Source organism: Astatotilapia calliptera, chromosome 13, assembly GCF_964374335.1.
Source record: "Astatotilapia calliptera chromosome 13, fAstCal68.1, whole genome shotgun sequence".
NCBI lineage: Eukaryota > Metazoa > Chordata > Actinopteri > Cichliformes > Cichlidae > Astatotilapia > Astatotilapia calliptera.
In genome coordinates, this window is record NC_137434.1 from 25,149,915 (window position 1) to 25,287,920 (window position 138,006).

Sequence of the window (138,006 nt, forward strand, 5' to 3'; positions counted from 1 at the left end):
CAATCTTAATGGTGCATTGATGGGAACCATTAAAAAAAGTCAAATGTGATTAAGTTTGTAATATGCTACCTTTTTGCAATTTGTTAAAATTAAAATAAAATTGCTTCTGAAGACCAGTTTTCATAACAGACCTCTAATGACTTTCATATTTGCTTGAAATTCTTGCGTTCACAAACACAGTGCAAATGAACTCAACACAGAGGAACAGAAATGCATAGATGCGCGACTCCTACGCATACACGTAAACTTTAATGGACCCACAATGCTAATGTCTATCACATGTCAGACTTATTAAAATGCATGGTGTTTGTCATGACCTGGAGGTACAAAAGTAGACGACACAAGATTTAATTGGCATCTGAGAATAATAACACCTGGAAGCTGCCCACGTCTTGTCTGTGTGGCCAGACTGCATTCCCCACATACACACCAGCACCACCATTCAAAACAAAGGCTGATCAGTGAAGCAGAAAAAAAGTGAGAGGAGGTGGGGGCAGAGCGGGGTGAAGAAAAAAGGCGAGGCTGACAAGCAATGATTGATGTTCGCCCATCACGCGAGGCCTGACACTCATCCCTCTCCCTCCCTCCATCTTGCAACAAAGTCACCAGTATGTGTGTACGTGGATGGATGGATGTTTTCCAGTGTGTGTGTTCCAAACTAAAACCCATTCAATCAATAAAGCAAGGCTCTCTGAGTCGCAGGGCAATAGCCAGATTGCTGACTAGACAGAAGAAGAGGCGTAGGAGAGCACATTTCACATGTAGATTAAAATCCCAGCATGGTAACCTTTAGCGTGGGTTGCATGTGGGCGGTTGAGTGGCTGTGTAGTGGGGGGGTTTGCAGCATGTAAACAGGCCTTATATGTCAAGGTGGCATGTGTGACACAGAACAGGCTTGTTTTGATAGTATTGATGGAGAAAACCACGGTTGAGGTGATTCGTTGGGGGTACTCTGCTTGGTGTAGATGCAAGAAAACTGGCACGTATAACCAAATAAAAACTACACTTAATTTAACTCGAAGAATGAAAAACTACAAATCAGTTATGGCTGCACGAGTGATTCTTATATTTCAGATGATGCAAGCTGTTCTGAGATTTCCCACATCCACCAAAGCAAGTCCTTGTTTGCTTTGACTGCATTTGTTTTCTGCAAACAGAAGCTGAAAATGTGAATCAAAGAGCTGGTTTTGTTATCCATGCACAGCTACAGCACACACAGCACAGAAGACCCAGGTCATGAAAGCCTTTGCGTGTGTTTCACCAAACATTCAGTTTGAGGTCTGTTGTGGAAAAATGTCCCGGGCACACATGGAACGTGGCCTCCTGTAGCGGGAATAGCAGTTTGTTTGGGGTAAACAAAGGTGGAAGGTTGGTATTCACAACAGTTCTCAGTGTTGAATCAGCATTTAATACGCCAGCCAAATGTCCTGGGCAGAAACATCATAGGTCTGATGATTACCAGCAGGGATGCAGCCAAAATAAAAATACACAAAAACCTGATGGATCATTTTGAAAACACACAAAAAAGTGGCATTTCTTTTATGTTTGTAGTCTTTTAGGGCCTCATAATTTTTTTTCTGCACACTTTTTCCATAAATATGACCAAACCATGACTTTTGTTTTTCCAAACGTAACCTACTAATTTTAGTGTCTAAATCTAACAAAGAAATATAAGACTAGTCTAGTGTGGGATTCAAACTCTAGTCTCTCATGTGAACCTCCTGTGATTGCACCTGCATTATCTCTTTCTTCCCAATGGGTATTTTCCAGTTTGTGTCCATGAGCACAAATCAAAAATGTCATGACTATTTCACAGACTGCCATCAGGCTGTAGTGCAGCTGTTTTCTGTGTCCATATTGACTAAAAATGTGGAAGTTGTGTCATTGAACAAGATTTAATAGATTATGTTTTGTATTTCAGCAAGTGTAGTGAAACGGAACCTTTACGTAGCCCATCAGAAATGTGAGAACAGACCAAACCTCGAGATCTGTGCCTAATCTATCTTTTATGCATCTCTCTTTGGAAGTGTACAAGACAAGAACACACACAAATACAAATCCCAGTATAGAGCAGAAAGTTGTCCAAATCCAGAGCCTACTGCTTTCTGTTTTCTCTCTCTGATAAAGTATAACACATAGAAGAGGCTCATATGTATCGCAGATCGAGGCTCTCGCCCAGTTATAAGACTTAGGTTATGTTCAGTAATGTACTCACTTTTTCTAGCTCACACTCCCAAACACACTAAAAACCAAACAGCAAGGAAAAGAAAGGAATGCCAACACGCAGCAATGTTTGTAGAACAGACTTCTCCTCAAAGGCAAATTGGGGGTCCCCAGTCAAATTACTCGAGCTGTTTCCAAATGCAAATATGTGTTACCAAATCAACAAAGCAACTAAAGATGCAAATCGAGAGAGTGCTGTGCTGCTCGTTTAGCATCTGTTGGGAGGCAAAAGAAATGAAACATTTCCATCAAGACTTTGCCCTGTGTTTTCTACGTTGAGAGCAAGACGCAGATTTGTATGTTTTTGTTTGAGGATTCAGTTTTGCATGTCTTCACAAGGAGTCGGGGCCTTGCTTGGCAGCGTGGGAGTACACCAATCGGGTAGTAACTGAAACTACCTTGTTTTTGTAGGGCTAGTTAGCTGCCAAGTCTGCAGTATGTAAAGAGGGTTGGGAAACAGGGGAGACATCTGAGCCGAGATGAGGAGTACACCCCTGCAGCTAATATGCTCTACCCCAGAAGGGAGGTTGGAGTTAAATGTCCAGGGCGAGTAAGCCTGAGACTTGGTGTTTGGCATTTGTTCAAGGAATTTATCATTCCATGTTCTGTGTGTGTGAACTGTTTACTTTTCTACATACAAAAAGAGGTTATCTATTTTGCTATTTTTAATTTGTTTAATTCAAATGAGAAACAAGGGTAAATACAAATGATCAATGTGAGTGATAGTGTTATGTTGGAAGGGTTGAGATTAGAGTTAGTCTCGGGACTGGAGTTGAGTAAAGGCTACTGTTGCAGTACAGACAGCAGCAGTACTTCAGTTTAAAAGTAGTTTTTTAAGGCAAAGAATAAGAAAAATACAGTGAAGACTGCATGTAGGAAGAACAGAATGTTTTTGAATCATTTACATTTGTTTTGGCTTTTTTACAATACAAGAAACACATCCATACTCTGCGTACACTATAATGAACTTCCTTCCCTCCTCTGAAGCAAGTCTTAAATGAGAGCCAGATGATATAGCAGTGCAGAGACGAATATCATTAGCTAGTCACCATCAGCTTGCAGGCACAGGCAGGGCCCAGCATGACCCTGAAAAGGTCACAACAACAGCTCGTGTGCGTGCGTGTGTGCAGTGGGTGGGAGGCTCTGGAGCAGTGGGGAAGCCTGGGACCTCTATCCCACAGGAGAGGTCAGCTGGCAGGTGCTTGTGCACTCCTGTGTGTGTGTGTGTGTGTGTGTGTGTGTGTGTGTGTGTGTGTGTGTGTGTGTGTGTGTGTGTGTGTGTGTGGTTGATCTGCTTTGCACATTGCATAGGGAACCCCTTGGCCCCAGCAGTCTTGCTTTCCGTTGCATTTTCCATGGTGTGTTTCTGCATTGCATTTGTGTGCGTGTGTGTATTAGTTTGGCAGCTGGAGTTCCACTCAGCTGGCCTCTCTTTATGCAGTCCTGCTTCAAATAATGAACTGTGTCTCTGCACAGTGGGGGCCATTTTTACTCAGGAACACACAACTCACAGAAGCTAGCGCCACTTAACATTTTAGCACCCAGCTTATATATTGGGTCACTTACTGAACAACAAAGCAAAAACTAAGCCTCCAATTACCTCCAGATCCTTAAGGCCCCAATGTAGAAAGGATCTGCTGCCTCATTCTCTCCAGACTTTTTAATATCAATCTGCTTATAACTAAGTGGTCGAAAGCTAATAGCTAGCTTCAATGCTTCTGCTGCTCTTTTTTTCCTCAGGGGAAGATTTGGCACCTCACTGTAAAGCCCAGCAACAAAATTACCTCAGCCTAAACCTGTCAACAGACCATTACAGCCCACGTTGACTATTATGGGCTGGGGAGAAAAGGGCCAAAGCCATTGTAGCGCAAAGGTGTTGGCAGATATAGGCTTGAGGAATGTGGCAGCGGAGATATTTGTTGGCTGTGTGCAAGAAAGTCTCGCTTCTCAAAACAAAGTAAAGTCTGCAGCCCCTTATCAGCATGCTTAATAGAGCATGAGATCTATTTGGATGAAGATTAAAAAACAAAAAACAAAACAAACAACAACAACAACAACAACAAAAAACCCAGTGATAATCCAGCTTGAAAAGTGTACAAGTTTAGGAATCTAAGAAAGTTGAGTTGACTGCAGAGCTTTCAGTGAGATAATAAATCCTTCACAAATAGTGTTTTTTCTATTTCTCTGTTCCATTCCAAAGCAATGATTTAGATTATAATAACAAGACAGTTCGGTAGACAGCTTCATCCTCCTTATCGCTCTTAAGTCTGAGTGCCATTGACCTTTACATGACTTTTTAGCCAACAAAATATATCATAGTGATTAACTACTTGCAAATTAGTCAGACAGCAGAGTTAAATAAACAACATACTGTATAAGTTCTGCCCGAGGAGGTCAAAAAGTGGTGAACAGTAATATCACTGCAAGGGATGTATGTTTGTCTTCACACCAAAGCTTCCAATATCTTAACAAGACGCAAATACACTGTTAAAATCCTTTTACGCAAATGTGACTCCATCTTTAATGCCATACAATCCATCTTCTTTCAGTGAATTTCCAAAGAAATCCAGTTACAAGGTAAAATACCGAGCAATGATTAAAATAAGTGTCCCAGCAAAACGGCACAAATAAGTCTAAACAAGTTTTGAAAAACATGACACCTCTTTCTCAAAGCATGTTCGACACTTAAATACTGCCCGATGATGCTCACTGGTTTTCCATCACTGTCCGGTGTGGATGGAGTACTGGAATTTGGCAACTACCCTTTGAATCCCCCTGTGGGGAGGGCAGTCATACCTGGGGGCCCATGAATGGAGCCTTCAGGTAAAGCACTGTTGAAACAAATCTTAAGCTGCCTAATGACACGCACCGTGAAACTCTTCACAGGTCATTTACGCTGCTGACAGGCTGCTGCCAGAGTACTGCACTACACCTCCTCCTCCATCTGTGTGTGTGTGTGTGTGTGTGTGTGATAGAAACAGACATGACACAGATATACAGACTGATAAGAGAGAAACAGCCAGAGATAGAGTGTAAGAAAAGGTGAAAAAAACTGATGTATGTGTGATATGTATTAGTCATACTCTGGGAGGTAATCTGGGAGCTATGAAAACACTGTTTAGCCTTTCTGCAGCATGGCCTCACAGCATGGGAAAACGATTAGAGATGCTATCTCCACTGGCCGCTCAGCACTTGGTTGAGGGAGGCAATAGCTACCTCAGGTCATATTTCTAAAGATGTTTAATTTATGTTTGCTGTTCTTGGAGTCTGTTTTGCGGCACAGTGAATGCACTTAGAAAACCTGGCTTCATATTAATCTGCTGCAAGTGTATTGGTAATCCAGCACACTAGTATGCCCCCAGGTCTCATTACTCACTTCCGCAATATGAACCCCATGCTGGGAGAAGAGCAGCAATAAGAAGAAAAGAAAGGAAGGGATGAAGCTAGTGTTCGAGCTTGAGTTTCCTTAAGCAGTAATAGCAAACCAACTATTTAGACAGAGTCTTCTGTACAAGCCATAAGTGAGAAGAGTGTGTTGCATCAGTCGGTAGTGGAAAACCACCAGTTATCCCAGCTGTGGGTGGGTTTTCTGGGTCATTTTTGCTTGGTTCTAATTAGATAGTCATTAAAATTAATCTAATAACAATAGAATGTTTCTGTTTTGCATTGGGGTCAGCCCACATCAATGCAGTATGAGTCATGTGAGCTAACGCGAGAAGGGCTTTAACAAGGTTAACTAAATAAAATAATAATAATAATGATAAAATAAAAATAATAAAAAAATGCCTTACTAGAAATGTTAAAATGTGAAAGTTACCATAAAAGTTAAAAGTCGTGCTGACAAGAATGATGAAACAAACAGATCAACAAGAACATCTGTGGTCTGAAACATCAGCCTGTCAACTAGTGTCTAAACTTGCAAACATCCCTTAGACAAGTAAAAAGAGAGGAGTGGTCATTCAGATCAAATGGGGCAAAACCCCACCTGTTGAAACATAGTGTGGTTTTGCTTCATGTGAGTGTAGATCTACATTCAAAGTGCTGGAAAACAATAGTACAAATATAGAATATAGAAAATTCAGATAATCAGAGAGAAGCAGAGACACACACACACAAAAACCCTAAGGAAAGACACTTTTGATAATTAGGGTGTACACACAGCAATTGTTGTAGTCTAAATAATTTAAACTGTGGGGTCAACAGAAGACATCTGTATAAGGAAGTGACATCAAACCGAAAAGCTGCAATACTTTCTGTTGCCGACATCATTTATTTTCAAATAAAATGCCTGCAAAGATAAGGAATCTCTGTTTCACAGATCAAAAAGCCAGCACAGACACACAAACACACACAAAAGCTCCTTCACGGCAGTTTTTGAGGGCACAATCGTTGACTTTACCAGCACAGAGGAAATCCGAGAAGATTCCTTTTTTCATATCTTTCATCGGTGCAGAGCTCAGGAGTACTGTGATGAATGACAGTTTTGATCTACTTTATATAAATGCTCACACATCAGTGGCGTATGGTTGGATTGAGCCAAGAATAGCAGCCTTTCAGCTGTCATGCCATGAGCATTGTATTCCTAGTTATCGTTGCTGATTTTTTTATCTTAAGAGTAAAGTAAAAGTATCAAAGCTTAAAGTAGTCCTTTACATTTTGTCTACCACTGTTTTTAGAGTGCTTAAACATGCAGCTGTGAATATCCAAATGATCTCAACTTGCCTTTTCAGTCGTTTTTAAAGTACAGTATATTTATTCTACTTGCTGAATAGACTTCTTTCTTCTTGCTTGTTTAAGAAATGACTGTTTTCCTAATAGATCAGATGACACAACACAAATCTGTCCGTCATGCACTCTCCCTTTCTCCTAAATTGCTACCACACCATCCTGCACCCTTCTCCATCTTCAATTAGCGTCTTCACACATCACTTTCAAGCTGCAAACTCTCCTCTTCCAAAAATGAAAACATTCACATAAGAATAGACAGTTTAAACAGGTGCTATGGTAACATAATCGTCACTGGGGCAATTACTGCCTTATGCCTGACTAACAGCCATAAATCATTCTCCCTCTACAAAGAGAACGTTGTGGCTCTCCACTCCCATCCAATAATCAGAAATTGCTCCATGTATGGCATGACGAGCGGGTGCTGAAACAGCCCATTCTTCTGCTTGGTGGACAATATTTTGCTCTCTATGGCGACATTACTGGGATCCTTCAGCGAGCTTGATATTGTACCTGCTCTACACCTGTTAGCTTTAGCCAAGGGTTTCATCAGATAGTTGAAATAAATACTAGTCATCATCATAACCATAATCATAGTCATAAAAACCAGAGGCCTTTATGCTGTTGCCAAATTGCCCTGCCATCTGATTTACAGTCAAACTGGGCGGGGAGGGGAAAGAGATAGGGCAGGGAGGTGGATGGCGCCTCTGAATGGAATAAATACTCAAATACACACACCTGCAGACCACCCGTCTCTCTCACACACATATAACACACACACCTGGGAACTCTCACAGGCATGTAATGGGTGGGAATGGTCGTGAAGGAGGAACTCTGAGGAATTCTCTCGGGATTACAAAGGCGAACATTGTACTACCCTCACGCACAATATAGCAGCTGTGTAGAATGATAAGGAGTCAGAAGACGAATTAGCTTTCATATTAAAATAATCCCTCATGTCTAATAACAACAATATTCTTCATAGCGAGGCTACTGCATGCTCACAATGGTTCTTCTTTCTGGGCAGCAACTTGTTGAAAACAAATTTGAGTATTTGTGAAATGGGCCCATCATATCTGCTTGACCTGTCAACAGCCCTGAAATACATAGAGGTTACAGTAATGGACGCCAATAACTCCAGTGAGGAGGCCGTCTGTGTAAACTCAAAATCCTGAGCAGCTGTTCAATACTACAGGGGTGTCGTTGATGTTGCAAAAAAAAAAAAAAAAAAAGCCTGAAAATGTGAACGAAATTAAATGAAACTGCTACAGACCAATAGCAGCCAACTGTATTCTGATTTATCACAAGACATGAACATAATGAAATTACTGGGGGAATGAATACAGCTACGTTTATCATGCTGTTTTTAAGCAACAGGTACTGGAGTCAAAAGTATTAGGATATATTGAAGCAATTAAGTAGAAACAAAGAAGTCTATTTGAAAGTTTTATTTGAATTTGTCACCTGTATGTCCCAGGTCTGCCCTTTACAGCACAAATGATTAAAATATGATAGGAAAATGTAGTGTGAGTTTCTCATCTTTCTCATTTTCATCCTGTCCAGATATAAAAACAATTTCAAGCCTTGTTTTTCTTTTTTTACTCGTTAAACTTTTTTGAAAGGTGCATAGCATAGCTATTACAGTACAGTTTGCCAGCGGAGGCCACAACGCTGTCTTTACAGTACAACTGTTGATGCTGACCTGTGCAAAACTGAAAGGAGAAACACTGACGTGAGCAAAGAAAGCACAGAGGAAACACAAATAAGAATCATCTATTAAATGTTCAGCTTGGCCTCAAAGCAAAGATTTTGTGTTAGGTTGTGTTGATATCCTTTTATTTCTATTTCTAATAAAGTAAGGCTTTTTTCATTACAAAGTTATGAAGACGAATGAATATTTCAAGTATGCTTTAAAAGAACTGTCAGGCACTTAAGCAGTCTTAGCAGACCCATAAAGCAGAGAACACAGCAGTTAATGCTAATGTTCGCTTTAAAGCGAAGGCATCCATTTCTTATGGATAGCTTCAAAAATACACTGCTATGTGTCAGCCTTTGATGCTACAATTTGAAAAGTGACACAGAGATTAAGCTATTTACTTTTTAACAAAAGCAAAAAGCACCAGATAAAAATGTTCTATCCAAAATTGGCTTAAATATCAGAAAGCAACAAACGGAGCATTTGGATTTTTTTTCCATGCTCAGTGGATGTAAACTATATTTCAAAGTAGTGAAGAAGTTTTTCTTTACATTGTCACACATATGAGATTCTGTAACAAACTGTTCCTAAAAAATGCTTACCATGAAACACATTACATTAGCAGCAAAAACAGCCAGTAGTAGGTTCTATATGTGCGGAAAGCTAAGTACATATCCCGGGATCAGGTCATGCACTGAACTATCAACAGTCCTTCATCTTGGATACAATAATCAAAAAACAAGAAATTTCGAAAAAGGGCTGAACCACTTGTATGAAATGTAGAGTGCATTAAGTTGCAAAAAATACTGGCAGGACGAAGTCGCTCTATGGCTTTGTGGCGGTCTGCATTCGCAGTCGCCTCCTGGCCAAAGCTTCCTGTTTTTTCCTCTCAATCTCTGCAGCAGAGCACTTTCCTGTCATCTGGCTTGTGACAAAAACTGGAAAGAGGGAAGAAAAGTGAGAAAACTGAATGAAAAAGAGACAATGTCAGCTTGGTTGTTGCATGACCTCGAGCAAGTTTTCATTTCTAAACATTAAACGTCTGCTCATTTGGAAGAACAAAAGAACCCCAAAACATCCAAGTCCAAAGACAAATAAATAAATAAATAAAATCTGTCCACAAATTCATTGGCAATGATGCTTGCTGAGGTTTGGACCCTTGACAAGATCACAAATTAAAGCCACAGTGCGCAGTTTACTTGCTTGGGGGGAAATGGTTAATGTGCACATGCACCGAACTGTCAGTGATTATAAGAACAACATGTGACATCTGTTTTACTTGTGAATTGTCAGTTAAATATCCATTCTTAAAGCAAATTTGATGGAATAGCCATGGCAGACAAATGCATAGAATTAAACAAAACAACTAATGGGGGTGTATTCAGTTACTGGACATTTGACTGAGTCTATCAAAGCAAAGCCATTCTATCTAGTTTTAGATTTATTTGTGTTGTTTTTAAGAAAAAGTATCCGTACATAACACTCTTGGTGGCTTTTTCATTGACAAACATAAAATCCTGTCTTAAAATATTATTAAATTTTCAACCAATTCAAAATTTTTATTCCTATTATCTTTGAATATACAGTTTAGCACAAAGATTTTACACATTTTAGATGTTTAGATTATTCTCATGAGACAGTACTATCAGAGCCTGACTGGTGAAAAATTAATTCTTAAGCATAACAACAAGTCCAGCCATACAGCCAGAGTCATAAAGAACTGTCTTTTTGGCAGAAAGAAAACACATTTATTTAATATATTTTTCAAGGGAGACCTGGCCAGGACAAGGACTCCAGCAGCAGATGTTATGGCCCCCACACAGCACTGATCTCAGCAATAAAGAAGTCAATGTAGGATTGCTTGAAGAGACATGAGACACTGAGACAACTTAAATCCATAGAGGAATTGTGGCAAGCTCTCCAAGATCTTTGGAACAGCCGATCTGCCAACTACCTTGGAAAAACTGCATGCAAGTGTGAGAACTGGTGCTGTTTTGGTTCAGTTTAAAAAAATAATTATTATTTATGAATTATTTTGGAAAGCACGCCCACTATAAATACCCTAGCCTTTTATAAAGTCGCATACATAATATACTTTGATACAATTCGGTGGTAATTATCAAAACTTAGACATCATACCTTTGGTGCTTATGGCTGCTGAGTCAGATAGATTTCTTTTGAAAGCTGTGTGATGGCTCTTGGCGTTGTGTACCGCTCTGGCCATCACTGGATGTTGCTTCATATCCACATTAGCATTTCCAGCCTGGAAAGTTCCAGATGAATCCCCGCACTGACTTAATGTACCCAAATTTGTGTGGCTTCCTGGGAAGCTTTGAGACATCTGTGATTTTTTGTTGGCACCCTTCATGGGAACGTTCCATCCTTGGAAGTTCACAGTTTCATAACTAGCCCTTGGTAATGAGTTAGAACGAACAAAAGCACAAGGTGATTGTCTGTTAGTGCTGGCACCGACGTTCCCAGACCGAGTCATGTTGATGGGCTGCGGCCCTGTGGTTTTCCGTTGTCTGTCTACATCAATATCTTGTTTTTCTTGGCAGTTACCGGAGCTCACTTGGAGCGACTGACTGTTGGCGATCTTCTCCACACTGTCACATACCTGGTAGAGCAGTGCGTCATCATCCCTATCATCCCACAAGCTGTCTGAAATATCTTTAACAGAGTGTTTTCCTAAAGAAGCCCCTCTGTGATCATTAGTGACCTTGTCAGGTTGAGGTGTAGTGGATGTCTTTGCAGTTGCAGATTTCTGGTCAAACATCTGTGGCTTGGGTTGTATAATGGTGAAGTTGGACTTAGTGGAAACCTCTTTGGCCATCTGTGACCGCAAGTTGGGGTTTGGCTCTAATTTGAAAGTGTTTCGGTTGGTAGTCTTCAGTTTGGGACAGAGTTCCTGGAGTGTCAGTTTTGTTTCAGAACTTTTCACACTGCAGCTAGGCTTGCAGTTTAGGTTTGAAGGCTTGTGTGCAGGGATTGCATTTGCAATGGGTTTACGAACAGGGGTAGAGTGAGTAGTGTTTGTCTTAGTCTCAGACTGAAAGGTGGTGTTAGGATTGGTGTCATGTTGCTCATTGGGCTTATGGGTCATCGCCAGCAAAAAAGGGTCATTAAGTAATTCATCATTCTCCCAGTCATCATCAAAGTCATCACAGTTATTTGCACTACAGCTATTAGTTCCCTTTTCTTCAGCAGGATGTGCAGCTGTGCCAGACTTTTCAGCTGATTTGAGCTCTGATTGTTGGTCTTCGGATAAAGCTGCATTCACAGGTTGGCCTCTTATTTCCTGTGAACAGGTGGATACTGCAGAGCCACGGCTTAGCCATGCACTCTGAGTGGAGCAGTCAAACAGAGCATGCAGCTCTGCCTCTATCTGGTCTGGTGCCGATGGGTACTTTAGGTCCTTCAAGCTATCATGGAGTGACGATGGTTTCAGTTTTGTTTCAGAAGTGTTCAGACATTCATTAAGATTGATCACAAGGCTTTCTGAAGTTTCCTTATCTTGCTGCATGCTCTCATCAAACTGCCTGGCGAGTTTCATGAGGTCCTCCACACTGCTTTGCCTATGTAGACAAAAGGAAAAAGGAAGAAAGACGCTTATGAGCACCCATACAGGCTGCATATGGTGGTACATATTAACAATCTATAGGGACAGTATTTTGGTCAATATATTGATTATTCACCTAGAGGATTTCTTCCTGAGTCTTGGCTTTTGAATCTCTGGTGTGGCGGGCATGGCACTGTCACCGATCCACTGCAGCAAAGAGGAGTCAGTCCTTTCTGGTTTTACATCCTATAAAAGAAACAAGCACAAGGTTGAAGTGTGTTTACAGATATGTGCTAGAAAAGACTGAAAGTCTACCTATAATAAATAATAATTTAAAAAAATACTTTAATCTTAATAACTGTACAGTACTCTGTTTTTGTAACTATTGTCCATGATGTAAATATTTTTTTTCTGTAAAAATTGTGTGTGTTTCTGTTCTGTTTGTATATGTGCTTTTCTTCTGCTGCTGTTACAACCACATTTCCCCTTGTGGGACAATTAAAGGATTATTCTATTTTATTCTAAATGAAAATTATTATTATTTTTTATTTAGTTTGTGATTAATTATATTTACCATGGCATTTAGAAATAACCATTTTTGCCAAATATCAATATGAAAATAATAAAAAGCTGAAAAAACAACAGACCTTTGGAGCAATGCGGTTCACAATATCAGATATTTCCACAGCTCTAGTGTTCCTGAGTCCTGAACCCAAAAAACGTGACAATAACACACATGATAGAAATTAGCAAAGTGGTAGAGTCATGATGACTGAAATGAAAAGCACAAGCTTACAATTGAAATTAATCTACTATAAAAAAAAACCTATTCAGAAATCGTTTATGTTGCCATTCATTTAGAACCTGCTGATGAGATGTGCCAGCAAGTGTGAGCTGAGTGTCGGTGTTGTTTACCAGTATGAGTCTGAGTGGGAGATGTGGAATCCCAGATGATATCTTGTGAAGGTTCCACATCTCCTGGAGAATCTCCATTAGCCAAGCCGGTGTATCTGCTGCAACCTCGATGCTGGGGACTTTGAAAATCTGTGCACAGAGATATCAAGTGCCACATCAAATGAGCTAAAAATAAGTCATATTCAACTTGGTAACGTTAAATTTACTTGCATGTATTTATTTAGCACCGAGTCTTTAGTTACTTTAAACTTTATGTTAGACATATCAGTAAAGACAAACAGGAGAACAATAAAAGATGTATCGTGATGACAGTTCACACATGAACAGATTCTCTTAGTGTAGTCACAGTTAAAGCCATAATAATATTTATATGATAATTTCCTGAAAAAAATACTTGCTGAACACAATATAAAAACTGGGAAAATGTCTGGTCAAAAACTTGTGTTTTGAATCTTTCTATTTTAGCAGCTTGAGGAGGATACATAATGGTCATTTAAAGCCTTGTCTGATTTGAGTCACTGCAATATAGCATTACAAGAGGGCTGGCTGCATTAAAGGGCCATGTTCCAGAATGCACGCAACATGTGTTTGTCTAATTAAAACAATCCAGCTATGAGCAAACAATTATTTAGATGAGATCATGCATCATATCTTAAAAGATATTCGAACATGTGGCAACACTTTCTGTATATTCGGAATGCAGTTTATCCTTCCTAGACAGTCTCAGTACTTTACAACTGGTTAGAGTGGAATTAGTGGTGTGTCTATGGTGAGATAACACAGCCAGCTGGCATGTTGTCACTGTCAGTCGCTCGTTTTGATCACCTCATGGCCGCCTTTACTCTTCTGTGTATACAAACACTTGTTATGGTCTTTAGTTAAGCTCGCGTTGAGCCGCAGATCGTCGCCTATATTAACAGACACACAGCCTCACCTTTAGAGACGGGCGTCGTTGTCGTGTCAGGCATCTGTTTTGCTGCTTTCGTGTCTTGTGTTTTTTTGTAGCTGAGTTTGGAGACAGTCCTCCACAGTTCAGTGAACTCAGCATGCGTCCTCGCCTCTGACATGGCTGCACAAAACAGCGGCGGCAGCAGCAGCAAAGCCAACTCTGCGTTACATCGTTTCTTCAGCACTTTCCTTTGTGGCTTTCAACATTGCGGCTAACAATTTGCCTTCGAGAGATTCAACGTTTCTTTGCAGTCTTGTTGTGTTCGCTCGCTCACTCAAAGCTAGCCGCCATGTTTGCTTGTGACGTCACCAAACCTACGGCTGCCGGGTAGTTTTTTCGCAGCTCGTTTGACTTCTGGCAAAGCTAAAGCCTGTGACAGGTATGTACGAAATGATTTCTCCGTGTCCTGAAATATTCTTAATAAGTTATATTTCAGCTCTGTAGATATATATTTAAAAATCTACTGTATAAATATGATTAGGTTTACTGGCTAAAGTTCACCACTTCATTCTCCAATTTTAAATTCAAAATCTAGGCGAAGGCCTTCTCTTAATTCCACTATATTTACGTGTCATATTTAGTTTACTATTCTAGCATATAAAATACAATTAAGACTACATTAAAAGAGTATAATTGTGTGTCGCAAAGCGCAGATGGGCAAAATTAGTTCATCTTCTCACAACGAAAAAGATTATTGAAATACACCGAGATACTACAACATTAGAACCGCCGTTGACAGAAAAAACTACCCCTGAAAGCACACTAAACAATTCACAGCAGCCATTTTTATATGAAATTCAAGGCAAACATGAGTGGTACTAATCACATTAATAATTACATTGAAAACGTTGCTGTCTTTTTCACAAAATCAAGTTTAGAAAAAACTTTTGCCCTGTAGCAAAACCTTCTAACCTTCTACCATCTCTACTGTAAAATAATTCATGCCATTTATGTCATAATGTCTCTGTCCAAACTCCCCAGATCATGTTCTACTGAACTCCCTCAGGATGCATGGGAACAAGCCAAATCCACAGAGGCTTCACTCTGCAACCTGCAGGATCGCCAGGATTTGCTTCTCATTTTTCTGGTGCCAGAAACCGCAGGGCACCATCAGAGGTCCATGCCCTGACAGGTCAAAGCTGTTTTGGTGGCAAACACGATACTGGGTAGGTAGGTGGATTAATGTAGTTATTGTTGTTAATTGGTGTATTCCTTGTGGTAATGCACCAGAAATAATAATTCAATACTTTTGCCTCCTTGGGATTTAGTTTTACAAAAATGTAATTTGTACTCTGTCTTCTATACTATAAAATGGTATGCCCCAATGAACAAACAAAAGGGGGAAAAAGTCATGTTTTACTTCCTGGCAACATTATTCAAGGCATTGTGTTCACTTTTAGAGAGTCTTGAATAATGTTGCTCAATGTTACCATTGGTCAAAAACAGATATTACAAACAACTTGTTTATTTCAAAGGTAGTGATAGCCCAGAAAGGGATCCTTAAATCTAAGTTTGGAAAGGCTGGTTTAAAGCAGTACAGTAAATAAATCAGACAGCTGATTAGTTGTATCCAAATGTTTTTTCCAGAAATGTAATTAACCTTTTTTGGCATTTTTGGACCACTTTTACACTTTACACCTGTCTTTAGTCAAAAAAGACCATATTACATGGAGTTTGAATTGAAAATAATACACATAGTTATATTTCTAGACCTTAAGATCGAGAGTCAGGGAAACTATTAAATACAGTTTTTATTCTGGGCACAGGGCCATGCTTCTTTTGAGCCAAGGTGGCTGGTGGGTCAGGGGCTTATCTTTTGTTTTAGTTTGTTAGGGAGTCAAAATCCGCGTCCAAGATTTTTTCTCAGATGAATTTGAACTTCTAATTAAAATACATCAGTCAAATGTGACATAAACACTTGCGCTATCCAAACACGGACACTGCCTTCACACAGCTTTTCTGACCTTTTAGCGTTGTCTCAGGCTGTTTTTAATTCAACTTTGTCTTGATTATCATGTTTTTGCTTTTTGTGAGGGCTTTCTGGACTTGGAGGACTTGTTAAATATTCAAGACTTTCATTCAGGGCTGTTCTACATAGTTTTTACAGTTATTGTTACCTATTACGGTATTCAGTCCGAATGAAATGAGTCAGGTCTTGGAATTTGTTTGGGACTCAGCTAGGCCTTAGTCATATCCTTTCTAACTATATTTGGCTTTTTACTGAGTGAACATCAGAAATGTTGGCTTTTTGCATGCATACGTCATGGTCGAATGAATAATTACTTCAGTGGTAGCAGGTTACTGACGTACAAGTTGATGACTCCTGATTATTCATTATGTTTCTGAAACTGCTCCATGTTTCCACCATCATCATCTTCTTATCTCTGAAAGCTGAGAAAAGGAACTACGTGATGAATGGTGCTGTGTTTATTTAACCATGTCATGCGTGACAGAGTTTCCACTGAAAATGCTGCATGACTCCATTGATGAAAAATTAAATGTGTGGTTTAAAACAAACACACACACAAAAACTGGAAACTCCCCTGTTCTTATTTCTGAAAGGAAATTAAACTTCTGACTATAGACTGGTGGAAATTTTATTTTTTAGTCAATCACAGTTGATGCTTCTTCTTGTGAAAAACATCTATTTCACCAAAGTTGTCAGAGGTTCTGCTAGTGAGGATATGAACTGTCATCAATCAGTTCTCGTGTGTTTAACTCTTTTCTATATACTTGCAGGTTTGCAGAATGTGATTAGTTCAATCTTGATTTGATCTTATTCCTATTCTGTAATCCAAAAGCTGTCTTTCTGCTCCTAATTTTAAAACGTTAATGCAACTGAACAAATATTTTACATAGAAAATAAATGTGGATTTTTTTTTTACACATTTTGTAAAATTCTGCATAGCAATTTCCAAAATAAAGCACTAGATGGTGCTTGTATACCTCCTTGGTATTTCGTGTGTGTGTGTGTGTGTGTGTGTGTGTGTGTGTGTGTGTGTGTGTGTGTGTGTGTGTGTGTGTGTGTGAGGAGTAGAGGGTTGGGAGGGGATACAGTAACTAAAGTCAATATAAACTGAATGCAGATTTTGTAGAAAATATACACTGAGTTGCTGTGGTGCTGGAATATTATTTAGTTAAAACACACACACGCTGCAGTGAATCACAATGCTTGATTATGCTTGATTCTGCTTTGATTGTTTTCATTTGGAAGCAGTTCATCAGCATAGGGAAGCCAATCAACTGTGTTTCTTTGATTTAAAGCCAGAAACTGTTATGAACAGACGACCTGTAGTCCTGTCTTCGACTTTCCCTGTTAAAACATAATTCTTGTTCCATCAAAACATCAGCAGATATTCAGCCACCACTAACGATAAGATGCATGTTAGATGAGAACAGCTACAGCATATGTCATCTTTGGGGCACGCTCATTTCATTTAGCGATTTTAAAGTGCCAAGTATTTGTTGTCAACAAATGTGAAAGTTTAAAACATTCTTGTGGCCCAGATTGGTCAGCTTTGTAAAAATGGTTGTTTACTCATTAAAAAGGCAAACCCTACAGTATGCTGCACAGGCAGTCAAAACGTGGATTGCAAGTGGATTTCTTCAATGCAGCTGCATTTAAAATATTACACATTGTTAAAGCTGTGTAATAAGTCTGATTTTGTGTGTGTGTGTTTGGTCAAAAAACACCTAAAAGAAATTTGAGAAAACCTTTGATTATAAATTTCTGTTGTGTAAATTGTGAAAAATAGTACTTTCTCAAATCTAGAGAGCAGAATGTAAGTAATATTTGCATTTCCTCAATGAATGTCTGAAATAACATTTTCGTCTGTTACCTAATCCATTTGAGCACCCTTATCTAAAAAGAAAAAAATTGTCTGTTGCGATGCCACACACTGCACACAGCATACAGCACATTTCTGCCTGTAGGCCATTGTCATGTTAGTGGCGTAGCTGCTGTCAGTGTTAAAGAGGTTAACTGGAACCGCCAGTATGGATGTAACAGTGATTTAATCAACAGTTAGCTACGTTTCATGCCTCTCTTTAATGCATTCAGCTAATCTTGGGGGTATCCCCATTGCTCTGTGAAGCGAGCTGTGTCATATCACGCTGCCACGAAAATCCACACCCGGGGGGCGCCGTCTCCTGCCCATCTAAAAGTCACTGTAACACCCTCTGTCACACTGAATACTAGCATTTCTCAGAAGTGATAGTTAGACTGGGGAATAAAGGGCATGGACGTGTCAGCTTGAATTTGAATATGAGGCATCAGCTTGCCTTGTGTTCTTTACCCATTCTGTCATCTCTCCTCCCCCTGCAAGCTTTTTCAAGTCGTGTAACAGCAAGAAAAAAATAATTGCCAAAGCCTGCTAAAGGAGACGAGAGGAAGAACATTTTAGTGTGGATTCTATAAGCCTTGTCTCATTCTTTCCCAGAAGTCTGTCTCCTCAGCTAACTACCTACCGCCTTCTATTTATTGGTTACGCCTGGGTTGTTTAGAAGCAATTAAGGAGCTAATTGTTGAGATTTCTGAGCACTGGGTATTATAGTAAAAAGTAAAGAGCTAATGGCTAATTGCCCAAGCAGCTGCTAGTGTTTATGAAGGAGGAGCAAACATGCCAGGGGATCTACCAGGCGTAGACAGCAATGAGGACAAGGAAGGGCTTGTGTGTGTGTGCGCGTGTGTGTGTGGGGAGGGGGTGATCATCATTGCTGTGGATCCCAGGGATGGCTCACACTGGGCAGCTGCCAGTTGAGTGAGAGACGGAGGAGAATAAAAAGCTCAACTCAGAAAAGTGTCTGCATAAATAATAATCACCTCTTATGGCCTCTGGTTCTGCATCTCCAAGGAGTCCATTGTGGCTTCTGTGTTTGTATGTGAAGGGTATATCACAATGTTTATGCCACCCCCTTCATCCACCCACACCCTCCAACTTTTCTGCCAGACCCCCCCCGTGGGCTAGCAGTGCCTCATGGATGACAGTTAGCATGTGGCAGGGCTCTCTGAAGTGGAAGGGATCCAGGATGCTGGCTTTCTGTGCCAGCTTCACCAAGCTGGGATTTCACCCATTTCACAGTGTCTGCCAATGGCAGGGACTGTGAATGAAAGCATTTGAAACAATGCCTGGTTCTGCAGCGTCAGATCAGTGGGCTTCAGCAATGGTTAGATGCAGCCTAAGGTGGCTTGGCTTCTATCTGAAAGAATCCCAGCAGCCCTTTTGGTCACATGAGGCGAAAAGAAAGTGCTAAAGGGCATCCAACTGCACTCTACTCCAGCGGTAGATTGTTGAGATGAAGAGGAGGAAGAGTCGAAATGATCATCAAAGCGAGGCAGGCATGGTTGCATTTTGATTTGGCTTTCTTGCTCTGTTTATTTCAGAGACTGGTATTATTTCAGGACTCAGAATAAGTTAAACATTTACTTAGCAGGCTTCCAGTTCCTGTCAGGAGCAGTAAAAGCAACAAGGTTAAAAAAAAAAAAGGCTTATTGCTAAAACTATAAAGTGAGGTCTTCAGGATGGCCTGCTCTTTGAAAAACATTTCAACAGTCAGTCCAATGACAAAGACATCATCAGTATCACCCAACTATCTGATTGACAGGCAATCTTTAGAGTGGCATGGAGAAGGCAGGGATTATCTCAGCAATACATTTATTTTAAAATTTATTATTTTTTTCTTCCTTTTTATTAGGCTAACCTCCAAAACTTAATATCTGTAATGAAATAACATAATTTTAGTATATCCAATTAACCTCTGTCTCGACCCCCTTAGGGCTTCACTTAACATAGATTCAGCTAAGGTTGTCTTGACTGCAGCTTTGCTCTAGGTGTTACAGTTTAGGTGCAAGACCTTTCTATCCTGATCTCTGTATTCACCATTTATAGGAAATATATTGCATTGTGGTAAACTTATCCATATGTGCTCGGTCATGTAACATATCAAGGCAACATCAAAGCGGGACCCATTAAGACAGAGCAGCAGTTGTGGAGGAAGGCTAAAGCAAGAGAGTACAGAGGGGCGGTGTGTCTGCGTACAGCACACTGTAGCCTACTTTGACTGCTCATTTATTCTGTTTATAATAGCAAAGGCGATGATAAATGTCCCACAGAGTGCACATGTGCTAAAATATTCATCAATTGGAGCCCCCCTAATTTGTGGAGGAGGAAAACCAATAAATTCAAATGTGAGCGGCAGTCATATTATATTTATATGAATATGCAAGACCACGGGTAGGACATTAAGATTGATCTGATATGTATGTGCTTTTTAACCAATTCTAATATAATGCCTTGTGTGAGATGGACATGTGTGAGAGGAAGGTGGGAAACAAAGTGGGCTATGCTTTCATGAACTGCTGTGATGGAAATTCAACCACATCCTTAATGATGTTTCTGAAATTTCAGGGTTAAATCTTGAACAATTGTCACTGATTAAAGGAAAAGTGGGAGACTGCTCTTTTCTCTTCATTTTTATTTTCAAACATATATAACAGCAGAAAAGCTGCCCCACTGGTTAAACTTAATTTGTCATTATTATGGCATCAGACATTAAACCACATGGCTTTGAAATGCTACTTGATTAGTCACTTTTCTCCAGAGCTGCACAGAATTTTTCTCACCATGCAGCCTGCGTAGGTTTTTGAATTTTCTGTTTCTCCTGCTGTATCTGCTGATATTTTTGTTCTTTGCCTTGTCCTTTGTCTTGTCTGCTCTCTTTTCTTCTCCCTCTGTTTTTCTCCCTGTGTGTGTGTTTTTTTCTCACCCTTTCTGCTCAGGTGTGTGTGGGCCTGGAGGAGGATGAGGGGGAGGAGGGAAGGGGGGGTTCTCTATGCTTGTACCCTGCAGAGCCACTCTCTCCTGGGGTAAGGATGACAGGAAGTCAGCCAGATGGCACGGAGCAGGTCTGCAGCATGTGACCTCCTCTCTGGAGAGGCAGGAAACGAGGAGGAGAATAGGGCGGAGTGAAGAGGAGGTGGAGGAGGCAGCATAAGATTAAGAAAAGGAGGTGAGGAGATGTAACAAAGATGCTGAGCCAAATCATCCTCTTATATATCAGTGTTAGCATTTGAGCATAGTAGCATCAGGAGCTTGTGAGTTGCACAATATATAATATTGTAATATAGAAATCAATAATATTTTAATAGATTTAGGCTGTTTTTTTATTACTGAATGATGCTGCAGTTTTGTTCAGCACAGAGCCAGTTCTCTTAAGCATAAAATAAACAAGTTCATACTAGTTGTAAATGCTTTGTAGCCAAAGCCTTGCATCACCTATTCTTCTGTACACTATGGCAAAATGTGTAAGTTACGTTTGATTCTCCAGAATTAACATTACAAAGTCATTTTTCATTTTGACTTTTATTATTGTTATAAGTATCTATGAGGACATTTTGACAAGTCAAAATTACCGTTAACAATTATATGTAATCCAGTTTTGACCAGTCACAAATATAGCTACAAATATCTCAATCTTCATTCATGAGTAACCAAAATTCTTGCAATGCTTCCCATTGGAAAACGGTGGCAGTTGCTGCTCCGGATAAGATAGCTGTTAATAAGATAGTTAGAAAATGCCATGAGTTAGACAAAGCCTTATCATCTAGGAATTTGTGGGAAGTGAGAACTTCATCCATTAGAGAGTTGTGGTAGAAGTTTGCAGCATAGTGCACATACTTTATCTCCAGAAACACTTGAGAACTTAATATGAAGTCTGGATGATTTCCAAACTGATCACTCATTCTGGAGTAAAAAAACGTGTCAACAGCAACAGAAATGCTCAAACTTGAAAATGTTGAATGTTTAAACAGATTCCCCTCAGTTTGTGTCTCCCATTTCTCATTTTCTGCAGCTTACAATGTTACAATGTTACCCTGAAATGGTCGTTACCATTTTTGAGTGATGTTGCATTGCTGTTGTACGCTTCACAGACCAAATTGTGTGCAAGTTACATAAAGGCTTAAGCTAATTAATTGTAACTAATATTATACCGAGTAGAGACCGTTTGTAAGGTCATGCTATTGTTACTACTAAATTTGTGGTATTTTGAAATCCCTAGTGGTCATTGTCATTTTAAACTGTCATTCTTATCTTCATACCCAAAATTAAAGATATTCAGTTTTAATATTTAACAGCACAGTTTGACTTATAGAACTCTATAAAGGTCCCAGAACTATTTTAAAACAGTTGTTGCAGTAGATTCTATATGTGCTAATAAGTCCCATGAAAATGGGCACTGTAATTATTTTAGTCAGTTGTTCGTCTTTCATCATTATCTTGGTACCATAAACAGTCATTAACGCAGTAAATATTTATTAATATACACAATCAAATGGTCCCAAAATGCACAAGTAAATAACTAAGAATTGATTAAAACTATAGATGTTTGCAGAAAGTATATAAAATATGTGAATCTCTGTGTATGTAAGCTGAAATAGTACTTTTATAAGTACTCTAAACTTTTCATTTGAAAACAGTGTATTGTTGTGATATTTTTTTAAGTGTTGCACAGGAATTTAGAATCTGTGAGCTCAAAATCTATGAATTTGATTGCAAATTATATATGTGACTGCACATACAGATAACAGAAACAATACTGGAACTTTTATTATTGCTTTTTAAAAAAAAACTTACACAGAAATGTAAAAATCCTTGGTGCTGTTCGCACAGGGGAAAAATTTAGGAAACAAATATACTATAACTCAAACATCAAAAGCTAATTTGCATCTGCTGTGCAGTTTTCTAAATTCAATCCTTTCCAGAGTCTGTACGGCAAAAACTGCCAGTTTGGTGACCTGAAAAAGACACAACTTAATTTCACCCAGCTGGAAGTCACATCACAAGTTAACAGCTCCAATTTGGTATTGATCTCCGGAGTGTAAAAGGAAAAATAAATTGACAAATTTCTCCACTTATTATTATTAACATTCCCATGCACTCACAGATTTGCTCATCACATTGCACAAACTTCCATTTCATGCACAACTCCCAGTCTGCCCCAAACCAACCCCGCCCCCCTCCCTGCGTTCCCCTCCTGCTTGGGGTTGCCTTTGATCTAAATTTGGCCTCAGCAGAAGATGTACACAGTCATTTTCATATGGAGGCTTTGAACACACTGATGGAGGGCCCGTTGCCGCTGCGTTCACTTTTATCCTCCGAGCCTTTTTCCCTTGGAACCCTGTGAGCATATGGCGAACATCCCTCACCGGAGTTTCTTACAACAGGAGGGGCCGCCCACTCTTAGCATCTCCTATTCCCCGGGTCCTTCCATCACCCTGGGTTTAGAGATGTTGGGAATTAGTTACACTAGTAGAGCTTTAGCAGACGACGCTTACGAGGCAAAGTTAACAGACACAAGAGGCTTTTAAAAATCCAAATGTCAGTGAACCTGAAAAATGAGCAACATAAAGATAAATGTGGTAAATTGATATCTTGATCTCACCCACCTGCTCCTCTTTCCTCTGAATGAGTTTCTGTGTAGGCGGCCATCCAAGCGAACCAACAGATGATGCATAAGTTACAATATTAAATATCTTCAATATAAGATTGGAAAACTAGATTTGCCTATCACATTTTTCATTTCTGTAAATGTGTTCTGGGACATGAAGATCACCTTTCTCACTCTGTTCTTTCACTTTGCTGAAACAGAAACCTACCCATTGTTTGCTGACACAGAGCTACAGTCTTTTGGTCTACTTGTCTCGAACCGAGTAGCCGTCATCTGCTGCCAAAATGTCCGTCAAGAGACAACGACCAAAGCAGATCTGCTGTATCACAGGCTTGTCGTCAAAAGCTCAGGCTGAATGAATAGCTTTTGAAAAACGATGTTCCCTTGATGCTCTCGGAGAGCTCAGTCAGAGATTTGTTTCTCCGGTGAGGGCATGTGTGGTAGGACAAAGATTTTATTGTCACCACAAAGCACTAATGAAAATTTGGGGTTTAATTGGGAGAAAGAAAGAGAGCAGCGCATTCCTACGAAAATAGTCAGAGAAATTAAATGATTACTTTATAGCTCTTTAAGGGTTTCTTGGTGAGATTTTTATCAGTGCTGCAGGCACTTTATGGTGTTTTTGGACTGAAATTCACAAATATTAACAGATTAAACAATAAAATAGCAATTGCATTTGTAATTACAATTAAAATGTAATTAGCACTGCCTAGACAGTCATTTTATATCCTTGGTTTCTGAGGACAATGATTTTCATCTTTCAATTGTTGCATCCAGTCCTTGTGAGAGCTGTTACACTCAAAGTCTGTGAACAAAAATACATGTGTTCTCCGGAAGGGATACTGCATTTATCTCATTACCATTTCTTAAATGTTTACAGCCATTGTCTTCCTTTACAGTGCAAACACCATGCTGTCGGGGTTGTTTTCCTGCTTTTATCTTAAATACATTCTTTCCAGATTGTTCAGCCCTAGAAACTGGTAATTACCATATATTATCACCTCCACAAGCTCCACCACTAGGGTTGCCATGTTTGAGGTAATTATATCACTCCCAAGTTGTCTGTATAATCACTTAACAGAAGAAGCAGCCCTGTATTTGTGAGAGCTTTGACACAAACATGGAAATGTTTAAAAAATGTTCCTTAAGCCTTAGGAGGTGCACAGAATATCTGAATATTTGAAATTCGTCTGGGCATTATTGCACTGATTCCTGTTCTCAGTTTGTCCTGAGGCATTAACAACGTGCTCAGTGGAGAAAAAAAAAGTCCTTGACCACAACAAAAGAATTATATTGAGGAGATATACAGACACGGGCAATAATATGAGCAACCGAGATTAGCTGGGAGGATAGGTTTATTTACTTTCAACACACGGTTCAATTTAGAACTTAGGCCTATGTTTAGTTACAAATTCTAAATAGAAAATTTTGCCTTATTACAAAATCTTTGGAGCTGTCAAATGTAATGACACTAGAATTGGAAGATAAATTGCTTAATCAACTAAAGAGCAGCTTGGGAGTTTAAAGGTTTAGTTCACCTACATGAATTATGTCTGTTCTTTTGAACAGTTTTTACCCACTGACACCACTGTTTCATTGAGGTGGAAGTAGAATTTTGGGAGGCAGATACTTCACAATGTGACCAAATAAAAAACAAAAGTCTTGTGGGTCAGGACATGTTTTATACTTAGATGGTTCCTAGTTTAAAAGAATGACTTTTAATTTGACCTGAAATTCTGATGCATTTCCTCAACAAGTTTTCTTGGTTATCTTTTTTCATTTGCATCACTGGAAGGCTTCTATACTTTTACAGGCAAGATGTGATGTTCAGCAGCAAATGTTTTTCAAACACAGTTTTGGACTGAAGCTCTAGCGTCTCTCTCTATATATCTATACTTATAACTTAACCTCACTCCTACCCGTGGCCCATTTGAGGGTTGGAGATTGTAAACAGCACACCCATGTTGAGACACATCAGACTTTTTCTGTGCACCACAGACATCATTATCATTCCGGCGCTTATTTCAGCTGACTGTGATATTGTGCTGCGTTTCCGTGTTTGGTGTTGTCTGTTTCCATCGCGCCAGCTGTTGGGTTATTTATAACTGTGGTTGCTGATCTAAATGAGATAGTAATTAGGTAGCAATGCTTTTGAGGAGACATCCATGCCTTCTCATCCATCCCTCCTTCCCTCCCTCCTTTCCTTCCACCCACCCTCCTCTCCATTCCTCTATTTTGCCCTCACTCTTACGCTCTCCCTGCTGTCCCCAAGCATACCAGGAGACAAGCGGGAGATAAAGGGGAGACTTGACTTCACTGAATAATTGAAGGGGTTTTTACAAGTGTAACAGCTCACTGTCTGACCCCATAAAGGCACCGCACAGGGCCTTATCAGAGCTTAACAGAAATGCTCACATGCACATCCACACAAATACACATTTGATGTCACAAGGCCACAGGCAGAGCCAAAAAAAAGAACTGTTTTTGACTGGCTGTAGCAAGCAGCATCATACTGTTAACATGCCACTGACATGCTAAACCATCACCTTATACCTCTCCAAAGAGGAGAATAGACATGAGCTACTCTTGTGATTTCAACAGACATCAGACCATCCCATCCCCCAATCTCCCTGTCATTACAAAAGAAGGCAGAAACATGCCTGTAAGCTGCATTCCCCCTACCCTTCCCAAGTGAGCGCCCCTTTACCTCATGCTAATTTACAACTTTCAAAGCTTGTAAACTTTATCTAATTATACACAAGTCGATAGACTCCCTCACCCAGCTTTTTGGCAGGTTGCAGTGTTAATTTATGAAAAACAAATCTGAAATATGCAGATGTCTTTTGTTTGAAGCAGCTGTTTGGTCCTGTTGCCAGGTTTCAATCAGGTCGTCTCTAGGGATCCCTGCGTGTGCGATCTGTGGCCAAGGCCCCCGTTTGATGTCTGACAGGGACGGAGAGATGAGGCATAAGTGCGTGTGCTCACCCGCATCTACAATAACTGTACATGGTGTCCACACACTTAAACAGCATGCCATAATAAAATATTATAGCATATTTCTGGTCTTTTATCAAATAAATAAAGTGTGGGACTAAATCAAAAATACATCTTTCTTGAAACAGTTTTGTGATGAAAGGAAACTGCTACAAACATCAAGTGGCTGCAATGAAACACGTCTTTGTAAGTGTTTTTTATAATTCACGTTCAAACTGCTATCATGCAAGTTGAGGTGTCTTTTTTGACCTTATCGACTCTTGCCTGTATCTCCAGCGGACCCAGCAAAGTAGAATGGTTTCATTTTTACTTCAAAGTATGAAAAGTCCCATTTGTTTTAAAAACTGAATTAGAGGATATGTTTCAAAGCTGAAGAAACGGAGAGATGCAAAAGATGCTAAATTTTAACCATCGGGATGCCATGGGACATTTACATCGACCGTGTTCTGACAAACGCTGTCAGCCGAATTCATTGCTAATTTATGGCGCTCATTAACACACACAAAAAAAATCGGCGCAATTATCATTTATCTTGATATATTATTTACTAGGGATCATTTTCCTGCTTGGTTGGGGACTGGGGTGAGAGAGATAGAGGGGAGGAGGAATGAGAGGAAGGGGGCGAGGGAGGGAGGACCACAGGGGTTTGGAGACAGCTGGCGTGAGACAGGCAGAGAGAAATATGGAAGACAAGAAAGACAGTGTGATGAGGGTGTTTGATGTGATTAAATGTTATTCAAGGTTTTTTATATAAAAATCTTATAAAAAAAACCTGAATTTGATGTGTGCCTCACTCTCTTACCACTGAGTCCATACGTGCAAATAAAATGCTTTGTTAGCACACAATCTGATGCCTAAATATGGGCTTGTGTTGCATATGATCATCATTCACTTGTTTTAGGTGCATTGTCCAATGCAGCTCATACAGCAGCGATCACACAATGCCACAAAATGTCCTGCTAGGAATATGAATTAGGCCGATATGATTGGTACTATGTTTAATAGTTTAATCTGAATTATTTATTACTGCATTCATTTTGACACAGTTTTAATTACTAGGTACAGCCAGTATTGGCAGCCTAATGGGAGTTTGATGTGGAAGCACATCAGCTGACTTGCTTTACAACTAGCCCTTTCTACTAAACAGAGCTAAAGGTTTTGGTGTCTCATTTAAGTATAATCTGCCAAACAGTTAGAACCACATTTTGGATATCATAGGTAATAACAACTGTGTGGCTTAATGTGTCCCAACATCTTTCTGTAGATGTAGATATTTTCATTTGTAAAGATGCATGCCACAAACAAGTAAAAATTGTGAACTGAGATAAAAACCTAGATTTTTTTTCCATGTCAGCACTCATTCGCAGCAATGCTTTCTGTTAAACTCTTGTCAATTCTTCTTTTACTTTTCCAAAAGACATGCAGATGTCTTTTTCCAAAGACATGCAGTTTGTGGGGATAGGTTAATTGGATAATCCAAATTGCCACTAGGTGTGAATGTGAGTATGAATGGTTGTCTGTCCTTGTGTGTTAGCCCTGCGACAGACTGGCGACCTGTCCATGGTGTACCCCGCCTCTCGCCCTATGACAGCTGGGATTGGCTCCAGCATGGATGGATGGTTTCTCTTAATTTCAGTGAAGATATTTTAAAGACAAAGATAATGTAAAAGATCCCTCACAAATGATAAATGGTCCGCACTCATGTGGCATTTTAAATTAAATTTTGCAGTACTATGAACTGCTTCATGCTGTTGCCATTTACTTATTCACCCAGATTTTAGTAATAGCATACAGTAAACAGTCACAGTAAATGGTAACATGTACATCAGTTAATTGCCTCTGAAAATTACCAGTGCAGATGAGAAAGTGGCTGTCTTTTAAAGTTTAAGTTGTGTTTCACAGGACTGTGAAAACCTAACTACACCCTGTGATTCAACAGGTTTTATAACCACTTGTAGCAGATTAACTGGATTATATGTATGACTATCAGTTTCTGACATTACTTCAGTCCTCTGAGGTTTACGGTTTATATTTTGTTGCTTAGTTGCTGGTGTGCTTGGGAACATTGACGTCTGGCATTACCCAATTTCAGCCACTTTAGCTGTTGGATGAACATCGTCACATTTGCCTGTTGAATATTTGTATACTGTGGAGTTCACGGTTGACTCCGTGACTGCAAGTTGTCCGGGACCCGTGGATGAAAAGCAAGCCCAAATCACCATTGTGCCACCATCGTTTTTCAAATTCAAATTCAAATTTTATTTGTCACGTACACAGTCATACACAGTACGATATGTAGTGAAATGCTTGGACAACTGCTCGTGACCTAAAGAAAACAAAAAAGGAAAAGGCTATGAATAAGATAGGAAATAAATATGAAAAATTAAAAAGGGTAAATTTAACTAAGAAGGAATAAAATATAAATTAAGGTTAAAAATGAAATAACTGTACAACACAAATTAGAATGAAGGGTAAATTTAACTGGGAAGGAATAAGATAAAATATATAAATTAAAGTTGAAAATAAAATAACTGTACAACAAAATACACAATATAGAACTATATGTGCTTGGTATGAGGTGTTTGTGTTAAGATGTGTTTGTTTTTCATGCTCTGCATTATGGCCAAATATCTCCATGTTTCTGGGAGATGTCCACTACTGGGAAGACTGGTATTTTGTTAACACACAACGTTATGCTCCAGACCAGCAAACTGCTAAAACGTATGCTTTTATATAGGTGGGCACCAATGACAGTCATTGGTGGCCACACCTGTTATTGATTAAGTAACCAAGTGAATTTGAGCAGTGTGTAATTTCTGCAGTGTGTAATAGCTGTAGATTGTGATGGGCATCACTGTCATATACTACAATTTAGTGTAATCTGCTATTGGAGTAGCATGTAGTTTCATACTTTAGTGCAAATGAGAATGATCAAATCTTCATACAACAGTTGAGAAATTGTCCCAATTTTTCTTTGATGCCCCGACGTCAGAGCTGGTTGTTAGTCATACAGGGAGTGCAGAATTCTTAGGCAAGTTGTATTTTTGAGGAATAATTTTATTATTGAAAGACAACCATGTTCTCAATGAACCCAAAAAACTCATTAATATCAAAGCTGAATGTTTTTGGAAGTAGTTTTTAGTTTGTTTTTAGTTTTAGCTATTTTAGGGGGATATCTGTGTGTGCAGGTGACTATTACTGTGCATAATTATTAGGCAACTTAACAAAAAACAAATATATACCCATTTCAATTATTTATTTTTACCAGTGACACCAATATAACATCTCCACATTCACAAATATACATTTCTGACATTCAAAAACAAAACAAAAACAAATCAGCGACCAATATAGCCACCTTTCTTTGCAAGGACACTCAAAAGCCTGCCATCCATGGATTCTGTCAGTGTTTTGATCTGTTCACCATCAACATTGCGTGCAGCAGCAACCACAGCCTCCCAGACACTGTTCAGAGAGGTGTACTGTTTTCCCTCCTTGTAAATCTCACATTTGATGATGGACCACAGGTTCTCAATGGGGTTCAGATCAGGTGAACAAGGTGGCCATGTCATTAGTTTTTCTTCTTTTATACCCTTTCTTGCCAGCCACGCTGTGGAGTACTTGGACGCGTGTGATGGAGCATTGTCCCGCATGAAAATCATGTTTTTCTTGAAGGATGCAGACTTCTTCCTGTACCACTGCTTGAAGAAGGTGTCTTCCAGAAACTGGCAGTAGGACTGGGAGTTGAGCTTGACTCAATCCTCAACCCGAAAAGGCCCCACAAGCTCATCTTTGATGATACCAGCCCAAACCAGTACTCCACCTCCACCTTGCTGGCGTCTGAGTCGGACTGGAGCTCTCTGCCCTTTACCAATCCAGCCACGGGCCCATCCATCTGGCCCATCAAGACTCACTCTCATTTCATCAGTCCATAAAACCTTAGAAAAACCAGTCTTGAGATATTTCTTGGCCCAGTCTTGACGTTTCAGCTTGTGTGTCTTGTTCAGTGGTGGTCGTCTTTCAGCCTTTCTTACCTTGGCCATGTCTCTGAGTATTGCACACCTTGTGCTTTTGGGCACTCCAGTGATGTTGCAGCTCTGAAATATGGCCAAACTGGTGGCAAGTGGCATCTTGGCAGCTGCACGCTTGACTTTTCTCAGTTCATGGGCAGTTATTTGGCGCCTTGGTTTTTCCACACGCTTCTTGCGACCCTGTTGACTATTTTGAATGAAACGCTTGATTGTTCGATGATCACGCTTCAGAAGCTTTGCAATTTTGAGACTGCTGCATCCCTCTGCAAGATATCTCACTATTTTTGACTTTTCTGAGCCTGTCAAGTCCTTCTTTTGACCCATTTTGCCAAAGGAAAGGAAGTTGCCTAATAATTATGCACACCTGATATAGGGTGTTGATGTCATTAGACCACACCCCTTCTCATTGCAGAGATGCACATCACCTAATATGCTTAATTGGTAGTAGGCTTTCGAGCCTATACAGCTTGGAGTTAGACAACATGCATGAAGAGGATGATGTGGACAAAATACTCACTTGCCTAATAATTCTGCACTCCCTGTATAAATGCCGCTCAATTCTCACTATAATTAAGTTAATGAATGTTGTGCATCCCCGCCTTGTTTTCTTTCTCTACCATTTTACATTCTTCACTTCCTCTCTAATGCCATGTTTTTTGCCATCTGTGTTTCTCCATATTATCCAGCTTGCCTCCTCTAAGTCAGTCTTGACTGTTGTTCTTTTCCATCCCTTTTTTCTGGAGGTCTGTTCAGTTATTGTCTGCAACTTTTTTCTATACTTCCTTTTGATTTCTGTTCCACCCTTTTCCTCTTTCTGCATCTCCCAAGTTTTTACCCCCTTTGTGTCTTGGTGACAGATGCCTAATTGAATGATGAATGTCCTTTTATTATGCTCTAATTGAACTGCTGTGATTTTTTTTTTTTTTGTTGTTGTTGTTTTTGGATTGGCTAGTACTCATGCAGCTGGGCTTGTCTGATTGGACAAGCACATCGTTACGAGGGTTCGGGGGCATGATGTTGGTTGGGTTTCCACTACTGCCAGTGAGTGGTGGCTGGTGGGAGGGGCAGTGTTACTCTCCATCTGTCTCCTCACACACACTTACACAAACACACACTAATAATAGTGATGAGCAACCTACACACACCCTCACTTCATCCTGCATTCTCACCTCTCACACAAGGGAATGATGTGGGTGTGACAGACTGCACATGCTCCTTTGAATCTTAATAAATTATGCAAATGCCCACTGTTCAAGGGCCAAATATTAATTATGAGCATTTTTCTGTATTTTACTGTCTCCACTATGCCCTTGTGATCTTGTCTTTGTACTTTTGTTTAGGTTGATGTTACTCAGCACAACCCCCAATTCAAACAGCATCCCCTAATGCTTCACCTATTCTACCCAGGCAATGTCACACATGCACTCAAACACAGACATGTATCTGATGTCACACACCAGCAAGGACACATACGTAGATTTACGCACATGTGACCAATGTCCAAACACGCATAGACATGCATTAAAAAGCACAAACATGCATACACACTGGTGGGTGTCCTGGACTGGCCCTGACCTGACAAGCAGGCGATGAAGATTAATGCGTCCTCTCTGAGTGACAGGCTGGGGAATTGAAGGGCAGAGGGCCTCGTTAATCAAAAGCCTGTCAGGTGCCATTCAGACCCTCTGAACAACCGCAGCTCCTCTAACACACATGCACACACACACCTAAAAGCCCCCACAAACATAAAGCTTCACAGAAGCAAACCTACACACATTCCTTGCCATTACAAACTTAGCTCTCTTACCTCCTTTCCCTACCGCATCCACTTTTCCACTCGAACAAGCCTGCGTTAAGCACAAGCAGACTTAATCATGCATTGCCAGAATTAAAACTCATTCCTCAGAGCCAGGCTGCCAGCATGAAAATAAGAAAATCAATCGGGCGTTTGGCAGGCCTGCCATGCTCAAAGACTACAGGTCTTTTCCGTATTCATTTGCAGAGGCCTCCAAGCTTAAGGGACTTGAGCAAGGCCGGACTTTATGATCATTCATTATAAATTACCAATAACGCCAAGGACCAGAATCATTACTGACCAACCATTAATGATTAATATCCTAATTCTCCCAGAATTTCTTGTATTTAGAGCTGAGAAAAAATTATTGGGAGGGGAGGACGTATCTGTATTATCTTTGGTTAAATGAGCCGACTTAATACAGATATTGTTTAAGCAGAAAATGGGAAACGTTGCAATGGTTTTTCAGTGTGGTTAAAAGCTTACGTCTAAATACTATGGTTTCTCTTACATTTCACCTATTAAATCCAACTCAGTGAATAAGGATAAGCCTCGGGATGGAATTTCACAGTAAATACAAATAGGACAAAAACAATAGAAAATGAGCCTAAAGTTAGACATAGTAACCGATGCATCTCCCTGGGACCATGTTTGCATAGTGAGGATGCTAGCTTAAAAAGTATTCCTCACGAAATCCAGGAGTTCAGAGAGGAAACAGTAGACTGGATGAAGCGAAGGGGAAAATTTATGAAATGGAAGCTGTATTCCAGGTAACATCAGAGATAGTCAAGCGGCTAATGTCTGTGAAGGTTCTCAGTCATCCAGGTCATCGTAGTCCAAGGAGCTTGGACAGAAAAGCATCTGAACTTCTTTAAGTTGCTTGAAGACGTTTCACCTCTCATCCGACAAGCTTCTTCAGTTCTAAGGTCAAAAGGTGGAGAGTCCCAGATTTAAACCCAGTGGGAGTTTCCCCCCAAAGAGGGACAAAGGACCCCCTGATGATCCTCTACCTAATCACACGAGCAAAGGCGTGAAAACGGGTGTGGGTCACAATCAGCCAGGTTTCAGGTAAGCTCATTGTGAAACCTGGCCCCACCCAATCATGTGATTTCCTGAGGTCAGATGGCCCAGGATGTGAGTGGGCGTTAAGGCGTCTGGGAAGGGAACTCAAAACTGGATTATAGATGGCAGACAGTTGGTGTCGTAAACCACTGCCTCTGATCAAAGATGGTCGCTCACAGTGGACATAAATGGCTTCTTTCACTCCTCTTTCAAACCATCTGTCCTCTCTGTCCAAAATGTGAACATTGGCATCCTCGAAAGAGTGACCTTTGTCCTTTAGACCTTTGTCAAGCGGCTAATGCAGCATCAAGCTAATCTGGAGGTCATGCTGACTGATTAAGAAATTTGAGCATAAAGCGATAACTTGAGTCTATGGAATACCCAAATACAGACATTACTTTTACTTTTTTGGGGGTTGAGGGGACACAACTTGTTGAAAAACGCACTTGACCCTTCCCACGATAAAAAAAACCCTGGAATTAAGTGGGCACATTGAGCATTATTAGCCAAGCTTAACATAACACAAGCAAGGCACATTGTGTGAACTTGATGTAAACCTGACCACTTGATTGTGGTCAAGTTCAGGAGCTACCCTTTTCTCTGTTTGAAATCCTTCCATTGAACACTGAAGCTTTTGTGGTAACCAATTTAGGAATCTGTGAACAACAACTTAATACTGATCTACTCTTCCAATTTTCCATTTTATTCTAAGGAAATGATGAAGGCAATATACCTTGATGAATACATGTTTAGTGGCCTTGATATCTGCTTGTAATATCCCACTGATTGGACATGTTGCTTCCTGAACACCGCCACAATTTACGAGTGAATAGATGTAGTAAATAGTATCAATACTATGGAAAGGTTTTGTGGAGATGCGAAGTGAATGACAGTGGGATTTTATTTCTTTCTTTTTACTTTTCCCCTTTCTTCTCTTTTAACACCCACTCATGAACTTATTACCCTTTCTGTACATTTTATCTCTTCCAAAATGTACAAAGTTCCCATGTTTTGAACTGTCTATGGAGGACAGAGAATATGACATTATACTTGGTTCTGTTAATTTTCCTTGTAAACATAAACTGCCGTGTTAAAGTAAAGAACTAAGAAGAAAGTATAATGTGGCAGCAGTATGTAATTATGCTCCAACAAATGTACCTATGCAGTCCTTATGATAAAACATTATATTCCTCAGCATATTTATCTTTTTATAAAAACCAAGGATTAAATTTGTTCGTTCTTAGTCTTGACAAATGTTAAACAGTAATAAAGAAGAGGACTTTTCATAATTTTTCTCCCAGCAGTAAAACTAGGACCTTATACTGCATCTCTTTACCTATTTCTGAATCATTCAGTGAGACTGCATTCGTTTTTGTAGCCTGCTTTTATTAGCTAATGGAACTTAATATTTCATTAGCTATTAATGGAAATCCAGCTTGTAATTAGTACTGTGTCAACGATATATGGGCATTTATTTTCATTAGCCATCAGAGCAAGTCTTTTCATCTTCATTACAACCTCTTTGCATCGTTTTTCACTCTCTTATTATGCCTTTGTGTTTGTTATTCACTTGCTTGTTATGCAGTGTGATGGTGATCCACAGTTTTGGGGCAGACAAACAAGCGTGGCCACCTTCTACAGATCTTGAGTGGTCCTAGAATAACACATTGGATTTATTCTAATCTCTGAAAGCACAGTTTCTAAGGGGCTCCTCCTTTTCAGCTTGTTTGATTCAGGGAAGGCAGTTGGTGGCTTCTCAGATTATTAGTGTTTCATAAAGACTGATGAAACCTATTGCCTTTTCCATTCTCAGAGATGAGCGAGGCGTTAAGCAAATTGTGTTCTGATCCTTCAGCATATAAGCTCTCCATCTAAATGACAGTCGTTAACGACAGACCAAGATCATTGACCTTTGGACACTCTGCTTACTGTAATATTATTCCAAATGTCATGCCCCCTTGTAACATAGTAGTTATGCCTGTAGATGGTGTTTTGACAAGAAAAATTACTAGACTGAATATTGGAAGTTTGAAGGCTTTTATATATGTATTTAAACTGATACATGATAACTGTTCTAATCTTTGTCACAAATATTCCATCAATATAGTAGGTCTGTACAAGGTAAGCTTGTGCTATAACTTGCCCAGACAGTCTTCCATATTTTCAAAATGTCCTTTTTTACTTTCAAACTGTCGTGTGATTGTCAGGAGTTTATTGCCGCTCATATCTGGAGGAACAGCGATGACAGTTTCCAGCCAAAGGCCTCAAGAGCGGGCATCATTGTAAGGCAGCCATTGCTCTTTACCATGGCAATTCATGGGGCCGCTATTTCCAGTTGTATTATCTTAATTGTCCTGGCAAGTATGTTCAGTGGTTATATTATCAATTTATGGCCCCTCTTGCCACCCCATTAATCCAGCCGTTAAAACACTGTAACCAGTGGTTCAAACTCTGTGAGAGGAACATAAACCTGTCCCAGGATTGCCTGTGGCACTGGAGGCAAGATAGTGATCCGACAGGAGGGAGGGGTACGATTTTTCTTAAACATTTTTCTTTAGGTGTCTTGTCATAGCTGGAGAAATTGGTCGGCATTAAATGATTGTATGTTGAAGTAGTGGCAATATAGGGAAGAATAATTTCTACATTTCAGTGTTGTCGTTGCACTGGATAAGTTATCATTATTCATCATTCCTAATTAAGCAATGAGAATATATCTCTATGAGTTGTGAGACAAGGTTATGTAAGCACATTTTCTCTCTGAGCAAGTGATTTGCTCTAAAGCAAGTATGTCACAAACAGATTGTCTTACTTTTGAGTGGCTCAAACAACAAAGCATTTTACCAGACAAAACAAATTATCTCTTGACTTATAACTTTGTATTTTCAGGACAGTAGTTTATTTACTTGCTTTATCAAACATTTAACTGTATATAAAGGAAGTTATTCCCATAAAACACCAGCAGTCATCCATTGAAATAAATAAAGTGTACTGTCTCTTTAGATAGCCACCTGTCTTGTCATGGTGAAAGTAATAGCTAAAGGCAAGGTGCATATTAGGCAACAATTAGAAGCTCCTAAAAAGACTGGTAAATGGACTTTGAGAATTAAGGTTTAACCATTAAGATTTTACTGTTGTGATGGTAGAAGTAGATTCAGTTATATTACATTGACTGAATTTATATTATTTTATTTATTTTATATTCTTTACATATAGTACATCATTTTTTCCCCCATTTTCATACTTATCATATATGCAGGCAATTTTGGGGCTCTTACTAAGAAATTTGACATTCAGCAGCATTGAACCATCGATCATTGATTCGTGGACAACCCACTCTACCTTCTGACCCCAAGAGTCTTGTGTATATTGAGATCATTGCTGATAGAACTCATGGCTGCTGATGGTTAGAACTGTGAAAGAGACATACACTCTGCCTCTTGGTAATGTCATATGCCACGGGTTAAAGGTCCAATGCCTGATCCAATTATAGGCTTGTCATATACTGCACATGATCCAGACAGTTGTTCTCGCTCATACACTGCAAGTGAACTACAAGAAAAAAACGATGCTTTAAAAAACAGCAAGATAAGCGATTGCAGCACTCATTTTAGGCAGGGATATTAATGTTCATATGCATTTATCTATTAGCATACGGGGCACTGTTGTGTTTAAGGTTATTTTTATGCTCTATTTTTAATTTTTTGAAAACTGTCTACCATGTGGTTAAAGAGATTGTTTTAATAAACTTTGGAGATACAAAGTTTTAGTGAAATGCGCAAATTCGGGAACATGTAGCCTTTATGGGAGCTGTTTGTGTGAGGGTGGGGGTGTCTGCATGTACTATCTATTTTGCTTCCATCTCGCTCCAACCTCTTCGCGTCTCCAGGCTGAAAACTGCACCAGCAGTAATTGCCTGACCTTTACGGCAGTGAGATAGTCTCATTAAGCCTGATGGATAATGATGGCGCCTCTCCATGCTACGTGAACTTCTGTGATAATGAAACAACAGAACAGCCCTGCTGCTCCACCCAGGGGGTCACGGGAGAAGGCTGATAACCCAGAGAGAGCAGCCCGTTGCTGGCTAACGACAAGACCCAGAACTCCCTGTAGTGTCACCCTTCTCCCGTGCGTCCACATGGGAGATGGTGGTGTCATGGTAATGTGCTGTTACTGTCTCTATTTTCACATTCCTTCCCTTTGATTTGAGACCTTGATATTCCTTGGCTGGTAAATCTTCCCAATGAGGAAGATAAGTCAGGGGGCAGTTAGGAACTAGGAGTTTATATGCAAATTAAAGAAGAAAACTGACATCACTTTGAACTGTAACATTTACCTGTGTCTAAGTATAGATGCAGTTTTACCAAATGGTGAGGTTAGCTTGTTGCCCTGGCCAGTCAAAATAATCCAAATTAAAAATATAAACTTGTGAAAGTAAGGTTTAAAAGGCCATCAAGGTATTTAGATGGATTGAATAATTACATATAGGATTTAATTCATTGACAGGAAACAAAATATCACAGACATTACTGTGTGATCGCTATGTGATCAAGAAGTAAGTCAGTCAGATGTCAAACACGGTGTGACGGTGTATACAGTGGGACTCCTGAGAAGAGGTTTAGTATCAAGTGTAACTGAAAACATGGTGGTGTAAAAAGCTTTCGCTGTGATAGATGATTATCTGTATTTGAAGTGTGTGAGGCTTGTTTTTCAATATTGGGCCTGTTGTGCTCCACCGTCTGTACAAATCAGGGTTAAACTCTTGTTTGAGAATCATAATAATTTAGATGATAATTGTTTGTTCAAAAAATTATATGTAGTTTATTTTAATCAAGACTAATTTGAGTGATTTAAAGCAACATCGCAGAGTTTTTGACCTTTAGTAAAGGAAATGGAAAAGAAACAGAAAACATGATTTGAAGTGGTTACTGCTGACACTAAATAACTATATCCTAAATGCAACATTTCTCAAAAGCCATAAAGTATGCGTATGTCTTTTTTTTTTTTTTTTTGGTCAGATGTCAGCAGGTGTCTTAGTGGAGACTTGAGTGTATAGTTCACTTTGGGGAAGGTTGATAGACTTTTTCTTTTTTTAGTTTTTGGTTTTGCAGTTGTGTCTGAAATGCATTATTGAAATATCAGAGCAAAACTATAATTGGCTTAATACTGCACATCAATCCTAACATATTTTTATATAAACCCAGCCCGGGGTGGCTGATTTTCATCAAATTAAAAACCGAGTCACAAATAGATCTGAAATAATACAATAACAGTTGTTTAGTATTCCAGTTTCATTCATTACTCTAGGCATAATATTTTTCATAAATTCATTCCTAAACTAACATCTCATTTATGAGAAACTCTAAAATGAAAGCTAGGATATTACACTTTTAGCTTGATAATGGTGTATAAAAACTCCATATCACACCGACCGCTCATTTTTATACTCTTAATTACCTTCACTACATTCTGTCCACCAATACACCAATAGGCACCTCTGTAAATTTAATCTGAAGCTGTATTAATAGATAACTTATCTTAAGCATGACCTTAGCCAACTCATTAACTTGTTTTCTACTGCAAGGTCTAGCATTAGCACTTTTGTTATGGAAGCAGACACACAAGCACTTGTTAAATATAGAGAAGCATAAATATTTCGTAAACTACTGTGCCCTGGTATTGATAAATAAGATTTCGTCATCGAACAGGAGACCTTGGAAATGTAAAGTAAAATAAAATGGCAAAAAGGTGAAATTAAGAGAGAAACATGACTCTGTCATTCTGTTTGTACATAAATGGAGTCTAGTAAAAAGAATAGGCTTTTTTTGGACCACACTGAGTGTTTTCAACAATTAATTTTCCCGGGAAAGTCTTAAGTTGCAATAAGGTGCTGTTGTATCATAGGACAGGTCTTGAGAGATTTGGGTGACTGGGCTGGGGGTCGACCAGAGGGCAGAAGTCCCAGTCATGCAGCTAAAACCAGCAGGGGGTGCTGACACCCTGATAACCATGTGCTAACTCCTCTCCTTCTCTTCTCCTCTGAATGTGGTTGTTGTGCACAGTTTTTATCCAGAATGTGTGGATTTTGAAGCTTGGTGAACTTGGTGAACATAAACTGGCTGCACTGTGTTTAGAAAGGACATGGGGCTCATTAATAAGTAGTGGGGGGGTAACTCAAAACATCAAGATGTGGAAAATATTAAAACAACACTTTACTTTTTTACTTCTAATGATTTGGTTTCTACATGTCATAACTCAAATAGAAATATATTAGGAGGTGCTGAATTTGATCTGGCAGATTCTCATTTTATTAGCTCATTGTGATTTTGATTCTTATTGATTTTCTTTTTCATTTTGTCTTACTGTGCAACAGAAAAGATACGTTTATCTATATCTGCTAAATGTTATGTGATACCCATCTCTCAATAGTTGATTTATGAGATTAAAATAGAAATCAAGATATTCTGTACAAAATAATTATGTTAATAGGTTGAACAACCACATCGCATATCCACTTTTGAAATGTTTAATTACAAAATGATAATTATGAATCTGAAATGCCCTAATTATTAAAACGGTGTTGCCGTTCAACCAATAATCTTTTTAATTAATGTTGGAATTATTATACAGTTGAGGGTTCAGATAAGAAAACATGTCTGCAGTCTAAAGTATTTGAATCAAAGAGTTTTTATAAATTTTAATAATGTATATTTTAATGAGATATATATATATATATATATATATATATATATATATATATATATATATATATATATATATATATATATATATATATATATATATATATATATATATATATATATAATTCAGCTCATCAAATTTATTACAGAAATAACTTGTACTGCTACATTAAAACTCTTGGAAGTTTGTGTTTGCAAATAATAAAGCGAATTTATATTGTGCCATTATTCAAAATCAGACTTCCACGATAGTATAAATAAAAATGTCAAAATTACATTTTCAATCTCACTTTGTAATATTGAGCTTTGTCTAAACTCTTTTGAATTTGTAAAAAATAAATAAATGGTGCAATGTGGCAATATTCCATATGTAAGTAAACCCCTGAGTGAGGGCTCATTTAAACTGGAGATGATTTGTATTTATTATGCTAAATTCAATATTCTTAGTTAAATGTTAAGCTGTATGCATGTATGTAAACTCAACTGAGGCCTGTGAACCATGGCAGCTTCTGCATTAAGAGCTGTATTGAAAGACAAGTTGTGTTCATATTTAGCATAAAAAAACACATGTGCAATACAAATTAAGCTTACTAGCATTAAAATGAATAATAATCTATAGCAGATGAATAAAAAGATAGAGTTATCTTATATTTATTCTGCCAGTACTGCTTGCAAGAGATGCACTTGATTTCATTTTGGAGTTTTGGTCTCTACATTTTGTGATCGAATATATAAAACTATAAATCAAATTGATTGTGATAAACACCTCTGTGTTGAAAGCACTTTCTCTACAATATTATCTAAAAAAACATTGTAGAGTTTGACCTTTTTATTACATCAGATTTTTGTTTATACTACTATATTATATTTTACTTTATTTAATCTGAAAATGAACAAATAATCTCAGTGAGATCCTCTCATGCCATTCACCCTGTTCGGTTCAAAAATATACTTTAAAAAAAATCTTTCATGTACTTACTAATTTTGAGCATCATATTAAATTTTCAGACGGAGATTTTCACAGCGGTGCTTTAACGCTGCATCATAGCATGAGCTCATGTAGTGCTGCTGTGAGGCACTGGGCTGTACAGTGAGTGCTGTGTGTTATGTGCCAGCTGTGGGAGTGGGTGGGCAGGCGGTGCTCGAGCCAAGCCAGGCAGGCTGGAGTGGATCAGCTTTGTGATACTGCAACCCCCCGGGCCTCACGCCCAAGGGAGGGGTCACAAGTTCAACTCCCCCGTCTGCTAGGAACACAGGAACCCTAGCCTCCCATTCATGTGTGTATGTGTTGTTAGTGTGTGTGTGTGTGTGTGTGTGTGACTAGGTAGCAATAAAGCCAAAATTAGTCTGACATATACAGTACCTGTGTATGGTATATTTGAATTCCACAACATTTTTTAACACATGATAAAAGGCAAAGACCTGTGATATACACTACTTTAATTATTTATTAAATACATTTCTGGCCTCGAGTCTCCAAGTCACTCGTCCTGTTTGTGTTTCACATCATCTCCAATCTATTTCAACATGACCAGGGTGTGTACATCATCGCTCTGGTGAAATAGCTGTGTTACAAATGCCCCCTAGTTTCCCTCAGAGGACAGCATGTAAAACATTTCAGGACCTCTGTATATGTGTTCAGTCTCTCCTGAGGTGAAAGAAGTGGTGGAAATACTGTGAGACAGACTCTTTTCAAACTGTTGGATTTGACTCGCCGATGTGCGCTTATGGGTTCAAGGTTGTCATCTGTCACCATCTACGAAATGCCGCCATTTTGACTTTCACATGAGGTGCTAAAAGGAGATTTAGAGTGGGTAAGCCCTCTTTTGGACGCATCCATTTGGGTAATTGTGATATTGTAACTTGAGAGAAACTCAAAGGGGAGTTGCATTACATGAGATACTGTGACATTGGAACAATGAAAGAGGTTAGAAGCTAATCCATGTTGATCAACTGATAATGATTGCCTCCAACTTGTATGACTGCATCTTAGAATAATGGCAAGCCTGTGAAATTCACTGCTGGACAGAGTAGCTCAATGTGTCTCTCATGAAAAATTAGTTGGTTTTGTTTTTTGTTTTTTTTATCAGTGGTCTGGTTCATTTGTTCATCTGTTAGTTGAAGCAAGCTAATATTTGTGGTTTCTGGCTTCATGGTCTGCCTGAGACCCTTTTGATAAACTGCTCAGGTTCTGAACCCACAACCTTTAAGTGAATGTATTTATAAGAAAATCATTATTACGTGTTGCTGTCACATGTGATTGGTAACTTGGTGTGATAAAAATTTTTGTCAATTTAATCATAGTCTAAAAACTTTACTGTTTGACCCACATTCGCCTTATTATAGACATCTAGCATTAGTCAAAGGTTGTTTTTTTTACCCTTGTGTCAGAATATGGATCTGACAGCTTCAACTATCCATTGCACACAACTCCTCCTCCTTTCAAAGGAAGCACCACGCTTACCAGAGGCACCTCTGCAGTGATAGATATCCACAATACTTCACCAACCAGACCTTTGCAAATAGAATACCCTGCTGTGCTAAAGAAAACAATGTGTTTCTGAGGAGTAAAATACTATCCATCACCAAGTCCGTTAGGACTGCGAAAAGGGAGTGAAGGAGGAAAGACAGGAGGCTGGAGAGTGCTGTGGAGGGGTAAAGGGCTACCTGGTTTTCACATCAGAGGAGTTTAGGGGAAGGGGGATTGCGAGGCCTCAAAGGCTCACAAGCCATGAGTCTGGCATTGAAAGGACCTCACCATTCACACTGCTTCTCCTGTTGGTGAAACTCTAGCCTGGTTCAGGCACTGCCACAACAGAGCCAGCTTTAATCAATCATCAGCTGTGGCAGAGGTGACAGGAGGCATTCTAGGAGATTAATTGTAGTCTTTAATTCAAAGCCTGATGTAACCAAGGAATGGCTCTAGCGAGTGTGATTAGTATGTGGCACATGGGGGGTAATAGTTTAAGGGTTAGAGAGCAGATAAGCTAATGGCCTGGAAACTTCTAATAAAATACAATTGCTTATTCAAGGGCTACATCAGTGGGTGATTTTTAAACCACGGCGTGTTTGGAATTAACATCTAGGTGATATCGCTTTAACATCTCACCCTTCTTTATTCATTTGCAATTTATTAGATAAAAAGTTAATATATTAACTTGTTTCTGGATATGTATTCACATTGCAAATGATTGTTCATTTTGGTGCGCAGTGTGTCCAGGCTAAAGGCCAGCATTGGGGCAGAAGCATCTATCTCTAATTCAGCTTAAATTCAGTATTGCCACACTTTGGTAAGCAAAGGGCTAAAGACATAGTAGAATAATTGCCAACTGGTTTGAATATCATGTTTGCTACTATTTTATCATAGCAGGTATGAGGCTGGGCTATTTGTACACTTGGACAAAACTATTGACTGACTTTTTTTTCTTTTTATTAAACTTTCTTTAGCCTACTGTGCAGTCTTCTTCGTTCATTATTACCCACATCTAAAGACCCCTGTATGGATGACAGTACCTAGCCTTGTCTTCCTACGTTTGCCCTTAACGACCTCCCGTCTCATTTCCTGATGGACCGAACCACCCCCAAACCAAAAACATTACACTGAGGTGTTTTTTTACACCGACCTGTGGGGACGGGCAAAGACACCTCAGTCATTACCCATGATAACTAATCTATTAATGTTGAATGATAGCCTCATTAAAAGGTTCAAATATAAGTCTAAGCTTATGTGTTAATGACATGTTAATGCTTCTGTCAATTATAAGCTGGGGTAATGACACCTGCAATGAGAAGATATCAGTGGTTGAAGTCAAACTTGTAATTCTATCCCTCGAGAGGTTAAGTGGAGCGTTGATCCCTTGGTGGCAAATGGAAGATGAATGTTTCACTATGGTTAAGAGTATTACACTCATCTAATAGTTGGGCAAAGTTAGAAGAAAATGAGAGTGAAGTTTCATGTAGTTGTTGGAATAGTTTCAAGAAAGAGAGCAGATTGGAGGTTTATGGAAATTAGGAATATGTCCTGATTTCATTGTTAAAAGATACAAAAGAGGCACTACTGAATTTGTTAAATTAGTTTTATAATGGTTCCTGTGTCGAGGGGAGCTTTGACAAATCACGAACCAGAGATGCTGGTTTAAAAGTTGTGGGCATTTAGCCTTTAAAAAAGGGCGAAAGACTTTCTTGAGTTGCATTAAGGGAGGTGTGGTCTTAGGGTGCAGTTCTTTTAGAGACTGCATACATTTTGTACTTTTTGTAGATGCATATGCATGCCCTGTGTAAAACAGTTGCCTAATTGACTCAGTTAAAGTAGAATAAAAATAGGGTGGCGACCTCCTTGTGAGCAGGCGAAACTGCTGGTTGCTCGGTGATTGCATTGTGATGAGCGTCTAACACCCTGAGCCTCTGGGCAACCACTTTCAAACCTGCAAACCTGTCTCCAAACAATTGAGGGCCAACTTGGACTGACCTCAGTCATTTTCAGTCAGTTTGGTGAAAGTTTGACATCTAATTTAGACAGGCAGACAGACGGCCAACCTGTTTCAGTCAGTCCAGTCTCATGAAGCAACTTTTCTGTAACAAGTCCCTTTGATTCGATTTATCTTGTTGGCAGGTGGTGTATTTTTGTTAAATTCAACCAAATTCAGTTATATTATATTGAATTTCTGTATTTATTGTTGGTAACAAATTTGCAATTTTCACTAGAATATCACAGTTAATTTTCATACTATCATAAAGGGATTGATGCAGTTGCCAGCTGGACCCCTTTCAGCCTCCAAGTGATTCAGAGAGATTTTGTCTTATTGTAGTTTTATCACCATCCTAAGCACCAACTACTTTGAAGATGCCAGCTGACTGTGAGTGGTCGAAGACCTGATCCCGATCTTTGAGACGACCATTTTAAATGCATCAAATTCACTGCACGTGTTTGCAATAATTTTAGTCACACTGCAGTCTTTAACCACTGTTTCCCTAGTTTGACAAACCAGATAACCTTACACTTTTTCTGTGTTTGTGCAGGTACAAAGCCAGTTCTGCCTAGGTGGCTTTTGAGAACCACTTAACATTTTGGCAGGTTAAAGAACTGAATGTTATGTAGTGGTAGTTTACTTATTGCAAGGAAATTATTCCAAACAGAATCTGGAATATGCATCTTTGAAATCATATTTTGGAGACCACATATTTGGTCTCCAATTTTGTGCCTATTTTTCCGGCACAGTGCTGTGGCTAGCTTTTTGGCAACAACATCAGTCTTCTCTCAGTGGAAATTTATTGGACTCATTCTAGATTAAGCAACAGCAAGGTATCAGTAGAACAAAAAAAGATACACGATTCAGCTACAGGTAAACTAGACATCCTAAGGGCAAAGCAAGTGAGTAAAGAAAAACTTTAGTCCACTGAAGTTTAACTTTCTGGGTGATATGCAAATTTTAATCACAAGTAATTGGATTTGGATTCAGATTTATGTAGGATGTTTAATCCTATCTGTAAAGGTATGACACCATCCTGGGCCTCCCTGATGCAGGCCTGTCTCCATGTCATATGGCGTTCATATCATCAGCCTGTGCCAGCTGTGCGATCAGTGGGATTGATCTGCTGGCAGCAGGAGCATATTCATCAGTCTTCTCTCTTTCCTTCACTCTTTCTCTCTGACAGTCTTGCTCTTCTCTTATCCCTGTATCATTTAAGCCCCACCTCTCTGTCTCTATCCCTCTATCTTTCTCTCTACGTCTCTCATTGCTTTCTTTCTGGCCTGCAGACCATTTCAATGTGAAATCATGGTTAATGCTCCATGACAATCTGACACAACGCACAGTCCAGGCCCTACTCCATCTGGTTTCAATTTAATTTGGTCAGAGAAGTGGGGGTGTGTGGTGGTAGCGAAGGGATGGAGGGGTGAGATGAAGGGATGGAGTGCTGGGTACTGGTTGGAAGGGGGGGAGATGAAAGCTTGGCATGTTATTCTCCGCCGAATCGTCTCACCATCCTTCATTCTTCCCAAATTGCCCTCTCCCCTCCTCACATATAGTATTAACTCCCTCCCAAAAAGTTTAAAATGATAGCTGTTCGATCAAAGGTCTCCAAAAATATGTTAAAGATCTGTAAGGGGAAAGGGCCATGAGGTGGCTCATTAAAACCATTAGAAGAAGAGTGTATGTGTGTGTGTGTGAGATGGGGGTGTAGGGGTGGGTGGTGATGGATCAAACAGTGTTGAATGGACACAGAAGGGCTTTAGCCTTGGTGCAAAGAGTTAATGGGGACATCTTCTTGCAGTTTGGAAGATGGAAGAAATGAGACCATTACTAAACAGCGGACCTGTTAAGAGCAATTTTCCTAATTATAGGGAAGGATCCATGTGTCAGTTGCGACGGCAGACATGTCAACCCATCAGGTTGTGGAGACGGAAAGTGTTAACTCTTTAATGTGACTAACTAACAGCCTTTGCTTAGGCCAAGGCTTAATGACTTAATGGAAGTAATGATCTAAGGAAAGCCATATGCGTTAATGCTGAAGGGGCCACAGTAGTGGTGCCAGAGTTCAGTAGAACAGTGGATGATGGGTTCATTGTCTTTACAGAGCATGGCTGTGAAATCTAAATATTTTACCTTACTATAATTTGCTTAAACAGCTTATAGATCCCATGAAATCCTTCAACATAATTCCTGTTCAAGCAGGTTGTTGGCCTGCAACATTAACAATGAAGGATAATAAAGTTTATACCAGTGTCTCAGTTGCACTATAAGGCAGTTTGACTTCACAGGCAGAAAAGCAGAATTGGACCAAAATTGTAACAACTTTCACAGCTGGGGGTTTAAATTTGTACCTACAGAGGTAATGTTGCATAACCTTATGGTTTTCACAGATTTGTTCTGATACTGAATTATTTTACATTTACAATGTGTGTACAATTTGGAGGTTCCATCTGAAGTTATGCTCAATAGTTAGTTTAGGTGATGGGAAACTATTTATTTATGTTTTGATACAAAGGTGTGCTGTTGATTCATTTGTCATTTGGCAAACTCTTATTAATAATTCTCCAAAATAAATTGAATAAATATAAAGTACCTTTCTTTTGCACTTTCATTAATTCAAAGCAGCAGCAGTCGCCAGTATGGTCTAAGCTTAATATCAGAAACACTGCTAACCCCTATTTAATGAAATCTTGCAGTTAAAAACAGTGACAATATCATACAACATTATATAACTTTGCCACAGAGTAGTACATGTGATGATGTTGCATGTAGGCAAACTTCACACTAGACTTGATTTCTTTTTTCAAGATTTTTTGGCTTTTGACTTTCAAGTTGGTTTAAAAAAATCTCTGTTTACATTTTCTTAACTATGATTGTGTAACTGAAACAAGGCTGTTTCAGTATTTAAAAATCTGAAAGTCTTTTGGTCTGTATCCTGTCATCATGTTTGAGTGAACTTCAAACTCCTTTCTTTCTTTTCATTTTCTAATTTGAGTATTGCATGTGCTGAAATATGCCCTGTCCTTCAGTTCTTCATGTATACAGTCCATGAAAGGAAGCTGTTGCTCATTGGATTTGTTGGCCAAGGCACAAACTCCCTAAACCTGCTACAGAGCAATGGCTGCTTCTGAAAGGCAAGCATGCAGCTGTGGCAACAGCACCTTGTTTCCTTATAGAGGTCAAGAATGCATGCATGTCTCTCCTTATCCCAGTGGAAAGAGATGGAATAGACCTCAGAGATCGAGGGTAACAGAGAAAGAAAGGGCAGGATTCCCACCTCATCCATCACTCTTCATGCAGGGTCTGCCTCTTCACCTCAGCCCAGATTTACACACCACCTCTCATATATTGCTTTCTTTATGGACTGCTTTTCACAATAGTGAAGGGATCAGAGAACGCACCAGAAGAAATTAGTTCACGTCATCTCTCGTTTATGATGTGTTTAACTAGTAAGAGCTACTGAAAGGAGTCTAATTTGTGCAGCTCTATATTTCTGCCCTGCCCATTTCTTCCACTTCAAGTCAAATACTCTCTGCCATTTTAATCTTAGGTTATCAGGTCAATAAAACACGGTGACCTCGGCTAATCATAAAGGAGTCGATGCAGGAGAGTAAGGATTGATTAAGTTTATAACTCGATTTGAACTGCATAGAGTCTCGACGATAAAAATTGGAATGAACACAAATCTAAAGCAAGGACTTAATCCAAAGAAAATCAAAATGTAAAGTAGACATTTTTAATAGCATCTGTTTTCATCATGAGAATGTGGTCTTTTGACTGGATGACTATTGATGTCTTTGATCCACAGCCTTGCATTTTCATGAGTTGTATGGTTGAAAGCACAAGTTGAAACTGGTGTTCAGCATCCTGTTAGGGCACATGACATTACCTCATCTTCTCCCCAGTTCTTATCAGATCCTTTTGGTATTGCTCTCCACTACAGTTAAATTAAACAAAGTTATCAGCTAGCTGATGTTCAGATAGAGTCCACCAAATTGAAGCCATACCTTGGCAGTGGATCCCCACTGTTAAAAGTAGTATTGTGTTCCCTTTAAATTCAGAATTTCCAAGTTATCAGTAGTAATTTTCAACTGGAAAGCCGCTACAGGTCAGACATTCACCTCAGAAAGTTAGAGCACCACCATGAACCCTGACTTTACAATCCAAGATGGCGGCAGTGCATGCAAATAGTAGCAAAACTGTAACACTTGTAATCTGCGCAGCCACTGTTGTGTATTTGTGCAGTCTAAATAACCATACAGAGAACAAGCAGCAGTGTTGTTTTTAAGCATATGAAAGCAAGGATTGTGCTGTATTGCTGGTGACACATGAATAGCTCTGCCTTGCTGTTACGTTTCGGTGTGTCAGTGTTTTGTTTTTGCATGACTTATGTATTTCCTGCTTTACTTTGAAAGTCTGTGTTATCTTAGTGTGTTTAGTTTACATTTTCCCTGTCTCGTCAGTTCTAATTTGCCCCAGCTGTGTTTCCCTCTTGTTGTCCATTTTCCTGATTGCTCCTTCTATGTATTTAAGCCCTGTGTGTCAGTTGGTCATGGTCGCGATCTCCCCCGTTGTAAATAGTTTGGCGCCTTGTGTTTGGTGATGTAAATAAATGTCGTATCTTGCTTTAAATGTCGTTTTGGGATTACTTTTGTGGAAGCCCGTATTAGTTTTTTCTCGTGTGTTTTTGCCTTATTTTTATTTTTCCTGCGTTGCACACCGGTTGCCTAGGCCGGGGTGTAACATATGGGGGCTCGTCCGGGATTGCCTTCGCTGGGGGGTCCGGGGACCGCCCCAGCCTTTGTCGTCGCTGGAGGGTCCGTGGGACCGCTCCAGCCTTCATCCGCCTTCGCTGGAGGGTCCGAGGGACCGCTCCAGCCTTCGTCGTCTGCTGGAGGGTCAGTGGGACCGCTCCAGCCTTCATCATCTTCGTCTGCCTTCGCTTCAGCTGTCCGTCTCCGCTGGAGGGTCCGAGGGACCGCTCCAGCCTTCATCCGCCTTCGCTGAAGGGTCCGAGGGACCGCTCCAGCCTTCGTCGTCTGCTGGAGGGTCAGTGGGACCGCTCCAGCCTTCATCAGCTTCGTCCGTCTTCGCTGGAGGGTCCGTTGGAGGGACCGCTTCAGCCTTCGTTTGTCTTCGCTGGAGGGTCCGAGGCACCGCTCCAGCCTTCGTCTGCCTTCGCTGGAGGGTCCGAGGGACCGCTCCAGCCTTCATTCGCCTTCGCTGGAGGGTCCGAGGGACCGCTCCAGTCTTCATCTGCCTTCGCTGGAGGGTCCGAGGGACCGCTCCAGCCTTCGTCGTCTGCTGGAGGGTCAGTGGGACCGCTCCAGCCTTCATCAGCTTCGTCCGTCTTCGCTGGAGGGTCCGAGGCACCGCTCCAGCCTTCGTCTGCCTTCGCTGGAGGGTCCGTGGGACCGCTCCAGACTTCATCCGTCTTCGCTGGAGGGTCCGTGGGACCGCTCCAGCCTCCACCAGCCTTCATCCGGTTTTGATCAAACATTTCACTTGGGGTTACATGTTTGATTTTTGGGTAGGGGGAAATGTTACGTTTCGGTGTGTCAGTGTTTTGTTTTTGCGTGACTGTTATGTATTTCCTGCTTTACTTTGAAAGTCTGTGTTATTTTAGTGTGTTCAGTTTACGTTTTCCCTGTCTCGTCAGTTCTAATTTGCCCCAGCTGTGTTTCCCTCCTGTGGTCCATTCCCTGATTGCTCCTCCTATGTATTTAAACCCTGTGTTTCAGTATGTCATGGTCGCGATCTCCCCCGTGTTGTAAATAGTTTGGTGTGTTTGTTGTAAATAAATAGTCTGTTGTAAATAGTTGTGAATGGGTTTGTTAATATTTTCGTTTGAGACACCTTCGTTTTGGGATTTTGGTGGAGGGCCTTCGTGGTTTTATTTTCCTTATCTTTGTTTTTCTACGTTGCACCCCGGTTGCCTAGGCCGGGGTGTAACACTTGCTAAGAAGCAAAACAAATCCTGTTTTTCCTTGTTTTTCCGACTTTAGCACTGGAATGCGCTCAACTTGGAGGTGACATCACTCCCTGCTCTGACATCCAGCTTCTGAAGTAAGCTGCTTACAGATACTTGTGAAAAAATACACTGGTTAACATTAAAGTAGTGTTTCAACTTCACTAAAGTCAAAGTGAAATGTATAAGCTCTAAAATGCTCTCAACATATTAAAAATAAAGTAGCTCTTTGGAGGACGTTTCTATTAACCATTTTTGTGCAAAGCTAACTGGACTTCATGTTATATTAATATGATTTAATACCAGGGTCCTGTTCTCTCTTTCTTACTTCTTCCTTCATCTCTGAGGATAAACTTGGTGCACTTTAACTTTCTTTTCTCTCACTAAGAACTGTATCTTCATCTTGCAGACACATTTTGTGTGTTTTCTGAAATTTGCTCACTTATTGTTTTGTCTCTTTCTTAACTACATAAGTCATCACCAATGATGAATGCACCAGTGGGTTGGCTTTTATATGTTATCATCATCCCAATTTAGGTTCAATTGGGATTGATATTGGCAAGGCACACACAGTAACAAAAATAATAAATGATTTCCCTCAATTGCGTTAAACAAGCCTGTTGAAAATGTAAAAAGCAAAAGGTAGAGATATTTGAGGTAAAATGTAGGGACTAAAAGTGAAATATTCTCAGAAAAATAAATACTCAAGTAAAAGACAGATGCATAAATATTCAACTTAAGTACAATAACAAAGTATTTGTACTTAATTAGAACTTTTTTACTTTTCATCTCTCCTTTTTAATCATTATGAAGCCCCAAAGAGCCTGCCAGCCACTTACTCTATTCTGTGTTCAAAGATTCACTTTGTTTGATAAGCAACAGTACATTCAGATCAGTAATCACATTTACTCAATAAATAGACTATTTTAGTCTCTTTACAATCTTCCACTTTACTTTCTTCCTCACTTCTTCTCTTTTCCAAAACAAAAAAATAAAAATAAAATAAGCTTTTTTTTCGTTGTTTTTAACAAATTATTTGCAAAAATGCAGGACACTGAAGCTAAATCCAGCTGACCTTATTATAGCACATTTGATGGTGCACCATGGTGGCCTTGTACCCATATACCCACACTGATGCTGCCCATCATCCAACCTGGCAGATGGCTGGTAGCTTGAACAGCTTTCTGGTGTTTAATTATGATCGTAATCAAGGGAAATAAAGATCAATTAAAGCACAAGTGAAACTAATGAAACGCGAGCGCCATGAGCGGGCGGACAGTTGTCCAAAATGTTTCTCATAATAAATGCCAACTGAGTCCTAAGAAAGGATTAGTGTGAAGTGCTGCCTCAAACATAAAACACTGGTGATGATGGCCTATGTAGAGGAGTCCTGTTTGATATAAATGCCATTGTGTTCATATTATAGTCATAATCTCAAACATTTGCCCATAAGTAATGTCCATTTTAGTCCTCTCCAAAGCTGATATAATCCAGCATTACTTTCATAAATGACTTTAGAGCTCAAGCAGTTACTTGTAGAATGAGACAGAACTGTGAAGGATGAACAGTAATGGTACTGGAGAGAAAAAAATTACTGTCTTGTGTTTAAAAAGTGCAAAAAAAATGCCGATGAGTTTTAAGATTCTCATTTGCCCTGACTTTGAAGGAAGTTAGCACATATTTTGCAATTTCAGTTCATTTACTTTTCAAAGATGGAAATAGCCAGAACAGCATGGGGCTTCTGGCAACGGTTCAACTGCTTTTCACCAAGCTGTGCGTCATACTACGAGGCTGCACAGTCCATCTGAGCAAGATGGAGAGGGAGGAAAAGAAAGGACAGGAGTGGGGGATGAGACGAGAGGGAGAGGTAGAGGAAAGGGGGAGGCCTAAGTCGGCAGATGCCACCACTGTGGTCGTGGCATTGTGTGATATTAATAGTCCAGAGCCACATTGTGCCAACTTTATTGGAAATGTGAGGGATGCCTTGCTGTGCCACCATCACACGCTAGCATCAAAATGAAATGAGAGGGGTGTGAAAAATCTCCCAGAAACAGTGGAGATTTCAGGGAGAGTAAATGCTGCAAGGTACTGCAATAATTTAAAGCCATTTTAAAAACCAATACGAAAAAAAAGTACTTAATGTATTATTTAAGTGTGTCTCCCCTGTCAAACTGACTTTCCTTTGTTGTCAGATGTTGTCTGGAATTTATATTTTGCAACTCCATTTTAAAAGAATAGTTATCTTAGGTCTGCCAAGAAAATGTTATGCTGAAAGTAGGTTGAAATAGTTGGCTCCATGTTTAAACAGCCGACAGTACATTTTCTGATATATTGATATGCTCTTCTTTTTTTTTTTTTCAGGATTGTTGTGTTTTATACTACTGATTGTTGAATAAAGCGTCAGTGTAAGGAATATGACAGGAGCCAAAATATCATGTATATAAATTATATTGCCAGGAGGCAAAAGACATGCCTATTCATAATTCTTCAGCTGGAGCAGAACCCCTTGCAATGATGAATGACTTAACAATATTATCCTAAACAAAAGCGGGGTAATTAGTGACATTTCCTTTAAAGCTCAGTGTAGCTCTACAGTTTTTCAAGAGCACAGTGCTGCAGTTCAGAACAGTAATGGCATAATTTATCTTTTCAGAGACGGCAGACATGTTGCAGCTGATTGAATCATGCTGGAGTGAAACCAAGTCTTCTGTGATACAAGATCAGAGGAGGTATGTATAATTGTTATAGCCATTAAGCTCTAAGGCTGTATGGGCTGAGCATACAAAATGCGCTCACATATGGCAGACACTGTAGGTTTTGTACCATGACCAAAGCCATATGCTGCCACCCCAGCTAACCTACCTCAAAGTACCTTTTGTCTCCTAGTCATAACAAAGAGCTAACAAAGGTTAGCTTAAACAATAACACAATAATAATAATAAGAAAAACTAATTATATCTAGTCATAAAATATGCCAAGAAACTAGTTTGCAGGTGATATTTTTGTCACTTAGCAAGCAGATTCATCAGGGCAAGCATTTGTTTTTGGATTTTAACTTTCCCAAGAGAATTTATGTGATTAATAGCATGCATGACTATTATGTTATGAGAAAACTTGTGTAGAAAAGTTACACTTTGGCTTGAAGATAAAGAGAGAGGCAACTGTTTGAAATGTATTGGTTTTGTCCTCATGAGAGCACAAATGCACACACTAAACTTTATGACTCTTTGGCTATTTAAATAGTTCTGTGTGTACGTGTGGAAATGTATGTCATTTGAGAACCTTGAAGCTTCATTTGCAATTACGCCAATAAATATTTAACCCCGCTGTCTAAGGATTCAGCAAATTGTGAAAAAGTATCAGCAATCGTGTTACCTTTTGAACATTCATTAACCTCTTATATATTTCAAAAACTTAACCTGGTTCAGTTAGGAATAAAGAAGTCCAGTTCCAGCTTTTGGGTAAATAGAGACGTAGTTAGCCATGGAGTCCAGCTCAGCTGCATTTGCCAGCTGATGCCCTACTATGCATTTCATATAGTAATAATTATTTAAGCTGCTTTAAGTTGCTTACAGCTCCTGAAAGCCACTTTGAGACTCCCTTTTATCCATCTTTTCTGGTGTCTAACTTTATCAGTCGCTGAACTGATGTGTTCCTGCTGTTGTTCCCACTTTATTCATTCTGTGTATGCCTGTAGAAGAACAGGGAGTTCCCAGAACAGAGCCGTAGCATCGAATATAAATTACTGCACACGGAGATAACAATTTTCTTTGGACTAGATTAGTCGCCACTAAAGTCATATTCATTAAAGATCAGTTACTAGAAGCTAAGTCTCCCAAACAAGCTTAATCCTGCAATGAAAACTTTTTGGTTTGTTTGTTTTTTTTCAGTGAAGATAAAGTCCTTTAGTTTTGTTCTGACAAAATCAGTTTACATGAACGACAGTCCTCTGATGTCTCTCACAGGACCCCCTTACAGCTGTGCAGTATAAGACATCAGCCCTACAACCATTATCCCTGAATACTATCCCTGAGTAATTCAGCCATGCATTACTGCCCCTTGCACTCTGTTTGGAAAACGCAGTAATGAGAAAAGCTATATAATGCCTCGGTGATCTTTGGTGCTGAAAAAAAGGATCTATTCTTAAGTAAGAGACACCATAGACGATAGCTTACTGGGTGTGTTTTCCCACACATTTGATGTTAATAGCCGAGAGCCCTAAAACCAAAAAAAATGGGGTAAAAAAACCTTCAAAAGAATTACTTACATATTTTTAGCCAATTAGATATTTCTAATGTTACTTTTGACGTACAATTCTCAGCCGAGCGTCCTCTGTCAGAACAAAGGAAGGGAATGCATCGGAGTCTCTTCCCTCTTGATCATGCAGCGATTTTCAAGGTGTAAACACGAAGCTGCTCTGGGAGAACATTTCTAGACGGGGGAAACGTTGGCAGGAGTTCAGAGGAGGCTTTGTAAAGTAAACCAGATTTGTTCAGGGGTCTGTGATCAGTTTATTTTCCCAGTCCCCCAGCCTTTATGCTAGGCCTTCTTGTAATTGTCCTCATGTTTCAGCTAATTTCACATTTCCAGAGAGAATAAGGGAGGGATAATGGGAAAGAGGAAAGAAATCTGGCAGCTTGAAGGAGTAACACCCTTAGATTTTTTTGTTGATGTCACTTGAAATGGATTTGGGAGTGTTTAGAGACCATTGCACCACAAAACCTCTGGAGCTTTAAATACTTTCTAGCATTTCTTTCTGTTATTGTGGAAATTACTCTCATATCTACATCCAGAAATGTAAAACAGTCATCATTTTTAAGGAAATTTTCTCAGATATGAAATGCTTCTCATTGCTAGCCCATACAGCTCCTCTGAAAAAAAAAAAAAAACAACCAACAACAACCACCAAGCAGCAAAGTTATCAACACCTTCTCTCAGAAATGTGTCTGCCTGCACTCTGAAACCATTTCAAAAAAGTCACAAAACTTTTCAAGGTCTTCCGTCTAAGGTTTCCTTTGTAGTTCTCTGGACAGATTAGAGTACATAATGTGAAATTCAATGAGGCATGCATACACATCCCATGCACATACAGGCCAGCCTAAAACAGCCACTTAGTCCACAAAGATGATGTCACCCCTGTTTATGCTTAACTCTTCCTGAGTGTAGATGACGTGTAGTCTTTCATGTTTAAAAATCATTGCTATCTGTTTGTTTTTTACTTTTATTTATTAGGCTTCTAATAACTTTACAGTATAGTCATTATAAAAATGTATATGTATTATTTTGCTGCCTGCCAGAAAACATATATGCCCACAGCACAAACATAAGAAAAAGTCAGGATCAAGGTGTAGATAGGATGTTCTTATCCAGGTAGAAATAAAGTATTTTTATTTTTAATAAATGGAAATCCATATTGTTAAGGCATGGTTATAATGCTGAAACACATGGTTAAGGTTTGGGAAGAGTTTTAATTACAGTTTATGGAAACCCAAATGTTAACTGCCTGTTTGTGACTGAATGGTAACTCATTTTTCAGGAGAAAATTGTGAGGTTGGGTAATTGTCAAATGTGTTTGTAATTTGTAGGACACTGGGCTGTTTCACGAGGGCTGGTACTGAATAATATGACGGGGGGTTATCTTGAAACAGTGATCCTCATCTTGATCCTGACAGTTCTAACAGTGGGTGTTTTTTTTTATAAACATCACAAACTGCTGGTGGGTGTTGCCCTTGAGATGCTTATAAACAGAAACCTTTGTCTTCTTTGAGATACGGTACTGTACAAAATTCTTGAGCTATCTCATGTCTTTATATTTTTCTAAGAAAATGACAAGTAGGTGCAGTAATTTATCAAAATGTGCATGCATAAATAGAAGTGCAGGGTATAAGTCAAAAACTGAATTTGTACTTTTTTAACAAGCTGGTATTGCACAGTGGATCAAAATATGACGGCCCTTTTCTGTGTTCATAAGTCTGTTAATTTTCAAAAGATCTCCAACACCACTGGCTAACATGCAGCACCGTGACAGAGCCCCCACTGTGTGTTACAGATGGCTGTAGACACTAGCTTTTGTACCTTTCTCCTTTCCTGCTCTGCATGTATTGATGACCATTCAAACTAACTAACTGACTTTCAGTCAGTTTTGTCTGTTTCTCTTCCTAGCCAGTCAGTTTTGGCACTATAACCTATAAACACAGAGTTAATGAAACAGAAGCTGGTCTGTGGCCTAAAACAAAATGCAAAGCTCCTAGACAGAACACCAACCGTAGTCCTGAGAATTGAATCTTGTGTGTATTTTGTGACAGCAGTGGCTCAAAGAAAGCAGTCTTTAAATTATTTTATTGTTAAATCATCATCTAATAAACTGGCAAATTGATACAGTTAGTTGATCAGGGCTATAAATCAACAACCTTGTCAGTCCCATAAAAACTATATTGTGCTGCAGGGTTTTTCAATGCTAGCATTTCACCCATGTGTAATAAAGATATTTCACAGACTTTTCCATATATAGGTTTACCAAATAGGAATCATATTTAGGTCCTACTAAGGTAATGTCTACATTACCTGCTTAATTTAATTAGAAGCATTTAATTGACTATATTTTTCACAAATCAAAGCACTTCCTTTAGGGCTTGGATCAATATGAATAAATGCCATATAAATGCCAACGCTCGTCCATATCAGTTAAATCGTCGACGGTGGTGATCTCAGCTCATACACCATGGTTGTAGGGGAAGGAGGCAGGAGGGAGAATGCCTTGAAACAGAGGGGAGCTTCTCTGAACCATTACCCATCAGCCCCTCCTCTCTCACAGGGCAAATCCCACGGGGAGAGAGGGTGTCCACGGAGGATACGTTGTCTTGTGTGAGTTAATAGGGGATTACACATGTTAACATCTATCTCACAGTACACTTGGCCAAAGGGGTTCTGCTATAGGGGTTAGCATATGAATAAGGAATAAGGGGTTGATTGAATAGCGGCTAGGGTGAGTGAGAGCTGCCACTCGAGGTGGAGCGATGGGGTAGATTGACTAGGATGAGACACAAAGACCTAAATCACTTTTAGAGATGGAAGAGGAAATATCACACTCCACTGAAGGATTTGTCTCTGCCGCCATTACAGGATTTGAAGTGGGGAAAGTGGATTTATAAATTATTCATTAAAAGGTGAATTTTAAACTAGACCATTTGGTATTTTGGTCCATGTTCATTGTCAGGATGTTCTCTTTAACTTCTTGGTTTGAATTAAAACGACAAAAAAGGTCATTTTTGACTGGGAGACCGTTTTTGTTTCCAGTTTGCTTCTCATCAGTTCAGGTCAGAAGTGCTCCTATATTTCTAAAAATGATTTGTAGTGGTTTGTAATAGAAGGTGCTTGTAAATCATGTCAACAAGAATATTATTGTGGGATTTAAATTGGAGGACTTGGTGGTGAAAATATTACACTAAACCTTGTCAAAACAGTCCACGGGTTTAACATGTGCTCTCTAAAGCATTGGAATAGTTGTAGTTCTCACAGAGTAGTTTAGATGGAAGAGTTTGTTTTCCCCAAATTGTATTCATCTTAGTGTTGTCCTGAGACCTAGTGATGAAATTGACATGCAGCACAGACATCAGCAGAGCTCTCTGGGGGAGCAAGGTGTTTATTTCCTGAAGGTCAGGCCTTTTGTGTGGAGAAACTTCTTGCCAGATGAGATAGGGAGTAAATTGCAGATCTATCATTCACTCCCTCCCTCCTTCTCTCCCTTCTCTTCCTTGTATTCTCTACCTTCCACCCAGTTTCTCATTCTTGGCATTCTCTTCTCATTTTGCTTTCTAATGTGCTCTCTCTCTACTGTTCCTCATATTTTCATCTTCATCCTTGGCCATCTATCACCAAAGATTATTTGGAATCACCTTCTCCATACTCTTTGTACTTGATTCTTCTCTTTTCTTTGCCTCTCACACATTCTGTCTCTGCTTCTGTGAAATCAGTGGAGGAACCCTTGGCACGATCTGTGATTTATAGCTCACTCTGAGCACACCCTTATCAGGTGCAGGCAAGGCTCGCTGTGCTGCCGCCTGCATCTGAATGACAGCGGAGAACCAGTCGCATTATGCTTTGCAGCCTCGCCTCCTGCATTCTGGACACTGCAGATTACATCTAGCCCCTTGATTTATGGACGCCATTTTGGCTCCTGAGAGGGACATGAAGGGGAGTTTAGAGGTTGGGGGGTATAGGATGGTGGATGTGGTTTCCAAGGCCAGCGTCTTGGCCAAAGATAATTTTGAAGGGAACCTCCTGGAGGTGTATTTCATATGCATATGTGTGGATAAAAAAACACGATGTGTGTTTGTGCATTGTATTCATGTGCATGAATCTGTAGGAAGGTGTGATTTATCATTTTGTCAGGAGGTTTTCTGCTCAGGTATTGACAGTGCCTATTGTTAGAAGCAGAATGGAGGCACACTGACATTAAAAGTTCAGCATAATATCAAATAAATATACCTTTTATTGACCGTTGATGGTATAAAAGGTTTTTGCAGATACTAAATCCTTTTTTTTTTCATCTTTCTGTGTAATTGAATCATTGCCATGTGCATCTCTGGAGATAAGATGTTATTTGAGAGAATTATTTAAATAAAAAAAAGTGTTAGCTAATGTAATTAACAAGGAATTATCACAGCTGCAGTTCTTTGTAGGAAAGAAGTAATTATGTAATCTAACACATTAAATGAGGAAAATGAGCATCACATCTAAGACTTAAACACAGCAGGCATTTTGCATTGACTCTACTTAGTGATCTGTTTTCTTTTCCTTTTTTTGGTTACTGTTGTATGTTAAGAAAATTCAGTGAAATGACACTTTAGAGCAGAAGCTTCAGTGATTAAAAAAACAACCCACAAAATAAAACCAACCTCTCTGTCCATCTGAGGCTGCTTCATCCCATCATTTCTTTATTTATGTCCTATATGAAATGACACATTAAAGTTAAGTGAAATAATTACTTGGGTCATAAAAATGATAGTTTTGGTTTAGTTGTCCAGACAGTTAGATTTCAGAACTGGTTATGTCTCTTTTCCTCTTATTGTGGCAAAGCACCACTTTATTGTTTGCTTTGAAAAACATTGTGCAGATGACCAAATTCCTCAGCCTATGACTAAGTTTAGAATTCAGAAAATGAGACTCGCCAAGCAATTCCACTCAAATAACTTACTTGTCTTTGCTACCGCCATTATCTTTATAATATACACAAATAAATATAATTCAATTATGTGAAAGATTACATTAGAAGATGCCAAATATAAAAGATAAAATATTTGTGAATTGTAGGCGATGGTAATGCGTAGAACTAATAAAGGCTTAATGCATACACCAGGCTGTGACCTTTCTAGTCTTCCCGCTCTCTCGCTTGGGGCTGCTTCCATTCTGCAACAGCTGTGAATAAATGTAAATATACATGTAAATGTCATTCTCTTGCAGTGAAGTTCCCCTTTCCTGTGTTCCCTGACCAGACCTGTAAAATGGCCGCCAATGCAGTCTCCAGTGGCACGCAGCTTACTGATAAATGTCTCTCTGAATACATTTCTACAGCAATGAAAACCGAAGGCTTTTAGAGGAGGATGTCTTGGTACAACCAAAATAGAAGGAAGGTCTAGAAACCCATAGGAATGTTGCCTCGTGTTCCAAAGGCAGAAAAAAAGCTCTGGCTTAAAGTGGGTTTCATAAGGACTTGTTGTTATGGTTCTTGCAATTGCCAAGCGGCGAGAGCTAAGTGGAGATAATGTCCTTGTAGCTCATCAGACTGTAGAAAAGCAATGTGGGCAGCAATCTTAGTGGACAGATGGCTAAGATGACTAAAAGTCACGCCGCAAAGCACAGATCCACGTCCTTGTGTTTTTATGAACATATTGCCTCATGTAAATAGAGATGTAGATAATAATAATATATATATGTGTATGTACAAACGGATACCTGGCCAATAGGACAATAGAAATTACAAAGTATAACAAATAATAATATATCAAGTAAAGAAAATGACAGAGTTTCTGCTCTAAATTGTCATTTATAAGATCACATTGTGTTGACACTCTACAGTCTGTTTATATCTCTCTCCGTGTATGAAAGAAACATACAAAAACTAAAAAAAAAGGTCGTGGAAAACAGCCCACTAAGTGTATTGTATCATATTCACAATCATTCAAATTCACGAGTGTCAAATGTGAAGTATCAGACCTGAAAATAATGATTGTTTTAAACTTTTGATTAAATGTGCTGTGGAAATGTCAGTGTGTGCCAAAACCTCAAACCCCTGGTAGCTAACCATAGTTAATTCTTTTTTTCATATACATGAAAAAAAAAATTACTAGGCCTGCATTTACCACTGATACTTGCCCCATGTGGCATATTCTGTACTTTGCTTCCAAATACACATAGCCACACACATCTTGATAATACGTAGACACAAGACACCTTGAAATAGATAGACAGCATGAGACCAGTCACAAACTATACTACTCACCTATCTCTCTCTCTCTTACACATTCACATGCACAAACACACACAAAGTGGTACCAGGCAAGACTTGGAAGGGGTCCTGGACACTGTCATGGGTCCACACGTCAAATGAGCCAGGGAGCTGAACAACAACAATAACAACAGGAGTTAGAGCATATGGGGCTTGGTACCAGCTGAGAAAGGCCACAGAGGTCTGCTGTGTGTGTGTATATATATGTGGGTGTGTGTAAGAGAGAGGAACAAAGAGTGAATTAGCGATAATAACTGAATTCAAGTGCCTAGAAAGTAGTATAAAGTATATTTGGGAGAGTGGGGGCAAATAAGACAAGACTACTTGTTTTTTCTAAGGTGTTCGCCGAGGAGGCAATATAAATAATATAAATGTGTGTATTTGTGTCAGTATAAAAGCAGCTAAGAATAGGAAATGTTTGGGTTCCCTGAATCATTTGCTAACATTTTCACACAATTCATTTTATGTGAAAAGGTTAGTTAAATAATCAATTGGTGGACTGACAAGTAGCATTTTTATAAACTGACTTGATCAAAGATGTAAATTGGCACATTATCATGGTGGAGGGTTACATGGCTTACATAGCTCCTGAGTGATCCCAGGAGCTATGTCATTTGGGGTAATGAGCCCCTGGTGGAGTCCTAAAAAATACTGGCTTAAGGGGCCAGAGCGAGTGCAATTCAAAGCACTCTGAAGAAAACATCTAGACAGCCACCAGCCTCACCTGAAACAGTATTCCCAGGGCCCCGCCCTGAAGCAAGGCTTGCAGGAGAGCCTTGCTGGGAAATGCCTGTGGCCAGGCGCTACTTCATGGGCAGCAAACAAGCCACATGGGTCAACCCATCACCTGCAGATTCAGAGCTTTGTGGATTAGGTCTCAGAGGCTTTGGCGGTCCGGTCCCAGGGTGCCTGAACTGGCCCTAGGAGAACATGAATCCTCAGTTGTGAGGAAACCTACTTTAAATCTTAGAGATTTAAAGGAGGTATAGTCAAGCTTCCCTGAATGTACAGGATGGGTCTCAAACAAATCTGCTGTGTAGGGGCTGGACTTTAATCCACGCTGAAGTTGTCCGCATCAGAGGTTGTAAGCTGTGGGTGGATATACTCCTGGAGAGGAGGTCTATAGAGGAGGAGAGGAGAAGGTTGTGTCTTTAGAGTGGAGAACAGCCTCTGCCATTATCATACCTAAGTTCCCAGCCTTCCACAGGACTGGTGCTGGAAGGTCCCCCATCTGATGACTGCATTTTCCTACTAGGGATTTCAACATATAATGTTCTTGGACTTGCGATCTACTTACACTTTGTTTAAACACCACGTTCCAGCATAAGGATGTAAAAAAAAAAAAAAAAAAAAGACTCAATTGAGCCCAGATACACCTTGGGGCATAGTTCCAATGCTGAGCACGCACAGCTTCAGGCCTAAGTTTATTGCACCTATCTGGGAACCCCTGAACCAGATGGTGGACACCAGAAGTAAAAAGAGCCATCAAGCTGAAATCTAATGTGGTTAAGTTCAGAGACTTTGGAAACAGTCCCAGTAACTGCTTTGGCAGTAGCTGAAGCAACAGTTTGTGTTTGCAGGAGTTTGCAAGGGTAACAGGAGGACAACTTGCCCATCAGCAGAACGAAGGTTACTGGGTTAATCAATACAGTCGTTGATGGCTGTGCCCTAGGATTGGATGAGTTTCACTCCAAGTTCTGCAAGCCGGTCTTGTTGACAGAACACGCTGGATAGAACTGACATTCACTGGCATCAGTGTCTCTTGAGCTAGTTTGAAGATCTAATGCATTTTTATCATGTACATCTTCAAATTGAAGCTTTAATTTTTCAAAATGGTGGATCATATAATTTAATAGTTAATCAGAATACCCAATCAAGAAATCAACCTCTAAAAATAAGTTCTTGATCTCAAATAGTAGCTTGGTGATTTTTGCAATGAAAGTGCAGATCTCGATTCATTATTTAGACCAGAATGCATATTTTTAATGAAACAATTTCTGTGATTTTTTTTTTTTTTTTTTTTTTACTTTCTCCCTTGAAGAACTTTGAAATAATGTGTATTAGTCTATGTATATATCATTTTAAACATGCAGTACAGTTACCAATGGCATATACCACCACAGAATGACCAAATGAGAGCAATGGGTATATTCTGAGTGTTTTAATATAAGTCTCATAAGAAGGAACTGACTTTCATCAGTCATAAAGATTTTGTTCCATGACATTCTGCCTACAAGCAGAAATACATTTCAGCTACAAGCCATCAGATATTTGTTAGACTGGAGAGTAGAAATCAAAACTGGACTTCAAGTACATAGCCTGAGCAATAAAGTAAAAGTCAGAGAAATTGTGAACTGCAGAGGGCAAACACTTTAAGGCAGCAGATTAAGGAGCTGCAGAGCAGGGATTACCCACCATGAATAAAATAGCACCTGCTGGGCTGGTGTTTATCTGCCTCCTTGCTCTGTATACACACTCTACCACACAGCACTCACAATAAATACATGTCTATGGCAAAGTCAGGCAGACTGAAGCAGCGTACATGTACACAAAGAATTACACCGAGAGTGGAAACACGTATTCAGATAGACTAAGTTCAGGTGGACATTGAGTACTTTGTTCTGTAATTTTGTGCTGTAATTATGATTGCATGCACACTGTTCTCCTTTCTTGTAATTTGAATCTTTTGGATGGTTTCCAAACGATTTGTGAGATTCTCTTTATGTTTTCTATAAAACGTGATATCATTGCAGGTGGATCCGTTGTCACTAAGTGAAAGGTTTTCTATTTCTTTCATTCTGTCATCATGTCATTAATGCACATTTATAAAAATATTGCTTTAATTAATATATTTTCAACACTACACCTGCAGAAAGTAGTAGTGCTTAAAGTGGGCATACATTCACCCAGAGTTAAGTAGGGTTAACCAAACATGAGCCAAAACACTAGTATACTGTACACACTTGGCCTGTGATTTCATCTGAAAGGCCCACTTGTAATGCTATCACTCTCAAAGTCAATTTTTGCACTTTTGCTCTTATAATCCCAATTACAGAGCTCATTCAAAGTGATGGATAATGCTTCTCGTAGTGCCTAGCGAAAACAATTTGGCCGCTGTACTTGGGGAAACCTAAGAGGCGAGTCACGCCACACACATCATTTTTCAGCTTACATTTACAGGGCTCGTAAGAGCACGGGTTGTAAAGTGACTTCTCAGTGAGTTGATTTTGGCCAAAATGGGCACTATGGTCAACACATACACACATACACAAGCAGAGAGTGAAAAGAAAAAAGTGGAGAGAGAAGGGAAATAAATAAAATATGAAGAGAGAATACAAGACACTCAGAACATTTAGGGGTGAAAAAAAAGGCAAGATCATGAAACGTTGAGTAAGGATACAGACAATAAGAAAGGAAAACCAAACAACAGACCAATGAGAGAAAGTAAAGGTTGATGTACCACAATTGCAGGCTCCAGGCATCGTAGCTTAGATTGAACCTTTCAGCAAGAGGCTGGTGTGGTATAAGGTAAAAAATGGGCTAGTTACACCAGGTTCCTGATGACATGAGTCCTGGGAGTGTGTGAAGTAATTCCTGCAGCTATGGTTAGCTACCAGGGGTTTGAGGTTTGGCACACATTGACGTTTCCACAGCACAAGCATGTTTTCATGTGATATACTTCTGCTCACTATGTGAGTTTGTCCGACATCTAAAGTTTCCCATCTAATTGTCAAATTAATATTTTCTAACTTTTCAAATCGTTCAGTTTACAAAATTCTGTCAGCTGAGTTGGAATAAATACATTTAATTAAATTAGACTGCACCCAGAGGAAAGAGATGATTATAAAAAACAAAATTAAATCAAATTAGACAGAAACACATCAACAAGAAAAGTGGGAAAAAAATGTCTAAATGTTGCTTATTACTGAAAAGAATGTTACTGGTCATTTAGGTAGTGGACACATTTGCACTGAGACAGAGGAAAAGTGGTTCCATAAGAGTAGGGCACAACATGCATGACATAAATTATAAGTATGATTGATTTAATTAAACTACTAACAAATGACCCCTCTGGATCAAAAAAGATCTGTGATTCTGAGAATTAAAGGAATTTTCTTGATTGAACAGTTTTGTATCGATCACTGCAAAAATCCTACATTTCAGGCCACTATGATGCTGAAAGGATAATGCAGCACTTCAGTAATAAGATACCACAGCATGTGGATGGTCCAGGTTCAGCGTTCATTGCCAAAGTAGTTTTTGCCTAACCACAACTTACCACAACCTCCCACAGATTATGCAGATCTTGTTAATAGTCTCACTCGGGTGGTGGTGTTGAAACTACAGAATATCTATTGTTATTGACAACGCAATTAGCTGATAATGTGGTTATCAGGCGTTAATAGCAAGAGTTAATGTGCTACACCTAGCCTAATGGTGTGAAATATTATAATTTTTTTTTCTTTTATTTCTTCTATCGATAATCTTTTTTTTTTTTAAATCAGTTTCTTACTTCTGCCATCATCTACAGATTCTTGCTCTCTCATGTAATTGAATCTTTTTCTTTCCCCTTACATCTCATTGTGTATCATTGTGGCAGTTCTCTCGAGCCTTGTGTTCCGTTTTTTTTCCACCGCTGCCTTTCTTTAAGCCTCTCTTCCTATTGTCTTCAATTGACTTGAGTTGTTTGTCCCCCTATCTGTCCCATTTTTAGCCCTTCGCCAAATCACCCTCCGCTCCATATCTCGTCTCCTAATTTCCCTTCACCTATAATTTTATGTTTTAACACTCTCTACTTGTTTCCTCTTCCTCCATGTTCCGTCCCCTTTAAAATCGCCATGACCTTATTTTGACTGATATGAGTCTTTTATTAAGCCCCTTATCGTTCCCCTTTTATTGTCACTGTTATTTTTAATTATAATGATTACTTAACCAGGTAGGCCTGATTGAGATCAGAATTTTCGTCTTTTGCAGTGACCTGAACAAGAGAGCAGCAAAACATACTCCCACAAACTGTACTCCCTTATCTCCTCTTGGTTCTTCATCTTACTGTATTTCCCACATCCCTTCTACTCGTCTTTTTACTCTTTCCTTCCAACTCTCCCAGATTTCAAACCCCTCCTCCTCTCCACGTCCCTGTGGCCGTTCCCCAGGCTGTTGGGTGTGGAGGGCGCTGGCTGGCGGCGTGATGGATGACCATTAAGGCAGCTTATTGGAAACAGTCTGATTTATGGGCAAGTGCTGCCTCGGCCTAATGGCTTCATTTCTTTCTGCCGCCACATGATGTCACAGCCAAGGTCACCGCGGCAACGGCCCCCCTTTGTTGTGGCTTCGCTCGCTGATGACCTGAGAGGGATAGAGGGATGGAGAGGAGAGAGAGCGAGAGATGAAGGAGGAGAGAGAAAAGGGGGTTTGAGGTTTGTTTGCGAAAGGAGGGAGGTGATGTATGAGTGTGTGTAGGTGAAACGGGTTGCGTTTGCAGAAATGCTTTAGAATGAATTCTGTTTGGTATGGAAAATGAGTTTTTACTGCTTATCCTTCACCCTCTTCTCTAAATTGTCCCTTTTTCTTACTCTACCTTGGTTGCACTTCCTCTCCATTTTCCTCATGCTCTCTTGTGCTCAGTAAATTGAAAACTCTTTCTCCCCCCTCTCCTCCTTCGTCGCTTTCTCTTTCTTCTTTTCCCTTTCTTCCATACCCCAATGACAGAATGCGATAAAACACAGACACACACACACACACACACACTCTCACACAGCTTTACGGCCTTCCCTCAGACAGCTATTACTCACTTCTACTTTAAATGAGTGCCGTCAAATATATGGGCCCGCCATTAAGAAGCCGATCAATAAAAATGCCATTAGGGGTGGAGTAAAAATGCTGATATTAGTGAAGCTCAAAACAAAATATTTGATTTTCTGTCTGATAGTTAGTGAGATGGGGCTCTTTGAAGAAGCTTTGAGCAGAGATTGGGTCAAGGGGATGTGGGTTTGCATGGTTTTTGAGGTGTACCGTGTCTTGCAGTCAGTTCTTTACCTAGGGATGTTTACTTGAATGTCTATACCATATTCCCATCTTCTAGCCAAAATTTCTCACCAGGTTAGTCTGAGCAGGTGGCACTCTCCACTCTGCTTGAACGTTGTGGACCATTTTACCAGCCCATTATGTTTTTATTGATAGATCTAATTAGCTTATACAGTACAAGTCTAAGATATAACTTATTGGATATAACTTAAATGTATCAAAAATACTTTAAGAAATGATCTTTGGTTATGTTTAAGTTTATACTCTATGTAATTGCATATTTACCAGTGATCTGTAGTCTAGTAGTCTAATAGCTGTTTTATCTTAGAACGCAGATATTTTATATTTAGATGTTAAAGTTGTAACAAACCCGATGTTTTCTTCACTATAACTGTGACGAAAAAGGAAATTTGTAGTTTTTAAAGGGTCCTATTTGATTAGTTTCTTTCTGTGAGTGTTTATACTCTGTGGCTTGCTCTAAATGCCTGTGCATGTGTGTTTTCTAAAATTAGATCAGCGTTTGTCATGTGTAGCATATAAGAACATATATGTGTGTAGGTGTGTGTGTGTGGGGACGACTTTTTACTCATTTGTTTTGTTTAGGTTCGTTTTATGCGCTCTGGCTCGTGAGTTTTAATCACTGTGTAAATACAGAAGTCTGACTTCATTGGTGATTTATTTATTGACTACAGACGTGGAGGGTAGACCACTGAGTTCTGGGAACCAGAGATTCTCGACCTCTACAGGGCTCATGCACAATGTGTGTCACTGTGTTTTACTTTAAATGGCTGTTGAGACACAGATCACAAACTATTTTGTGTTGCTTATTAATTGCAGAAGAGTTCAACAGTGTGCAAAACTTCAGTATGTACGTTTTGTGTGGTCATAATGGTCGGAACATTGTAATTCTGTATTTATATCGTTAATTTTTTTTGTTTCAAAACATTTTGTTAACCTGGTCAACATGCACATATGCACTAAACTACGTAAGATGTTAATCATTTAAATATTTAACGCCACACCTTGACAGAGATATTTTCTTTGATTTTATATTCCAATCTTTCCCACGACAGTTGCAGAGAGCACACAGAGAGTCTTAAACAGCCTGAAATGCTCATTTTAGCCCAGTATTCACCTGATTTTACATGTGGGCAACACACACATATTACATCACATTAGTAATCCCCGTTTTTGCCCATGTGCTGTTAATTTAACCTGCTGCTGTTTGTTTAGCTGTCATGACTGATGTGGTCTTCCTCTCCTGATGTTTATGGTCACTTGTCTGTTAGCTTTACTTTTTTTATTTGGAAAGGTGTGTCTGGTCTACAAAACAGCTTCTAGACATGAAAAACTGTCCAGAATTGATCCAGTATGGCAAAAAACCCCACAAGTATGTAACACAGATGTGAAAAGGATATGACTGTATTTGAATTTGAACACGATTCTGTGGCGTACGCTCAAATATGGTTTCTTAGGTAATGTTTTATATAAATGCTATTATTACATTTGTACCAAACTTAGAGCTGATATAGAACTTGTTGTGTGGACAGTTATAACAACATGAAATAGTACCGTATTTTCACGACCATAAGGCGCACTGTGCTAAAAGGCGCAGTCTCAGTTATGTGTGCCCTTACTGTATTTAACACACACATAAGGCGCACTGGACCATAGGGCGCATACAAGTACCGTATGCGTATTTAAAAATAAAGCGGGAGCAAACCTGAATTCGGTACCTTACTCACATTTCTATTGCCGGTAATCGTCATCATCAACAACACACAAGCATACAAGTGTGCCTATTTAAAAATAAAGCAGGAGCAAAACAAAGTTTGGTACTCACATTTTTATCATCAATCAAACCCATCGAAGTCCTCATCCTCTGTGTCCGAATTGAACAGCTGCGCTAAATCTCCATCAAACATGCCAGGTTCACTGTCTTCACCGTCAGAGTCACTTTCCGTGCCGTGCGGCTCCTCGGAAATGATGCCGGCTTTTGCGAAAGCTCGAACAACAGTGCCAGCAGACATGTTAGCCCAAGCATCTACAATCCATTGGCAAATTGTGGCGTAACTCGCCCGGCGCTGCCTTCCACTCTTAGTGAAACTGTGGTCTCCACCGGTCATCCATCGCTCCCAGGCCGCTCGCAGCCTTACTTTGAACGGGCGGTTCACACCGATGTCCAGCGGTTGGAGTTCCTTTGTCAGGCCTCCCGGAATGACAGCAAGCTCACAGTTCATTTGCTTCACAAGTTTTTTCACATCGGCTGTGAGATGGGCACGCATAGTCACAGATCAACAGCGATGGTGATGCGTGGAAAAAACCACCTGGTCTCCTTACATACACCTCCCTCAGCCAGTCTTTCATCATTTCCTCATCCATCCAGCCCTTTTCATTTGCCTTAATGATGATTACTGCTGGAAACTTCTCTTTAGGCAAAGTCTTTCGCTTAAAAAAATCACCATAGGCGGCAGTTTCTGTCCATTAGCATGGCAGCCAAGCACAACAGTAAAAGAAGACTTTTCATACCCCGTTGTGCGTATCGCTACCGTGCTGGTCCCCTTCTTCTCCACAGTGTGACTCACCGGGATGTCAAAAGTGAGCGGGACCTCGTCCATGTTTGTGATGTGGCTGGGCTGGATGTTTTTGTCGCCGATGTGTTTGCTGCAGTAGGAGCGGAAGATGGCCAGCTTTTCCTTATAATCCGCTGGAAGTTGCTGCGCTACCGTAGTCCTGGTCCGGATGGAAAAATGGCACCGTTTACTAAAAAGTGAAAGTGAAACTGCTTTTAGCCGAATGGTGACCGTCGAAACGCTTCTCCCGCTCGCGCTTTGCTCGATGATCCACCGCTCGAGTCTTTCCTCCAACTCGAGCCACCTCGCCTTATGTCCGCGGAAACTCAGCTGCGTTTTCTTGACCTGCCGGAGCTTGTTTTCCAGCTTCCTCCATTTGCGAACCATCGATTCGTTAATCTTAAATTCTCTCGCCGCTGCTCGATTTCCATGTTCCTCCGCGTAGCTGATGGCCTTCAGTTTAAACTGTGCTTCGTAAGCGTGTCTCTTTGCCATTTTCAGGGTTGTTAAAACAACGATGTCCTGCATAATGCACATACCTGTTCTTTTATACAGGTATGTGCGATTGTCCCGGTATATACGATCAACGCCCACACTTCACCCTTTAACGTTCTCATGGTGTTCTCTACTACGTCCTCCTTACAACACATAGGGCGCACCGCGCTATAGGGCGCGCCGCACTTTTTGAAGAAAATCTAAGACTTTTAAGTGCGCCTTATGGTCGTGAAAATACGGTATTTAAGTTGGCATTTGGTGAATCAGACACGCACATACTCACACAGAAATATAAGAAAACGGTTCATGCTCATGTTTAAAATTTATCTACCATTCTGTCTGACACATCAGCAAATTTTTCTCAGAGATGACAAATTATTAAAATAATATTTTCAAGGATATGTATGTAAACCGCTGTGTTTAGAAAAGAGCACCACGGAAAACAAAGATAAGAATAAAGAGTTTAAGTTGCAGGCTAGTATATGTTGAAAATAACATGTGAGTAGGTGGTAAAGGTGTGACTGCAGACGGGAGCAACAACACTCCTAAATCTCAGGCTGCTGCCCACCACGCAATTCTCTTGATAGGCAGCACAGTATTCTTGTGATTTATGATGAAACCTTCTCTCAATTTATCACGGGTGGCAGGAATGTATAATTCAAAACATTTTCTGTTTTGCTGCATGTGTTGGTTCCCTCCATCTCACCACACCTAACACCTTTCCATCATCACTACACACCAAACGTGCTCTTCCCTTTTTTTTTTCTTTTCTTTTCTTTTTAAATTTGCTGAATGCACACACAGGTATTTTAAATCATGTGTGGCACGTGAGTCATTGTATGTTTCCCACTGAAGACACCTGGTGCGGGAAGATGGCACTAAAACACGATCAAATGTTACAAAAACATGACAGCACTTCCCTCCCTCTGTGTTTGATGTTCATTTGACTGTTGCTCTAATGTTCCTGTGTAGGTGAGTATGTGTGAATGATCCGCGTGGATGAGCATCTGTGTTTTTCTTGTTTCATACATTCACTTCATGTTTTTCCATCAATCGCTACCCTTTTGTGGTAGAGATGTTTGTGTGCTTCAGTGGTTCCAGGAGCTATTTTATCAAGGGCAAAATAATGCAGTGCAAAATAATCCTGGTTGAAAAGAACAGACAAAGTGCAATTAAAACACTCCTGTGAAGACAGCATCCAGGCACCCAGCAACCTCACCTGCACAATACTTGGAGCCCACCTTAAAGCTGGGTTTTGTGGATGACCGAACAGAACACACCCCCAGCTGGCTTTTAGGGGTGTTGATGTCATTTATCTGGTGAAGAAGGTGACTGAATTTGTGTTTGCTTTATATCAACCCCTCCAATACCAAAGTCTGCTGATAGCAGCAGCCAGGCCTTATCTCAGTGGCAAAGTACAGATTGATGCTGCTCATCTGTGGGAATGGGGCTTTAAAAGAAATCTACCCTCCGCTCCTTCCTTACTCTTTCACTGCTGATTCCTTCTGCCTTCTTCAACCATGATATTCACACAGATCCAGCCAGCGAGCCACTTCAATAGCTCTAAAAGCTCTAGTAAAACAGGACTCAATACCTGACTTACATTAGACAGCTCATGAAGATAATTCCCTATAAATAGCTTTGCATACCTTGAGACTTAAAAGGAAAATCTTTACTGTAAATTTCAAATTTTGTGTTGTTACATTAATAACAGATAATAACTTAAATGTTTAATTATCTGGAATGTCCTCTGAAAATCAATGATATAAACTATATGAACAGCTTTCTTTTCTGTTCTGTCTGGTTTTATGAACATTTAACCAAGTATTTTGGTGATAAACACTTCTGAGCTGACCTGGACTCACCCTCAAGAACTTGAATATCTCTTGCAGTATTCGGTCACATTCTTCCTGCGAGGATTTTCTTTGGAATTCATAACTGCCATTCCAAGAATATCTGGAATTTTATACAAGAAAGTATTCCTGTAGCTGCTAATTTAGAGAGGGAAACAATTATGGAAGCATGGCTGATCAGAACAAATGCTGACTCAAGATGCTTGTGTATGCCCAGCAGATATTTGCTGACTTTATACTTCAGAAATGTGTCACAGTGTGGTCATCAGTGCTTATTGAATTGCTAATTAGTGCCTAATTCCAAATCCCTGTGTAGATTATTAGTTCAACACACTGAAAGAATGGCCATTTATTGTAAAATACAAACCCAAACCCAAAGTTTGATGAGATTGTTGAATGTAAATGATTGCCATTAAACATATTCAATATAGCCAACATCCCCTCTGGTTGTATGGCAGCACCATGTGGATAGCTTACGGTCTACTATGAAAACTATGTTGTGGAGCACGTGATGGATATCCAGTGATATGTGTTTCAATTGCATGCCCCATCCACTTATTTCCCATGGTGCCCTTGGAAGGTCAGTCAGCAATGGTGCTCCAAGCACATTCACACTCACAGACTAATTTTGCATCCTTTAATATTGCATGGAGCTCATTTAGAGGATGTGGGGATGGGGTACAATACACACGCAGACATGTATGCTAGCATGCAAACACATCTATTGCTTTGTAATTTTCTTTCTCAGCAGCTCTCGGGGGTACATTTTAGGATGCTGCAAAGGGTTTTGGATTTATCTGGTTACACATGGTTGGTGTCTTTGGATTTATTTGTGTGTGTTTATAAATAATTGTTTTTGTGTCATCTCCATGTATATACATGTGCAAATTATGTATGTATGTTTGTGTATATGCATATCCCCTTGTTCTGCAAAAAAGTAATGCAAAAACCTCTTCTGCTGTTCTCTTAGTCATCAATCAACCTGCCACTTTAATTTATGTGGCACTTCTGGCTGCATCGTCGTTTATTTTGGGGGAGAAGAATATCACTGTTGCGCAGCTCTGGGGAGAAGTGGCTTTGGTTAGGCAGCATACATATTGCTTTTTAACCCTTTATGGGCTCAAAGAGTTTTCCTGTATTTTCTCAAAAGTAAAGCCACATTATTCTGTGGATATGCTTATGAAAGAGTTCACACTTATTTTTGATAAATGTCAAAAGTTAGTGCCTAAAGCTAGGCGCCTTCTCAGAAAAAGTTTCAAAAAAGTAAATAAATAAAAATAAAGATTTCCTGCTGGCTCAAGTATAGATCTGGTATAAAGTAAAATATCTAGTGTAGAATCAAGTAATTTGATTGTATGTGATACCTAAGGTTAGCAACTTAGCAGCTTAACATGAAAAATTAGATCCGGCCAACCTGAAGATAAATACAGCAAGAATATTTGACCCACTTCTGTTTATGTATTGTGGAATCAGTCAACAAAGGTCACGGGTTATAAGTTGAGGGGTCAAGGAAGTCATGGCTAGATGAGGTCAGCATGAGGTTACTTCCGTTTGGGGATTCCAGACTATTCCTGTCCATCATATAAGGCAATCCAGAAGACCTCTTCCACCCGGAGCCTCTGCTCAAGTCCCTCCTGTCAGAGTGATGTACAGCAGAAGGCAATAGATGCTGAGAGTGCAAGAGATTGAAGGCAGTCTGTTGGGAGAAAATGTGCACACACACAAAAACGCACATACTCAGTCTCTCACTTGCACACAGACACACACAGAGACACACATACCAGACATTGAGTGCGAGGTTATTTTCAAAATGTATGTCCGTAGCTGCAAAATTATATTATTCATATGTGATAAAACACTAGAAAGGTTGATTCAAGCAATTTTCCTCAAAAAGCATTTTTTATTTATCCGCTCATGATAATGTAGCTGGTATTTAAAAGTTAGTAATAGACTGTTGCAAAATTTGGAAGCACTTTATAATAATGTCACACTATTAACAATTATTAATGTATAAGTAATTCATTATTAATATAGGATTATTCCTCCTTTGTATGCCATTTATAAATACAAATATATTATTATGGCTATGATTATGATTATTACTAGCAGTGATGTAGTGGTAGTGATAGCTATACGCACTTACACGTACATGGTGTTATAGTAACAGATGGATAAATATATCTGTATATATAAATGACATATCAAGGAGCGGTAATGATATATAAATGATGAATTAAGCACTCGCTAATACCTTAATAATACCTGCCTGATGCCTAATAAAGTGACATTATTATAAAGTGCTACCCAAAATGTAAAATTATTGGTAGTTATTAAAAAAAATGATGCTAGGGACCTTCAGCTTTACTACTTTTTCTATCAGCCAATTGTTTTTTTTTTTTGTTTTTTTTTATCCTTGGGGGCTTTTTTGTTGTTGTTGTTCTTTGAAATATTCAAATAATATAAATCTGTCAGATTTCATCACACATGCACTTAGCTGTTATAGCCTGGAAGGCAATCTTCACTTGTGTTATGCTGTAACAGCTTAATGAATGTGAAGAAGGTGATGCAGTGAGCCTCCCCTGTTTTATTGACTGCGTGAATCACAGTGTTCACTGTTGCTACCAGCTAAATGCTACATGCTACGTGCTAATCTCCAGAGTATAACTTGATACAGGCAGAGCAGATCTCTCCACCCTGCTCCAGGGATCTTTATCTTTGCAACGGGATTGAATTATTTCTTCTTGCTTAGCTGGAGGAATCGAGTTACAGTGACCATAATGCACAACAACATACTGCTATTGTCATAGACGTGTTAGATTAGCAGGGTACACAGCAAGATGCTAATTTAGCAACAAGTCACATGCTACACTTACTATTGGAACTATTAGAGGGAAATCACAGTGGCACAGAAAACCAAGCTCAGAAGAAGAAAAATATTTCCCATATTCTTTCGACAAAGACATTTTCACAATGGCTTCTAAACTTAAGAGTACTGTGTGCAGCTTTATTGATTTTTTTTTTTTCCTTTTTTTTTTTTTAGCAGTGTCCGGGAGATGGCGCCGAGAAAATGAGGTCTGGCTTGAAGGTTTATGTCCTGCCACAGTTAGAAGGAAATGTGAGCTGAGGATTCAGCTGGCCTTTTATTGTAAATGCGCTCCCTCTAGATGGGCTTAAAGTGTCTGTTTTCCTGGCTATAGGAGGGAAATTAAATATGAAGGGTATCAGTAAATGAGCAGGAAGACTCCAAACGAGTGCTTAGGGACAGTTTTCCATTATTGTCATCTATTATCCCGGACAGATAGCGATATCGGCCTTTGAGTCGTCGATTTGCAATCCACTGCACGTTGGTGGCAGGCTGACACGTTATGGGTTATGTGAAAACAAAATAGCACAGTTAACTCTAGGGATAATTTGGGCTATTTTAATCCAGTCAAATACAGAGCATTTACAACTGATGCACATCGTAAAACAGTACTCCAAAGCGGCGCAACAAGGCTTCCAGTTCATGATTAAATAACCATCTGGTGTTGAACTGTTGAATGTGTACTGCTATACAGTTCTCCATATTCTCAGCTATTCTAATCTCTCTCTATGGCAGAACATGCTGGGCATATTTGGTAATATTCAAGCAAGTCGAAAACATAAAATGGTGTGAAATCTGATAGATTAACCTATGTCTGATGGCATTAGATTAGATATTCGTAAGATTAAGTAAAGCTTTGACCAGATAATCTTGCCAAGCATTCACCACCTTAACGTCACGTTACTCTAAGTATTCTCACTTTCCTGTGTCAGATACTAGCTTCGTTTTGAGCTCACCGCTGCGTGGCCGCTGTAAAGCATTGGTCTGTACACAGACAGTCACTCTGAATAATAGGCCTGCAAGCCATAAATGTCAGCCCTTTAAATCACACATGGGCCAGCACTGTGTCTCAGAGAGAGAATCCTTCATCACTGCTTAAACTACAGCCGCCCATTTATTTATTATGTGTATGTTTATAAATCACTAAGGAGACCCCGCATTCCTGAAGCCTGTAAAAGTGAGTGAAAGAAAGAATAAGGTGTACATTGGAAAGAGAGGTTTAAAAAATAAGCAGGGTAACATGAAAATGTGTGAAGAGTGGTACAAATCAACATAATATTTTATTGTTTATATTTTCAGAAATGACAAGAAATATTTTCTAAAAACTTGTTGTTTCTTTACACGTCGCATGGAATTCTTATTTTAATGTTTTTGATTTTTATTTAATACATTTTAATTCAGTTCATAAGAATCTGCTGTCTACCTGAGGAGTTTGTTGATGAGGAAAATGTTTTCACTTTCCAACCAAAGGGATTTCTTTTTCTAGATGTTTTTTGTAACAACCTGAGAATTCTACTTTAAACTTTTCAGTCTATTTTCAGTGTTGTTTAGACATCTGGAAGGGAGATCAGTTTCTTACTCAGGTATATTAACAGGAAGTTTTTATAGTAAAACTATGTTGGATACTATTAAGATGTAAGAGGATAATTAAAAATGTTTTTAAAAATGATATTTTCCATACATTTGCTGTATGTGTTTAAGGTAAATTCTAATCTCAAATTGTTTTTTTGTATGATTTTAATTTCTCTTCATCTGCCCAGATGTTTCAGTTAGGTAAAGCCAAGAAAATAAACTGACCAGTGCTGTGAAACCATTATTCCACTGTTTCATTAACATCTTAGTAAATACATGCCATTTGCAGTTACTCTTACCTATTCACTATGCTTTTTGAGCAACATAATCTGTAGTATAGAGAACTAAAAATCACTTAGTTTCTAGTGGTTGCAGTCAGGTATTTATCTAAAGCATTATGGTCCACTGATCATTGAGGGGGCTTGATGGTCCTCGTTTACAGTGTTCCATGAAGGGCCTTTAATCATAGTAGTACAATAGAAAAATGTTGAAGTGCACAGTATTATGAAGTTTGATTTTGCACAGATGTGTCTGTGCCAAAAATCCATTCAATCCATTTATGATATGGATATGGAAAAGTTATGTACATAACCTACATAGTCTAAGTGAAAGACATAACACATATTTTACTGTGAAAGCTATAACCATAGACTCCATACACTGCTTCACCAGTGATATCATACCAGTGTCTATGAAGTGTTTAGCTACACCACCATTCTCCTGAGAGTAGCACACTTTTTATGGACAATTAATATTAACACAGAAATGACAGTGAATTCCCCGGCTTCACCCAGGAGTGTCTCTCCACAGGCAAAAAAAAAAAAAAACTCCACTAAGACTACTCGTCTGCAGATCAGTCAAAATAAGCCAAATGGGTCTTTCATCCTTTGCTTTTACAGTCTTGGAGATTTATGATGTACAGCAGTGAGATGTACAATTGCCCAGTATATGTATATGCATGCTTTTAGTCTTTCATTCCCCCTCATAAAAGACGACACATTCCAAGATTTTACTCAACCGTTGGTTCCTTTACGTTTTCCTTGAGGGTTTGAGACGGCATTTCTTTGTTCCTTTTAATCAAATACTTACTTCTGTCTCTAAGTAAGACACAAAAAATCACAGCCATTTAAGATGCAGGGATTTGCGATGTTTTGACCAAATGTTTGAACTACATAAAGGAAATGATCCTTGTGTTACAGGGAACAAATATGGCAATGCATTTAGAAACAAAGACAAAAAAAATCTTTAAAACATATCTGTACACTTTCTTTCTTTCTCTCTCTCTCACTCTCACACACACACACACACACACACACACACACACACACACACACACACACACACACACACACACACACACACACACACACACACACACACACACACACAGAACAGCATTCATTCTCACTGGGAAGTGTATACTTCCATTAAATACACAGTCCCTAGTCCACTTTCTCTTTTCCCAGGCTGCTTTATTTTCCCTCAGGTCCTGTAGGGAGTTTGATTTTAGACTCAAGAAACCACATCTCATCAGCTCCTTAGAACCTGTGAGCTTTTAGTTGTGAACCCCCTCAAATTTCAGATTTGGCATTAGTGTATTTTTGTCTGGAAGTTGTGGCCTTAACCCTTGAACTCTTTACCACTGGGTGCTTGTCAGATTGCCAATCTTAGACTGTTCCCTCAAGCGCAAATAGAAAGTAAAGTAGAAATAGTATTAAAATTTTGTTTGGTTATAGCCACAAATCCTCAACTTCAGTTTAGCTTGGATCCATAAGTTTTGAGCACATGTGTTTCTATCATAGTTGTTGATGCTGATAAAGCAATGCATCAGTCACTTTGATTAGAAGTCATTTAGAGTTGGAGCACAACTGTAATTCATTGGCCTAGTCACACTAGAGTAAAAGATCAGGTTATCACCCTCCTTGTTCCTTGGTAGCCATCAAAAACATTGGTGGCTTCCAAGTGATTGCATTGACTTTTCTTTTTGTTTTTGTTTTTTTGCATTCGGTAAAACCCTTAAATCTGGTCAACCACTAATAGCAAGGCGATTACGCAGGTCATCTTGGTGTGAGTCGACCTGTCTGCAAACAATCAGTCTCAGAGAGATTGGTGGTTTGAAAACAATTGTCATCTAATTTATTAACGCTGACTGATTGATTGTGACGTGTTGACATCCTGAGTCAGTCTGCAGTGTGTCTTTTTGCAATAGGTGATTTGATTCAGCTGGTTGCCAACTGGTTGTATTCTGGCTATATTCCTATATAAAAGCAAGGTTGCTGTTCTACAGTAAATCACCATCCTGCAACAACTATGTCACTATTTGTGGATGAATTTCTGAATTTCTCTTTTAAATCTATGTTGGGACTCTGAATGTAAGTAGTTAACGTAAATCACTGAGTTTAGATATAACAGATTTGCACAGCAAAGCAAAGTTGCTTTGAAGATGGCAAATCACAGCAAGTGGTCGCAGACTTGGTCCCGTCTTTGAAGCAACTATTTCAAGAGCAGTTCATTGCACACAGACAGTTTTTTCTAGTATGACTATTGCATGAACTTGCAAAGCATTCAAGTGTAAGGAATTCAGCATATGTAGAAATCTGCCTTCTGCATTAAAACTTCATTCTTGAACTACTTAGTACTTGAACTGTTTTCCTCAAGGCTACTTGACCAGTACATATGTATGTCAATACATACCCTGGCCTTTTCTTAATTGAGACATATCTGTATTGAGCAGACAAATCTACAAGTCACTCACTGAATATGAAAAATGGAGCATGGGAAGGAGAGGAGAGGGTGGGAAGAGAGATCAATGATATGGATCTGCATGTACAGACTAAACCCAAGCCTCCATCCTGTGTGTGTATGTGCTTGTGTCTGCATGTGTGTATGTTGCAGGTTCTGCAGCCTTATTGGACATCTGAATGAGTAATGGTGTCGTCTCAGACTGGGTAATTACCACCAGTGCTCGTTTATTAAAAAGGGGTTGGAGAGATGGAGAAAGGAGGATGGTGCTCTGGTGCTGAGGGAATGTGGGCTGAATAGATAAAAAAAAAACTGGAAATTTTAAAATTATTTTATATATAATTCATTTTAATGTCCATCAAATCTACATTTTAGCCCTTTCAGTACAAAGATTTAATGCTTTATTTAGGTCCCCTGTTTGGGGCTTTAGTGGTTATGCATAACTAAAGATTACCTTTCTATATTGCCCTTGTTAAAGAACAGTTTATCTTAACTACCACCACCTTACATGTTATTGATTTTAAGTTCATATTATTTCATCTTGCTAAAGAAAAACTATCCATCACTAGGGTTGGGACTTGATACGAATTTAGAAATACCAATTCCATTATTGATATCATTTATTGATTCAATTCCTTATCCATTTTCTTGTCTATTGTCATTGGGTTCTCGTTGGCTCCGTTTTGAGAGTGACCACCATTGCTAAGCACCAATAAAGAAATGACATTTATGCTAATAAATTGCATACCGTGGTTCAAATGTTTGTGCATGTTTGTTAAGGTTTTTCACCTCTTTGTTGTGGTCAGTGTTGGAGTTGTTACTCAAAAAGGTCATTATTACACAGATCACACAAACCACTTCTCTTAAAAAATAATGCAGTATGTCATTTAATTATTCCAGGGAAAAAGTTGTTCGTTATACTAGTTACATTTCTACTAGTACTGTAACTACTCGTTACATTACTTTTATGTTACTCTGTGAAACAGCTTAAACAAACTGTCTCATAATCACAATTTAACAATATAAACCTAAGGCTACAACCCCTCCAAACAATACAAATCCCTAATGAGGACACATCTCGCTAAGGTCGCCACAGTGATTCTGTTTTAGAAATGTGAACAGGTAAAAGTAGAGACTGCAGCCTGACTGCTCGTCTGCTTGTTACCTGTTGAAGTTCAGGGTCTGCCTAGTGGTGTCAGCATTCACTCAGCTTTCATTTTGGGTTCATCTTGGCTAGCTTAGCGTTAGCATGCTGTCTTGGCAGATGCTTGCAAAGAACCAAAGTTGTTCAGCAGCATAATGCAGTTGTTTCTCTCCTGAATGCAATTTTCCACTTTACCATTTATCTTGTTGTTTTATGTGATAGAAATAAATATCCATATCCGTGCCATGTTTTTTACAAGAACCAGTTCTCGATTCTCATCCCTATCCACCGCTTCCTCACTGACAGCTGATTTGCACAGAAGCTAACAGTGCTCACCAAACTAATTTTAAGATTTTAGGAGTCTCATTATCAACAAAGTTATTTAAATTAAGCTCCCAGCTTGTTAACCAGAAAGTGGAGTTAACTAGCTGGAGTTTGAAAATAACAGTTTTCAAGAGAATTTTTAGTTTGGAAGACTTCCATGTTCTTAAAGAGTATCGTTTTTATGTACTGTGCTTCTATGGGCTGTTTAGTACTGAGACCGAATGTGAAAGCTTACAACATGGACTAGCAACAAACTGAATGTAAAACTGCGCCAAAGAGAGACACAATCAAAGCTCAGCACTGAGTAATGTGAAAATTTACATTTAAAGATTCTGAGTGTTGAGTGTGATGCCACTTTCCATAATTTCCAATTCTATTTCTGAAGTTGTGAACTCTGGATCAAGTATCGAATCATAAAACTCTATCTAGCTTAATTCTGAATTCAACCAACTACAGAAACAAATAATATTCCTCCTGCACACTATTTCTCTGCTTTTTCCTTTTCATTTTGCATTCTTCTTCCCATTTCTCCCTTCCTCTCTTTTCTCACCCTGTCTGTCTGCATGTCTGAAATGCTAAGAAAACATTGTGGCTATGTAGGCTATGCTGAGAATCAGTCAGCAGCTGCTTGGTGATCAATGGGAAAGAAAACAAGTCCTAGCCAAAGGAATTTGAGTTTTGAACTCTGTTCATAACTTAGAAACCATGCCAGGGAGGAAAACCATCTGACCAATGATAGATGATTGAGATGGCTATGCTCCTATCTATGCATCCATCAGTCCAACTATATAGTACTATATGTAAAAATGCAGATTTCTATTCATATATTTAGAGAGTGTTTATATTAGAGAAAGAAATGGTAAAGAAGGCCTCGTTTGCCCTTGTCTATTTCAACATCTTGCCTCAAAATAACCCCCTACCCCACACTTCCATCACATGAGTAATCATACAGTAGCACATCCCTTCTCTTATGTATACACACATTCATAGTTTGGCAAGGCATGCTTGACTCATGACTCAACCCCAGACGCCTGCCAATGCCACTGTGTTGGTCTAGTGGTGCCACAGCACTCAGAGAGTCCTCACTCTGTCCCTGCCGTGTCACGAATCCACACAAAAGGCATATTGTTAATCATGCTTGGGAAAGACCAGAGTTCAAGGACATTAATAGCTACGATGTGTAATTTCCCTCCCCTCCACATCCTACTCATTCAGCTTTTTGGGTTTAAGAAACAAGGATAATTCATCTGGGAAAGTACCATTGACAAAACTTGACTGTACTACTGGAAAGCAATTGTTAACTAGTGAATTATTAGAATGCCGTTGGTTTGTTTCTTTTTAACATCACCAGTTTAAAACCCATTACTAAAATGTGAAATGAATTGGGCCAAAAGACTTAAAGAGAACACTTAGGATGAGTCTGAGGTGGGCGCCTTAAAATAGTGCATGTTTAAGTTTAGAGTAACAGATTAAACCTGTAAATAAGCCAGACTGGCGTGAAGCTAGCGTGGAATCAGATGTTTATCCTTTTTTTTTTTATTTGCTGAAATGTTCCCTTCCAAATTTCATAGACACTGGGAAAGTCAAATTTCCTATTTTGTTTGTCAAAAAGAAGAACTAGTTTGCTTGATTTTGCAGAGACATATACATTTCATGTGAAGTAAACTCTTAAAGAATTAAGAGAATAGGTTCTTGCCCACAAAGAAGCAAACCTACACTAACATACATACTGCTATAAATATAAACACTCCATCGTCTCTGGTCTCTGATCACCTCACAACTGTTTAACCCTCCTTTTCCTTCAACACAAAGGGTACGCCACTGTGTGTCAGCATCTCATCTTACGTGCCACAGAGGAGCTTGAGACTATTAGCCTGAGCTTGTCTCTTTTGTGCTAATTGGCAAATCCAGCATCAACTTCGCTATTGTTTAATTAGTCTTAACAAGATAACTGAACACCATTAAACAACATTCAAGTGACCCCATCAAGGATTTAATAATTAAAGCAAAAAAAAAAAATCTTGTTCAAGACTTTTTTAAAGACTTTTCTCTAGTAGGAAAATGAGGTAACTTTTTAATGTTACCGCCAATGTTATCGCCTGTGCACAGATCTCTATTTTCAACTGTTGCAAAGTAACATAAAAGCAGAATTATGATAATTGCTTTGTTGTAAAAAAGTATGTTAGCTTAATGTCGATAATACTTAAAATCATATAGTGGGTGTAGACTAGTGCAAAGAATAGAAAATATTAAACAGTCAGTAAAAAATATACTGTTTAGCATCAGCTTTTATATGGTACACAATACATAATGTAATGTTATCACTAAGTTTTATCTTCTAAAATGTACATTTGCCTTTATTTTCGCTTTGTATTTAAACAGTTCATCTTAAAATTGCAACACTATTGTCAAACACATCTTTTTATTTAATTTATAAGAGAGCAAGTTATTCACAGATACCAACTCAAGATAAGGGGAGAAATGCACCTATCTACATGCATAAAAGTGCTTAACTCTCACATATAAAGACATATAAAGACAAGGCCATTGTTTCATTAGAGGTGTCACACATCTGAATTGAAATCAGCATCCTTCTCCATTTCAGTCTTCAGGCCTTTACCGCCCCCTTCTTCTTTTATTTTTATGTAAAACACATTGTGAAAGGTCAGTGAAGAGAAGCAGCAGAGAAGAAACGAGAGCATGAGAGAGTCGAGTGTGCGTGCATGTGTGCATGCATGTATGTATATATATTTGTGCATGTGATTATGAGTGTAATTCCTTGCTGTGTGTGTGTGTGTGTGTGTGTGTGTGCATGTGTGTTTTCAGAGGGGGTAAAACTCTGTCTCCTATGCATGCTGTGCTCATTGAGAAGTGGTGTCTTGTGCCTAGGGGGGCTGCCAGGGAGAGGGCAGGCGGGCGGCCAGGCGCCAAAGAAAGAGGTCACATCCATATTCATCGCATTGGACATGCACATGTAAACCACTTTTAATATGCCGTGACAGGGCAAAGTTGTGTTGAGGCGGAAGGACAGAGAGAAAGAGGGTGAGGGAAAAGCAGAAATGATGACAAATACGGAAGGAATAATTGTGAGAAAAGTCCACATGTGCATCTTCATCGCGGTCTAAGTGACTTCCTGGTGAATCTCAGTGACCTGCAAAATCCAATTATAGGCAGGCAGTGTAAAATAAGTCTTATTAGAAAGGAGAACTGTACGCTTGCGCACACACAGTATAAGATATATGTAGCATTATAAATTTTTAACACATTTAAATTGGCTTATGTACATAAATCTGATGGAAAGAATGGAAAAACTCTTTACTGGCTTTAAACACATATAACGATTGCTAAAGTGCTACACTGCAGATATTTCCAACTCATTAAAAAAACTCAATCTGTATCAAAAGACCGGAAAACACAAAAGGAATGCCTGTTTTGATAGGGCACTTTGAGGTCAGTGGGGGCATATCATCTTCACATCATAACAGGAGGCCCAGGTAGGCAGTTATGACAATGTGGCATTATATGGTAGCTTTTGAAGTCTACCAGTGACAGCCCCTCAATGTAACCGTCTGTCACAAGTCACTGCTTTGAAGTTGGCAATGATGAAAAAGAACAAAAACCAGGCAAAAAAACAACAAAAAACAATCCATTAAGATTATGGAGTCATGTCAAAGCAGCATTTCAGAGATTTGGACAAGGAGTGTAGATGCTGTGTGTGGTATATACAGTGGTATTTGGACTGTGAGACAGTATATTGTAGTGTTCTATATATAGACAGAAAGGAGCTGAGGATCTCTTTTGCGTTGGGAAGGCAGTTTAGATAGAAGTGGAATAATAGGACCTTTCTCCAGGACACTTAACCCCTGATATCCTGCTGGATTGCCCTTTTGATAATGGCACCACTTACTGTCTCTCTGTCATGAAGCACTCTCTTCAATCCTTACCTGTAGGGCCTACATTGGACCATCCCTGGGGTGGAAAATAGTCACAGTGGGGGTTTTACTCTAGGGATGGGGTTTTCTAGTAACCCTACTCTTAACTTTTCAGACAACGCCAGGGTCCCCTGGGCATCCCCCACCCTCTATGGGCTTTAATTCCAACAAAAGTTAAAGTTGCGACAGGAGCTTCCCTAAGCGGACAAATTATGCTATCAGTTTCCCTGCTGTTGTTGGTGTATAAAAGCACCTTGCTTCTGTTAAAAAAAGAAAAAAAAAGAAGTGAAGTTCTCCATCTGGAAATCTGTTTGAAGTCAGTTAAAACAAAGCTGACCTAAATTTGTCTGCACATTTGTTCTGTCAAGAGTTAAATTAGCATTGTTTAATGGAAGATAGTGAGTTTAATCCCGGTGCATAACGCAGCACTGCCATTGTTAATGGGGCAATCAAGGTGACAGGTTTATCCTGTCCAGCAGAGCACTGGGTAGTGAATCTTTCTGGGCCCTAACCTCCAGCTTGCCTCAAACAGTGGGGAATCCTACTCAATCACTATGAGAGGGTCTTCTCAGCTTCACTCATATTTTAACCACCAGCCCCACACCATGGGGTGCTGTGTAACGGCCCGTCAGTGGCTGTAACCTAAGCACCAAAATGGCTTTTTGACAATGTATCTTGTGTTGTTTTAAGAACCCCCGTCTGTCTTGACCAGACCCCACCTCCACAAAATATGATTTAATCATTTCTCTCACTTACTTTTCTCAGCATGAGAGCAAAAAGGAAGACAGAAAAAGAAACTGAGAGGGGCTGGGGGGAGGCATTCCAAAGTGGTGAAGAAGGAGAGACATTACAGCAGTTATTTCCGCAGCAAAGAGAAGAAAACCTCTTACAAGGCACTTCTTAATAGGAGCTGGTTGCCAAGGCTAAAGCCAAGCTACTTCTCTTAAGAAATCCTCTGGGTGAAAATATGAACAGGCTTTTAATCAAGAGGCAGTGGACGTTATACAAACAACAGTCTATGCTGATGTCATTCTGAAAAATCTCCCCTTTTAAAACTCAGACCTCTAGTCCATTATTTACATTCTTTTTTTTTTCTTTTTTAAGTGTGTTTTGGGGGAAAAAATTAAGATTGTATCTCATACAGATTGTAGCTTACAAAACTGTTGTGTCACTTGGTATTTTTCAAAAGCATCCACATAACAACTAAAAAAAAACCCAACTTTAATGTCAGTCTTCTAAAATGCATTGAAATTGCCAACGTTGCACAAGAGATGATCTCATGTTTCTAGTCACATCTTGCTTGTTGCAAATTTCTGGGAGCAGGCCCTGATTCCTGTCTCTGCTCATCTCTTCTGACCCCACTTTTCTCCTCAGGAGTATATCGTTCCCCACCCTGCCTGCATCAGTGGTTGACACCCACTTATGAGCTCTGAAGCACAGTGTACACATTACCACAAGTGTTGTTACTGTTACCAGGGACTGTCTTACCCTCTGTAATGAGTTGCAAATCTGACAGGAGCCCAGTTTGTAATAATGTGTGGATGCTGTGGTACATCATCCTTATGACTGTCTGCCGATGTTGATATAAACTACTGTGTTGAAGGCGTGAACCCCTGATTTCTTTCTATTTTGTTTCCCAAGTAAGACTTTATCTTTTTAAAGTGGCTGTGAGCAACAATTCTCCAGGCTTTCTAAAGGTCTTCCAAAGATTTTCTTTCAACATTGGCTGCTTTTTCCATCATTAGTCCAGTCCATGACCATTTTCAGACGAATGCTTTGATTTGTTTGTTTTTTTGGTTAAGCCACTAAACACTGAGTGGTAGATCACCTACCAATCGGAAGGTTGGTGGTTCGATTCCTGTCCGCTCCAGTCTGCATGCCAAATATCCTTGGGCAAGATATTAACCCCAAGATGCTCTCTGATGGATCCATCGGAGTATGAATGTGTATGAATGTATGATAGCAAGAACTTACATAGGAAGAGCCTAGAAAAAAGTGCTTATGTTAATGACTGAATGAGGCAAGTTGTGTAAAGTGCTTTGACTGCTCAGATAAAGTAGAAACGTTCTATATAAAGAACCAGTCCATTTACCATGGGCAGGCTGCTAGCAACAAAGTATTGTTGGTAGCAGCGTGTCGCAAAAACACATAATTTGTTTCCATCTGTTCTTTAGTTAAATGTATGAATGTGGAGTCCCAAAGATGACCCACTGAGAAGCATAGAATAGTGTTTTTGCACCAAGCAAAGTGATTCCCTGTTAGTTGACAACGTGCCCAACAAGTGTGCAGTGTGTCTTTTAAAAAACTGAGGAAACTGGACAAATAGAAGATGAAAGAAAAAGTGATAGTCCTCATAACTATCTAGAACATATGAACGGCATCTGAAGGTTACGTCCTCAAGATCCCACTTATCCAGTAAATCACACAGAACCCGAGAGATGTATTTGGTCATAGTTGATCTATCTACAGTACTGTTCAATATAGCCTGATCACAAATGGTCCCACTGGAAGGGCGACTGTCAAAAAGAAGAAAAGGAAATGGGGAGAAAACCTTTCCTCCGTTCCACCAATACTGTTTCTCTGTCCGGGCAGTCCGATTTGGATAGCACTAAGTAGCACAGACACTGAAACCTAGCATCAGTATAGCTTACTGTGGCTTGAGCGACTTCCTGCTGCTCTCTATGCAATGTTCGTATCTGTTTAATACTGTTTGCATGTACTTAAAATGCATGTATTGTGAGGTCCCCCACAAGTGGTTCAATCTAAACTCATTTACCAGAAGAGTGTATAAGCAGGGCTCGTAAAATTGCTAGCCCGACGTCCCGGGGCTAACGATTTTTCCAGTCGGTCTACCAAAATCTAACTCAGTCCTGCCCATTGGGCTATCATAGGAAGGAAAAATATGTGTCAGTGCTTCTGCATTCCTTTGCAAATGTCGCAAAGGGTAATTTTGTCATTGGCATCGATGAGCCACTGTCAATATGTGACATATTGAAATCGCGTTTGAATTTGCATTTGTTTTTTGCTTTCACTTTCACTTTGCAATCGCGTGAACTGTGTATAGAGAGCCGCTGTACTGATTGGTGAGTGACAGATTAATTGCGCACCAATTCCTCTGACATCGTCTTATCACTCATTAGCTTACTATTCAAATGTGACAAGTGAACTCTCCCGCAGCAAGTTTAAACATGTGATAGTGGTTGATTGCGCAGAGAATCGCTGACCGTTATGTGTGTGAAATCCATCTGTGTAAAAACAGATGGATTTACGCAGGTATTTTAGTTCTGCAGAGCCAAATAAGACAGGTCAGGGTGAAGAAGGGACAGCAAAGAAAAGCCTACCACAAAATGGTTATGACAAATCAGACTATGAGGCAAAAAAAGAGTAGCTGTTTTGGTTTCATGGACAAAAGAATTTCTGTGGCTGGAATATGACAAGCTAAATAACAATGTTCTGACGAGTGTGTCGTGAGTTTCCCTTGATTTCTGAGTTGGCAAGCGCCTTTGTTACTGGGACCAGTCTTTTTAAGAAAGACCCCATCAGAATGCATGAGAAATGCAAGAAGTGCATTATTGCTCAATCTGCAGTATCTTTCCCAGGACAAACACCAATTGCACAAAACATACTAAAAATAAACCAAGCACAACAAGAAGTCTTGAAAAATCTGTTTAGAACAGCGTAATATGTTGCAAAGAGTGAACTACCACTGGCAAAATTTAGCAGTCTTTGCAAACTTCAAAAAGCAAATGGCCTAGATCTTGGTTCCACTTACCTCTTGCCTGTAACTTCAGTGGAAATTTCAGATTCAGGATCTGACACAGACTGATTCATGTTCTACACAGTTCTGACAAGGTCATAGAAATTTTTGTTCAATTAGAACCAAGTATTTGAGTTGATGATTGTAATTTGATGTTTTGTTTCCTTCACAGTATTATACTTTAATGTATAATATTGTAAAGGAAAAAAACATAAATCAAAAAATCCTTCTCTTTTTTATTCGGGCTACTTAAATTTATTTTGGGCTACCAAAAACTGAAGCGTGCCTGCCCGAAGGGCTACCAGGGATTTTGAAATTTTGCGAGCACTGATAAGATACAGTGTTGGGATCGTTACTCAAGAAAAGTGATGTATTACACATTACTCGTTATGGTTCTTCACGTGCCAATAACTGAAGGAACTATGTAACGTATGTAAAGACATAATTGTGACTGCAATGTAATGATTGAATTTAGTAATTGGTTACATTACTAAATTACTGAAAAATGTAACGTGAGTACAGTAACACATGTTTCTGCCCACTTGATGAATGTAAGTTCACAACTCTCACTTTAGTACTGTATTGGACTTTGCCAAAAAATACTGAGCCACTCTTTTCCAATGCTTTAGTGATGCCAAGCTTTTTTCCAACAGTGCAGCTTTGTCTGTCTGTGTATTCCCCCCACACTCATTCCCCACTGGAACTGCTTCCTGCAGGATTAATAGATGAGGTTAAAACACACAGTAAAATTGCAGACTGTAACACTAAATTAATAAGCTAAAAGAGTCTAAAAGTCTTTGTAGAGTTGCAGAGATGTGTGGTATTTCCTGCTAATTTGGCATGCAATCAAGCTTTTCATATCGGAGTTAAAAAGGCACAGGTTAATGCTGCTTCAGATTTTGCAGCATTAACTCTTTGAGAAACAGTGTGTAGCGTCTCTCAAGCCACCCAGTCTTTTGCTATGATTAATGAACAGCTAGTAAAGGTCAACACATAATAAACTGAACTGCCTTTACATTAGATTTTCCTGACATCAAATTTAGATAAATTTATTTTTCATTGATCTTAAACAATAGGTCACAGAGAGACAGTTTGCCTCAGCAGGTTCAGCTTTGTCCGAGGAACACAGTTTCACCATATTGTTTGGTTGTTCAAGGGCTGACACTTGATAATGCCAGTGCTCACTTCTTGGAAACCTACCACTCTAATTCTCATGGCACAGAAGAGACTTGTATCCTAAGCACTTTTGTGGGTCATCACAAGAAAAAACTGTCATCGATGCCAGTTTCCTTTCAGTGCGTCCTTGCCCCTTCACACTGCACAGCTCCTTTTTTCACCCCTCTAGTGCCTAACCAACCTGCGGTAATAATGACGAACATCATTTATGCAAATGTAATTAGTGCGAGAAACATGAGAGTGAAGCACAGGGCGCCAATGGAAATTTATCACTGAACACCCAGGCTCTAAACATTCAATTAAAATATTGAATTTCAGTGGATTTAATCTAAACGTAATAAATTAAGAAGTGGAAGAAGAGTTTGCAGCAGAGCAGGCTGACATTTGGCTGTCACTATCACACTTGGAGATGGTCACTGATTCCACGTCCTTACCTTAACCCTTCAAAATGCAGATGGTGGGCAGAAAGACAAGGAGAGAAGGTGATGTCTGGCTCTTATCTCTGTATCTGGGTCAGTGTTTTGTCGAAGCATGGAAGGGTGAGATTGGGCTACAGTGCTGAGACAAACTAGTGCTGCACACCACAGGCTTTAATGTTTGATAATTTGATATCAACCATGTATATGACGTGTTTAACTGCTGTTAAACATATTGTTGTAAGCCTTCGTGGCTTTGAAACTACAGTCTTTACCAGGGAGCACAACAGGAGATTGGTAAAACAGGAAAGAGGGGAAGACACAGACACCGTCGTTGGAAGAGAAAGTCTGGATTTCAGGAAAGCATCCATCACAAGTCAGGAGCAGCGTCAGCTTGGATGACACAAAATCACATATGGAGTCCTTCTTCAGGGACAGACAAAAGTAATTAGCTGGGCTCAGATACTGACATTTTCTGTCCTCTAGAGCTGTTTTTCATATTCTTTATATTCTCAGCTCTATTAGATTTACACCGATGATCTGCAGATACAGTAAGTTCATCAGAACAAAGTGTTGTCAAACCAATGAGTTAAAAGGCCAGTTAGTTGGTAACATTTTATGCAATCAGAGAGTTTGTTGAGGTTAGAATTATTTCATCCACAGTCCGTGTAACACATATAACAGCGTTTCTCTTCCATTTCTACTGATCTTTTTTCTCATCATCTCAGAGGAAACCGTTCTAACACTGACAAATACATCTGGTGTTCGGTAGTGTCACCACACCTAACAATTTTGTGGAGTTCTTCTAAACATTTGACCATCGCTTAAATTAGGATAATGATTAGCTGTACTTCAATAAATATCACAATGATAATAGATGTTTGGTGAATTAAGTGCTTGCCCTATAAGAGCTTGATAAAGTGGATATATTGAAAGTTGTGTGACCCTATAATGCAAAACTGTATTTCTTTTTATCCTATTCGACTTTTTTAAGAGTTGAGACACAGGCTAGGTGATAGACATGTTACTTGTAGATGTGTTTTGAGGTAAAAGTAGTTATGCAAATGTCTTTGGAATTTTAATGCATAATTAGACACAAAATTTTAAATTAGCCCTAAATGAGAATTTTTTGAAAAATCTTTTATCCTGCTAGACTAAATGCTAGTTGAATAGTTTCAGGTGTATAAAAACAAAAATAGTCTATGTGCAGTTTTTATTTCTAGAGCTGACATTATACATGTTAACCAGATGGATGCCCTTGCCTCACTCTCTTTGCTTAATGTACCATGAGGCCTTCTTGAGAGTTGATTCTCACTCAAGACTAAAGCTGCAATTACAACCCCCGTTTGTACACACTTGCAAGCTGTGTCAATACTGATCCAAAACACTGCTGCACTCCTGAGAGCTGTACTCTCAGCACTTGCTGTGACAAAGTCCAACTTAATGTTTTCTCCTCTGTTCATGTTTACATACAGAGGACATGGCAGCCTGCCTCCTTCAGCTTCATGGTAATAAGCTGCTATCGCCCTAGTTTTCTTAATATCACATTAGAATTTCATCTCAAGGGGAGGAAGCACTGAGAGTGTCAGAACGTTGTATGTTTAATGAATAAGACTAGGGAAAAGTGTCTTAATGGTTGCATTAATGCTCTCTTTTTTGTCACCGTCCCTCTGTACATATTGTGCATAATATCAAACACGACCTGATTCTTGCTCTATTTCCATAACGCCCCTCTGGATCTTGGTGGTATTTTGTCTCATTTTGTGCTGCATCTGAAAGTAGAGGGCAAAATGAGGCCTGTCTATGAATCAGTGCTACAGATAACTGGTGATATTATACACTGACATCCTTTAAAGAAGACTTTAATGCAAGCACTCAATGCATGCCAATTTAAAAGGCATAAATAATGTAAATACATTTTAGATCTTTTGAAAATCTAAAGCTTCCATCCAAAAGCAATTTGCTATATTAACCCAGTCTAAATGATCTTTTTTTTCCTATCTTGAGCTATTTAAAATAATGTTAATAACAGTGGCAATATTCATGTTATCTATGCCAGCTTTTATAGTGTCTAACTTTAAATAGGCTACATGGCCAAACGTTAATGGCACCCACTGTTAGAATTTGCCTGCAGTGATTTTCTTCCATTTAGCCATTATAGCACTACTGAGGTCATTGCTGTTGGATGATGAGGCCTGGCTCACATGGCATATCAGTCACTCCCAGAGCTGTCATATGGCACCGATATCATGCCATCGAGTTTTTTGCACACCCTAATCAAGATATTTCTTTTTGTATCTTTGTTTACTTTGGTTTTTGGATTTTGAAACCACAGAGAGTAGTGCACAAACAAAGTGTCACATAATTGCATTGCATTCAGTTTCACCTAACTGGAAGTAATGGGCCTTACTATAATCATGATCAAGTCAGTGTCAGCAAACTTCTTTTTTTAAACAGTCTGAACAGGGTACATGTAACTTTGACATGCTAACAAGCATTAACAAAGGCTAGACATGTAGCAGGATATCTATGACCACTAGAAGCAATGCTTTTAAAGTTTAATCCATTATTTACTTCAATCTGGACCTTACTGTGTCTTTGATCTACCATTCGACACCAAACACGAGCTCTACAGCCACAGATAGCTTGCCATGTTTTATTTATCTCTAATTAGCTGCTCATTCAAAATCATGAAACAATAGACCAGAATAGACATAACTGACTCCTGCATCTAGGCCAATGTTTAGTCTGGGATACCAAGGTTGATCTACCTCTCTGTATTTGATAGTGCCACGATCCATTATTCACTAAAGATCAAATTTTAAAGCAGGGATGCTGTTCAGTATTAGAGAACTAGGGAAGAAAAGATATCTTTCTTAGTTCTCACATTCTTTTTGTCAGTGCTTTTTAATGCTCTTTCAGTTTCAGTCCAGGCTGAGAAAGGATTTAAGGGAGTTTGGCATTTACATCTGTGAATGAACTTTTTTTTTTAATTTGTTTGATAATTTTCCCCCAACATTATGCCAATAATCTTAGGTGTAACATGTCCTCATATAGTCTTTGTAATGTGCTTTATCCACTGCCTCCAGTGCACAGTATTGCTTATTCTCTATTATCTGCTCAGGTGACATCAAATCACTTACTTAAATAAAAATGACTTAAAGAAACACAAATGATGTGTTGGGAAAAATTGTTTGTAATTATTATTTACACTGTTCATGCTAAAAACATACAGGTACAAATGTACAAAAATAGTATAATAATAATAGACAGTATAGTTTAGATGTTGAGTTAAGCCCTTTTTTTAAAAAATAGTTATAATAGCATATCCTGCAACAGCAGTATTTTAATTGCCAAAATTTTAGTGTCTAATACCCATACAGCTGTTTTCCAGAACTAGACTTTATGAGTCACTATATAAATATTTTATCTGCACCATAAATATCGCCCTAGTCTATGATGTTAGCTTTGGTCAAGTGCTTATTTTGGACCATCAAGAGAGAGCTACAGAGACTGAATTGAGTTTTGGCTCATCTATCTTTTTCACTTTTCACTTCTCAGTCTGTGCTACTTTTCCTCAGCTAAATGAGACTGATGATACAACTGAAAGGAAAAGGAAGCACTAACAGCAATGAGCAAAATTGTGAAACATATTATTAAATGCATTAAGATGTGTCCACAGCGCAAGAAATCATTAAATGTGTAATTCTGGGCAAGTCCTCGCTGTCTAGATTTGCTCTTTTTACCGCTAAAGTCAAATTAAATTGTGCAAACCTTGGACCCGTACTAACTTCTCTGACCCTGATGAATGATTTGTAAAATTCTAGATTCTCCACAGTGTTTACTTTGGATGACTGCAACTTACAGAGGTTTGATAGATGATAGTTAATTTTCCTTTTTTTTCCCACATTTTTGCTATTTTGGATCCCTCTCTGTGACTGAACTCAGACCTTCCTCCATTGTGCACTTCTCTTTACAGTAATGCTTTGCAGCTATTTTTACTGTGCATTCCTGTACAGACATGCACTAATTACAGTGGTATCTCATAATGGATGTCCTAATGTTTTATTTACCTTATGAGACTTTAATCAGCTCCCTGATTTCCTCTGTTGTTACACACCTTACCTTGAAACATAGCCTGTCTATATCCTCTTATCTGGCAGTGCCCACTGTGCTCACCAGCCTGCTGCCAACAGGAGAGCTGGAGGTGGCAGACAGTGTTTGAGAGGATGTGTTACGTGTGTGTCTGTTTGTGTGTGTGTTTTGAATGTTGCCTTTGTACATTTACACATGCATGTCTTTGTGTGTTTGTACTGCATGTGTGAGTGTCAATGTGTGTGACAGGTGCCAACTCCTATGTCAGGGGTGAGGTCGCACCCTCCCTTCTCAGCCTAGGTGTCTGCAGAGGTTCGTATCCACTCAGCAAATAAAGGGTGAACACCTTTTACCCCTCCACACACACTGATATCTAGAGGCGAACACACCCAACCTGCTAGATGTCATTAGCCTTTACACTAACAGCGATCCCCAAGACAACTTGGGAAAAAAGGCAGGCACATATTTTTAGCAGTGAATGCCAAAGTAAGTGCTGTGCATTTGCTGCTGGGATAGCTATAGATGCCAACTGAGACGGCACCTATTGGCAAAGATTTTTTTACCGAGTGATATATTTAGGTGATGCGTATCAGCTGTTTAGGAAGAAATTTGTTGACACTTTAATTAATCTGCTCTGATAGCATCCAGAGGTGACATCGCAACTTAAGTGTGTTTTTTGGGGTCTACTTGAGTGTTTGTGTAGTGTAGTGTAGTAGAAAACTTTTGTTTTTTCACTCTTGCCTGTTTTAGAAATGCACTCCTTTCCATTCATCTGATGACATTTGAACATATCCTAGCACAAGTCTGAATGCATTTATTAACAGATAAGCACAAAATCATCACTGTACTTTTTAAACTGTTTTGCAGAGAAGTTAACTTGTACTGTTCCAGATTACAAAAGGCTTGTATTTTACTTTGTGCCTTTTTAGGGAATCATTATCTTACATCCTTTGTCTTTTTCTTTTTTTTAAATCAAACAATTCCTGAGTTTTTTCAGCCTCCTCAAACATGCAAGAGAATGGCCAAAAAAGGAAACTTCCCAAGCACATTTCATTCATGGCTCAGCTCTTAACATATTTAAGATCTAACCCAAAAATCTAAAGTATTTTCTTGTCAATAATATATCACCGTATTGCCTAGAGAACAAAAAAAACTAAAGTAGCAACCAAAGATTTATTTCTCTCAGATCAAGCAAACAGTATGTTTATGTTTGTCATTTGTTATTCTTTCCCTTTAATTTACATTTGCTTGATTGTATTTCTTTGTACATCCACTCATTCTTAATTTTTCTACCACTTATCCTATCTTGGGTTGTGGGGGCTGGTCGTTGACAGAGATGCCTAGACCTTTCTTTCGCTTGCCTCTCTTGAGTTCTGGGCATTCACCATGTCCAAAATAACAGCAAACTCCACAACTGACCAATACAGCATTTTCACACTTTTATACTTTATACTTTTTATACTGTCATTGTGGAAATACAGACCCATGCCGTGTCGTATTTACTTGTGTAAACTTATACAGGGTTCCTTTTATCACTTTTAGCAGATTAAGCTGTAAACAATTTTCCTGAATGTCATTAAGTGTTCAAAGAAAACATGCAAAAATAATAATTCAGGCTGAAGAGCTTGTTGTTTGCTATGTATTCCAGTTATTTCCGGAAATGCACTGAATCAGGAACCTGGAAAAAAGTTGCTAATTTGGAAATGTGTGTTCTTTTTTGCATGCTGAGACTGTCTTCAAAACTATTTTATAAAAACATCATGCATATATGTGCAGATTTCTAGCATATTTAACATTTAACTGCATGTAAAATTGTGTGATCAATTGATGTGTTGACCTGATATAACTTGACAGTATGTGTTAATGAATGGCAGGAGTAGATTGAATTTGTTTCAAATATTTATATCTGGCACAAATTACGGGTAAAATCCATCATACAAATGTAACAGGTGTCTAAAATCATCAGCTTTCTCTCCAGCTGCCAAGATATATTCTTTTTATTCTCTTTATAACACCAGGGTCTCCTCTGAGAGTGGTGTCACTGTTAGACCCCATATATTTACACTATATTTCTCTCACACATTCCTTTTCAGTGAGCCAGGCCTTGAGCTGCCAATGGAGGATGTGAAGTCAAGCCAGGGAGCCAAGGCCACTGTCAGCTCTCTCAGTGGTTAGAATAACCCAATAAATTCTGCAGGGAACTGGGCTGGGACTGGACCAGTGCTGGCAAAGAGTATCAGTGAGAGGTAAGATGATAGATAAGGGAGTTTTGTTTTTTTTCAAGTGAAGTTAAATATATCAAGAAAAGCAGATAAAATGAAACCAGAGATGTTTTAATATTTTGATATGTAGTTAAAAAAGGTCATTGGTTTGTAGATAACCTACTTTATTACCTGTGTGCAAAACTGTTACCTAAGAATTAACTTTTTAACTTTATTATGAGTCTGTAATATGTAAGAAATAGTCAATCAGCATTTTACTCAGCGCTTTTCTTCTTTTGACAGTGTCCTTAAGGTTCATGCTTTATTTTTAGGCTCTCAGGGTTTAGGCAACTTCTGAAAATAGAAACTGCAGCATTTCAAATTATATTGCATCCACAAGGCCACCACTGTTGCTGATGAAAACATTAGTTCCATGATTCTAAGCCCTTGTGTTTGTATATATGTACAAACACACACACTTATACTGGAAGTGGCTCATTCATCCCTTTTAAATTTTACAGGCACATTTTACAGATAACAATTAAAACCTTTTCATTTAGTTTTGTTCCAAAGCACCAGTCTTTTTTTAAATTATATTGTGTGTAGTCATACATATCAGTTGGTTCTGCAGGACCGATCATAATTGACACCAATATGCCTTGCAGTGTTGGCTGGATCCAAGGTATTGCCATCTAAAGTAAATATTTTGTTAGACACCATATTGGTAAGATTTCTAGGACCAAGTACAGCTTTTGTCTGAATTTAGAAATTGGAAGTTAGAGGTCATCCAGGCCTTTAAGTCTTTAGACATGCCTGTAGTTTAACTAGATGATTTGTATCGTCTGGCTCAATGGACAAATGCAGCTGGATGTTTTTTGGATACTGATGAAAATATATACAGTTTTTCAACTAGTATTACCCAAGGGAAGCATGTATACTGTAAAAACTATTGGTCCCAGCACAGAACCCTGTGGAACTCCATGACTAACATAAGTGTGTGAGGAAGACTCCCTATTTACACGCACAGATTGGAATCTATGAGATAGATGTGATTCAAACCACTGAAGCACATTTCCTTGAATATCAACATGGTATTCTAAATACTGTAGTAAATATTGTGGTCAGTCGTACTGATAACGATACGTCCTGTTAAAATTCAATTGCACAGAGGTCTAACAGGACAAGCACAGCGATGGGTCTACTGCCAGAGGCTATGAGACAGTGTACTTCCACTGAAACAGAAAAAAACACTGAACAGAAGCTACATTTTAAAAGGAATAAGCTGGCTACCTCTACACTTCATTTTAAAATCTATCCATTTCTATTCATTATTCTTAGTCGCGCGTCCTCAGTGTGTGCCTTTGACACGTGTGGAAGAAGGACACAATATCAGCTTTTCTAATTACTTATTGGTCATGATCAATTAGTAACATTTGAAGGCACTAAGGTACCCTTGTGTAAATACACTGGTGAAGTTCAACAGCCATCACGGTTGACAGTTAAATTGGCCTGTCACTGCCAGGCCCTTCATTAATCTCAACTTGTCATTCTTGTTTATGCTGGTTATAATGGCTTTGTTGGTGTGTGATAAAGTCTGCGTGTGTGTGAGTGTGTGTTTGTGTGTGTGTGTGTGTGTGTGTGTGTGTGTGTGTGTGTGTATGCAGCCACAGGGCAGCCAAATCAGATGTGTGATGTGTGAGAAGTTCGAAGATGTGTGTATATACATATGTGTCATATGCACATGTGTGTTTATTTGCATGAATTCATATATGTACATGTGCAGGAAGTGTATATTTTCTGAGTGCATAAGTGTGTTGTGTGGAAATCTTTTTAATCGCAACTGTCATGTTGAAGCCAGTTGGCACCCTCCAATGATTACCTCATGTGTCCTTGAGTATTTTCTAAATTGTTCCGAGTTGTTTAGAGCCGCTCCAAATGACTTTCATAATCATGTGGTAACGTGGCCATTTACACCATGTGAGAAAATTCCTACTCACTTAAACCTACCTTTACACTGATTGACTTAGACAGAAAGGCTATTGTATGTACATTTAGTCTGTAATCTGCAATCCTCTCGCCATTTCCCCTTAGATTTCCTTAAGTGTTTGCCTCAGTAAAACTTTAAGTTGGGGAATAACTATTTAATTTGCTTTTGATTATTAGTGATTTTATTGGTTAACTAAGCACAAATGGGATCACTTAGTGAGTGATGTTAAGCCCTAGGAAATAAAACGCACACACATATACACACACAATGAACAATAGTTAGAACGACGTACGCACAAACACGCTCTTGTACTGCTGACCTTTCACCTTCTTCACTGTCTTCTGACCACCGCCTACTGCGACCCCCTCCACCTTCTCTTGGCAAAAGGGTACTTTGGCACTGCCCCCTTTTCTCTTTCCCCTCGGCCTCTTTGTTTTTCAAAGGGTGTATCTGACTGCAGATGAACAAAGGATCATGTGGGTGCTTGCAGGCACAGGCTTGCCCTGGTTTGTATTTACATATAAATGTCAGCACCTATTTTGTAACTTGTCTCCTATACGGAACTTTCATCACTGATATGATGAGTGTGTAGATTTATAAATGTCTGTGCAGTTATGGTGTGTGTGTGTGTGTGTGTGTGTGTGTGTGTGTGTGTGTGTGTGTGTGTGTGTGTGTGTTGCATGCTGATAAGTGCATAATGAACATTTGTGAGCTTTCTGTTATCATAAATATGCAGGGAAGTTATTATTTTTTTCTTTTTCAGCCAGTAGCGCTGATTAATATGTTATTGTAAAAAAATTTTGGATTCAGTAAATGCAAATTATTGGTGATTAAGAAGCTCATTTTTCCTCATTTACTGTGTTTTCTTCCTGTCATCTGGAAACTCTGATGCCTTTAAAAGAGAATAGATGTGACTATTGAGGTAATCAAGATGATAAGTTTATGATATCTTTGGTGTAGAGATCTGATAGATTTCTCCAGGTTATTGCAGCAATCAGTAGTATTTACTAATCAAATATTGTTTTCATTTTGATTCTTCATTTGGAGCGCAGCAGGAGAGATTCAAAGAAATTCACTAAAATGTCTCTGAATGCATGTTTTAAAGTTTGACATATACAATTAATTGAATCAACTAATACAAACATTAGGCCCAAACACAATTCCATGTATAATACATTTCAATTCAGTCACCACATGATCATTGAGTTGCACATGCAATAATGGATGCATACCTAAATAGAGGCAACTGTTTGATAAAATGTAAAAAACATATTCACTTAAATGAATATGTAACATAATAGACAGTAGAGTCTTTTTGATCCTGTTGTTCTTTGTTCAGAAAAGGATAATCAACTGAGAATATTTGCACATGGCCGTATTTTTTTACTGTACTTGGCAGACTGTTGGTGTTAGCTATTAGGTCATTTACCTTGATTGGCGTGCACTCACACACAAGCACACATGCACATTAATCCATCATTAGTAAGATGTCCATGCTTGAGTGATCGTTTGTTGAGCAGTTGAGTGGACAGTTAGGAGGAGGGCCATGTTAATGCAGACAGACTTGTCACAACTATGGGTGACTGCAATGGGGACGCAAAGGATGAAGGGACTTCTTACCAATTAAGAATCCCTAATATCAAGTGCTATATCTGAGTTTATACTTATGTCTGCATCTGTGCTCTCTGTCTGTGAAATATATCTGTCATTGGTGCATTCTGAAATGATCTGTTATTTGTTTTTGTTTTGTTTTTCATTCTTAATAATGGCACAAGATTATGAAAATATAAAAATATCAGACATATCTGACAACACGCAGGGACATCAGAGTCTGTTGATGGAAAGGTGATGTTCCTGACAATATTAACAGAAGAGTTTCTTTTTTATTCAGTCAATGAAAAAATTTGTGTTAGTGGAAGTCTGTTTTTATTCCTTCATTTATTTATTTATTTATTTTTGACTGGATGCATTTATCCTGCTATAGCGTTGATGCTGGAAATGTAATACTTTTCTTCCAAGTTTTTGTTAATCGTAAGAGGCTAACAGCAAAAGCCAATGCTTGACACATTTGACAATCTACTCTTTTGTAGCTTCCGAAAATATTTCAACAGTGTATAAAATGTGTGAATTTAGTGAGCTATCCAAAAGGGTACAGAAAATACCCTCAAATACCAAATTCAATAAATATTTTAATTTTGACTGAATTAAAATTCCTATTACTGAGAATATCATCAAAAAATGTGCACTTCACTGCAAATCACTGTCCTCAAATACAGAAACTATGTTACAGTTGCATTTTTGGAAAAAATACATATACGTGTGTGTGTTTTAATTCAGGAAAATTCTCTTCAGGTTCACTGACTGGTAACTAGAAAGAGGTGTTTGTAATTAAAATCTACATTTAGCAACCCCCCACCCCCAACCCATCACGTAGCCCCATAACAGGCCAGCCACTCTCTGTGCGTCTGGGAACGAGCTGGTGGTGTCCTGCATTCGTAAAGGGAGGGATTCATGAATGGTACTCACACATCAGTATGAACGCACCGTAACATGTGCATATATACACACTAACCTTGCATATATCTTCACCCTGTGTCTTACTCCTCTCTCTTGTTCCAGCTGAGTAAGAGCAGGCCCGTGTCATTTCACCTCAAGGTGCCTGCTGGGGTCAGGGGTCACGTGTAATGGCCCAGTGCATCTCCTAGCACAGTAAGCCTACACCAGCAGCCGACACACTCCGCTATTCCCTTCTCCACCTCCCGGGCCTTTTATCAAAGCCAATACGAAAACAAGGAGTTTGTGTGTGTATGAGAGAGAGAGTGGGTTTGTCAAAGATCACATTCAGAGTTTCTCAAGTTGCTGAACCATAAAGTGAGAAAGAGCTAACTTTCAGCCTACAGCAGTATCTGCACTGTGATGGAAAACAGCCAACATTCAATTAGTCCTAATCGTTTAAAGTTTGCCTCAATGCACTTCTTAAAGTAATAACATAGAAATGAACTTACACGGTATGGCAAAAATAATTTTATTTCAGAAATCTACTTTTTGCCCATTTGAGTCTGTTGCATTGGGTCGAGAAGTCTTTTTAGTAGAATATTTCTCTGTAAAAATAACATCAATAATAACAAGAGAGTACTGATTTCTGAGTTTAATCTTTTAGCTTTAGATCATGACTGAAATAAACAAAAGTTTTAAAGCTTTTCAGTCTTTATGACTTCAAAAAACATTGTAAAAAGTGAGGTCATATAGGTCTGTCATAAAGTTAAAGTTGTTTGTCAAAAAAAAAAAAAAAATTCTGGGCTGCTATATGTTTTTGTTTTTTAAGGCAGTTCATGCTGGTTTCTATCCACCGGGCAGACCGTGAGATTTAAATGGTTTGTATATTCTCTGTAGAATCTCTGCTTCTCCAGCAGTGACAAGACACATTTTCAGTGATAGTGGTGTAAAGTTCCCTGCTGCATAGTTTGATGGGATATTTGCATGTGCTTAGTAATTTATTACACTGTGTGCTTTTTATGAATGTGCATGTTATTACACTGTGGTTGATGGTGGCAGTTAAAGAGTAGGGAAAGTGTCAGTGTTAAGATGGAGAGGGGATGAATAATGACCTCTGTAAAAATTTGAATTATGGTTTGATACAACATTGGTTTAACTTCCTCTTTATTTTTACACAAGGTCATGTCAGTATTATTTTAAATATATTGCAGTCCTAGAAATGTAACACTGTGGTCCTGATGGAGATTAAAAAAATATATATATATACATGCTGCATTTATTACGATCATGTTAACAAGTGTCCAGGGTCCATATTATCTTGCTTCTGCATCACACATTGTGCATCAAATTTTATTATTTTTATACTTATTATTATTAGCAATCGTAGTTTTTCAGTTATTACCATGGTACAAGTCTGTTGCAAAGAAAAAGAGTACACGAGCAAAATAGCATTTAACTGTTTCAACAAATGAACACTAATTATTCATTTAATTAAGTATTGTCAGCTCATTTCAAATAACACAGCAGTCATTAATCTTTTACACTTACTGTCAGGTTTGTTCCTGATAGAATGACTTAACTTGAACTCCCTGCCTCATTCTGCCTCCTCTCCTGTTCTCACCTGTCCTCACTTTATGAAAAGATGTTTTGCTAATTGCATCAGTAGTGTGGAAACTTATGAATGTACCTGGTACTTTTAACCAATAGGTGAAAGAATACTGAACTCCTGCTTTGTGATTATCACAAAGCCATTGTTATTTTATTAAATTATCTGTACATTTTTTAAATTATTTATTTATGTATGGGGTCGGCAGAGTGAAAGAAATGTTAGAAACAATAATGTCTTTTGTCTGGGGCAGAAGGGGTTATACGCTGTTACTTTCACTTCACTTGCTGTATAGCTTTTTGATATGTAATGTGTAGCTGCTCTGTGTAGCTTTGGTTTTGATTGAAAATTAAATTCTTTTGAGATTTAGGATAATTAAGGCAGGATAAAGCTTAAAATTGTTATATGGAGCATTTTTTGAGTATTTGAATTCTTTCTACTTAAAATCAGTTAATAGTTGACAAAAAAGCTGGTTTAATAAGCCCAGTTTTAGTGATGCCAACAAAAATGTTATAGTTGTACAAAGTTTGTCTTTGTTGGGACAATACAAAAATACATTTTCAAAGTAATAAACATGTATTCACGTACCAAAGAATAAAACTTTAACTTTCTTAATCTAATATGTTACTGTGAGTATTTTACTACTTACTACTTACTGTACTTTTCTTAAAAGATGCTTTTAACAGCTGCTTTCTCTTTGTCTCAGCTGGCAAGTTTTTTTTAAACTATGAGTATGCAAATGTCACATTCCAGCTAAAATCAGCAGTTATCTACCCTCTTTTATATAGTTTACCACAAGTCAATCGAGGGATTTTATAGAGTATATACAGACTTTCCATACATGAAATGTCTTTTTGATCTAATAGATTTTGGCATATTGCGTATTATATTGTTTTTTTTTTTTGTTTTTTTTTTATGAAATTCGCTCAGAGAAAAGAAAGTTTACCTCTGGTTTCTTTAATGAATATCAAATGTTTTCCTCTTAAAAACCTCCAAAATAGTTTAAAGACATGTTCAGATTGCCATAACACCAATATGGTGACAAGGGCATTCCCTTTACCATACTTCCCTTGCTTTGTTCAATAATGGAAGTCAGTGGAGAAACAGTCAGCCATATGGTCTTTGTAGGTCAAATGCTTAAGACTAGGGATTAGTGTGTGCGTGTGAGTTGTGTGTGTGTGAGGTAGCTATAGCTAACTAAGTGACTCAGTGATGTCATGTACTTGTGTTTTCACATGGGAACCTGATAGCTCTGAACAATCCAAGGCAAGCAATTTTTGGCTCAAGCATACTTGACATAACAGAGAGATAATTGTAGACTTTGTGTCCACGGACCCTCCAGAGATCCGGAGGATCAAACCCCCTAGGATTTCAGACACTTTGATGATGTGTTAATGCCTGGACAAACATTTACCGCCTCAGAGATCACAGACAGAATGATGTAAATGTAGCACAGTTCAAGCTAACTGCCCCCTGATATCATGCGATGATGTAAAGTTGAGATTTTTGACATATTTTGTCCTAACTGTTGCCAGGGTGTTGAACAAAAAATGCGTTCATTTCATACTCTACTTTTACACCTTTGACCTACAGCATCACTATTATAGATGACATAATGAATGATTTTATTTTGTTTAATATAGTAATGGGAACTCCATGTAGTGACTGATCCTGATGAGGTCAAGTAGAACTCACTCGTTATCATTAACGTCTGGATGACTGAGTCGATGATTTTCTGGATAGGAGTTGACACTAATTTAACTGTAATAGCAGATAATACCGGCTATGCTAGAGCCTTAGATTTACTTAACTTTTATTTATTGGTTTAAAACGAAGTGGGAGAACACATGCTATTTTTCTGTAGTTGCATATATTGCTGGCTGGTTTCATTGAGGGATGAAAAGTTCTGCTCTGCTAAAACCAGCTACATTCAAATTTGTACCTTCAGATTAACTAGGAATTTAAAACCCAAGTCTTTTCCAAATTTAGTCAGTAATAGTAGATCACAGTGAACAACGGTAGTTGTATTTATGGGGAAATATATCTTTAAAGTATTTGTTTCTTTTTTTTATAAAGCATTCACTTTTTTTCATGCTTCCTGTGCAGAGAAGAAACCTCAGTAGCTTCATATTGTTTTGCACACTGTGAATGTTCTGCTCTTAATTACAATGAAAACCACCAAACAGGTTTTAGAGTCTATTCAGTAAACTTTTATTGTCGATAATTATGACAAAGAATGCCTACCGTCTTAATGTTTCTAGCCTTTGAGAGAGGAAAAGGTGTTGGCTCAGTTTTTTACAAGAAGTATGTTTTAAGAGGCCAGTTGCCTCGAAGCGAAGCTTGAATACCTTCTTGGTCATAAAACCTCTCTGAAATTTGGTAGACTGAAAGAAGTGCAATTTTAAAGCTCTGTTTAAAACTTAACAGTTATCTCACTTGACACCTGGCATTAATGACAAGCTTTGGCAAGTAACTTTTGCTTTACGACTTTGCATACACACAATCATCAGTATTCAGTTACTGTGGCTACCGTGCGTATTATCGTCATTGTAGACACCGAGTGTGTTTCGTATCTTCTGGGGTGAATATCCTCTCAATTTATTTGACCCCCTTTAATGACCAGGAAACTATATTGACTCCAGGTCCAATATACAGGCAGTCTATCTTGGCACCAGTAAAGGCAGTTTTACTTTATTCTAACGACTTCAAAATACTCTCAACATACGTCTTGATGCATTCTCAATCATCCAGGAAAGGAAATCTCCAAAAGTTGATCCTGTTCATCTGGACGTAGTGTTTTGTGGGAGAAACTTGTGTTTTGAACTTGTCAAGGCTCTAACAATGAATTAAAATAATTTCCAGACTAAGCTGCTTGATCTACAGTGCATCACTATAGATCATGCAGCTCAGCAGTCACACATGCCAAAACTCATTAGCACAGTGGAACGATGGAGGAAATAAGTTGAATCTTTTTATAAAGTTACTTTTCATGCAGAAAGACAGCTCTGTGACTGAACTTGCTCATTTTAATTACTGCTTTGTTTATAATTATCATTACCCATAGGCTAATGCATATTGACTTATGCTATGGCAATGTATGTTGAGAGTCTCCAAAAGTTGATTCTGTTCATCTGGACGTAGCGTTTTGTGGGAGAAACGTTTCGTCACTCATTCAAGTGACTTCTTCAGTCTCAGCTGACTGCAAGTTTCCCCAATCTTATAAACAGTACATTTGCATAATGACTGAAACCAGCCTGCTGAAGGAACAATGGGCTGGGAGGTCAGTTCTTTAGTCTTAATTATGCAAATTCTCATGACCATTGATCATCAACCACTGACCAAAACCCACTGATCAATGGCCATGAGTACCATTCACAGAGAGTTGGGGAATGCCTGCAAACACAGCATTGTAAGATGGCGAAAGATGTACCACAGGCTGTACCCAGGGGAGTCTACACCAAGTCTGTATGGTTTACCGAAAATACATAAACAGGGTGCACATTTAGGACCGATTGTCTACATCTCCAAGTTTCTGGCTTTGATCCTCAACCTGCTAGTGGGTAGCTCTGAACACCACATCCACAACACCCTGGATTTTGTTGAGAAGAGACAAGATAAGATAAGATAAGACTTTATTGATCCCACAGCGGGGAAATTTTTGCGTCACCTCAGCTCAGGTACAGATATATGAAGGAAATACAAAAATACAATTAAGTACAATCAATGAAAAAAAGTAAGATAATACACTATATACAATGGTAGCATACACAGTATGTGATTATGGATATAGTTGTAAATATGGAAGAAGGTGAGAGATATCATTATGGAGGCAGATGAAACCATGGTCTCGTACGACGTTACATCTCTCTTCACTTGCAATCCAGTCACAGAAGCGTTGGAGGTAGTCCGTAAGAGATTACAGGATGACACCAACCTCAGCAACAGGACCACTCTCAGCATCGACCAAGTGTGTTTGCTTTTGGAACTGTCTTCATTCCACCTACTTCACATACAAGGGTCAGTTCTACAGGCAGAAACATGGGTGTGCCATGGGCTCACCAGTTTCACCCATCGTGGCCAATTTGTACATGGAAAGAAGTGGAAAAGAGGGCTTTGCTATCCTACCCTGGAACACCACCAAGCCATTGGTTCAGATATGTGGATGACACCTGGGTGAAAATCAAATCTCAGGATGTACCACAATTCACGGATCACATTAATTTGGTGGACCAACACATCAAATTCACCAGGGAGGATATGAAAGTGGCAGGTTAGCCTTCTTGGACTGACAGGCTGGTTTCAGTCATTATGCAAATGTACTGTTTATAAGATTGGGGAAACTTGCAGTCAGCTGAGACTGAAGAAGTCACTTGGATGAGTAACGAAACGTTTCTCCCACAAAACGCTACGTCCAGATGAACAGAATCAACTTTTGGAGACTCTCAACATACATTGCCATAGCATAAGTCAATATGCATTAGCCTATGGGTAATGATAATTATAAACAAAGCAGTAATTAAAATGAGCAAGTTCAGTCACAGAGCTGTCTTTCTGCATGAAAAGTAACTTTATAAAAAGATTCAACTTATTTCCTCCATCGTTCCACTGTGCTAATGAGTTTTGGCATGTGTGACTGCTATGCTGCATGATCTATAGTGATGCACTGTAGACAAGTTCAAAACACAAGCAACAATGCCACTAATAGTGTTATAAATAGAAGACACAATATCATTTTAATTAATAGACTCTGTAGCACAGTAGTGCAGGTGGTGCAGGTGATGTACAAGCATTGGCACCAGTAAAACCTCTACCTTCATAGATTTTCCAATTTTGAATTTAGGAATATTTGTTTTATGGTTTTGTTCTCATGTCTACAAAGCAGTCCATGGGTTGGTGTATTGTCCTGCATGTCCTTTTTCACCTGCAAGTATCCTTAAAAATCTGTCATCTTATCACTTTACAATATTCCAGATCATCACTCCACCAAATTCTTGTTGTTGTTGAAATCTGGTTGAAAATAGTGACCATGTAAGTCACTAAAACTCCATCCATTCGGACACATCCAGCGTAGGAGTGTATATCCATATGTGTCAAAAACACTTATATGGATGCAGTCCTTGGGATTACAGTGATATTAACAGTTCCACATTTTCGTTCTTTATCTGTTTTGTGGACTTAAATGTGTATCTAGAATCCAGTTTAAGTCCAATTAATTTATAAAAAAACATATTTTTATAAAAACAAGCAAATTGTAGTTAATTAAATATATAAAAGTTTGCTTAATCACTATATAAATGGTATAGTTTGTAGCATTTACTGTATGGTAATATATAGTAATATTAGGTTTTAAAGATGGTGAATAGTTGCAGTTAAAATAGTAGTATTGTACATTATATTACACTGTGTGATGATGTGTGTGGGTGTGATAGTAGTCAGTTTAATTGATATACTCTTTACTCCTATCTTACTGTAAGATGTGAATATGTGCTATTATTATTTATTAAAGCAGGCAGATCACGTCTGGCTCATGTTATCTGTCCGTGTAGGAGTTCAGGCTGTTCACTCTGATTTATGGCTGTGGGGTCTAACTATGTATATTTACAGTCTCATGACCTGAAAATGACACCCGCTGGGCTGAACAAGTAGGGGAGGAAAGGGCTTTGGAGGGTCATAGACCGTAGTGCACACAAATATATACAGACACACATTATGTGTTTTTATCCAATATGGTCACATAGGGGCATGCCTGCACTTTTTGGATCCCGTGTCTGCAGCACAGATTATTTATTTTAAAGTGTAGTTAACCTTTTGTTGCATTCTGACTAAAATCAAATGTTAATAATTCTATATGCTTTGACATGCATGTAAAGTGAATGTATTTAGTGGTCAAGTTAGACAAAAAATTCAGTGCAATGGCTGTTGCTAATTAAAGCAACAAATAGGAGTGATCCTGGGAAAAGTGGCAACTAAGAAATGCAAATTACCGCACGTCAACACATCAACAGAATGACTCCTGGAGTCAGACTAGTGCAGATTGAGTGAAGTGGAGGGTAAGAAATTGCAGAGCGTTAAATAAGGTGACAGCTGCATGTTTACAGAACCCAAAGCCCAGGGGTGTGGGTGGCGAGGATTGACACTTCAGCTTCAGATTGTCACGGGCCCATTTCCAAAGAGGCAAATGGTCCTTGGCAATAAGTGAAGTTCACATGGGTTGGATTAAACTGCTGATGATAGTTTGTACCTTTGCAGTGTGGTGATAAAAAGGTTGTGGCCATGTGTTTGTGTGATTTGCATGTCTTTGTCAAGCTCTACTTGACAAAATAAATGCCTTCAATTTCTTTCTTTTTTACATTTCATTTCTGCATTGTCAGAGCATTCTGTTGATAAATGTCTTTCTTTTACCTATAAATTTGCTCTTTCTGCTTCTTTCTCAACTACCTTTCCTGTGCCTCTCATCTGAGTCCATGTTTTTTTTGGAAAGTGCTGGTCTTTAAGCATTCTCCCTCAGAGTAATATTAGAAGAATGCTGTCAATCTCCTGCATATGGTTTAGTTATGCAGCTCCAGCTCCATATAACAATCACAAAGTAATGAAGACTTAAAGTACACCGAACCAACTAGCCTGACTCTGTTCTAGTTGTTCAAAAGCATGGCAGTCCAACACCTCTGAAGTTCACTAATTTAAGCCTCATACCTTATTTGTTTAGCCACAACACAGTCTTTAATTTACTGTCCAAGCACCAACTCTAACATTACGCTCTTTGACTATTTTTGGCAACCCACCCTGTATCCCGATTTGCAGTCTCAAAATGTGTTTTGTTCTCTTCGGTAAATGTACAGGACATGTGAGATTTGTCTTAATTAGTCATGACTCTCGCTCCAAGAATTTAAACTGAAGTATCAGAACTATTTATTTAACTCTACTCTTGTTTTCCTCTCTCGCCCTTTTTTGTGTTTGGAGATTCACAGATTCTGATTGGTTGTTCCAGGAGGAATAAACGATGTGAAGCTGGGCTCAGAGAAGGGGTCGCTGTGTTTTATGAGCCATTAAAGTTTTATTCATCCCTGTACTGAGGCAGCCTTCGGCCATGGGGTCACCATGCTTTAAATAAACTCCCATCATTCCTCTCCCCCCACCTCCCCAATATCTGCCTTCCCACCCCCTGCTCCCCCAACCCTTTCACCCACAGACTTAATGGACTGTTTATTGTTTGATGTTCAAGTCCGACTTCATCATTTTTTCCCTCTCTCGCGCTCTTTCTCTGTTTTCCGCTCTCCACTAGTGTTTAGCGGTATGGAGGTTTGACTGATGCGGTTTGTCCGTGTATTTGTGTTATATGTGTGGTTCATTTTGCGTGTGAGTGCGAGTCCTTGCATGCATGGGCTCTGCATACATGCAGAATGTCTATAAATTCCTTTGGTGTGCCATGGTTTCCTCTTCATAACATCTTCCCTCCACTCGTCTGTTTCATGAGTGGATGCAAGCTTTTACGGCGTATGACTGAATGTTTAGTTTTTAAAAACAAGGAAAGGAAAGCACATCAGTGAACCACACTGTTGCACTAGTGATGTGCAATGTCTTCATTACTTGATCGTGAGCATGGCTACCAATAACCATTTTGAAGCAAAGGTAAATTAATCCATGCTTTACATTTTTAACATATATAATACTTGAGAAAAAGTTTGCTAGAAATCTGTATACATTCTGAAGTTGCACCCTCATAAATGTGGTTGGAGCTTACATGGATAGGAAAGGAAAAAAGTACTGAAACAATAAGTAGATGTACTCAGAAGTACACATTGTTTAAACTTGTGTGACCACTCTATTGATGCATTTTTGGTGTCAAAGCCCAGGTGTCTTGGGGTGGGGGGGATGCATAGTTGTCTGGTGAGGAAATTAATCTCAAGTAGCACACATTCCTGCAAGATTCCTATTTAATGTGTGCACTGGATTTCTGCTTACCTCACGCTCATTTAAAAAATTGTCACTGCTATAATTTCCTACAGTTGTAAAATCTGTCCTCGTGGAGTTATAAACCAGAGTGCAGTGTTTTGGCATCCAATAAGCAACTTCTCTATTAGTCAAAGTGGACATCTTGGATCTCACCTGCAGTGATATACCCCACTCCTCCAGCTCCTTCCTGTTGTTTAGTCTTTTAAAAAAAAGGAACAAATCTAAATGCTCATCTTTTCATGGGCTTTCTTCACCATATGCTTATCATTTTTACTTTAAAGATGCAGTAGTTCATCAACCTGGAGCTTGCAAAGCACTTTTTGGCCGAGGGGGACAGAGTGATAGAAGAGATATTTGTGAGGGGGGAGAGATGAAGAGTTTGCAGAGTTCCCTTACAAGCTGTGTTACAACTGACCCTATCCTCAACTTTGGCCCATGACCCTACCAGAGATCTGTCATGAGAGAGGGAGCTGCTTAACACAAAATGGAGCCTGGTGCAAGAGTCAGAAAGAGAGAGAGAAACACAGAGAGAGTGGGGAACAGAGAGAGAGAGACAGAGAGAGAGAGGGGGTGAGAGAGCATTAGTGCACACAGAGGACTCATTTATCCGCTCTCTCACTTGACTTCAGTTTTTTCTTCCTCTCCTTTGCTTTCTCTTTTGTTTTCACTCCACAGACACTGTTGCCCTTTCTCCCAATACATCCCGTCTTTTTTCCCTCTGCCCCCCTCCCCTTCCCTCCCAATCTTCTCACCCTCATCTGGTTGATTTTGGACAACAGCATGCCATCATCAGCAGCCACCACCACCACAGGTACGGATTCATGGCGGCAAGGACCAGCAGGATTCTGGGAGGGAATTTGTGAGATGAAGCTTTAATGAGAGCGAGGCCTCGTCAGCCTGGAAGAAATGTATGCTAATGATATGCACACACCAAAAGGACCCTGGGTAGGCAAGGCAAGTGCTGGCCGAGCTCCCGCTGAGCTCTGAGGAAGATGAGCAGCTCAGGTCAGAAGAATAGCAACAAAAACGCCTCCTCCTCCTTTTCTTCTTCCCTTTTCTTCAATCCGCATCCAAAAGGGCAGAGAAAAACTGGTTAACTTAAACCCTTAGAAATGAGGTTGTGTTGCCACATGATGCTGCTGTTGATGTATTTTAGTTTCTGGATTTCTCATTTTTTCCTTTTCTTCATCTTTGCAAGCACATTGACATTGTGGGTTGAATTAGCTGGAGATTAAACACATCTGTGGTTTACATCCAGACTTTCCAGAATTTTAACTGTCATAAATAATGACAGTTAAAAATGAAATTGTGCTCCAGAGAGATGCAATGTGTGTCCTCTAATTGTGCTCAAAGTTGTCTTTAATAATAGAAAAATTGATATTAATTTGTTTTGATACTTCATTTAGAAATTTAAACTCACCACACCCCTAGTTAATAATGGTGTATGGGCAGTATTTAAATGAAATGACCTGTTTTCATTCAGGAATAAAGTGTATTTGTTATTAATTAAGGAAAGATGCTTGTTACTGGAAATAATGTTGCTAAATGCAATTTATATTTATTTCAGTGTTATCAAGTATGTTTCAGTTACTGATTCACATGCATTTTGTTTTTATTATATATTTTAGTGCCAAACTTTTAATTTATCCTGAAATTATGCTTGAATTAATAAATAAGCCATGTATTTTGTAGTAGCCTTTATTAAATAAATGAATATTTTGGAATGCAAGTAAATAATGTCTGATATTTCTGTTTATTTAATGATCAGATCTGTTTTCTGGGGAGACTTTTCAGTAACGTTATTTCCTTTTATCATAGATTTTATTTACAATTGTGCATTAATTTTTTTAAATTATTATTATGTTAACGGGAAAGTAAATAAAAAAAATCACTTCGTTTAAAGCGTCTTTTAGCGCTATATAAAATTATCTAATTCACTTGTTACCAAATGAACATTTAAGTGTTGATTTAAAAAAAAAAACTATGCAGAATTCACATAAGCATTAACGTTACGGTGCAGTCCCTGCTCCCCTCTCCTCTTCTCTGTTTCTTTGCTCGGAGTATCGCTCCTGCAGGAATTACTGGCCTGTCTGATCTGATTGCCGCTTGAAAAAAAAAGGAAGGAAGAAAAGAAAAACGAATAAAGGACGAAGCGAGACATCAGCGCGACGATCTCGACGGCGTTAACTAGTGATCGTAAAAAGCGCCAGAGTCCAGCCGCATCAGAAATGGAAACCTCTTTTTCCACCGTCGCCTTCGGGGGTGAATAAACAAGAGGAAACGGGATGAGAAGTGGGGAAAAATCCATTGAGTCTTGGGAAGAAAATGAGAGTGGCACCTGATGATGTCGACTTTGACACGTGTTAATTGCTGCTCAGCTCTCCTCATCAGGGAGTCTCAAATTATTTTAGCGCTCCGGGCCACAGCGCCTTGTTTGCTTTGCTGAGGAAAGGAAGCAAGCTGGCCCAAACTTCAAATGGTAAGGCTCGAATCGCTTGGGTAGAATAATCTGATGCTATATATATATATATATATATATATATATATATATATATATATATATATATAGAAAACAAGAGAGCATGCATAGAGGGAAAAGGATATCTTAAAAAAAATTAATAAAAATTTTAAAGAGAATTTGCAACTGTATTAAATAAAGCTGGAAATATACTTTATTGGTAGAAGTATACATTTTAAATTATCGAAACACAGTGATGTTTCACTTAATTTCACATCACTTATTTCTTAAATCAAATTGAGTTCATTAAAAATAAAATATAATGCCTCTGTTTGGGATTTGTTTGCTTGGTTGTCAATATGTAAGACGGGAAGATATTTTATTTGATGAATTAGATTTTCTTCTTTTCTCTCTGATAATCCAAGATTTACAGTGAAATATTGCCTCTATCGCTAAATCAATAATAAAGTCAATGCTATTCTCAGATAAAATGGCTTCATCGATAGGAAAATCAGACAAAACTGCTTCACTGCACTTCTGGCTACATTTAAACATGTAAGTAAATAAATAAATCTGACTTGCACCTAATAAAATGTATTCAAAATCTCAAATCCATTTTCCTCATGTGATTATATTTACATCTGTCTGCAGCTTTGATTTCAGTTTCCTGCTGTATCCTCAGCTTTTACCAACAACGCTCCTCTCAACCAGCATACTCAAATACACAGTTTTACTTCAGTGCCTGAGAGCACCAATACTCATTTTCTCTACTTCACACTTCTTACCTGTTGACATGTATTTATAAGGCCTTGCATGGTGAATTATAAAGCCTTTGTTATTGCCTGGCTTGGGGTTGGCCACTTGTTTATGACACCAGTAATGGTGGTAATTGTTATTGTTGAGATTACCTGTCAAGAGGACCTGGACAGTGAGCTTGGAGAAAGCGTTGCTCTCTTGACAAGGGGTGACAGGGGTGTGGGGAAGAGGATGTGGGGGGATTGGGGGTTGGAGGCGAGGCTGGGATGCCCTGATGACTTCTCCGCTGATAATCAGCCACCGTGGCCTGTGGGATAATTCAGCTGTCAGTGCCACCTAACAGGGCCCAGCATCAGCCGGCCGACCCCAGCTGGCGTCATTCATTTGGACTGAAGATGGGGATGAAGGCCTGAGGAGGGGTGAAGGGATGCAGGAGCAGAGAAATAAGGACAGCGTCTACATATCTGATTGCCAGAGTTGGCCTTTGAATGCAGTAATTTAATTATCATCAAACATTTTTTATAGTTTTTGAAAAAAATGTCTTTTAAATTTTGCTCCTAAAAGTGCCTTTTTCAAATTAACAGCTGATTGAATGTTTAAACCTCGCTTTGGTGAAAAACTGAGGTATTAAATATGTTTTAAATTGTATTTTACATAAGGTCTTATTTTCTTTGTATAAAAAAACGGTTTCAGTTTTTTCGCAAAGGCACATTGTAAGTCCTCACAACACTGCACCCCGATTGGCTAACAACATAGAGCAGGTCCTTTATGCCATATCATCTAAAAGCTTTGTGAAGAATTTCTGCAACCAGGACTGAACAGGCGAATGCAGTAATTCTTGAGATGCTCACGTGCATCTTAAATCAACATGACGCTACAATAAGTGTATTTTGCTGAAAATGAAATTACTTTTAAATTGAGCCACTACAACAAATTCAAAGCTTAATAATATAAAGGTTAATTGCATGCAATATGTCATGTATAGAAATTGTTGAAAATGTGACTACCTATTTGCAACCTTTTAAGCTCCTTCCTAATTCCTTCTGTAAAAGCAGACTCGTTGTCTTCCTGGACACGTGTGCATCATAAAGAGGGCAGCAGCAGCTAAAATGGCAGGCAAATCACTTTTCGAATGGTTTTGGAGCAGCTATCAGTGTCATCCCTGAAAGGCTGTCTTTATCAATGATACTGGCTGATATGGTGGGGGTGTGGAGGTTGGTGGAGGGCGTGGGGCGGGGGTTCTATCTGTCTTTGGAATCTTTCACAGTTTAGGGCCGAGAGCTGCTAAGAAACTGTCAAAGATTTGGACAGCTAAAATCCCCCGGTAGCAAACGCTGAGCTGTTCTCTATCTGTATTCCACTGTGGCAGCACGCGGGGTTGTAACACTACGCCACTGCTATTCCAGTGGGATAATGTCACTGAGGAAATAGTGCCAGAAAAACGTCTGCACAGTATTTTTGCTATAATACAGTATTCTTTTATTTTTTAATTTTATCGTGCAAACATTTATGAAAATGAACACATTTTGTGAATTTGTGTCACTTTTTCAAATTTATTTTTTTGTGTGTGAACATTGTACTGTTTCTGATTCAGTTACAGTATATAACTACTGTCTGCACCTAATTTAATCTCTATTCATGGATGTAATTTTAATAAATGATACAGTATATTATATGATTTTGTCAAACTCTTTGCAGCGTGACTTTTGTGGTGATTTAAATGAGTTTGGATTGAGTGATGCTGAACTTTTGCCGTCCATTTACCCATCAGCACGTGTGATATTTCATCCAAACCGTTATCGTCATAACACCTCGTATGTAATTTTGATGACGTTTGAGGTAGGTTTGCTTTCCTTCGACCACTTTACAAGTGTGAAATCCACAGTGTATCCAAAGTTATGCAATTTTGCTATGTGTCAGAGTGAAAAAATAAACACAACAAAAACTTTTGCACAAACATTAGTGCCCATGTGATGGAAGATTTTTTTTAGTGGATTTACAGAATCCTGTTTTTCCACTTTGAGTAATGCTCATAGAGCATTTTACATGTTCATTTTTTTTGTAAATGTCTGGCTATTTTTCACTTCAGTGGATTTTTTTTCTCTGCTTCTAACCCTTCCTGTTTATCTATCCTGTTGTCACAGGCCATAAATCAAAAGCAATTGCTTCATATCTTCATTTTGGATCTTTGCAGTTTTATTGCCATAGCTTAATCCTTTGGCTGGTTGACAATGGAACATCATGATCAACACCATCATCACAACTTTACCAAGAAATTTATATTAACGCAATCTCTTCTCGATATTGAAATAAAGCACAATCTCATTTCTTATTCAAATGATAGCATTAGGCGTGTATGCATTTATCACCAGATACAGGAGTGAGGTTATAAACAATGCCATTCATTATCTGGCCCAGATGCAGCGATTGTTGATTAAAGGGCTTTGAATATAACACGCACACACTTGTTCACTTACACACTTAGGCACAGGCACACACACACACACAGATGGGTGGACATTAGGAAAAGAGAGAGGCCATCTGAATAGGCTGGAGGGACATTAACGGCAACAATGATTGATATTTGCCGCACAGGCTTTTTAATGGTATTGTTATTCCTCAGAGTTATACCCCGTCCTCCCCACGTCTCGTCTCGCAGATAAATGGAGGTGTAATAATGAATAGAAATTATCCTGATTATTTTGGTGGAGGTGGTTTGAGAGCAAGTGGGGTGGGGGTGTGTTGGGGGGTGAGTCATAATCTAACATGAAGCTTAAAGCTTAGTCAAGAGTGTCTAGTGGATTTCCTTTAATGTTTGCTGAGTTACTTGTAGAGGAAAACAAGGTGCTGTGTAAAAAAGCTAAAAAGCATGATATCTGTCATACTGAGATTGTGTAATTAAAGGTAAATAAAGACTGATAATACCCTAAAATAAAGAAATTATTAAGATGTGTGGTATAAACATTCATAATATAATTAATGAGAAAACTTCATGTACCCTCAACCTGGAACCTACTGTCTTTACAGACGTGTGGATATTAGTGGATACTTCCTAAAAATGTATAAACATACAATATATCCAGTATTTGTGTAATTTTCTTAAGTCTAAACAATATTGAATTACAGAATTGACACGTTAGTTAGCAGGCGCTTTACTTTCCAGAACCCCAGATTCATAAATGAGCCATAACTTAACCAATACTAGTCCTTTATGCTTGGGTGAAAAACTGTAATATTAATTACTTGTGTTGTCTTAAGAGCCTGCTGAGTGTTGATTGTGTGAACAGCTGAGGTGGACATCGCCAAAACACATTATTTGATGTGAGAGGCCAGCTTGTCCAAAGCAGTTGTGTTTATTACACACTCCTCTGGCACCTGCTGCATTGAGTCAGCCTGCCAGGACACACACACACACACAGTCTTCCAAAATCTCCTCTCCATTTAGCCTCTTTCCAACCAAATGACGGTCATTATCACTTTTCAATTACATTTGCAGGACTCAACTGCTCTATCAGTGGTGTTCTCTGCTATTTTAGGAAACTTAAAAATATTCAACCTGCCACTGTGAACACAATATTTAAACTCAAAGGATCACAAGTTCAATCTAAATGCATTTTACTATATAGCACTCTTTGTGTGTTTTTAACAGTCTTTGATGTGAGATTTTACAACTTTAGGTTTAAAGCATTCATGCAGGTAAAGCACCAAATTTCAACACAGTATAATATTCTTTATTGTATCGCCTCGGGGCTTTATGTTGTGTATTCAATATTTCCAATGAACACTTAGGGTGTTTGTTCTGCTTGGAGATTTAACTAAATTTTTCCTGACACTTGTTGACTGTGACTCTTACCTGTTGTTCTTTGTTCTCTGCAGTTTTCTCTTAATCTTTATTTCCATTACTTTGATTTGTGCATCTCCTTCTCACATTCATTTAAATGTGTCTTTTGACTTTGCTGATTTCTTTCTAGCTTTATAGTAACACTAAGAGCATGACATTATTTTGCATGCATTGTTACTCCCTTAACAGCTTCCCTACCCCACAGTGTCACATTTTGTTATTTGGAGAGTGGGTATTTTTCCCCTCCCTCTTTAAATTTAGCTGCTTGCAACACAATGCTACAACATCTCATCTTTTGCACTTTTCTTGAACCTGAAAAATATATATTTTTAAAAAAAATTTTAAATCAACAATAAAATGTAATCATTCCTTCGGAAATTCTCTATTGCTCTTTTCCGTTTTCCTTTTCATCTACACACTGCAAAGACCTCTCGTGTCATTCTCGTTTTCCTCCTTCATACCAACGTGTTGTGCATCATCCACTCACAACATACCTCCTTCCTCTCTTTCTTTCCTCATCCTAGGGTGCAATGTTGTGATGCCTTCCTCCAGTCTCTCCCCCACTCCGCCTCGCCACCATTCCACTCTTTCGGTAATCAGGGCCAGATGGAGGCAGAGATGGAGTGATGCAGGGAGGGAGGATTGGGTTTGGTCCTAGCAGTGTCTTAGAACGTGGGGAGCTGTCAGCCCTGCAGGGAGAGAGGAATTCTCGAGCAATAAAATAGGGATTTATCACCACTCTACCACAGAGAGAGAGGAGAGATGTGGAGGGAAAGGGTGTGAGGCAGAGAAAGGGACGAAGAGATCAAGAAAGTCAGATAGAGAAGGGTGACGTGGGAGACAAATGAATAGACAGAGGGATGGAAGACTCTTCATCATTGTAAAGCTTCAGATGGATGAAGGAACAAGCATGTAGAATGATAGACTGTGTTTGCCACTGGAAAAGATCTGTAAGAAGGACGAAGCCAGAAGACGAGGGAAAAAGAAATTGAGAAAGACAGTTGTGTGATAACACCCGCAGCTCATCTGCTCACTTACTTGCATCCTGACTTCTTCTCTGTTGCCATGTGTAGCAGTTAGACAGAGGCGTGTCTGTGCAGAAAGTAATGCCCAGTTGTGTTCAGCGGATGGTGCGTTAAGCAAAAAGAGTCGACCTCCCCTACTGGGCCAAATGAACCTGCTAAAATAACCTCTCTCCACAATCGGCTGTGTAATTGAAACCAGAATGTGCAGCATTTGATAAATTGCTTGACCCTGCAGGAATGTTAAGGTCATAAATTTTTAGTGCATTTTGGCGGTGCTGAGATGTGCAGAGGTGTATGTAGCATGTCCATTGGTGTGCCTGTGTGCCAGAGAAAGGATCTGTGTGTGTTATTATTTCAAAGCATAATGGTCTTCCAGAGGTTTTCTCAAGGAGGCAAGACACAAATACTAGTGTACTTACATATATATATGCATTCCCCCACAGCTGCACACATGTAGACAGGTGTACACAGACAAATGTACATCAGCTTTCAAGGACATTATGCTACATATTTTCTCCTCAACTACCAGACAGCCTATAAAGTCTGCTTCTCTGCGATATCTTTAATGCTTTACATCAAAAGAGCAGAACTAAAGACAAATGCTGAGCTGCTCAGTGAAAATCTAAAACTGGAGTACGTGCATACCTTTCATGAATTAAATATTCTGTTTAAAATGTCCAATTTCAAATGTGAAGACACTCAAGACACATATCAGAACCCAGTGTCCACATGTGCCATCCTGTTCACAGTTGAGAATTAATTCAATGATGCAGTATTTTTTATAGAAGCTATATCATTTTCCTAGTGAGCTGTCTGCTATATGTAAATCAGGTATTTGTTTATGGAAATACTGGGTTCTTAACGACTATAGAGTGAAAGAGACAGAAGATTTTTTTTCTTTCACTGGGGCAAGAAGTAGCCCATTACCACAGTGCTGCACAATAAAATGGTTCCTAGTTTCAGTTCAAAACATTGTCCTTGTGTCTCAAGCAAATGGTATTGAGCTTCTTTCACACGATTCTGTCTTTATGGTTGCTTACATGTAACGCCAACACATCTAAATGTGGTTGGCAGAAGTTTTTATACACTCAGTGTTCTTCTGTTCTCAAAGCTGTTTGGAATTACTTCTCAGAATGTATGTCAGACTGTAGGTAACTAACCCTGAAACACTGAAAATAATGACGTAACAGTCTGTAACTGTTCCTCAGATTTAGTTCTTGAACATCTGGCATAGGTGTAAATGAGGTAAAATTTAAAGGCCCATGTTGTGCTTTTTGGGTTTTGCCTTTTTGTAAGTATGTTGTACTTACAAAACCCACAACAAAGAGTTTTTGTCTCCCACAACAAATGCTGCTCCTAAACTGTCTGCTTCTTTTGTCCTGGCCATTCAGACTTTTCTACATTACTATCAGCATTATCAGATTTAAAATAATAACTGTACATAAGTCATAACTAAAAGACAAATAGTAATAAATATGTAATTTTTAAACACAACTTTGTGACACAAATCTGAAAGAGTGGAGCAGCCACCGATGCCCACTCCTAATTTACAGCAAGATTTTTAGGAGCTAGTGCAGGTTGTTATTTTAGGATTTGATGTAATACCTTTATTATCACAACAAGCTATACAGCTTGAAAGACATGTGGAACGGGGTGCATAAACCCATACTTAGTAAAATATTATAATATAATATAATATAATATATCTTAAAATGAGTTGGCCTGGATAAGTACAACTCCAATTGGCCAGTGGGCCAAAATAGTATACTGACTACAACGGTGTATCACAAAATTTTCAATTTATTGTTCATTATAGCAGTTTTAGCTTTATTTGTTGTACATCGTAGAGGGGAAGATTGTTATACAAATACAATAATAACCACAGACTTTGCAACCTTGGTTACAATGTAAAGGATCTGCAATTACATGGCAGTCTCGGCAGTCTGTCATTGTAAAATGAATGGCTTCATCACATTTTCAATTAAAAAGAAACTTATAAGTATTGCCTGATGCTGTTTAACAATCCAACAATATTTTATCAAGTATCTTTGAGTTATACAAGCTATTCAGTCTTCCTTCTCTGATCTCTTGAATTAATGGGGAAAGGCAATCTGATCCTAAGACAATAATCGCCACACCCGACCAATTCCATCATCATCACCATATCAAAACATGCAACATTAAACTCAAGAGATACTTAAACTCCTCCACTTGGGGCAGTAACTCGTCCATGAACTAGAGTGGGCACTCCACCCTTTTCCCACTGAGGACCATGGCCTCATTCCCGCCACTTCACACTCAGCTGCAAACCTGCTCTAGTGTGAGCTGGAGGCCATCGCCTGATGAAGCCAACAGAACCAAATCATCTGTGAAAAACAGAGATGAGATTCTGAGACCAACTAAGTGGAAGCCTTCCACCACTTGGTTAGAAATTCTGTCCTAGGCTAACAAAGCCTGATAGGACTCCTTTTTCAGCATGATGGTTCCCTTCACCTCTGATGTCCATCATCTGGTTCGGGAGTTACCACTACAACAGGCACCAACCACCTTGCAGCAGCAGCTCAGTGTTCAGCAGGTGCTGAACATGTCCAAATGGACGTTGAAGGTCCTGCAGACAGGGGCCTCTGCCAGGCATTCCCAGCACACCCTCATTATACGTTTACGCGTCCTAGGTCTGCCCAGCATCATCCCCTACCACCTGATCTAATTCAACACCAGGTGGTGATCAGTTGACAGCTTGGCACCTCTCTTCACAGGAGTGTCCAGAACATACGGCTGCAGATCTGATGATACAATTACAAAATCGATCATCAACCTGCAGCCCAGGGTGTCCTGGTGTCATGTGGTACTTATGGACACCCTTATGTCTGAACATAGTGTTTGTTATGAAGAAACTGTGGTTTCTTCATTAAGTCCAGTAACAGAACACTAATCGGGTTCAGATTGGCAGGCCATTCCTCCCATTCATACTTTGACAAGTCTCACTGTCATTGCCCACATGAGCATTGAAGTCTCCAGAAATACGACAGAGTCTGGAGGTGGTGCACCTACAAGCACTCCACCCAGTGACTTCAGGAAGGCCAGGTACTCTAAACTGTCATTCGGCCCATAAGCAGAGATGACAGTCAGGACCTGTTCCCTGATCTGAAGGTGCATGGAACAAACCCTTTTGTCCACTGGGAACAATGCCAAAATACAGCCAGCAAATCAAGACGATACTAAATGTTTGGTTATTGACCGAGAACAAGATAGAGATCACGGATACAGAAATGAGATTTCTGGCAGAAATGAAATTTCTCCAAAGGGTGGCTGGCCTGTCCCTTAGAGATAGGGTGAGGAGTTTGGCCATTCGTGAGGGACTCAGAGTAGAGCCACTACTCCTCCACATCGAAAGGAGCCAATTGGGGTGGTTTGGGCAACTGACAATGATGCCTCCTGGGGCAGGCCCAGGACACTCTGGAAAGAATATATCCCTCGGCTGGCCTGGGAACCCTTTGGTGTTCCCCTGGATAAGCTGGAGGAAGTGGCTGGGGAGAGGGATGTCTGGGATGTCTTCTCTGCTTAGGCTGCTGCCCCTTTAACCCGGCCCCGGATAAGTGGAAGAACTTGGATGGATAGATGGCAACATTAAAAGAAACAGAAATGTCCAATGTCCTCAGATCTAGGAAAGTACCCTGTGCAGTCTAGAGCAGATCAAAACAAGACCACAAATGTAAAGAGGCCTCTATAGCTCTTATCACCATTAGTTAAGTTACTCAGTGCTGCAAGTGGGGCTAAATTTTGTACTAAACACAAGAATATCCCCACGTTTCTACTTTACTTATAACATTTTAATGACAAACCTCATGCATACACGTGTGTATACAGAGGGCGAGAACAAGAGACTGGTTGATTTATGTTTATTTTTTTCTTGTTGCACAAACCATACTGATATAACAGACTGTAGACCTTTGATTAGCATACAAGGCAGAAGCCAACAGCCAGCTAAACATCTGAATGTCATAACATCATAACATTTATATTCAATGCATTTCACAGAAACATGTCGTAAAAGTCAGCATTGAGTAAGATTTCCTTCCCAGCGTCTTCCTTAGTTGGGCTCAAATACTATATATACTGTAGATATATGTATATATATATATATATATATATATATATATATATATATATACATATTCCCTTGGTCAAAGTCTACAATTATTATTCATCTCTACCTTTCTTCCACATCTTGTTTTTTTTTTCTTTTAAACCTGTTTCCCTCCCCTCACCCCAAACTTATCATGGCATGTCTGCCCCTCTGAGCCTGGTTCTGCTGAAGGCTTCTTCCTGTTAAAAGGGAGTTTTTCCTTCCCACAGTCCCCAAATATGCCGTATGAGTAACGACACGGTCTGACTATTGGGATTTATTCCATTTTATTGTATGGCGTTTACCTTAAATTATAAAGCTCTATGAGTTGGGTGTTTTGATTTTGCGCTATATAAATTCAATTTAATCGATTTTAATTGAAAATGCAGTAATAATAATAATAATAATAATAATAATAATAATAATAATAATAATAGTAATAATAATGATAATGATAATAATAATAATAAAATTCTTTTGATTTGCTCTTAAAAGTTTATCCTGGAAAAATATTTCATAAAAGGTCATTTGGAAACAAAAAAAATGAAGAGATTAATGTGAACTAGTATTTTTATATTTTTTTGCTTCTCTTAACTTAATTCAAAATTTCCTGATCTATTTTATTTGAATCTGTGTCAACTGAAGTTGCACAACATTTGAATAACCCATATGCAGACAGGTCATGAAAATAATAATAATTTAAAAAAAAAACCTTACATTTGCTGTATAAACTGTATGAACTAGGCACCATGTGTATGTATGTCAACAGAGTTGAGGACACGGAGAGCCCAGCCAGAACCAGAGGGCATGGAGAGGTCAGCACAATGTAAACAGAGGCCGCCACACGATTTACGATGTTTGCTGGCTGCTAAGATGAGGGGTCTGCACATTCTCACAATCATAATTGCTTTTTGCAGCTTTTCAATCAACCTGACTTGGTGGACATTGTTTTTGTATTTTTTTCACCTCTCATTTTCTCCTCTTGTCATCAGGGAGACTGCTCTGTGTGTCAGTAGCTTCCCCTGCATAGCTGTGACACAAGCTTAAACATAAGCAAAAGTCTAAAACTTCAAGATTCTTTTGTTTTTTCTTCTTCTTTTATAATTAGGAGCAGACTTTGTTTTTTTCTCTCCCTCCATTTTTCTTGCTCCCTTGAAATCCTGACACTGGCCACTCTGGCCCACTGAAAAGGGGAAGCCCAGTCACACATGTGGACATCTGGTTGGACATGGAAAGCATGCAGCCCCACTGAATTTTGACCCTCCTTCCCTCCCATGCCTGTTGACAGTCGTTACCTGTGCCCCGGCAGGCCCTCGCTGCCCCATGATAAAACGACTGCAGTCCAGAGCCAAGCGCATAAATATTTCTTTTTCTATTTTCCAAAATAGCTTTTAATTTTACAAGTTTTACGACCTTAATATTAAGTGCATATGTTTTACAAGACATCATGTCCTCTCCCTCACCCCTCGGGTTCACAATTGAAAGGTTTTTTTCTTTTGTAGTCTTTTAAAAGAAGAAAGGAAGAAAAGTAAAAAGTATAAATGAGGGAAAAAGGTAAGCCAGGGAAGGCTTTCCTCCAAGGATCCACTTATTTCATCTGAATCCTATATAAATTATGTGTTTAAGTACCATATCATTTCTCATATCATCATGTCCAGATGCAGACATATTAGTAGGTGACATGCTCTTTTTTTATGACAATGAAGTGTAAAAAAATAAGTTAAAATATACATTTATATTTATCTATTATCAAAAAAAATGCAATCTGTTGGATCATAATTTGTGGCTGTTATTATTATGAGCTTGCTCAATAACATTTTGCGTGTGTGTGTGTGTCTACTCTTAGCCTCCACATGACCTTTTTCTCTCTTTCTTCCTTTCCCCTCCTTCTCCTCAACATCATCCACATGTGCTTCACTGACCACTTACAGCATAAAACTCTGATTCATCTTTCATGGAAGAGATTTTTAGATTTCATCAGCATATGTGGCCAAACGGCACACACTCGAGCGTGCTTTACTTGAAAAGAGATCTGAGAAAATAACAAAATCAAAATGCACTGTTTAATGAAAGGCTTATTTATTGGTGTTACTGTATATAATGTAACCAAAACCTCCAAGTATAACATAAAGAAAACAGTTTTCTGTCTCATAGAAACAGTTGCAGAGAGCAAGTTATATGGAAGATAATCTCCAAAACATGTATCATTACAGCGGGTATCCACTCAATTTAAAAAATAAACAACTGTTTCAGTTCATTTTGTTTTCATTTAACACTGTTTTTCATCTTTTATTCTTCTCTTATAAAATGTCCTCATGAAGTATTCTCATCCCAAACTATCATATCCACTGTTCTTACCTACTGCCTAAAAAAATCTAGACAAACCTCCCTGGAATAATGGAGGAATTTCGGTTTTTAAGGAAGCTTGGAGACTGGAGTTCAAGTAAGTTTTGCTTTCAACCCCTGGCCCCAAAAATATTTGGTCACGTCACTTCACAATAATGACAGTTTGGCACAGTTTGTCTATAGTTAGCCATGGAAACTGCTTGGTTGAGGTTATAAAACGGTCCTGGTCAGATCAAAGATTAGAATTCATTTTCAATATATTAAACCAAAGTTTAGAGCGTGTCCGAGTCTATCTTGTGGTGGATAAACTAGTTCATCTTTTACATGCATATAATAGAGGCTGTTATATCTCATCTTATCTTATCTGTTATATGTTATCTTCTTTATAATATACTGTATGTTATTGGTGTTTTTCAAAAGGCCCCTAATCTGTTTAACCTTTTTCAATCAGCGATCTTCTATTTCAGTTTTTCTTTTCAATGATTGTTGCATAGTCATATAACCTGATACACATATCTCATTGTGATATACCTAAAGTTCATAGCGCTCCATCCATTTCTATTTATTCTGCTCATCCTAGTCAGCGTTGTAGTTTGACTGGAGCCTATCCCATCTGTCATGAGGCAAAAAGTGAGTTATGTCCTGGACATGTCTTCAGAGCTAAAAGACAGACAACCATTCACACCTACAGCCATTTTACAATCACCAGTTAATGTAATATGCTTGTCTTTGCACCATAGGAGGAAACAAGAGAACCTGGAAAGAGGCCACACAGGGACAGGTAGAACATGCAAATTCCACAGGACCCTCAAATTTCACTTCAATTTTGTTTATATGGTGTGAATTTGCCAATGCCTCAAGTGTAAATACCCTTCAACATTAGAAAGCAAACCTCAACAATTAGACTGTTCTAAATCACCAAGCACTTGGTGATGGTGGGAAGGAAGAACTCCCTTTTAACAGGAAGACACCTCTGGAGGGACAGGCTTGGGGACTGCCATTTGCCATGACCAGTTTGGTGGTGAGGGGAAATTGAGTGACAATATGACTGCAAGTTCATTAAGTATAATCCAGAAATGTAGTCTTTTACTATCCCTTGCCCTTACTGATTGTGATTGCAAGGCGCTATCCTCGACAGTGCTGTACACATGCCCCCCCCCCCCCCCCCCCCTGCAAGACATCCCAGTTCAACAGGGCTTGCATTGCCTCAGATGAAATATATCACAATAAATCCCTTTGAGTACATCTCCAGCATGCTTGCATCCTGCTGTCCCCTGTGCTCAGATTTAGCTCCTGTGGTGACATGAGTTATAGCGTTCTGTCTAAAAGCACCTTGTGATAATTTATTACTTTGGCATACAAGTATGAATGGAAGAATATTTGGATGGAAGGAGAGAATTGAGGAGAAAAGGGGAAAGCAGGAAAACTGATCCAATTTGGTTTGGGTTAAGATGGAAGCATTTCAGTGAAGGACAGAGACGCGATTGTGGTGAAGAAATTGAAACATCCACAATTTGATGAAGCTGACACATATTACCAAATGATTGATACAAAAATGAAAACAAATCAATGGTATTATCTCACAAGATGAAAAATAACTGACTCACTCTGAGTGACAAAATGATGAAACTTTAAACAGCATCAAACCCCCATCTTTCTGAATTATATTGACCGATGAACTTTGGGATTTTTTCCGAAACAGATGTCTTTAAATGTTTTTTATAAATGGGAGCGTTTTAGGAGGGAAAAATGGAAAACCCATTGCTTTTATCATTTCCATTTTATAGATAGTGGAGACAAAGAATGATAAAAGAAATGAGTCAGACAGAAAAAGTCCCGTCAGCCTTTATATCTGTCTACTTTGCTACTTTCTACCACCAGCTAATACAAAACAACAGCGATTCAGCCAAATGGTTCATGTGGTTTTCTACATCTGTTGCTCCAACCACCAGATTCTTGGTATTTCTTTTCCAGGAAAGCATTTCTGGCAAACAGGAAGTGGAGCAATTTATATTTCTACAACCTTAAATTATTTGGAATAAAATAAAAGAAGGCTGTGTATTTAGTTAGACCCACTAAGGCAAAAAAAACAACAACCCCAAAACAAAATAAACACTACCTGAAGATAAATCATCAACTCAAAACTTTTGTGATGTTTCCAAAAGGCTTGATGCTCTGATTGTCAATTATGGGACAGGATTCTCCTACATGGTGTGTACAGAATTCATCCCCAGCAAGTTAGTTTCACCTAATCTTCACTGATGACAAAATAAAACACAAGAGCAACACAATAAATTCAAGAGCATAGACTGCATGTTTGCTGTATGGAAAATAGCTGTTGCTTCTTATTCTTTACCTAAGAAATCCTGATGTAATTCAAGAGTTTGACTCTTAGCAATATTAAAGCAACGATAGATACTTTTGCTATCCCCCCCAACAGCAAAGGTTTGATTTATAAAGTCTCAATCCTGTGACTTTTCATATTATGTTTATTTGATTTGTGCTTCACTGTAATACCATAAGGTAGTTAAAACCTTATGAGGGACACTATTCATATAAACCAAGCTTAAAGTTTGGCTTTCTGTTTTTTCCACCCATATGGTAGTTTTTAAGATGATGTTCACCTCTGGATATATTTGCAACTACCGTCACTGGACATACATGGTTATAGGCTATTTTTTAAATGTAAAATGTGTTGTGTGCATTAAGTAAGCACAGTTGATGTCCAGACTACCTACAGCTGTGAGGTTCTCCTTCTTATGTTTTGTCATTAATGAACTTCTTTATAACTGTATCTATTATCTCCTACTATGGCTGTCTCCAGACTAGACAATTAAAAGACAAAACAACAGTCTCATTTACAGCCACAGTGTGACAGATATGTTCCCAGAGGAGAGGGATACTGGCTCATTCAAAGCTGCTAAGTATAACCGAAGTCTTCTTCTTAGCACTCACAAGCAATTTGGGTTGTTAAGTAGTTCTGAAAGAAGAGAAAAAAGTGCAATTTTGGGCCTTCCATCCAGATGTTCTGGGGGGGGAATCAAGGGTAGAAGGACGTTTTGGCCAAGAGGCAGAGAGACATGAGGATTGGGAAACTTGGCCTGGGGCATCTCCCCTACAGGGACAAATTGATGTCAAGTCTCTGTATCCAGGAGGATTAAGTGTGTGTTTACTCTGCGTACACACGAGGTGCTTAGGCAAAAACAGCTTGAAGATTTCCTTGGGAGGAAATGGCAAATCATTTCAGCTAATCTGCACACACACACACAGTGTTCTTAAAGATATAAATAAACTAACGCCAGAGCTGCTGTTTACTACAATGCTGAGATCTGATAATCACTAGAGTCAAACTGGAAAAGATGAAGAATTGTAGAGTTATTTTTTCTCTCAGAGAGATGAGTTTCAAGGTTTCTGCTTTGTGTTTTTCTTGTTTGGAGTTTATAAATTGTAGTAGAAATGAAATAAAAGTTCCAACTCGTTCTTCATCATTAGTGGAAAATGTGGGTAATTCAAGGGCTTTTCCTAGGTTTGAGCTTATTTCACAGAAAAAAGATCCTGACTCAACAGTCATTTGGTAAAAATAATTTAGGACAGCTGAGATATACACAATGAGCAGTATGGGTTCTCATATTTCCCTTTATTTTCACCAGTTTTTGCTTCTTTTTGTCCAGCTTTAAATTTTGTCCACATTGTAAATTTAAATACAAAATCAAGCCAGATTTTCTGTTCGATTTTTATCCTTCAACTGATGCTTCATTTTTCTCTGATGCTTAATGGACCATAAACCCCGTGTCCTGGGCAGAACTCCTTCTTTTCTGTTTTAGAGAGTCTCCTTGTCCATAATGCCATATAACATAAACACATTGCATTTGATTGGTAGACATAAACATTGACTGTGGCTGGAGCGCAGTTTAACGCCAAGCCACAACTCACGGACGCTGTTAACGGCCTTGTTGCCACAACCGAGGCAAGCCAAGGCCGGCTACTGCCCTGCACAATCAAGGGCACAGAGGAAGACAAAAAAAGAGGAGAATGGTGGGAAAGGTATGCAGAAAAAAATGCACATCCTTTCTTGAGGTGGAGTAACAGATTAATTGATTGATAGATTAGGAAAAAGATAAAGGAAAAATAAGCATAGAGGGCTTTCAGCTCAGGTCTCCTATTATTGCCTTGCCTGTGAATTTTGTGTTTATTTTGCAAATTAAACCAACTAAGAACTAAAGGGCAGGTCAGGGCTTTCACCTAATAGTGACACTATAACATTTTTCTCGAGTATGATTTGGTGCAACATTCTGGAAACCATAGGGAGTTCATTTCTGCTATAATCTTATAGCAGATCATTATAGAAAAAGTTCCATCAAAGCTGGTATTACAAACATTAGACATATACATCCAGACAGGAGCTACATTTCCGTTTCTGGAAATGTTTATAGAAGACTAAGTCTGGACTAAGTCCTGCTTTTCCTTCACAATGTAAGTTAGTCTCTCCGGAACAATACAACATGAAACCTGTCATGTCCATGTTTTCAACAGTGGTGCACATATACTGTCCCAACACAGTCCAGTAATAGTTTGGTCTGTTTTGATGTTACTGTGAAGTCATTTGAATATATTCCACATAAAGGGATTTCCATATGAACCATCTCTGACAAACATTTCATGTGCTTCCAAAATATTTTTATTTCTTTGGAAATTGCCACAGACAATTAAATAAAGTACCTTTTTTCATCCAGGCACTTAGCAGACACATCTGGAATATTAGCACACATATGATGTAGTTTAACTCATCTGAAATCTTGTATTTACCATCTGTGTTTATACTTTAAAACAGGCACAATTCCAGTCTGTGTCAGTGATATCTTCTTCCAAGTACTTAACTTATCATGTGATGATTAATTAAAATATCTAACTAATATTCCATAATATGTAGACACATCCTCTCCTTTCTAAACTTTAAAGACTCATTTGTTGATAAAGGTGGCATGTGCATTTTCTGTTTATTCTTTGAGGATATGCAGTTTTTTAAAACTGTGGAACAGTTTAAATCAATATTTCTGAGGCAACTGTTAAAAAAAAGTTAAACTTCATCTGATAAAGGTCCATTATTTTCTGAATCCCCGTTGTTTTTCCTTAAATTCTCCCTCGTTTGTGCCACATATTACCCCAGATAAGTGTAACATGACACAGTGAAGGTGCATCGCTTATATTTTTCTGTCCAATCTGCCAAATTGTAATTTTATGAAAGGATTCCCAGTACATTTCTTTAGTGTCTTAACAAGAATAGAGTTATAAATGTAATGGTGCTATTGTATGAAAATAGTGTGATGCTGAAAGCCCGACTCTCTTATAAAGCAAGTATAAGGGCCTAAGGTGGAGTCTATCAATCTGTATAAACCAACTAAATGATCTGTCAAGCTTATCACAGGGCATTTTGACAGAGGCAGTGGGATTGTTTAAAAATATTGCAGGAATTAGAAAATGGAGCAAACCGGTGTAAGTATGCCCTTTAGTTTATCTGTCACATAGGTGACTTTTACAAGAGCCATCCTTGCACAGATGTAACGCCAGCGAACATGCTTTTGAAAGCATCAAATGTCCCATGCTGAAGAGTTCGGGCTTTGCATTCTTTGAAGGGCACTTCTACATTCTACATGTTCCCAAATGGCATGAGAAGACGTGTTATTGAATCATGGGAGTATGCAGCGTTTTTAACTGAAGTCTTCACTGCACTTGATTACCCATTCTGTGGAGATAGGAGATGGAATGTCATGATTCATCACGTTTTAGTGCAAAAACTTGTTTACAAAATCATGTGAGTTGGGATTTCATTTTTTCCACACTGATTACGCTGGCACTGATACGTTCCTTCTTGTTTCTGAGCAAAGATGATAATGATAGTTTTCAGTTGTAGAAAGCTTGTAGCCTCTTTCGTTTAATGGTTTTCTAGCTGCAAATACAAAGTAAATATTAATTATTTCCTTTTTCTCTTTAATTTTGAATTTCCTGAAAGCCACATAATACAACTGAGGAGTTTAAATCTGTGCATTATATGCATAATAACTGTAAGGAATTAACCCCGCCTTGCTTATTATTACTTAGTGCACTTAGTGCTAAAGAGGCAGAGTTTAAACTGATTTTCATGAAACTGTTGGGAGGTGGAACACAGGCAAAGTAAGACACCATTAACTTGAGATTCACATGTGACCACCCAGTATATTTAAAAAGATAATACATTGTTACAAAACAGGAAAATGGCCTTGCTGGCGGTGTATCATTATGATATACATATGCTTTAAATTATTGTAAGACAGTATGTCACCCATGTTAAAACTTTCCCCTACACACAGCTGTATAAATGGCATATTATTTTTTTAACTAATGTTCACATTTTGATATGCTTGAAAATAATATTGTTACCTCCTCAAACAAGCATTTCATATTTGCCTTAAAAGTGTACATCACTGAATATCATTTGGAGCTGATGACGATCTTTATCCATACCCTAATAAATTCAGCTGTTTTACCGCTAACATGCCTCTGCTTCATCCATCATGGAGCATAACAATAGCCATGTCTTCAGCTCCTTCTGCACAGCTAAAAGCTTTTCATGTGAAGCCTGCAGACCTGCTGTGTGTGTGCTCTAGTGTGTATGTGTTCATGTGGTAAATCTTGAGTGTATGTTTGCTTTTGTGTCTGAGTGTGTGTGTGTGTGTGTGTGTGTGTGTATCATAGGGCCTGCAGCTCTCTTTTATACCTCTTATCAGATGGATGTGTTTGATATCTCCGCTACCAAGAATTTCCTACATATACATAAACAGCCCTCAGCCACTAGCAGGTTGAACTGAAACACTTAAATGTTTAGGAGTTCTGTTTCAGTCCTCTTGCTTTTCTGTTCCATCTCACCCCTTAAACTTCTTTTAGGCAACATAAAACCAGTTGGTGAAAAATGGCCTAATATATAGATTTGTCTCTCTCACTGACACCAGTGCTGGTTTATTTAAAAGCCACACAATGGTTGAATGGAGGAGCGTGTGATCAGCGACTTCTTGATTGATGTCAAGATAGCTAGCAGTATGGCTGGTCAGTGTCTCAAGGGGCTGCATCAACCATTTGCATAACAAGCCAGCCTGCTGACACCAACGCCTCGACAGATGTCAGGCTTGAGAGCAAAGTTTCTCTTTCCATCATTTTGAAGCTTTTTGCCAATTTTGTTTCAGCTTCGTTTTTGCAACAACTGTTATTTTGAGGTGAACCTTGTCTCATCAAGGTCTTGTTGCAATCGTCAGGGTTTGAGAGGTGACTTTACAGTCATGGATATCACATGACGGAATAATATGCAAGACTTTTTTTTGTTTCATGTTTCACTGGAATAAAAGAAATGTTTTAATTTGAGTTCAGAAAACAACTCACGGGGATGAAAATGTCATTATGATGATATGTGTAGGTAAAGCTGCATCTTCAACTAATATACACCTCTCACAGTATAGCTTGGAAAGTACAGATTTTTTTTACTCCTTTTTCTGATTCTGTGCTAGACAAGCACAAGATTCAAACATTTTTTTTTACAAATCCAACTGATTTTGCATTAGAAAATCACATCCCCATTGCACTGTTTGTAGGTCAAATAAGACTTGCAGCGTTGTGGTAATAAATACCGTGTGGTAGAAAAAGTCTTTGATAGTGACAGCAGATACTGGTGGTGCCTGTGGGGTTTTTATATGCTTGAATTGGGCTTGCACCTGTGTTCTTACACCGTAACTTTGCTGTATGATAAATAAACTATCCATGTCCTGATCTTTTCAGTTATTTAACTTTTCAGTTATTTTACTACTTGGCCTAAATGTTGCTGAAGATTTCATTTAGATACTAAACTGAGGGAACAGCCAAAATCTCCAGAGTCTGAAAATCTTAACATCTCATGTAAGGCTCAAAAGACTGGGAGGAAAAAAAAAACAAAAAAAACATGGCAGCTCACAGCTACTACTTCATATTTGGTTGGAAGAGTAAGTGGCCATTGGTGCTTCCTGCTGTTTTACGTCACGAGGGAAACATCTTTATCATGAAGTATATTATTCCAAAACACAGCTTCCTGCATGGCAACGATCCCCCCTGTCCTCAGTTCGCCTGCCTCTCTGATAGACTGCATTGCTTCTTATAAACTGTCCATGGTCCATAAATTGTGCCGCGTCGAACATAACACTGCACTGTGTCGGGACATGCACGTTCAGGGCCCCTGCCTCTTCGTTCTCTCTATGCGCTGGCTGAGTGAGATTTGCTTTGTAAATTGTGCAATGAGATCTCAAGGTTTAGAGAAAAGGCAGGGATAGCTTGGTGTGGAGAAATTTTGTAAACATGCCATTTCGCTGTGAGTGAGTGATAAATGAGTCTACAGTCTTACACTTCTGCAGAGAAGTGTAAGACTGTAGTTTTCAGTGAAAAATCTACTGTATATCTTTACTGTTGATAAATAGAGTCTAAGCTTTAGTTCATGATTAACAAACAGGGTTCGGTAGTTCTGTGACGCATTAGTAGTAGTTTGATTATTTTCCACATTATAGTTTGTAGCCGCATTTCCATGAAAAGTATTTTTGCACAATACCACAACTTCTAAAGAGTCCTTTTTTTTCTTTAATTCGACTACATATGTATACTTTATTTTAATATATTTCTCTTAAGTATGCTCAGCCTCTCGTCAGAATCAAGTAAATATTTCTGTGAAGCTGTTTCCATTTTAAATAAACTCTGCTGCTTGACATGTTGAAAAACCTTATGCGATTGTTATAGTTGCTCATCTGCCAGTATGCAAGCATTTACTTTGGTGGAATTGCATCCATTTTTTTATTTATTTATTTTATCAGACTGTAAATGCATTTGTTGTGACCATGGAGTCTTGTACTTGTCCATGTCCACAGCTGTCCTTGTGGGCGTACACATGCAATATAATCCTACACATACGGTAATTCCAATTTATCTGGAATTACAAGGAGAGAGGTGTACAGTCACAGGTGGGGGAGGACGCTGTGGTGGTTGGACGAGTTGATAAAGCACTGCTGGCTTTTAGCCATTATTGTTCCATAACATTAAGTGTGTCTTATTATTTTAAACATCAACTGAACATGAACATTCTATGAAACTAGATGTTGCACTTTAACCCAAACCATGACTTTTGTATTCAAAGTGTTAGAGGACCTGTTGCTACATTTCAACTTTGAGTAGGTGTGTGGCTTTTATTTTTCTCTTAGAACTGCATGGATTCAAACACACTTGAATGATACTGAAAGATGCAGTTCCAACATTTAAAACCCCATATTTTAAAAGTTTGCCATATGAATAATTTCTTTTCTCTTTTCTTTCTTTCTTTTTTGACAGAATATATTTAAAGAAGCTCTATAAAAGACTTCTTGTTGAAAATCAACATGCTTTTTTTTCTGGAAGTGTGTAATCTGAACCAAATCAATGATTAACATCATGACTAAAGCTATGAAGAACCAAGGCCAAAGAAAAAAAGTGATGAATGTCTAAATTCGAGCACATGAGTTTGAGCTTGCTGAAAGTATTACAGCAATTAAAGTTTTACTTAACAGAGAAAAGTTTAAAGAAAGCTGAATCACAAGGGACACAGAGAAAAAAATGGCCTGCTGCAGAAGATTGAAGGTTTTTTGTTTTTTTTAACTGGCAGTATAGATTACTTATAGCAATGTGTCCATCTTGACATATTAAATCTAAATTGTTTAGGTTAAGGCAGCTTTCATTCTAAATGCTGCTCATATGTGCACACACACACTCACAGACTAATACACACACATTTGAGGCTGCATTTCTAGCAGGCAGAGAAACAGACAAAATAACAGTGAAGATGAAGACGCACATTGTCACAGTTGGAGGGTGGAAATCGGTTGACAGGGTGAGAGCGTGCAGAGCTGGCATTTTTCTTTACCCATCACTGATGTGAGACTGATGAATATGTGAGACGGCTAGCACATTCACAGCTTTGCATCCATCAGCTACTACAGTGAGAATGGTGAGGAACAAGTTTTTTTTAACTATTTCACTTTAGAGCTTTGTTAGACCAGATATTACGTGCAGATGTCCTGGTTTATAGTATGACTCCAATCTCAACATAAGAGATGTTTGGTTTTTTTAATGAAAAGCACCTCTTGTGCCTCTTTTGAAACGGTAGCATCTATGCCAACTGTGTCTGGCAGCAATATTAAATTTTTTTTTACTGTATCTTTTCTTATCAGTATGACAGTAAGAGAATCCACATCTCTACCATTTTCCTGCGCTGCACTTTTAAGTAGCAGAAAACCTTAAAGACGAACTGAACATCCATTTTTGTACATAATCAAGTCTACTATTTTTCAAAAAGTATTTTATCTAGCCCCCAAAAGCCTTTAAAGAACACTTGCTACCACAACAACCGCCCAAAACACATCTTGAGATTAGAGCGCAGATTGGTTTGTGTGATGTATGCTGGAGCGGCCTCAATATATAAGTAAACTAATAAGAGAAGTGGCTTGGGGCCAGTACTTTATCAGTATTGCGTTGAAGCTGGAATTCAGCCCCACTGTCCTGTCTGGACTCGCTTCCTCACTGTTTACCTTTAGAGGCCAAGCAGTCAGCGCCTGCAGCCACTCAGTCCTGTGCAGAGAGGCAGAGCAGCAAGTTGAAAAACAACAGAATTAAAACTCATCCATGCAGTCATGCGCGGGCTTATTAATGAGGGCGACTTCGCAACAAAAATGCAACGATGCACAGTTGTGCAATACTGCTACCGTTATTGATAAGAATATTAATAATAATTCGATAATAATTGTCTTTAGATTTTTCAAATTAGGCCAGTGGTGGGGTGCTTTTTGACACCCATCCAAAAACAGTGTTTTATCCTGACACCGCGTACCATTTACTGTGTCCAAGTCTCTTCTTTCGGTGACTCGAACTTCCAGATGAAGGGCTCACGGTTTCGTGTTTCAGGGGATCAAAATTCTGGGAAAATATTTAATTAACTATTGAATTGGTGGAAAAGATAAGAAGAAAGAAAGGAACGTGTTGAGTTTAATGCAGTACTTTACAGGCAGTAAACGGATGGTTTCAAAGTATTTGCTCTGTTCTGTGTCAGAGACCGCATGGGCAATGGAGAGCGTGTGCTTGAGGAGCGGCAGGTCGCATTATTAGATCAGACCGCACCAGGTGAACTTTGAGGAGTCGACACCCCCCACCTGCCAACCCAGTGCTCCTCTGGCTCATCTGCCCTGCCCTGCCGGATGCTGCTAAGGTGACCTTCCAAACAGAGATGGAGAGAGAGGGGGGCGAGGGGAGGAGGTGAGTATTGAGAAAGGTGCTGACAGAAACATCTCTGGTTATGAACTAGTCGCGGTTTGCTTCCCTGGAAGCAAACCGCGACTAGTTCCGCTGGAAAGGTGTGCTGCCAGCGGCCTCTCCTTCCCCGCAGCCGGAGCACCTAGCGGGGAACACACGGAGGCCAAAAACATGATATCCAAAGCACCGGATGTCTCTGGTAATAAGCTGCAGAGAAGAGAAACACACCACACAGCCACAAGAGATCCAGAACTTAAGATTCCTGGTCTGAATGAGCTGTGTAGTTTCTCCGCAAACCAGTAGCTTAAGTATTTACCTTGTATCTCTCTGCGCCAGGCTCTCTGTCACTGCCTGTGTCTAGCACACTCTAGCACGCATGTCTCTAATTCTTGGCTCACATATCCACACTCATACCTGCTGACAAGCCCTCCCTGTGCGCCATGACGCGCAGCGCGTTCACTACAAGATTGCAGAACTTCATCCAGCAGTCGCAGCTGTCACGTCTTCCACAGAAACCAAACTAGGACGTTTACAACGAGCCTGGAAAATGATATGTATATTTCTGTTGTAAGCCAGTGAAATATTCAAAAGAAGCGAAGCAAGCTTTACATTCATGCTTGAGTCATTTCCAATTTTCTCCAGATACTTTTAACGTGTGACTGTATATGTGCGACAGCTGAAGATATAGAAAACTTTCGACAACTTTCGTACTTCAGTGCGTCTTTTTTCATAATTTTTTAGTTACTTTTCCCTCTGAACAGGTGATTTATTTTTCAGATGAAAACCTCTAAATGTTTTCTCTACAAATATAATCAAAACATTTTTAAAAGTTGTCTTAAATCGGGCTTATTTGGAAAATCAAAATGAGCTTTTTAACAGAATTTGCCTATGCTCTTTATTAACTACGATGCACGTAATAGCAAATTTGCTTGCCATGTGCGTGAAGGTGGGAGCCACGCCAGTTCTTCACGTCATAGTAATTATGTCGGTATTCCTTAAGGTTGTTTGGAAAAGGTTAGTATCGCATTTTGTTTGACGCAGGGGCCTCAGTCGGGCTCTGAAACCGGATCTCATGACTTCACCCCCCCCCCCCCCCCCGACAAGAACCTCTGCTAAAGGCATCGTCTGAACCGAAGCTAGTGCGAGATCTCAAACTTTATAATACCAAAGTCATGATTTCTGACCACGGAGCAAACAGCACTTCATCATCAGCTACATTATGCAGCCTGAAATAACTTTTCATTTGTTTCTTGCACGCGCTTTAGGTCGATTTGAACGCTCAAACCAAGAGAGCAGATTGTTATAGATAAGTTTAATCACCAAAACTTATATGACTATTAAAGACTGATGCCCAAAAGCCCAGAGCTGTGCGCTTAAATTCAGAGTCTCGTTTGTCAGATGTAATGGAACTGATAACAAAAGGCTTAATCGCGTTACTTTCCCTCTCCTTTCTCTCCTTTGCATTTATATTTATTTATTTCTTTTTTCTGCTGTGGCTTAGGGTTAAACAAATGAAACGCGCAGTTTCTCCCCTCCTCTTCTTCCTCGCTGCTATGTAAAACCTCAGAGGGGAGCAGACGAGAACGTTACTTATTCTGAAAGCAGAGAGGCTGCAGATAATGAGAGCCTGGTTGCATTAAATGGACAAACAGCAATCCGGCATCTCCTGACCCCTCGATGCTCCTCTCGGCTCCATTGATCATCCCCCCTTATGAGATAATGCAATTACAAACATCAATAAGGAGCTGCGAGGGGAATCATTATGTGGTGACAGTGATAAATGATGCTGCAGAAAATAGCGGGCTCCTCTCAAACAATCCGTGCGCCCAAGGGGCTTTTGAGGGCCGGGGCCCCGTCGCCAAGGAGACAGATGACATCCAAAATG

At 39.0% G+C, this 138,006-nt stretch overlaps 1 protein-coding gene and 1 long non-coding RNA gene across 2 annotated transcripts; one reads left to right on the top strand and one right to left on the bottom strand.

The window, feature by feature from the left end:
- Window positions 1–8,381: 8,381 nt before the first annotated feature.
- Window positions 8,382–14,430, bottom strand: etaa1b (ETAA1 activator of ATR kinase b). The gene is made up of 6 exons (XM_026189898.2): window positions 14,053–14,430; window positions 13,119–13,247; window positions 12,851–12,909; window positions 12,340–12,449; window positions 10,784–12,219; window positions 8,382–9,582 (listed from the first exon to the last, which is right to left on the bottom strand). The coding sequence occupies exons 1-6, from the start codon at window positions 14,183–14,185 to the stop codon at window positions 9,470–9,472; spliced, it is 1,980 nt and encodes a 659-aa protein (XP_026045683.1). The 5' UTR covers window positions 14,186–14,430; the 3' UTR covers window positions 8,382–9,469.
- On the top strand, window positions 14,310–115,139 carry LOC113034829 (uncharacterized). The gene is made up of 8 exons (XR_013900872.1): window positions 14,310–14,446; window positions 15,049–15,233; window positions 50,572–50,632; window positions 53,188–53,263; window positions 96,101–96,253; window positions 110,926–112,729; window positions 113,194–113,263; window positions 113,360–115,139. It is a non-coding gene; the product is annotated as an uncharacterized LOC113034829 (long non-coding RNA).
- The last annotated feature ends 22,867 nt before the right edge of the window (window positions 115,140–138,006 follow it).

What these genes read in the sequence shown, in the direction of transcription:
- etaa1b (XM_026189898.2), bottom strand. Translation starts at nt 14,185, where the DNA reads ATGTCAGAGGCGAGGACGCATGCTGAGTTCACTGAACTGTGGAGGACT. An exon ending in CTCAGGAAGAAATCCTCTAG is followed by an intron (nt 12,220 to 12,339) that starts GTGAATAATCAA and finishes TTGTCTACATAG; the next exon opens with GCAAAGCAGTGTGGAGGACC. An exon ending in AGCAGCCATAAGCACCAAAG is followed by an intron (nt 9,583 to 10,783) that starts GTATGATGTCTA and finishes CCCTCTTTCCAG; the next exon opens with TTTTTGTCACAAGCCAGATG.